This window comes from Astatotilapia calliptera, chromosome 4, assembly GCF_900246225.1.
Source record: "Astatotilapia calliptera chromosome 4, fAstCal1.2, whole genome shotgun sequence".
NCBI lineage: Eukaryota > Metazoa > Chordata > Actinopteri > Cichliformes > Cichlidae > Astatotilapia > Astatotilapia calliptera.
Window position 1 is genome coordinate 5,896,737 of NC_039305.1, and position 144,179 is coordinate 6,040,915.

The 144,179-nt window shown below is 41.0% G+C and overlaps 1 protein-coding gene across 7 annotated transcripts; it reads left to right on the plus strand.

Annotated features, from left to right (window-relative positions):
* The first annotated feature begins 390 nt into the window (after positions 1-390).
* On the plus strand, positions 391-108,569 carry spop (speckle type BTB/POZ protein). 7 transcript variants are annotated; one of them, XM_026164226.1, is made up of 12 exons: positions 391-524; positions 14,206-14,289; positions 15,684-15,819; positions 46,123-46,326; positions 61,841-61,962; positions 65,712-65,863; positions 75,554-75,681; positions 92,902-93,079; positions 98,798-98,853; positions 101,821-101,943; positions 103,637-103,779; positions 106,411-108,569. In XM_026164226.1, exons 4-12 carry the CDS (start codon positions 46,240-46,242, stop codon positions 106,553-106,555), a joined length of 1,134 nt encoding a protein of 377 aa, XP_026020011.1. In that variant the 5' UTR covers positions 391-524; positions 14,206-14,289; positions 15,684-15,819; positions 46,123-46,239; the 3' UTR covers positions 106,556-108,569. The 7 variants fall into 7 exon arrangements, with proteins under 7 accessions (XP_026020011.1, XP_026020012.1, XP_026020010.1 ...); XM_026164227.1 differs by lacking the exon at positions 14,206-14,289 and adding an exon at positions 31,090-31,189; XM_026164225.1 differs by lacking the exon at positions 14,206-14,289.
* The last annotated feature ends 35,610 nt before the right edge of the window (positions 108,570-144,179 follow it).

The following is a 144,179-nucleotide window of genomic DNA, read 5'->3' on the forward strand; positions in this document are numbered from 1 at the left end:
TCAGCAATCTCTGGTTTCTCAATTAACAATTATTTTAAAATATCCTCTCTTCTTTTCTTATTCTGGTTATAATTAAGGGCCACTAAATTATTTTGAGGTCAAGGGAAAAGCTCCTTGTTTGAAATACTTTGAATTTAGAGCAACTCAGACTACAAACCTTTTACCATAACTCAGTGAATTTCTTATCTGAGGCTTATTCTTATTATGTGCCCTTTGCTTTCTTTTAATTCTTATCTTAAAAAACGAAAAGAAATTCCTACAGCTAAACCAAACAAAATAAAGAAAATGTAGTTTGTCTACGAGTGATAGTAAATGTGCTAGTCTACTGATTTTGATGACAGACAGCTGCTCGTAATTAAATAGGAAATTTGTATATTCCCGTAACACCCAGAGTCAAAACCAAAACAATCCCAGCATGGCCAGTCGCTTATTGGGCGTTCGGACACGTCACAGTCTAACCCGGAAGTGCAGTGACAGCTCTTGTCAAAAATCCTTCATCTCTTTCGTTCAAGTGCGAAACAAAGGTGAGTTTTAAAGATGTAAAATGAGCTCTTCATATGCCTGTTATTTACGAATTTTATTGATTCCTTTATGGTAAAGTGCGTTTAAAGTTTGGCCGTAATTTAACGCTGGAAGCACTTTTACAGAGCTTCAATATTAGCCGCTAGCTGGCTATTGTTAGCAGGTAGGTAGCGGCTCGGGACTTATTTATACTGTTTCCGTTTCTGATTCACTTTTCCGCGGATTGTTTTGTGCAATTTTATGCCATGACTGTCACGTCTGGGTTGTCACGGCAAGAGTTATCAGTCTGAACGTTTCCACATGGATATGCAAAATAATGAGACCCATGTTAGAAAAAAAACATGTTATGCTTCATCATGCCTCAGTATCCTGCCAAATAGTGACCACGGCTTCTCCCCTCTGTTGCTTCCCAATGCGCAGTGCAGGACAGCTGCAGGTTTCAGTCTGCCAGAAAGCATCTGAAAAGAGAGAGTCAAGCAGAAAGGCTACTGCAATGCAGGCTGTAGTACCTCTGCACGGTGGCTGGGGAAAAAACTGGTGACTTTTAGATAAAGTAATGAACTCAAAGTTCTATGAATAACTTTTTTTGTGATATCCAAATTCAAGGATCTAACCCACAACTATTTAAATGAAATATGGAATGGCAAACATTTGGTACTGGAGCTACAAAAACTAGTAGTTTGTTGGTTTATGAAAAAATAAAGACGTTTTCTGATTTTTTTTATTTAAGATTTCAGTAGACCTTATAGAAACCCCTAGGGGGGGATTTGGCTTTTATTAAAATGAGAGAAGACTTTATCTTTTGCTTTGTTCAATTTAATGTTTTTTTTTTTTTTTAGTTTAGCTGATACATATAGACCAAGTTTAATTAAAAAATAATGATCAGATTAATCAGTAATAGCAATAACTGTTGCAGTCATTAGAGTTGGATGACTGAACAAATATCTACTGCTAATTGGCCAAGTCCATTGCCATTGGAGGAAGGCGGGGATTCTTTTCTTTTTTTGTGAATTTTGTTATTTAATTTAGTAGCCTGCTTCTTTCATAATTATTAACTTGTGCAGCTCCATTGAAACCAAGTACTAATAGGAACTACCAGATGGATTTGTGCTGACGCTAGTACATGCCAGTGCTACGGTATTGTTTGGGCTGCAGAAAGGCAAGAAACAGGTAATTTTAGCCCATTGCTCAGTGTTGGCATCATAATATCTCGTACATAATTGAAATATGAGTTAATAGATATTATCGCTGTGAAATAAACATGATCAAATGGTTTCATAGCGTTTCATAGGTGCATACCTGCTAAAAACAGGACATTTAAGTCCGTTGCTTGGTGGTTGCTAGGCAACCTTGTGATATCTGATAAAGGTAAGAGCCTTCAGGGGTCCAAAGCTGTGTCCATACTGGAAGCGTTGTGATGACTAGAGACCATAGAAAGGGAAGGAAATTTTGCAACTTTAGTGACTACAGGCAAAATAACCTGGTTTCAACTTTTCTGGAGTTCTAGGCGAGCGACGGACAGCATTATCAAAAAGAGCAGAGGATACCTTTGACTGGCATATGACCTGGTGGTAAATACATTAGTGGGTTACCTAGGCAACTAGAGCCTGGAATGTCTGTCAGGGACGAGCAGTCGGCTTCAAAGTGATGCAAATTGCTTCCAGTGTGGACAGAGCTCAAGATTTACTAGTGTGCCAAGTTTAGCTCCTTGGGCTCTGATAATGTGGGTGTAGTGCATTATGGTGTATTATATTTATGTATGTTTTATATTAAGATTCTCCTGTAGAATCTGGGAGTAAGAAGTCTGTTGTGAGAGTAGTGTGCATGTGGTAGCGAACCTGGCGAGGTGGAGGTATGCACTGAAGAGAAGAGGAATGAAAGTCAGTAGAAGCACGACAGAATGTGTATGAATGAGAAGGACACAGGTATATCGGTGAAGGTGGAAGAGTTTAAATGGGTGCCTGAGGTGATTTGTGACAGAAGGACGTCAGCAAAAGTGAAAGAAAGGGTGGCAGAGTTGATGAAACTCAGATTTTCACTGGGAGTACCCAGGATGGACAGGACTCGAAATAATTACTTCAGAGGGACAGCTCAGGTTGAGCTCTTTGGAGACAAAGTCAGAGAGGCAATGCTAAGATGGTTTGAACATGTGCAGAAGAGAGATCGGGGATGTATTTGAAAAAGGATGTTCAAGATGGAGTTGCCAGGAAGACCACAGAGATCATTTATGGATGAAGTGAAGGAGGACATGCAGAGGGTTGGTGACAGAGTAGAATACTAGGGATTGGGTGAGATGGATGCAGATGATCTACTATGACAACTCATAAAGGGAGCAGCCAAAAGAAGAAGAAGTAAAATTCTTGTTGCACCATGTTCCCAATGGAACAAAACAAGACAGTTACTGTGCTAAGTGACACTGGACTTAAATTGGTGCTAAATGTCAATTCACCTTTGAGATCTAGACCAAAATGTGTGGTTGTGGACCCTGATCATTTGTTTCTATTAAGAGGCTTAAGGGTTTCTCATCCTGTTGCCTTGTAAAGGCCCTTCTCCTTGCTGGATTCATGTTTTAAAACCCAAAACTCACTATTGTGGCTATAAGGACACCAAAAGCTGTTTTTTACACATCATGCTGGAATAAATGACCAGATCTAACAGTGCATCCTTAAAATAATTAGGTGGCCATCTGAAAGGGCAGGTAAACATGTCTCATTTCGTATTTTCTATTAGTGATGTGACAAAAGTTGGTGGAACACTTTTTTGCAAAGCTGAATTTCCTAGTAAAAGATCTGCTAAGTGCTTGCTAAAAATTCAGCTGGTTTGTCCCACAGAGTTTTCTGCTCAGCTGTGCTGCGATTGTATGCATGAGCAAAGGGCATGTGGGAGTTCAGAAATGCTCTGAATGGGAGTTTGGATTGATTCAGAAGATTCCATGGTGAACAAATTTGAATCCCAAAAGATAACTCTTTGACTGGCTTAGCATTTTTCTCATTTTATCTTCTTAAACCGTGACACATCCACACATTCTTCACATATCTGTTGGTAAAGACAGATTCTTGATGTACAAGTTCGTGACTTGTTTTGGTGTGCAGGGAAATTGAATTTTTTATTAAACTGCAGCTCATTGCACAAAATAAAATACTGACTTCGTTCCTCAAGCTTACAATACGGTCGAACTATGCAGATTCAGGACCTGAATTTCAACATCCAGTCAGTTTTGTGTAACAGCTGTTGGCACTTAAGTCACAGTTGTCTAGCTGTGACTGTAAAAGATGTGATGTCACATCATTGTTTTTATTGTGTTGGTATGGAAGTGTTTTGTTCACTCTCCGGACATTGTTGTGTCTGTCAGAAAAGGAAGTGGATACAAACTGGTAAACTTTCGGTTCATATTCTGAATGCAGGTGAACTAATCTACTGTTTAAGAACAGGACTAATGAAACTAACAGTGTAGTTTTGGTAGATATTTCAATATGACATATAAGGAAAGCAGTAGATGTATAAATGAAATCAACCAGGTGTCCAGTCCAATTTCTTTGCTAGTTTAATGGCCCTTTAGTCATAAATATTTTTTTGTTGTAACTTTTTAAACCAATTTCAATTAAAATAAAACCATTTTGATTAAAATAAATAAAGTAAAACTTTTTTTTTTATTTCATGTGTCCCATTTAAAAAAAACAAACCAAACAAAAACAAAAAAAACCAAACAAAAAAAGTTTTGCTTTCACTGTGGTGCAGCGGCCTCAGTCTGTCTTTAGCCACCACTCTGTGGTCTTGAGCAATGTCCTTTCCAATTTGATTGGTTACATTTCACAAGTAATAGCCTGTTAATGCTGAAGGCCACTTTGCCACAGACAGGCACAGAGGAGCAGCTTTTCAGAGTTTTGAAGGTATAACAGATATTTCCCAAGTTGCAATAAACACAATAATCCTATGATTTATTTCTTTGAAGACAAGCACTCTGTTTTCCAGTTACATTGACTGATTAAAGCACTTTATTACAGTAATCATACAGTTCACTCAAATGTGATGCTAGAGCTTTACTGTATGAATCGGTAGCATAAATATACTTTTATTTTAATTACAAATAATTAGTAATGTTTTTGAGTCTAAACAAAAAAACCCCCCCAAAACAACAAAAGAAAACCAAATAGGTTCCTTAGTCACATGGTTTTGGGTTATAAAAATTGTTTTAATTATACCTTTTCTTATAGTTAGCTGTGAATGCTCAGTGAATATATGCATGCAATGAAGCTAGCATTTGGTTGAGATCATTATGTTATTACTATTGTAAATGTTCTTTTTATATTTTTTCCACTAGTATGCATGATATAATAGGATATAATGACTGTTAATTTAAACATATAGGTAATTGTGACTTTGTTGTGCCAGCGTCAGTCTTTCTTCACTTTTAGGCCAGCAGTTGTTTTTATTTTTTATTTATTTTTTAAATCTGTACTAGGAAATTTATTATTTTTCCACAGTTCTTCAAAAGCCATTTAAAAAAACAAACAAAAAAACCCTAAAACCTGCAGTGGTTGAATTTATAAACACAAACTTATGTTTTTGTGTTTCTTGTTTGTGTGTGTGTGTGTGTGTGTGTGTGTGTGGGTTTTTTTTTTTTTTTTTTTTTTTTTTTTTTAAATCTGAGTGAACTGCCCAAATAAATTCTATGTAAGAGGAACACGGATCAGGCTGTTAACAAGATCAGTTTGGAGGGGACAGGCCAGATGCTGTGTTTCATATTGCTGAGCTGTATGCATCAAAAGTGGTTATTAGACAGGTGGCCTTTCCATAGACTTCCACCTGGCAGCTGGCAGATAGGCACACTTTTTCCTTTTGTATCTAGCTGTGTGTGTGTGTGTGGACTGAGACCACTTGTCTTGATTTAAAAGTGCCTTTCTGGCTTCTCGTATTCCTCAAATTTAAACTCTTACAGTGATGTGTCGCGCTCTCCCTCTAGTTGACTGTGTCCATTCAGCTCGCTGCTGTATATTAAACTATTCAACCACTCTGTTAGATGTTCTTTACACACAAGCGCCCAGCTGCAAAGAGCCCCCCGCCCCTTCATATACTACAAGATGCAGCCATTTGGTTTATTTACGGGTGGTGCTTCTGTAACTGCTGGGAATAGGCCAAGAGCCAATCGAAGCACACGGTGGAGGCCAGGCTAATAGAATCTGACAGGAATGGAGTCATAGAGGCCGCTCAGGCATCGTAAAGCTGTCGCTGTTTAAGCCCCTAAATTTGTCGCTATTACCTGCTTGCCTCTCTCTTTACATGGGCAAAGAGTGCACCCGTGTTCCTGAGTTTGAGACGATGTTGTTACTCATCTTTGCTCATTTCAACACCAAATGAGTACGTCGGTGTGTGCGCACATGCTTGTGTATTTTCAGGGTCAAATGCAGAGCGCATTGAAAAATGGATCAATGATATACTATCCACTATATAATGTCAAGTAAAAAGTGAATTACTGCAGAATGTGGTGGACCTTAACAAACAAATGTTTCAGCACTGCACCATTTCTCCATCAGGCTCAGACTGTATCCTATGTTTTCAGATTTGTATTTTTATTTGCTCTTCTGAGAATTCCTTTCTTGGTGTGTGCAGCAGTGGGAGATGTCAAGATGTGTGAATTTGTTTGGAGTGTAACAGTGTAAAATGCTACACCGGTCAGTACATCAATACTAGTCGGTAAGGAAATTGGGTGTTACTGAAAATCTTTAATATGTCAGAATTGAAGATTTTATCCCACTAATGAGCCTGATTAAAAGAACATTCACAAATTCCTCTAAAACCAGGCCCATACTGTCCAGTCTTCTGAGCTGTGTCGCTGGATCGATTTCAAAAAGTATTGGCTGATCACATCACAGCATACAGCTTTGATACTTCTTGTTCTGGCTTCGTGAAAAGCTGAAGTGATTTCTTTTAAAGGAAAAACTAAGGTAATGAAATCCATATATGAACATCATATTCAAATTACTCATTCGGTTGACTCATTCGATGCTGTTAGCTTAATGTTTATTTAAATGTTTTGAAAACATGAAGTTGTTGATATAAACACAGGCAGTGGTGTAATGTACGAGTTTCAAATGGCACGCCATTTGATTAAAAAAAATTTCCTTTTGGTTGTAGTTTAGATTTTCTATCCTGCAATGCTACTCCTAAGGACAATTTGCATATGCACGGCACTACTAAGACATAATTGATATAGGCATTCAAAAATGTCTCAGATTGGACCTTTTTTAGATGCAACATGCGAAGAAGCTCATTTCTCATATTGCTGATCGCTTGTGAGGGAAGGCAACAAGTATTGAATTAGTTTGCATGAGAGGAGGGAAATTGAAATATGGATTGGGGTCGCAAATGCCTGCCAGTGCTTTGGCTGTTTCGGATATGGAGGATGAAATGTATTTCTTTGTGTATGTGCGTGTCAGTGTGTGACTGATGCAGACAGAGCCGGCATCGAATGGTTTTCCACCTCTCTTGCATGAAGCTATTTTCCAATAACAAGTAGAGAGCAGAAGTGACACAGATGAAGTGAATGTTTTAAGAGGAAAAGTAATCTTAAAGACAAGCCAAGTCATTCCTCACTCTAATCCCTTTGCTTCTCCTGCATTACTGCTTCTGTCTTGAAGCCAGATCCCAGCCAGGTCTCTCACCATCTGCCATTTAGATGTATTTAAATCATGCATGCATGCTGACTTTGGACCTGTGATTTGAACTGGCCAGGTCCCCGGTCTCTGCCAGACTGCTCAGCAAAACACATGACCCAGGAAAGCTGTATGAATATAAATGAATGACAACACAGTTGGTTAAAAGCGCCATTGCCCAAAAGTCAGATTCAGTTTTGCTGATACACTGGCATTAGATTGTGGGAAAACAGCGACCCATCCAAATACTCTGAACATCAGATCCAACTTTTTTAAAGCTCCAACAGTGTTTGGCATTTAAAATTCATATCACTTGTAGGTGAAATGTTAAAAGAAATTAAGAGAAGACTGGTTCAAATAAAACAGTTCAGGGACGTTTTAAAAAATGTATCTAAGTTATCATGTTGGTGTTCCAGGATAAGAGTGAACCACCTCTGTAGCACTAAATAAACCCAGGGTTAAATCTCAAGTTACCTCACTAAGCCCATAGTACACAGTACAAGCCTCAGCAGTGAATAAATAGATGTCGTGATGCATCTCAAGTCACGATATAGTCATTATAATAGGCAGTGCATTGTTACGGTGTGCCATTGGAAGTTACTCTGTGAGGCCCACCTTTTAATATCTCAAAAGTGTACAAGGTAAGGGCAGTGGTATTCACTTTTGTCAAGAAATAGCTTTTCTGTTTCACCTTACAGATCGATCGATTCGTGATGTCAATGGAAAAAACATTTCTTTTAGGAGAAATGTGAAAGATGTAAAAATGTGACGGTAACGACCTCTCCGTCGCGAGAAGCCTAATAATAAACAGTTTTCATTTAACAGAAGTTTGGGGGGTGGGGGGAAGGAGTTCCACATCAAAGGTGGGGAATGGAAAAGAGAGAGGACAGAAATGGGCAGAGAAAGAGTAAGAATCGTGACTGTGAAATCGATAGTTCATACTGTTCTGAAATTGAGGGGTTGTGTGTTTTTTTTTTTTTTTTTTTTTTTTTTTTTTTTTTTTTTTCTTTCTCCTCAGAAACTGTGTATATATGGTGAAATATGAAATAGCCTTAGTGGAGGCCCCTCATGTAAGCAGCAGTATTGATTTCCACAGACCTGGTCCAATTTTGGTACCACAAGTTTTTTTTTTTTTTTTTTTTTCTCCCGCTGCCCTTTTTAAAGGACTAGAGCGACTCTGGTGGGGCAACGTTATAGAAAAGCACCTGACTCTGCCTCATCTCCTCATACCCGAATGGCCAAGCTGTTTTTGCAACCAAAGCCACGATGAGAAAAGAGTCAAGGAAATTTCTACAGTTTCCAGAGTCTCTCTGAGGACACAGCTGCAGGATGGAAGATTTCCCCTGTTGGCAGTTCCTGTTAAGAGATTCACTAGCATTACAACATGAAGAGAAAATAATCCTTTCTCTTCGTGTGTCTGTGCACGCGTGTGTGCGTGCGCGCTTGTGTGTCTTTCTATTGGCAAGTGGCTCTGAGAGAAAGCGTGTGGCCGAGTGGACTGACAGACTTTGTGTACGATATAGACTGGCTTCTTACGTCTGTAAGTGTGTTTTGTTACTGAACAGAGGGAGGGGGAGTCACATGAGTGTCTGCTCAGCTGCAGCTTGCGTTGAGGTGTATTCACACATATCCCCCACAGTTTAGCAGTTACTGCGAGCAGCCAGACATTAGTGGTGAAATTGCAGCTGTTTTAAAGCCTTTATTGGAGTAGGATTTACAGGGTAAAACGGTCTGTAATTCTTAGCCTGTGCTCCCGCTGCGATGTCCCTGCTGCTGACGCTGCTTTCATACTGCCCTATCTGGCTTCATAAGGAAAAGCGACTGGAGGGTATCAGCTCCCGGAACAATATAGGACATTTTTCCTCCCCTCTTCTCCTGAGATTCAAAAAAGTTTGAAGGCAAAGAAACAAAGCCTTTGCCTCTTACTCTTTTTCTTCCCCTTTCCTTCCTTTGCAGTCACCATGTGTCCCATCTCTACTTCCCCTTTCCTCTCCGCCTTTAACTTTCATTCTCTCCAAGTAACGGGAGTCTCTTGCAATATGCTGTGTTTCCCCACTTGAGTGTTAATGAGGCAGATGAATATTCATGAAGAGGAGGCTGACATCGCTGTATGGCGATTGTGCAGCGGATGATTGTGTGCATGGGGATTGTTGTGGCCACATTTCTGAGGGATCTGTTGTGCAGTGGGTAGACACCAGGGGACTCTGGGCTCCTTTGCTAATGATGCAGATGCTTGAGTTTTGTTTTGGTCTGTGGTTGTGGATGACCTATTCCCAAGGCCGTTCCTCTCTCCCTCGTGGCTGCTGGAGCTTAAGTTTAGCCTCCAGCTGCTGGTGGAGGATAGCCAGGGAGTGAAAGACTGAGAAAAAGAGCTGCCTTTTTACTGCCTACACTCCTCCTACTCTTCCTCCCTGTGGTCTTGACTTGTGACAAAGGGATGCCATGAGTCACCTCTTCAGGGGCCATCTCTGTCTTCTTATTTTACCTCTCACTATTTGTTGCTACCTTTCTTATCTTTTGTGTTTTTTGCATTTTCTTTCTGTGGTGACTAAAACTGATTTCACCACATGTTGAAGGACATATTAGAAACTATGTGGCCCATTTTAACAGCAAAAGGCTGTGTAGTGCATGCTTGTCATGTCTCTTGGATTGCTGTTTCCTCCTGTGCACTGCCCACCCCCTTTTTTCCTCTTTTGAGCTTTGTTCTGCTCTTCAGTTTCTCCTCGAACAGTTCCTATAGTAATCTCTCACGTTTTCTTCCCCTCTTTTCCTTTTTTTGCATGACAGATTCTCATTTACATTTTCTCACTAGCTCATCATCCAGTCTGCCTCTTCTCTCCCCGCTGCCATCAGCCTGGGGCTTTCTCTGGTCCCCTTTCCATCTCTTATTTGCCGATGCTACCTTTTCCCCTCTCAGCCTCAATCTTTCCTCCTTTATTTCCCTGCAAGATATCTGACCCTCGCATATTTTAAACCTTTGATCTCCAAACAGTCATTTTCGACATGAAGTGATGTGTGTTTATGTCTGCAGCCCAAGGTGGAAATTTGTGTTTGTCTGTCTGGGACATGCTTTGTATTAAGCACCCTTTAATTTAAGAAGGTGAGTCTGCCATTGCTAGGTTGGAGGACCGATAGTCCGACTGTCTCCTTCGTGGTGACACGTCTGCTAGTGACATAATGGAGGTCTTCCTTTTCCTTTGTGCTCCTGTGTTGTTCATGAAATCAGTTGCATTGCCACTTTATGTTGTCAGTTCCAGTCTAGCAGGTGTTCATACTTATTCTCATGCACACATATCCTTCTTGCAGTTGGGGAAAGGGTGGATGCTGGCCAATTTATCAGTGTTCTGACTGTAAGGCTACAGGGAGCCCTCCGTCTTCATCAGTTCACTCAGCAAATAGGCACACCCCAGTCACTGCTACTAGACTTAGCTCATGTGTCTCCATTATACTTTAACAACAAATCTGTGAGGCTGACTAGAAATAGTGTTCTGTGGTTAGCCATCTTAAAAAACAGTCTGCTCAGATCACAGGTGAAACGGGTTAAAATGGGTTTATTGCCTCAGATTTATTAGTGTTTCCCACAGGCTGGCAGTTTACAATAAAAGGCAGTTGGAAGATTATTATAGTATAATAGTAGTCACTTTATTATAAGCTAATGAGAATAACATTAGCCGAATTATAACTGCAATGTCAGCTGACTGCAGCTCAATTGCCATTACCGCGAGTATGGAACAAATGTTTCACACTGCTTGTAATAACTGCATTTGGTTTAGTGCGCAGTTTTTTTTCTTCTTCTATATATCTCTTTGAAACACTGTGCTTTTATTCTGTCGTGTCATGTGATATCTCAGGGCTGTTGTCCTGCAATAGTGAAGGACGTTTGTCTTATTTGTCTGTCTGTCCTCCTCATCCTCCTCTTCCTCCGCCGCCCTTAGCCTCTGTGCCCCCTCGATTTTCTCGACCCACTGCTGATCAAAGCTGCTTTGAGGGTGCTGAGCGTGTCCAAGGCCGGTAGTGATTTGATGATATGTGTTCGTCTAGAGAATCTTGTCTTCGTGTGATTAGATGGTGTGTGACAGGTGGCGTCAGTCCCATCAGCTCATATTAAGCCAGAGCGCCGTGCTGCCACCGCCGTTGCTGTTTTTTATCCTTTAATGTTAAACCTTCCTCACCAGCAGAATCAATTATCAGTGATTATGTTAGTGTCAAAGTCTTTAGCGCCCGGCTGAGCCCCATTGCTGCCTCCTCCCACTCGTTGCTGTGTGGCCCACAGAAGCCACACTATGCTGATCCCCAGTCAGAGCACTGCTGCTGCAGAGGGACAGCTTTACAGACAGCTCTAAGTTTAACCTTCCTCCTCAACAGTGGTGTGACAATGCAGGGAGAGTTTATTATGCCTGACAAAACTCCCCCCACGTAGGTTTTTCCTCAGTGAGAAAGCTGCATAGCGATTAGCCCTATCATGCTCAATTGTGGATCTAGCTGTCAGAGCTGGCCTGGTGGTCTTGCGTCCTTGGTTGCAGACTGCTTGAGAAGGCCATGTTTTATAAATATAAGAGTTCACTGAGCGTTTGCTGCACTGCATTACAAAAAACAACAAAAATACCCAGAATTTTCTATGCAAAAACTCTACTTTGCCATGTAACCAATCTTTTTCTCACATAAGGTTTCCTCAGAAGGACGTCCTCAGCCTTGGATTTACCTGTGATGCACAGTGTGTGTGCAGATTATTGCCACTGCACCACACAGGGCAGTGAGGCAGCTTGTTAAAAACCCCTCTCTGCTGCAAGGTCACAGCTCTGGCTTTTCCACCATTGTGTCAGTTCTTTGTCAAACAAACATTCGCACATTGCTTTCAGAATTCTCATCAGGCGGGATAATTGGCTTACAGGACTTTGTGAAACACACAGAAATATTCGCATATGCACTAACAACAATTTCTGTGTAGTGTTTAAGTAATTAAGCAGCGCTTGCTCCATCATGTTCCCCCACCTCCTTTCTATACATGCACCGTCACTTTTTCTTCCCCGTTCAAACTGAACTGTAATGACCTGTTGGTACCGTAGTTAACAACTAAATTAGTTACAGTAACAGTACATATTTTGATTCTAAATTTGTAACTCTGTTTTGGATGCAGAGTATGATTCATGTTCAGTCTAACAGAAGACCTGTATCTCATGTCTCTCCATAAGCAGAGCTCTCTGTGGAAGTAAATCAAGGATCAGGTTTGGAGTTGCCACTTAGGATTAGAGGTTTTAATTTCAGCTGCTGGGTGTCTTTTCTTGACAAGCCTCTGCTGGTGACAGGAGTGGAAGTTGGTTTTTATTATTATTTTAAATCTTTTTGAGGCTTTTAAGATCTAATGTCCATCTTCTATCTAACATGGTTTCTTTGACTCACTCTCGACCCTCCCTGACTCTCCATTTGCCCTTTCTCTCCTTCTATATGTTATCCAGTGTTGAGCGGAGGTAAGCAGAGATAGTAATCTGCTGTAGCCTTGGCACTCTCTCGCACTCTGGTCTCATTGAAGAAGATTGATGGCCCTCTTTCTGGAATGGCCGTTGTTTTGGATGGAGAGAGAAGAAGATGGAGGCAAAGTAGTGGGTTTAAAATGAAAAACTAAGTGAGGGAGGGTTGAGGAAAGGCAAGCGGTAGCAGGGATAAAGAGAAATGGAGGTAAGGTGAATGATGGTTGTAAAAGATGGAGAATTGGGAGAGGAAATGTCACTGTGGAGGAGCTTGAAAGCTCATTAAATTTGGTTTTTATTTTATTGAGTGAGAGTATACATCAAACTGTGATTGGTTTCAGATTCACACGTCGTTTCTTTTTTCCTTTTCTAATGCACACGCGGGCTATGGAATTGGCTGCACTTAGTTTGCATGTCAGCAGGATTATATTTAAATGTCAGCTCTTCTCTCAAGATGCAAATGAGACAAGAACATGTTTTGATGGAACGATTTTGTACACGTGTCTTGTGTTGCTGTTGCATTACGATGCAATGGCCTTTAGGGCTTTTAGGTATGTGTGCTAGTCAGTATTAACAGTCGTTGCTGCATTACTAAGGGGAATAAGCAGTCCTTCATCCCTCTTCATGATGGTTCTGTTGCTCAGTGGCCATGTGGGTGGCACTGGGTTGATTGGCTGTAATGACAGTTATGCTCTTAATTGTGTCACTTATACTCCCTCTGTGGCTCTTTTGAATGCAGTCAAGCGCTTGATCTAACCCCCCCCCCCCCGTGTTTTGTTCCTTTCTACGTATTGGTCTTTTCAGGTTTCAGGAGCAGCGAGATATAGAACAGCCACTCTTTCTCCTTCCTCCTTAATTCTTCTCTCGTTTAAGAGAAGTATTGAATCTGACATTGTCTTTATATTTGGGCTCCCCCTGTCTCTGCCCATCCCCCCCCATGCCCTCTCCTTAATTTGTCTCCTATTCCTTTAGTGTCTTTTTTTTGTTCCTCTGTTTGACTATTGTCTGACTTGCTGTTCCGCTTCTTTCTCTCTTTGCCTTTCTCGCTCTATTTCATCAGCCTGTGGTACATCGACCTATCTTTCATCCTGCCTCTCCCTCTTCTGTCTTGTCGACGACTTTTTTTTTTTTTTTTTTTTGCTTTCTATTCTCCCGTCTTGTATTTTTTTGTTTTCCACCTCCTCATCTGTCAGCTCCCTCCTCAGTCTTTTCTTTTTCTTTTTTTGAGACAGCCCTTGCTGTCTCATGGCGTCCCAGCATTGCTGGGGTCAGCTTGACATGTCTTGGTGGCATGGCTGGTTGTATTGCCTATTGTTATCGCTTCCTGTTTGAGCTGACCACTTGACTTGAGCAGGGTAAATGATACAAGACCAAAAAAACCAGGAAGAACATGAAGGGCACATAACGTTATGTTTGTTCATACTCCTGACAGGGTTGTTTCAGGTTATACTTCATGTAATTTCCTGTGGTAACAACTCAGCATAACGCTTCTGAAGAGCCTCAAATAAACATCACAAATGGAAAGCAACCAATAACAAATATTTAAAAATGTGTTATCTTAGGCAATCTCCACTTCATCAGCTGAAACGGTTTCATCCAAGTTTGTGACAAATGGAGTTGGAGTCCACATCTGCTGTTTTGAGTCGGTAAGAACGAATCTTGTATTCATTTCAGGTGAGCTATTGATCAAATGGTGCTGGTCCCATTCACACATCACAGAGCCAGTCTACCTTTTTGACATTTCTTTCAGGGCTCAACCTTTGTATTTTGCATCTGATTGACATTTCCTTGGTATATATGTGTAAACACAGGGATCTTAAGATATTTCATTCATTCATGCAGATCATCTTTTCTCTCTCTGAGGTAAAAGCCCACAGGCAGTTTGAATACCGGTCGTGAATACAAAGCACCAAAATATAAAAAGTAACACTCTCGGTGCAGTATTTCTGAGCCAAATATAAGTCAGTGTTTAGCCTTAGAGTTGCAGTTTATTACACCTCTGAGGCAACTTGTCACTCCCTGGATTGCCGTAGTTTGAAGTCATTCAACGCCTGTTTTAAAATCCTGTTTTATTCTTTATGATCCAAGTGTCAAAGTAAATTGACTTAAATCACACAGCTTTCTCTAGTTGCATGTTAAATGTCAGACATCTTTATGGATTGGCTTTATTATGAGAACAAAGTGCATCACTGTGGCTGTTTAGCTTGAGACATTTTGTCACAATCTGCAGACCTTTCTGCAGTAATGGTTGGCAAAACACACCCAGTCTGCTCTGTGAAATCCTGTTCATCTGTGGTTGGCAGGCATGTGAAGTATGAGTAAGCGTCCTTGGTCATGTTTATTTAGGTAGAGGTGGTATTTGAAAGAGAATTAGACTTGGAGGATTTTAATGACACTGCAGAGTTGAAGCCACCGTGGGTCTGTTCTGTCAGATGATTGTTTTGCTATCGGGCTCTGTGTGGGCCCTTTATGCATCACATTAACGTGGTGAATTTTATCTACAAAGATTTTTATCCACTTTTATGGGCCACTGTAAATATAGCATAAAAAGTATCAGGGAAGCATTAAGCCTGCTTTGCTGTGATCCTGCTTTGAATGCTATTGCTATAAGCAGCACTATTTCATTTGTGGGATTGAGATTGCATTGCTTTATTGCTCTGTTTACACCTGTGGCTTTTTGGTTTGCTGTTTGGATACAGTCCAGATACAGTTTGTGCTTGGATTAGTATTTTAAAGCTGCGTGTAATTGTGGAAGGTGGGCCCCTGTCCCGCTTTGTTCCGCCTCGCTGTGTAAACCTTACTACAGTCTCTGTAAAACATGTGTTTTTGTAATATCTTGTCACACACACACACACACACACACACACTCGCTCTATCTCAGGAATACTCTGCATTCAAGTCTCCTACATAACAGATGCACACACAAACAGTCAACTTGACAAGGAGTCTCTTGCAAGACTATGATAAGGCACTGGCTCACACCCACGCTCACTCTCACAACTACAGTCTTGTTGATTCTTTTCGCTGTTTGTGTTTGCAGCTTGCCAAGAAGCTCTGGCTTTGGACAGACGAGCAGTACTGACACACCTACAGACAGCAAGACCTGACGGAGAGAGTCCAGCTGGCTAGTTATGGCAGTTGCAAGCGGAACAGATGTGCGAGGTACTTTGATCTAGGTGAGTACCAAATGAGGTGTGGATCTGGGGGAGGGAAGGGGGGGCATCGGTCTGTACCAATATTGGGAAATTGCAAATCTGCCGTGGGTGGGGAGAGGAGAAGTGGAGAAGAGCGATTGTTAGAGGCAATTTTAGTCTATGACGATAAAACATTAAAATGACCACTTTTGATCTCAAGCTGATGACAGCACTATTAAACCAAGTGTTTTTAGCTAACTTTTAACAACTGTTTAAGTATTGGAGTCTTTGTGTTCATGTGTTCTGTACTCATTTTTCAAAGCAGACAATTTCACATTCATTTAAGTTTGAAATGCTGCCTTTTTGACTTCTGAACAACTTCAGTTGTCTTCAAGCGTGTTTTTATTTTTTATTTTTTCCCTCCAAACAGGTTTTAGCTTGAAAAAAATTAGTCATTTCTTCTAAAGTAAGCTACATTTGTTTAGCTGTTTAAGAAACCAACACCTACAGTATTCTCATAAGGCTAACTTTGAATCAAATTATGGGTAAGAGGAAGTGGATGGTCCAGCATAAGAAATAAGCTTGGTTTGGATAGAAAACACAAACCTTCAAAAAGCATGAAGGTGAAAGAAGATCTAAAGGCTGCCAGTGAAGGAATACCAAATAGCAAGAGAATAGAGACAGCAGCAGACACTTGATCATATAAATGGCAGCTCGATAAGACATTTCAGGTAGTATTCATCTGTCATTTATAAGCAGAATTTGGACCCAGTTCTAATAAAAGACCGAAAAGGTGAAAAAAGGAAAAGCTTGGGTTTTTAGAAGGGAAAATAAGGGTGGAGGTATAGAGGATGTGCCAACATTGGAGACCAAAAAAAACAGAGGAACAATAAAATAAATCCTTGAGGGTAAAGTATGTGGTCCTGTGTGTTTCATGCTTCCCCCACCAAACTTCTTAATTAGGTAGTGTAAAACTAGCAAGAACAGCAAGACGGGAAGAAAGGAAGGGGGGGGAAAAGCTTGGTGAAAATAGTGTAAAGTAGCAGTCTCTTTCCATTTAGAGGCTATGAGATATTTGTTTTGTATTTGCTGAGATGACGAAATGGTAAATGATAAATACATTAATTTGCCCTACTAGTGTACAGATCAGTCTGCTTCTCCACTCCTTCATCACATATAAGATAAGATGTTTATTTATTTTTTTACTTTGGGTTTAAACTCAAAGCAAAGGTTGGTGTTGACATTAATACAAAAGAAATTCCAAGATACAGTTCAAACCTTTTCTCTTTCTTCCCACATGTTTGGTGTGTGGTTTACTTTCATACATTCAGAAGTGAATTTCAGAGTATTTTTTTTTTATTTAACATTTCATTTGGCAGTGTCTCTTGACATCAGTGTTGCTGTGTATACCCATGAAAATTAAATCTCTGTGTAGGATTTGTTGAGAAATGCTGGGATATTTTAATCACCTCCTTTCTGTATTATCACATAGAAAGAGCATCATGAAAAATCAACATGAATGTGGTTTTTCAGATGGTTATGAAGCAGTGCCGGTGATATTAGATTTCTCGGTGGTAACTTCAGTTCTCCCATGAAACTAAAAATAGTTTTAGTATTGGAGATGAAGAAAAGTATTGTGTGTGTTCGGTTTTCTTGCAAAATTAGATGGTTGGATTCTGTGTGTATTCTTGTGTTTATATATAAGTGAATAACGGTCTTTGCTGACCCTGTAGTTACAGCCAATTTGCTGTGATCACAGTGACAAGTGTCTCCATATGGATACTTAGTAATTAGCTAAGAGGAGATGGAGAAAGGTTGGAATTCGTGGGGTATTAGAGGACCTGTCAGAAGCCTCCACTCATCTTATCCCCCCCCCCCCTCCCAAATCTGTCAGGAGGCTTGTCTGGGGCCCATGCTCCCCAGTCCCCTTCCTTACACTTGGCTGCTTCAGTTAATTGAAGCCACTTCAGATCACTCAGAGGAGCTGGATCTGCATGCCTGAACAGACCACAGCACTCACCTGACCTGTCACTCACTTCTGTCAGCAGCTTCCTGCCACCCACAAGCTTTTTCCAACACATGATCGTCTACAAACCCAGGATATAACAAAGATCCCGGGAATATACTTAGTACACAGTTACCTTAAAAAAACAAAACAAAAAACCCCACTTCACTGGAAATTGACAGGTGCAAATGTCCAACATATTGGGATCTTGGAGTAAACAGACTTAACTTGCCAGCTCCTTAGTACAATGTCTGTTTGATGGATCTTGTTAGAAAAACCACATAATTGTCTCAAATTTACATCAAGTGATTTATATCGTGGCATCTCTGTCACACAAATTTGAGTATTTCCTGTAGTGAGAATGCATCAGAAGCATTCTGGCTAGAGCAAATGTAGTGAGAATGTACTACAATATGTGGCACATAACATGTTGTCTAGTACATATTGGAAAAGGCAAATTTAAACAAAGCCATGAACCAATTCTCCCAGCATTTGAGTTTATGTGTGAAAACAGCTGAGGTCTGTTGTATTGTATCAGGTGCCATCATAAAGGTCTGGGACTTTGCCCATGAGTATAAAACACCTTTCTAAAGTTAAATTTAGCTGATCTCCCCTTAGAGTTCATCTACTCATGTGTTTCATACCTTCAGCATTGCTGCTTTTTATTTTTGTTATTTTAAGGTTCCTTCTGGTAGTCTCTTTATGGCCACTACTTGTGTTTCTGTGATGCACACAACATTTTAATGTTATTCAAGTGAAGAGGATTAAAACGAAGGCTTATGTGGTGAGTTGGGTTAAAGAAATGTTAGTCTAGCCAAAAGGCTCCTGTGTTTTCTATTTCTCTGTCTATATACAATGGTGAGCTAGTATGATGACATACTAGCATGTGAAAATGCTATCATGTGCCATCGTTTGAATTAATTACACTAAATGGCTCTATTGGGCTGCAGTAGCTGACCATGGTGCGACCAAAGCTTTTTTTTGACCATGTGCAAGCACCTTGTCATGTCCTTGTCTTTAAATGGTCGCTTCAAAGGCAGGGAGCAGTTCTGGATCCACTTATAGTCAGTTGCCTTCTTTGACTGTCTCATTGCTGTTTCATCAGTTTAATCTGCTATTGATTTTCAGTTGCATCTGTTTTTGATTCCTTCAGTCTATTTACAATAATATAGAGCATGGCTATTCAACTAAGAAGTTAGTTGGGCCAGATTTTTTTTGCAGCCAGTAAGCAGCAGATCATGATCAATTTCAAACCCACACAACTGTATTGAAAAACAAGTAATTTTTTTATTCCTTTTCCCCCTGTAAATGTGGTGACCTCTCAAGAATGCACACCGAAAGGTCCATTTATTTAAAAAAAGGGAGCTATAAACTATTTTTTTGCACATTTGAAATAATAATAATATTAATAATGATAATACTAAAACATTTTGATATTTCCCTTTCAAATTAAAATAAATCTTTTGCTGACCACTCACTTTTCCTGCCATGAATGGAGCCCCATCTGTCACAAGTATACAGACACGCTTCATATCCAGACCATTTTCCTCAAAAAGAGCTGAAATCTTCTCAAACATTATTTCGCCAGCTGTGTGTCCCTCTAACAGTAGTAAGCAGAGCAATTTTCCATCCAAAAAACGGACATATAGGCACAACTGTGCATTATCAGTTCTGTCTGTGAACCCATCTCCTGCTATAGACATTAAATCAGTTTTCTTCAGGTCATCTAACAGCATTTCAAACTCGTCTGACGCCAGAACTTCACAGAACTTCAACTCGACGAATATTTGAACTGTCTGACAGGTGTACGTTTTTAATAGCCGATGTCACACTTACTTTAATTTTTTTGTCACTTATCACCGCATCCACCACGGCCAGCATGCAGTATTTCACTGTTTCAGAATCTGTGAAAGGCTGTTCTTCTTTGCCAAGAAGCAAACACGAAGGGAAGCTGCTGCAGCTCTCTCTTGGGCTGTACAGGACCCTCACCATGGTAGTACAACTCCGGTTGTAAGATTATTAAACTCGCAATTAAACTGTACTTTTGCAGCCCTCTCCTGAGATCGCTCTGGAAAGTTTGTGTAGAAAGTCTGGTGTTTGTCATTGTGGTGCCTTCGTAAGTACTGCAACACACTCACTCCAAACTAAACACATTGGTTTGGCATTTGGATTTGTCAGTCCAGCCAGGGTTAAACCGACGGTTTTCATTGTCAATTTACGCTTTTGGACTGAGAAAGACATGCTGTTGTCGCGTCATGCAGTACAATGATAGTTGAATATATTTACATTACGGTGCATTGTGGGTTAAATATTGCTAGGCTACTAGCAACATTCAGTCTACACTACGCTGTAGGAATTTTTAATTTTTTAAAATTAATTGATTAATTTTTTGCGTTTTCTCTGTTTCTGCCAGGACCACAGGCAGGGCCACTCTCAGGTTGCTTCTGGGCCGCCATTTGAACAGGCTTGATATAGAGACTAGCTGTGATAAATGTGATATCTGTTGCAAATCTATCTACTACAGACCTGTAGTGCTGTATAGGAGCCAGTGGGGAACTCACCACCAGCAGACCATGCAGAATCTCAAAATACGAAATAAATGTATAAGTTTACAATCTAGACATTTATAAACAAACAGAGCTAGTTAATTCCATTAATGACCAAGAGCAGTGCAAATTTATTGCTCAAAACTGAGATTGTGAATAACGTACTAAAAGTACTACAGGTTCTAGACATTGCTTTTATCTGAAAACTGTTCAGATAAATTAAAAGAAACTGCATAAGAATCAATACGTTTATGACACAAGGGTGAACTCTTCTGCTAGAAATTGCTGAGCACTGTATGCAGTCCTGTGGTGTGGGACTCGGGTAGAGTGCATGATTTATCCAGAGTGTGTTTTTATTACATATAATATTGTAATTATTGCTGAAATAGCTGAAATGTACAAAGGAACACAAAACATTATTCATGTGAGATTCCGAGCCATCCATGTCTTTGTGAAGATACTATTAGTGTGCCATGTCCGTTAAACCACACATCACTCTAGGTTTTTCAGCAAGTTATGTAAGATATGGGTTTTGGTGTTAAATTTAGCACATTTTAGAGTAAACTGTCTGCTACAAACATTAGTAACTCAGGTTTGTGTGTTTGTTACTTTTCGATGAGCAGACGAGTTGCACTCATAGCTGCAGACTGACTGAAATTATATGTAGATAATAATGTAAAGGCAAAGTGAGAAAAGTTCGTGGTTCAAAAACTTAGTGAAGTGGTCCTGGTTATGCTTCTGACTGGAAGTTCCACCGTTGAGGTGTACAGCTTCCAAACCCAATGTAAAATTCCTCTCTTATCAGCATTGATGAGCCTCAGTCAAATTTGGGCTTATTTGGGTCCAAATTGAAATCGGAGATGTACAAGGGAACTGCAACATAGGAATCTAAAATTAGCATTGGAGCTGGATTCAGACTAGAAGATCTTAATCTTGAAGGGGAGAGTGGAAAGATTTTATTCTGGTATTATGGAGTCTCAGAATTTTATGATTGCACCATTTATGCAACTTATTGCAAACTTCTTTTGTTCATTTTTCAAAATATTTTAAAGTCAAGTGAAAGCGTTACAAACATACAAAGAGGCCTGAAAATAGACTTCAAGTGAGCAGAAACACAGATTTTAAAGAGTTGGACCTTCATTTACAAGACGTGACCCTGAACTGCAGTTTTATAGCTATAAGGAGAATGTTGCCATCTGATAGCCTGTACTTACTCATGCTTGAAAAGCCAAGCATAACAAAATGAAAAAAGGGCAAATGTGGACTGGAGATGCAATAAAAGGCCTTTTCCAATTCATGGGTATTTCTAAACTCTGAAAGAGCACAAGAAAAGTGTTAAAACTCAGTATAAACAGAGATCCAAGACTTCAAGCCCACAAAGCTCAGCTAAAGTGACATGGACTAGAATTGGATTTGTTTTGAATAATTTGCCTCCCACATGGCTTTTGTTGATAAATTATGGCTGAATTGAAAATTATCTATGGTTATCATAAAGTAACCATTCTATAAATGCAACAAAGAAACAACTTGTTCTATGATTTGGACCAAAACAAGCTGTCTGAAGTTCATAAAGGCCATAAAGTCACGCCTTCATCATCCAGACATAGAAATTCTCTTTTTCTCTTGCCTCAGCATGCAGTTTGATGTCTGACTAGCAAGAAATCATACCTAAACGGCAAAGAAGGTTTCAGATTCGTCCTGCACGGTAACGATAAATGAAAGACTATGATAGTTTATACAATTCAAGTAAGATTACTTTTTTAAGTTTATGGTTATCTTTGGAAGAAACCATGATGAAGGTAGGAAGTCGAAGCAAGAGGTTGCATGCAAAAAAAGGGTGCATTTACATGGTTTAATTTAATAGCTGAAAGTGTGCTGCTGGGACAAGCAAGCTCAGTGGTTTATGGCGTTGCAGATATTTTTCAGGTATTTGCACCTAGAAATCACTCAGTTGAGAGATTGTCTGGCTGATGCTGTAAAAAGTGAAACTTGCCAATCTCTTACATCTTGCTACTGAGTTACTTGAGGCTGCAATAATGTGCCCCCTCTGCTGGTTCTGAAGTGTTGCTTCCCGTAACACTGAAAACTGGGAATGTGTGCAGTATAGCCATAGGGAATAGATCTTTTTGAAACACTCCACTTGGGAGTGAATGTCTAAAATGAGAAGTGGGGCTTGTGAATTGTTTTAAATGCCAGGCTTCTACTCATTCAGGGTGCTTTCTTGTGGAAGTCTTTAGTTATACTGTAGCTCAGTCTGCTGACATTTAATGCTCAGCCATTACATCCTCTGTTGCTGCTTTAGTATAGGCCCAGTTGTTACCGGTATGAATATGAATAGACAGATGTGACAGCTGGCCAGCCATATGTGACAAGCCTTTTAAATCTTTACGCCTTAATTATTCCGTCCCTTGGGACAAATATTGGCATTTAAGGTCTTAACACTCAGACCTTATAAACTGCCAGCCTCCAGTTGGCATTATCAGTCTCTTGGCAACTTCCAAGCAGACTAACAAAGGTGCTAGATAAAGGCTCACAGCTAAATTCATAACTGTCAGTTGTGCTTAGATGATTTCCTTAAATTCTATCAGTATTATACAGATCATTATGTTGCATATTTGTTTAGAGGCAAGTATCTCCTGTAAGCAGTGTTGACTCTAGAAATGTTTTAATGCTTCACAAGGGGGCTCTAAAAATCTCATGGTGGCACACTGAAATCCAAATCTATCACTGAATTAAAGTAATTCTGTTATGCCTTGATTATGTATATAGCTTTGCTGAAAACTACATCAATACTGGAATTGTATACCGATGTACCCTTTTCATTTATACACTCTGTAAAGTTACTAAAAATGGAGGTTAGTTCATCTGCTGCATGTAATATAATTAAATGATTGATGCACTGAGCATTTCTTTATTATTCTACTGCATGACATTTCATTTATTGAATGCCATCAAATTTTCTCTACCTTTTTTTTCTCCTTCCTCTTCTTCTTTAATCTTTCCCCTCACCCCCATCAGTTTTGAAAGATTAAGACTCCTCCCCGAACTTGCTTTTTCCTCTTGGGGAGTTCGTCCTTCCCACTGTTGCTAAGTGTGTAGCAATTGGGTTGTGTGATTGTTGAGGGGTTTGCTTTCTAATATTGTAGAGTCTTGCAATTTAAAGCACCTCGGAGTAGCTGTTGTTTTGAGTTGGTGCTAGGTAAATAAAATTAGAATTGAAATTTAAAAGATCCAGAAGAGCAAGAGAAATCTCTGTATGCTATAGGACAAGGATGAAAGCCAATGCTGAATAAGCATGTTTCTTGGGCCCCCAGACAATGCTGCATTAAAATCTGACTCTGTTCTGTTGTGAAAATCTGTGCATGGGCAAGACAGGAATGTTAAAAACAATATGTTTGGGAACACATTGTTGCCTCTACAGGCAAAGTAAAACTATTGTGAAAAGAACAAATCACAGGTAAAAAAAAAAAAAATGGAAAAAATATATGCTTATAACTTTCACATTTGTGAAGGCACCATTAATGCTGAGTGTATATATAATATAAATATTATGCAGGTTCTACAGCAGCACATGCTGTGATCCAGCTTCCACGTCAAAATAATTAGCTTTTTTAGCATGACAAGGCCAAACGATATTCTGCATTAATGCCCTGTAGTTGCTGCTCAGCCACGTTGCAGCCATCCCTGCAGTCCAGACTTGTTACTCATCGAATACATTTTAGCTCATTATGAAATGGAAACTACAACAAAGAAGGCGCCAGACTGGTGAGCAGCTGAATTCTGACTCAAACAACAATGGGAAAACATCTTGCTTTCCCAAGTGGTCTCCTCACTTCCCAACAGTCTAACAGTCTCGGTAAAAGGAAAGATGATGCAACATAGTGGCAAACATGCTTCTGTACCAACTTTTTTGCATCACATTGCTGGTATCAAATTTCAAATGAGCATACGTGCTTTTGAAAAAAACAAAACAAAGTGATTTTACAATTCACTGCCTTTGATTCTTTTATGTACATTTATCACAGTCATTGTTTTTGTAGGTAGATAGATATAAAGTGTGTGTGTGTGTGTGTGTGTGTGTGTGTGTGTGTGTGTGTGTGTGTGTGTGTGTGTGTGTGTTTTTTATCGTATACATATTTAAAATTGCATTGTTGCTGTTGTCAAATGAAGAGGAAGATCGGAGTGCTTCTTTCTCCCAGTGCTCCCAGTGAACTGTAATAGGAGAGCGTTATTTCGTATTGATGTTTCTCCTAACTTGGTTTAAACTTACTGTACATATTGTGATAACTGCCATAATGTGTCAAGATTGTACGTTACCGTTTACTCAGATAACATTACTCTGTAACCATTCACTTGATTATCTGGTATACACTGTCACAAATTAATTATTTTTTTTTTGGTCTAGGAATGGGCTGGTGATGCTGTTTCTGGGGCAGAGCGTCTAGCACTTGGACTGTCAAGTTTGAGATTTTAGTGAATGAATGTCACCAGCCAGCATCAGTTTCACGTTAGCCGTGAGCACAGCCAGTGAGAAACTGGTGGCTGTGGCCCCTTGTGATCCTCTTAGTGTCACCTTTGCTGCCAGTTTTCTCGTGTTGGTTGGAGATTTGCCTCATTTCCAATGAGGGCCTGAGTTTTTAAGGCATTTTTTAATGCATTTTTATAGTGTGGGTATTGAGAAATCCTTTGAGAATCATTGTGACTATGGGCCATACAAATAAAACTGACTTAATTAATAACTGGAAGACAAAGTTATAATAATTTATCATACGCTATTTATAGCATCAGTTTCCACACAGTTATATAACTCTTCAGCTATATGTAAACATGTACAATTATGAAAAAAATGATGATAACGTCACACTACAGGAGAGCATATTTATCGTTGTCTGATGCATCAGAGGAATAAGGTGCTGACATCGCTTTAAGATTTTAAATGACAACACCTACCAGCATTTAATTTATTATATTGTTATGTAAGGGTTGCTCAACAAAATGAAGGTGGATCTGTTATTCTGTCTCTAAATCTTTTTCTTTCTTTGCCTCTCATCTTCTGTCTGTTCCCCCTCTTGGTCTGCCTCACCTGGGTCATCCCACACATTCTCATTTCTCTTGTTATCCTAGGTTCTAATTTCAGTTGCTGCGGTAACCCTGCGGCTCCCTACACTTATGCCTCCTCCCTCATCTCTCTGAGCTCCTTGTTAAGTGTGGCAGAGCTGGTTAATGATTGTGTTTTATTTATATTTTTCCTCCGGTAGGGTTCCTTTTGATAGGGCACGCATGCCTTGACTCTTGAATAAGCCTGGCTTTATAGTATGTCCTGTATCTTCATTTTATTTCTTTCTCGCTTACTCGTTTGCTTTCTTTCTTGCCCTTTATTTTCCTTCCTTTTTTGATTTGTAGCTGGCTGTCTTGTGTTTTCTTGTTTTTCTCATAACAGTTAGCTGTCAGTCGTGCAAGAAAACCATCTCTCAGAGACACGAGGTGGACTCTCACTGCTAATGCAGTGCTGTACTCTGATGCAAACTAATTTGCTCAGTGTGCCTTGTATGATTGTTTAAACTTGATCTACATAAATGCAAACAGAGTTTCGTTGAACTCTCAGTTCATGATTGGAGTTCAAAGAAACCTCCCGAAACAGATGAGAACTAATACCTGTAACTGGTATGGGTGCATGATATTCACTCCATAATATTTTTTTATTTTTTTAAGATATCCAGTAATAGCTGTATTTTTCTTGCGCATTTGAGCCACTACTGTATTTTTCATTTACTTTTTTTGATACACTTATGCATGTTGGCATTTGCTGAGCATATGGAGTTTTTTCTGCTATGTTGAAATACTGACCTCTTCATTTGAGTTTCTTTATAGACTAGGGAAAGAATGGAAAGGCAGCAAGATATGCTGAGTAGGGGAGGTGGTGAGCAGCTGTTGTGCTAGGGTGGCTAGAAAACTTTCACAATGTTATGATGGCACAGTATCAAGCCAAGCAGTTCAGGTTGTTTTCACCAAATGTCCTCACTCACACACCTCAGGATGTTTAAAGTAGAACTCCCCATTGACAGTCTAACTGTAGCACAGCATGCTCCTTGCTGCACTGCTTGAGCTGATGTGCATCCTTCAGGCTTGGGTGATGTGGTCTGTTTTACTAAACTACTGGTGTTTGATTTCTGAGTCATCCCTGAAGACCTAGCTCTTATCACCAGTGATGATCCTTGACATAAATTTTGGTCTGTATGATACAGAACGTGACGTGTACTCTCTGAGCATGTGCACTTGATTGGAATGGGACTTACAGTCATTGACTTGAAAATGGTCAAAACCAAGGCCAATGGGGTATTGTCGTCACCATGCTGGGTGGGTGCCATGGACAATTAAGTTTGAATGTGAGAACAAAGAGATGTAGGAGCTTAAGATTGATGAAATCAATAGGTCTGCCTGATTGGAGGCTGAAGCGTAGCATTGGTGGTCTCCAGTATTTTTTATTTTTTATTTTTTCTTCAAATATGCTTTTTGCAGTTTACCAGTGTACTTCACTGATATATCTTTAATGCTTGATATATATTTGTATACCCACTGAAGTCCTGTTTTCTGCTTGCTTGGAGATGATTACACATTACTTCAACTCAAATATAGAAGATTAAATTGTCCTAGTGTGTTGTTCTTTTTTTGATCTCAGCTAAATCTTACTACTTGTTAAAGTTAACAATCAGCAAAATGTACTTGAATATAACTACGAAAAAAACTTCAGCCTATCTAATTAGTGTACTGACTGGCAAATGGTAAGATGCCAATGATCTGACTGACTGCATACCAACAGATAGCCCAGTTCACTTTAATACCAACCAGTACAATACTGTTCACATACTGTATGACTGGACAGGTTCATGCTTGTTTATTGTCCAGCACCACTTTCGTTTTTCTTCTATTGTTACATCTTTCATTCTTCACTGTGTCTGATTTTGTTCCTTTCACAGATATCTCTGGGTAAGGGCACAAAAGTTGTTCGAGATATTTTATCGACAAAAAGTGACCGGACTAGAAACCAGAGTACTTTTTAATTTTTATTTTACTTTGGTAGCAACTCTTGTGGGAATCATCATGGCTCTAGTTATGTAGTTAATGAGATCTCACTGTGAAAACTGCAATGAAATATTTGTGTTTGAAAATTCTTTTTGCAAATATGAAGAAAATGGCTCATCCAGACATGTCCAGCCTGCTTATCCAAAGTTACAGAGACTGAAATCTAATTTGTTTTGACATCTGGATTTTGTGTTTGTGTTAGTTTTTGTCTTTAAAGACATTCCTTGCTTTCTTTCTCCCTTACTCATTTTGTGTCTGCATGTATGCTTCCATTTATATCCATCTCTTTCCCCATTCATTACCATCTTAAATAACTTTTTACATATTTATTATGTTTATATATTTAACGTTTTTCTTTCTTTCTTTCTTTAATGGGTGCTGTCTTATGTTGTTTTTTAGGCTTGTCATTCTTTTTTTTCTTTTTTCTTTTTTTATCTGCCTCCATCTCTAAGTCCATCGCTGTCTACTGTTGCCACCATCCTGGCATCTGCCAGAGCAGAGAAAGTCTCTCTGGTGCTTTTGATTGGCTGTTTAGAGATTGGAATGTGCCTGCCTGACACAAATGACTTCATTAGAGAGAGTGATAATCTCAGAGGGGGTCTTCACCAAAGGCATTCTTCAACAAAGGCCATTTAGACAAAAGACAAAACATTTGAAATGGTTAACGTGAGTAATTTCAAATGGCAGAACAGGCGAGGAAGCTGAGTTTTAGTGCTAAAAGTTTGATAGTGGCAGGAGTGTTCTCAGAGATAGTGAAAGAGAAGGAGATGAATTAGGGAAGCTTCAATTCAGAGCATAACTGTTGGTTACGGTCCCAGATTTACTGTGAAGATCTGAAATGTCACTGTGTGTGTGTGTGTGTCTGTGTGTGAGAGAGTGTGTTTGTATGTGAATGTGTGTTTGTGGTAGTCTAGCAGCTTTATCTGCCTGGCATTTCCTGTTTTCAGAACTGACTGTGGTACCAAGCAACATCTGATGACCCTCCAAAAGGCTCAGTGCTGCAGAGAATACTAAGGGGAACACTTGTAACCTTAACACAAATTAGAAAGGCTTAGATTTGGAGGGTGACTCACAAGGTTTTGTCACCTTTACTAACACCAGCAGTTATTTTGCAGCTGTTATCTTAATAGTTTCATGGGAATTTGGATTTGATTCTGCCAGTGCCAACTTTCCGTGAGCTCCCTTGTGCAGGTAATGAACTGATCTCAAATCAGGATGCTGGCTGATTAATATAGATGATATGACACATTTCCAGCTGGGTGGTATCAGCTTTTGGCTGCAACTTTGCAGTCTCTTCCACTTCAGTGGTGCAAGGATAGAGGTTGGCATTTAGGTGTCAGGAGACAAACAGAGATGTTCGTCTGCAGGCACCCAGCGCCCACCACTATCTCGACTGGGGTTCCTCCAAGTAAATACTGAAAATGTCAGCTCAAAATTACATTTAAGTTGAAACTTTTGAAATTTTAGCATTTTGAATGTCATATCTTTTTTTGAAAGAGAAAACGCCATAAAATTTATTGAAGCTACATTAACAAACCATACTTGTTACAAATGAAACATTCAACTTTTATGCAAATGATCTAAAAATGAGAGCGAATATAGTTTGAAAGAATAGACCGATGCTTGTTTACCTGTCCTTTATTTCTCTGACATTTCTCTTTTAAAGGTTTATGTATCCTTGCTGTTAATGCTTAGTCTGACCAACAGTGTTTTTATCTGTTAGTGCTACCTGCATTTCCATTCTTATTATCAGGGCTGCGGTTTGGCACTTTACCGAGTGAGATGGGTAATTTTCAGCCCTCGCTGTATAATATCTGTGCTCTTTAATGTATAGATAACAATGTGTAAAAGGTGAGAAGATCACTTTTGGATTTAAGAGTTGGTCCATCTTTTAGTAATTTAATGAAGAGCATTTAAAATTCTTCCTGAATATAAATGAGTGTATGCATGTGTGGGTGTCGGTGTGGGTATGTGTGTAAGCGTCGTAATTGGGAAGCAGAGTGACGTTGGGGCACACAAAGGAGCAACCCTTGTCGTACCATGTGTAACCGATGGATGGAACTGAACTTATTAGCACAACTACCTTTTCCTTTCTTTTACTGAAAAGAGCAACAGCAAAGCAATAAGACAGAGAGCACTGCATCTGTCTCCAAATCTCATCAATGGTCTGTGAGACTGCCTGGTTTCAGTATGTTTTTGTGAATTCTGTAGCTCTATTAAATAAAGAGAGGAATGAACTTTCTTAAATGGTTCATTCATCTCCTAGAATTACTTTGTTGACAGTTTATATTAAATCATGCATTCAGATGTATTCTCTTATTGGATATAAAGTACCTGTGATTGTATAAATTTAGGAAGTACATTAGTACTAAGTCTATTTCTTTGTTCTCATCTGTAGGTACTTTAAAATACAGCCTCACGACTTGCTTCGGCTATTTCTTAAGAATTAACTCTTCTTGTTGATGTTAGTTTTTTTTTTTTTTTTGGATTCAGGAAGCCAGTTTATTTGGTCAAGCTCACTAATACAGACTTGGGCAAATTCAAAACATAACCTAAGCTGCAAGTGACTTGAGTCTCTGTGTGGTATTTCTTACTTGTCTGAGTCATTTTGCTCCCTTTAGACAATGTAAAATGATACTTCTGAGATGCCCAATCAGCAGGGAATTGTATCACTGACGATCCAAAAAAGTCACTATTGGAGAAAAAATATGTTTTGTGATGTTATACTACTGTGATTAAGAGTCACAAGAGAAAGTATTACTAGTTACTAGTAAGTAACTAGAAATACAGTTGGAGAAATCGAGAGAAATGCTGTTCTGTTTGTTTTAATTCCCCCATTTCATTTTCCAGGTTTTGTTATTAGTTTCATGTATTGATCTACTTTTGGAGTTGATCCATATTTGGATTTGAATCTAGGAATTTTTGGGAAGAAATCTTTAGGGATGAGATAAAATTAGTCATATTGGATCACATCAAATTGATACAGGAAAGATTAGAAGACGCGTGTTGTTTTTTTGTTGTTTTAAAGAAAATTGAAACACAAGTCATCCAGATATCTTTCCGGGACTCAAATCATTCATGGTTTGGCAGTAGTTTTTAGCCTTGGTTGAGCTACACAGTCTTGGACAGTTCTTGTTAACATTTGTTGAATTATTCTTGATAATTGTTCTTGTTGACATCTGGTAAGAAGCAGGAATATTGTTCCCCAAGGTAAAGACGAGTGGTAGTGTGAGAGAATCCCAGCGTTGACCATCGATGACATTAGAGCACCCTTGATCCCAATATTGCTGCACAGTGATGTGACAGTATGACACATTAAGCGAACAGTTGAACCTAATTGGCTCCTTGTGTGTGGGTGTGTTGGTGTGTATCCAACTGGGATTTATGTCCTTTGTAATGCTAATGGAAAGACAGCAGTAGGGATCGATGTACTTTACAAAAAGACGTTCATACTTTACATTAATATTTGGTTCATTGATGGGTTTTCACAGATTTTTTTTTTTTTTTTTTTTTTTTTCCGTGTGAGAGCAATACAAGAAGAAAAGATAAATTGGTGAATGGTCAATGGCACTTGGTATTTGAAGACATGCTTTCAAAATTCTACAATATTTTCTTTTTCCCCCCCCAATCCAATATCAGTGGATTCACATGTGTTGTCATTGTTCTTTTACTCTGCAGACACACAGCTCTGTTGAGGATGACATCCCACAAATTCCGTAACTTGTACTGCTGCCGGCACAGTTCGTCATTATAATTGTTGGAGAGTAAGGAGGGAATGGTAAGGAGGAAATAAATGGAAAAAATGGCAGAAAATCTCATTGTGCCTGAAATTGCTTCCTTCCTACACCACTGTTTCTACATAGTAAATATTTTAAGCTCTCGGTAGTTTACTGTGAGATTTTGGAATCATTACTGTATATGTAGCCCACCACTGTTATCTTAAAATCGCTAGCAAAACCCTGAATCTGCTTTCCCCCCCCCCCCCCCCCCCCCTTCCCCTGAAAGAGGATTATTTGTAGCTTTATGGTACTTAAAAGTATAATTGTCACTGAATTCAAACTCAAAGCTACTAAATGCAAGCATAGGCAGCCATTCTAGACAGAGCACCATAGTGAACATTGTTAAGGATAATGAAATTATTCCTTGCTGAAATTAAATCTTATGAATGTTTGGAGATGCACAAAGTTGCTTGGATTTCAAGCCATAATTAAAAGGGAAACAAAAAATGGAAAGTGGGTGTGCTATGGTCTTAACTTTAATACCTTGAGTTTTAACAATGTCATGAAATCTGTAAATCAGAATTGCACAGTAGTAATTGGTACTTTATCAAGTTTGTAGGAATAGTTCAGGCTGTATATTTTATCAGATATTCAATACTCCTTGTAGTTTACACAATGCTGCATTTGGAGGTCTGTTAAGTTTTGTTTCATTGTACATGACATTCTGTGCTATGCTACAGGGTCCCGTGAGTATATAGTCACCTGCCACTTTATTAGTTGCACCTTTTTAAATTGCTCTTTTACTTAAATAACTGATCGACCAGTCACCAACAGCGTGTAGACATGATTCAGACAACCTAGGGAAGTCTAAACCGAGCATCAGAATGGAGGACAAAGTGATTTAAGTGACTTTGAATGTGTCATGGTTATTTGTGGCAGACTTAAATCTTATGAATGTTTGGAGATGCACAAAGTTGCTTGGATTTCAAGCCATAATTAAAAGGGAAACAAAAAATGGAAAGTGGGTGTGCTATGGTCTTAACTTTAATACCAGCAGAAAATGCTGATCTCCTGGGAAGTTTCCACACAACATTCTCTACGGTTTACAGAGAAGGGTATGAAATTGAGAAAATATACTGTGGGCAATAGTTCTCTGGATCAAAATGCCTGTTTGACATCAGAGTTCACAGGAGAAAGGTAGTTTGGCCACTCTCCTCTGAACTTGAGACAGACTCTGTCACTCACAAACTTACTCATCACCCCCAAGGTATGCAGAAGAGTGTGTCTGAATGCACAAGATATCAACCCTTGAAACACATGGACTACAGCACCAGGAGACCACACTGGGTGCCATTCCTGCCAGCTAACAACAGGAAAACAGGCTAAATTTGCATAGACTCGCCAAAATTGGACAATAGAAGAATGCAAAGGTCTCAGATTTTTGGTGGTAGGGTCAGAAAATGCTGTAAACATCATCATGGATCAATCCTGCCTTCCATCAGTGGTTCAGTGGGATATTTTTGATGACAGGCTTTGGGGCTGTTAGTACCAATTGAGCATCGTTTAAATACTACAGTCTGTCTTGAGTATTGTTGCTGACCATCTCCATCCCTTTATGACCCGAGTGTAACCATCTTCTGATGGGTGCAAATGGCTCAAACTGGTTTCTTGAATATGACCGTGATGGCCTCCACAGTCCATAGATCGTACTGGTAATTGGAGATTTGGATCATGGATGTGTAGCTGACAAATCTTTATAAGCTATTGTGTTAATATGTACCAAAATCTCTGAGGAATGCTTCTAGCATCTTGTTGAATCTGTGCCATAAATAATTAGGGAACCTGTTAAGGCAAAAGGGGTCCAGTATTTGTAAAGTGTACCTAACAACGAAGTGGAGAGTAATTCAATATATAGGTTTTGTTTTTTGTTTTTTTTAATTGAATTTGTTTTATGTGGGATACAATTTAATAGTCCCCGTTTACTAATTTTCAGGCCTACTCCAAGTTTCTCATTTTGCATAATGCTTTGGTCCAGAAAAGCTGAAACCTGTTGGCATACAAAGAAACTGGCAGAGTGCATACATGATGTCCAACACCCTTTGTGAAAAGAGAAGGATAAGAAGAGATTAGACAAACGAAGGGGATAAAGATAGAGCTAAAGACAGGCTTTGTTTTTGGTCCCCTTATGAGCCAGGGATCCTGCTAATTACCAAGCTCTCTGGTCCTTGCTAAATGTGTTTGAAATCCACTGGATGCAGATAATTGAGCTGGAAATGTGTTACATGACAAAGTCATGCTGAAGGACAACCACTAAAAAAGGCCTCCTCTCCATCGTTTTCTCTGTCAGGCACACTTTTGATATAAAACTTTCTCAAATGATTCATTCCACAGTGTTTATCTTTGTTGTTTGTTGAGATTAAAGCTTAGGGGATGCTTGAACCACCTTTTGTGATAAGCTATAGTCAAAACAGAGACAGGTCAGTGGTGGACGTGTCAGACAGGTCTGTGTTTTCTTGTTGCTGAATAATTGCTTTTAGTTTTCAATTTAGGGATTTGAGCTTTTTAAAATCCCTCACATCATCATAGCAAAGCAAAAGACTGTTTTTATAGCCACAGGCTGGATGTGTCCATCTATGCATCTCAAGTTTTTTTTTCTCAGCTAAACAGTGTCTTGTACTTGAGTTTTTGTATAGCCTAAGTCTCAAATTGATTTCGGTGCTTCATATAAAATTGATTTACTGACTTGGATACATAGATCCCGGGCAGAGATCAGCCTCCCCTGAGAATGTTGGAGTAAAGTGAAAACAAGGTGAAGAGAGACTCCCTGTCGTTCCATTTGCATTTTAATTATAAATTGCATCATTGCACCGAGTGCGGTAACAAAACAACTCTGCCTCTCTCCATTCACTCCTCCCATTTGCTTCAAGCTCAGCTCACTTCACGAGACTGAAACTTCGTGCGGAGAGCCTCTGCTGGGCAGAAATTAAAGAGGGAGAGTTATATGTAAGAGAACAGTTGGTGAAGCTGAATGAAGCCTTGCCTCAGTGAGTGTATGAAAACGTTATACAAATGATGTTTGTATCAGTTTAGTTTAGAAGAAATACATTGCTAAAAGAAGATTTTTGTTTCGATAGTAAGACAGACTTTGCTTTGGGCACTGGAAAAGAAGACAGTGAAAAACCTCTGGACTTGCTGCAGCCAATATCATTTTGTCATTTAAAAAGCTTTTCTCTGTTATCTTGGCAACATGGGCCCACTATGATTTGATGTCTGTCTCAGAGTATATAATAATTTTTATTTTTTCAGGGCTGCAAATTTTCTCAGCAGGTTTGACTGTTTCTGCTGTGTGTCTTTGTGTGTGTTTGTTTGTGTGTGTCTACGCTTAGGAGTATTAGTTTGTCACTTGTGTTGTCAGTAATTATATAGAGCTAATTGATCACACTGGAGAAGTGTACAAGGACAAACTGTGTGAATGCAGACTGAGAGGCTTGAGATGTGGCCCATAAAAATCCAGCATAGCATGGCACATTATTTACAGGGGTTGTATTTCCGTACCACTTGCAAAAGGTACCCCATATGTGAGAGAAGTCCTTTATCTTTCCTGCAGATTTGACTGATAAAAATGTTACATTGGAATGGTTTCTATCGGAGTTTGCAAAATATGGGAAAAGAATATTGCCAGTATGCAAACAGATTAATTTGCATTTTTCTAATCCTAAAAGGCAGAAAAGCAGTTGGCATGTGTAAGGAAGTATACCAAGCCATTCACTTTCATATATTTATTCACACGTTGCATCTTTGTGTGGGGAAAAAACTTTGAACAGACTGCAGGTGTTTTGACACACACAATTTGAATAGTGTTGGGGAAAATCAAGAGGTTTCCCATTCTCACATATAGTACTGTGCAAAAAATCTTGAGCCACCACTCGTAAAGTAGTCTTGTGTTCTCCAGTTTTTCTTTCATTTTTAAAGGTGGGAAATGGGTAGAAAACTGAGGTATGCCAAATTACACAAGAATTTATTTGAAAATTGGTGGCAACTGGTCTTATGAAGTGACATGTTTCAATCAGTCATGGTTTTGCCTCCTCAGAGCCTGGACATGAGCACGCAACATTGAAGCGGCGTGGGATCATCTTGACAGAGAATGGAACAAAAGGCAGTTGGTATGCAAAGAAGCACTTTTGCAATGTCCTCCAAGAAGTCTGGAGAACTATTCCTGAAGACCACTTAAAGAAATTAGAAGAAAGCTTGGCTAAGAGAGATCAGGCTGTGCTGAAAAACAAAGGTGGACATACCAGTCTGTTTTTCCCTTATAGAATATATTTCTATGTATGTTTGGATGTGTTTCAATCATTGACTGCACATTTTTTCAAAATTTCCTACAAAAAATAAACAAAAGACGAGTGGTTTAACATGTTTGCGCTACACTGTATAGCATGAGATAGTTGGCTATCGATTTGAACTACTCTGTTTGATTTAGACAAGGTTTGCTACTTTTCTAGAGTATATAGGATGCAGGAAACACAATGTACACTTTATACTAGGGAGCTGAGAGGGTAAAAACCATCTAATAACTTTTCCAACTGAATCAGATGTTTACATTCTCACCTACAGGTTTGCCCGACCTGTAATTCATGTGTAAATTCTGGACTGCATTGCATTGTGTTAAAACTTCTCAAGTCGTTTTAACTGTAGTTTAAATTGTGTACAAGCTGCTCTTTATATAACCTTTATGTGCACTTGAGTCATGTAGCAGCTGGTCTGCTCTGCAACAGAAGAGCAATGGAGAGATTTGGTAAAGATCAGAATATGACGGAGAAGTGGGAGGATTTAAGAGAGGATGATGGAAAAGGGCAAATGCTGCCAAAATATTCTTTTCTTGTCTTTTCAGCCTTACTATTACATTAGATGCACAGACGTACTGGGCTACTTGTATATTACACCGACAGGAGCTGCTCAGCCATGGAAACCCATGACATGAAGCTCCAAGCAAATGTTTTTTGTGCTGATGTTGATGCCAGAGGAGGTTTGGAACTCCTCCAGTTTGGAAGATTTGACTTCACTTACTGTATTGAAAATGTAATTATTTCTTGGTATGACTATAGCAAACACTGTGATGTACTTACAGTACATGCAGTACATACAGTACATGCATCGGTATGTTATGTGTTGCAGTACAGCTGGGGATATATTTTGAGCTAAGCTGTCTTGTTTTATTTGCTAGCATTATAGTAGTTTTGTTATCTTAGCTGCAAGTAATACCTTTCTCGTTTGAAATCATCTAAAGTAGAAAATGCCACGTGAATTAGTAGATCTAAAGCAAGGTATGTAGTAAGGCATGGTTGCTCAGTTTTATAGCAGTCTTGAGAAGGATTAAGAGAAGTGAAAACGGAGAGTTTAGGTGATTTAAAAAGGGGAGAGAGAAGGAAGCTGTGAGAAATGGAGAGTGAGAGAAGATGACTGGTGATACGGAGAGGGATAGTGATGGTGTTTCGCTGGAGTTTGCTCCACGGTTCAGGGAGGACCTCTGTCTCTGCCAGTGCCTCTTAATCCATCACACCTCCTGCGGTCCTGGATCCGACACACTACAGCGTCTTCCCAACCCGCTGACGAATTTATGCTCAGCTCTGTCATGCATGTGTGCCCACTGTTCCTGGCCTTCTCTTATCCCTGTTTTCACTCTTTTTCTTTCTCTGAGTGAATGTCAGGGCTATCAGCACTGCCTCGGGCAAGATGGACAGACACTGTTTTACAGTGTTTTTATACATGCTCCACATCTAGACTTGTTCTTTCTCTCAACACTGAGAGGCTTTTCTCCTTCCCTTTTCATGTTTTGCCTGCCAGTGTCTCCTGCAGCAAGCTCAAATATTTTCAGTGTTCTTGCCCTTAATTTCTGCTACAAATCCAGAATCTCTCATAACGAATATTTGGGATATCTTCCTTTTTTATGATCCATGTGCATGTACTTATTTGACAGGATGTGCACCTCCAGCCATCTGTGAGTTTTAGAAATGAGGGTCGGCTACTTTACTTGATCAATCTTGCTAACCCCCCAGATGGATCTGCACATACTGCCTAAGCTTTTTATGAAATCTGACGTTATAATGAACAGGCTTGATTAACCCTCTGTCAGACTGCTCACCAGAGCTGGAGGGAAGAGAATTGTGGTGGTGGTGATAGAAGAACATGGCCTGGCTCTAGGCTGTGAAAAGATGAGCTAGCATGTGGGCATTTGATTTACGTTCAGAAATGCGTCACACATACGTTGAAGTCTGCAGCACTTTGTCACTTAACCTCAGTTTTCTGGCAGGTTTTCAGTGTTTGTAGTCTGTCCCTCTCAACTCTGCAGCCCGCCTGTGTACCTCACAGGTTTGCTCTGTGCCTGTTGTTGCACAAGGTGACCCTCTAAACACTCCAGGATCCCTGCTGTGATTCTGGCTTTTCTTTGTAGCGGCCAAATTACGCACCTCCACCCCCTGTCCACCTGGTGGCGATGTCTCAGCACCTTCCCACCTGTTTCTCTGAGGGAGAGGATAGTAGGTAACTTAATATTTTTAACATTTCCATTTTATTTTCCGTGTAAAGGGAATTAAGATAGTGACAGGCTAATTGTGTATTGATGTGTGTTTGTGTGCTTGCATGTAGAATGTGTTTTTCCTTGTCTTTTGTATAATGAATATATTTTCTGTTTTTGAGACTCTGCGATAGCTGTAATGAATTCCAGAAGGCTTTTTGTTGTTTTGTTCTGTCACTCCTATTTCACAGTAGACCAGGTTGCTTGAAGTCCCTGCCATATGGTCATACTGAAGGATTTATTGGATAAACTTAACCTTTTCATACAAAAACATTGCTATAACTCTACATAACTTATGTAACCACAATAGGATCCGTTTGTCTTTAGAATGGCAATTTATTGTAAAGTTAGAGTAGGTGACATTAGATTATGTTGGAACAAGTATTAATTTTAGAATATGAACACCACCTACACTTGTGTTCATAATCCAAAAACTCGTGGTGATGGTAAATGTAGATTGTAATTTTTCAACAGCGACATTTTATATGTAGGGATAGTAAAGCTAAATATTTTTTCTGCATGTGTTTTTGCTACTATTTAGCCATGACAGCAGAAGCAGCATAAAGAGAAAATGTGCAATGCAGCAGTGGTCCCTGGCTGTAACTATCAGTTAATTAGGTGAAGTATTACACTGAAACAGGTACCCTAATGGACTGCCAAGAATGTTATGTTAGGACGACTGGCTCTGTAGCCACAGTCACTGGCATAATTGCAAATTATTGATCTGTGAAGATATTATAGGCTGATGATCCAACCTGCTGAATATTATACAGGTTCACCTCCTGCAGCTCCCACCATGGTATGAATATGTTACCTCTTAGGTGCCATGTGGTATTTGCAACCAGGATGTTAGAATCAGATTTTTGGGTCTTGTGGGTTATAAGGCATTGACCAGTTTTGTTTTGACAAAGCCTGCAGGTACTAGATCGGATTAGAATCTCAGGAATTTGGAGACCAAGTCAACACTGTGTCATGTTTGTTGACTCATTTTCTTCTGTTTCTTTCTCTCTTTCTTTCTTTCTTTTTTTTTTTCTCCCCCGTCCAGTGTGGTACGGTGCATTGTACTGCAGGCCGTTGCCAGTGACATTGCTATGGGAATGTGATCATTTGCAAGGATGTTTAGGGGGTGCCTCATGTCAAATAACATCCAAGTAAATATCAGGATCTGAAGATTCCCAGAAAATTACACTTTCAGTGGTTTTAGCATTATGGCTGTTCAGTAGTGATGTGCGATACCACTGATTTCCTTTCCGATCCGATACCAAGTAATATTCAGGGTGGTATCGACGATACTGATCCAATACCGATACTTTGTACAAAACGGATTTTATTTATTGTATCTCAAATTATAGCGTCATAATGATTACAGGACATCAGAATACCTTCTTCTTATCACTTAATAATGCAGAGTTCATCATATAGAAATAAAAAAACTAAAGTTGTGTGCTATTTGAACACCTTGCCTGCCTGGAGGACTTAAGGACTCCGTGAGAGACTCTCACCCTAGCAGCACCTGTCCCTCTCCTCCTCTTCAGTTCGCCTCAACATACGCTCGTCATATTTTGTGATATGATTTACTCTGAGGTGTTTGACAAGGTTAGTGATGTTGCCACAACCATACATGCCAACCCTCCCGATTTTTCCGGGAGAATCCCACCTTTCTCCAGATTTTCCACCCGGACAACAAAGTTGAAAAACCATATCGCAGAATTCATAGCGCGGCCCAGCCAATTCCAGTTTCCAACAATGACGGCAGCGACTTAGTTTTAATATCACTCTTATTTCTCTTTCTGGGTCGCAAAAAAACGTTTAACATATTTTCAGGTGAGGATGTAGCTGTGTAAACTTCAAATATCTGAGCCGACCGACACATCGTCTTCAAACCCCCGCGGTCTTTCACCACTCGGGTTAAACATGATGTACAAGTCACTTTGATAACTTAAAAATGTTCTTGTTTGGCTTTTTCAGTGTTTTATTTGTTCGTGAGTAAATCGGTTTGGCTGAGATTAAAGTTATTAGATTAGATTAAATTAAATTAAACTTTATTATTCCCTCGGGAGGGTTCCTCCGGGGTTTTCACACAGCTGAATAAACGTCAAACAGAAAACTGATTAAACAGAAGAGTTTACGTCAGTGTCCGGTTATATTTTAGACAGCAAGGAGCAGACGGCAGAGTTTCACTCCACCGAGGGAGCTCGTGACGTACTACCCGGCTTTCTTTAGACCGCGAAGGCCGGTCCTCAGGTGGAAGCAGCCTCTGAATTTGGACACCCCCGCTGTTTCCGGGCCGGCCAATAATAACGGTGACATTTAACGTATTTTATCCGATAAATAAACCCTGTAAAATATATTTATCCGCCCAAACAGCCCTTTTGAATGTCTCCCTAATTCTGAGGTCTCAAGGTTGGCAAGTATGGCCACAACACCTCACTTTTTTTGCCACATTTATTGCAAACCACGTCTCAGCTGTTTGTGGAGGTAAAATACATCCGCACAATTACGCTCAGCCATTGTTGTGAGTGCGCACGCCAAGGGGCTGCGAGACATTTATACAGCCGTATTTCGCACATGACTATGAAAGGCGGAAGAGGAAGTAGTTCCTTTGAATGTAGGCAATCCGAATGTTATAGTTTCTTTCCACTGTGTTCCTGTTAATGATAAACTACAAATTTACTCTAAATTACTAAAATATCGATATTTTAATGTGAGAATCGATTCTAGAACATAAATGATTGGTATCGGAGGAATCGATATTTCAGGATCGATCCACACATCACTACTGTTCAGTCTAATTGAGGAAACAATATGAGCAAATGTTATTTGTCAAAGATGTTTTTTGTTTGAATTTTAGTTGGTCTAAAAGAACACAATCTGGGAGAAGTCAGGCTATCAATTCAGAGAAAATTACAACTGATGTATGCTCTGTCAGCCCAGCAGCTTAACAATGTGCACTCTCCAGCATTTCTATGCATGAGCTTCTGCTTTCGGCTGCTCCCTTTAGGGGTCACTGCGGTGGTTCATCTGCCTCCATCTCACCCTATCCCGAGCATCCTCCTCTGTCACATCAACCTTCTGAATATCCTCCTTGACCACATCCATGAATCTTCTCTGTCGTCTTCCTCTTTTCCTCCTACTTGGCAGCTCCATATTCAACATCTTTCAGCTCCTTTCCAGCCTCACATAGAAATCACTACACACCTTTTCCTTTCTCTTTGCCACCTAGCCTCCCAATGCTCTGTCTTCTTTACTCGTCCTCCTGACTATCCCTCTTGTTTCTTTGCTAACCCTTTTGAATGCTTTCCTGTACCTCCTCATTCAAAGCCAAGTCTCCTTTTCTCTGTCCACAGGGTACACCTTCTTAGCAAATTACCACTTCAGCTGTACTTTCCCAGTCCTCCCCACCTTTTGTCACCCTATGTTCCTGCCTCTTCCTGAAATGCATGTTCACCTCATCCATCCTTTTCTCTGCCATCTGTGCTTTTCTCTTTTTAACACTATATCTCTCTAACACCACCTCATCACACCTGTTCCTTTTTACTTGCATTTCTTCATCGAAGAACATTCAGCATCAACGCTTCAGTTTCTACCTTCAAACTCATGATCCTGGCTGATATTCTCCTCACCTCTACAACATTGTTCACATGATCCTTTCTCCATTTCTCTTCCTATCTACACCATGGTTGTTAACCTGTGCACCAACGGATCCTGCATGGAAATCTTATTGGTGATCTACACGTTTTATCTGGCAAACCCAAGCAAGTCTAGTTAAATGATTGGAAATGTTTTAAATATCAAATGTCTGGCAAACTTGGCATTTCTTTGATCCTGTTAAGATTTTTTTTTTTTTTTTTAGAAGGGCCAATAAATACTTTTATCCTGCAATGAAGTAAAGATAATACTCCAACAGCTAGACATATTGAAAGTAAACAAGCTAAATATGCATTGTTCTCACTGACACTGAGGTTGGGAAGGCTGTGCAAGCGATGTGCATCACCAGCTATTCAGATTGTCACAAGCACAGATGGAAAAACAAATGAACAGAAATGTGTCCTCGAGTGTAAATATGCATTGTAAGCTCTTCACAATATCAGATTTGCAGATGGAGGTAACATATGCACAGAATATGCTATCACCACGTAAAATTTACAGATGGAGTGAATATCGCAGCACAGGAATTATTACACCATGAGCCGAGTGTCATGTATTCACTTAGTGTGTAACATGTTAGTGATGTGGTACCGGTATACCGTGGGGCTGTAACGGTCTGGACAGCTGGTGGCCTCTAGCTCTCATCCTGATGGCAGAGGCAGACGCAGCATCACCTCGCTTACCTCTTGTTTATGCAGAAGAAGTTGAATCTATCTGTCTTTTGGTTTGTCAGAGTCTCTTCCCTGGCGTGTTGAAGTATGTGACAGAGAGATGGAGAGAGATGGTGACTGGACTGGTAGAGTGAGAGCAGACTGTCTTTCTGTAATGAATATAAATGGGCTCCAGGTCTCACTCTCCTCATCTGGCCTACCTTTCTGAAAGCAGACATGGGATGAGAATGTGGATTGAAGTTGGCCCATCCTCCTATACTCCTTTTGCTACACAGTCACACCTTCTGCATTATACATACAGAAAACAGAAGATCAAACTTGTTTTGTGCCATGCTTTTTTTTGCCGGCTGCATTTTGGTTTTAAGGTGTCATTTGAAAGGGGCATCTTGAACATAATCTTCTGCAAGGTAAAAGGTAAAAAATGACGACGTGCCCTAAGGAAGCCCACAAGTTACACTTATAACTCAACATAGCACTGAATTCTGATCTGTAGGGTACATTTATTCTGCTTATGTAGTTTGTAAACTATTTCTTTTTCTAATTATTCACTGTCTGTAGTCCTGAAATGTAAAAAACTGAGGAAATTCTAATGTCAAAGAGCTGATAAATTGTTGTATATCATTTAAGATTAAGTGTGTGTTGAGAGACATTAAGTGTAAGTGTGTGGAGAGACATAAACCATTTTGACACTTATGTGAATGTAAAGTAAGAACATTTGTTAAAACATGACTTCTTGAAATGAACCATAGGTTAAAAAATGAATGGTTGCAAGAGGTTTTAGTGCTGAGGTTGTTGTGCAGAAAATCAGGAATGATGTGTCTTGTCAGTCAAGATTTTGTGATAATGACATTTTCAATAAAGATGTGCAAAAACCGATGTTGAAGGACAGGAGTGCAGAACATTTTCTCTTTTCTACCGTGCACTTTGTTTTTGATTAAACTGTAATTATTGTAAGTGCAGAATGGGTTAAAACCAGAGTGGCAACATCCAAGACTATAATAAGGCTCATGCAGAAGTGCCAGAAACGGTTCTTCATTTCCAGTTACTCAAATGATGACAAATTGCTCTGAAGATGAGTCCCCATGGACTTCTGTGCTAAAATGCCCAGCAGAAATGAAAATTTTTTGCAACAGCTGTTTGGGGGCAAACTTTTAAATAACTCCCCTGTACACATTTTTGTGAACATTTAACCTTTTAGCATTATTTTGTCATGACTAACAGTCGCCTAGCGTTAGCAGGTTTCTGTGACTGTGTGATGTTGTCCATCAGTCCATCGCAGCACTGTTAACCAGGCTCTGTAGTTTTATCTTGTAACTTAACAGTTACAAAAAACCCCCAAACAAACAAAAAAGGAGAGCCAATGCCACAATGCTAAAACCGAGTCTTCGAAATGGCAGTTTACAAACCAGATGGTGACATCTTTGTGACTCAATTCATTTTTATATGGCCTGTAAATTGCATGTGAAAACCATGCAGAAAATACTTTGGTGAGCTTGTGACATTAGTTTTTCAGATTTAAAAATAGAACCTCTTACTTTAGTGGTGTTCAATACAACAATAGCCCTCAAAAATTGTAGTGGTAAAGAAGGACAGGTCATTTAGTCTTCACAATGCAGCATCCCTAGCACAGCGTTTGTATGCTTTTGTTACAGAAGAGTAAACTGTTGTCTAGTTCTTTAGTTTGCTGTATTTGCAGGCAGAGAAATTTTGATGTATACTCTGCAGAATCTGAACTTGTTTGCTGTTCTTCTGCATTGCTCTCTCTCTTTCTAAGCACTTCTTATCCTCATCCTAATTTTCACTGCTTTTTATCCAACCTTAGAAGTGCTGATGGCTACCAAGTAGCTGCAAAAAATTCTTCAGTCCTTATCTGAACCACAGCACCTCGATTACCTCTTTCCTTTGTCTTTTAATTGCCTTTGGGAGAGCACAGTCTTTGTGCCTGCCATACACTGTAATGTGACAATATTTATTTTCCCTACATCATATGCATTATCACCTATTAGCCATTCCTTTCGTTCACACCGTCATCTTCAGATTCCTGTGACAAATGAACTGTCTGAAGACATTTCTCCTGAGGGAGTCCTATGATTAGCACGCATCTCCTCTGTCTCTCAGTTGTTATTGTTGCTTTTCTCCTACTGCTTTGCTCTTGATGTTTGTCATGAAAAACAAGGAAAAAAAACATCCCAAGCTTTTTTCTGGTTAAGTGTCATCTGGGTGTATTTAGAAAGCTGTGAGGCTGTTAGCAGTGCTGCCAGTGTTGTCATGTTTTCTTAAATTGATTTCCTGTGATTACTAGGCATTCATTGTGTTCTTTAAGGGACACGATACAAGAAAGCCACTTGGTAAATTGTGCCTTGAATACACTGTGATACAATACCAGAATGATGACACGAGGAAGCACATGCATGTAAAAAATCACCCTCGCTCACTCGTATAGACTGTAATTAATTGCCAGGAAGTCTCAGGTAATTTAAATTGCAAATGAGTACAGCTTTCTTTTCTCCCGACTTTTTTTTTGATTAATATTTTATTGTTTTACTGAGCGAAAATGCCACCAGTGTTTTCATCAGATACAAGTGGCACAAAAGAAGAAAAGGGGGCACCGAATTGAGATGATCAGATTCAGGCGTTAGCTCTAAACATTAATTAAGTTGTCTGGTTCCAGAGCCGGTGAGGTCCGCGTGTCGCCTCTTCTGTTTCCAATCCACTCACCAAGAGACAGAGGTTCCTCTTACCTTTTTACCCCTTTCCTTCCCTTTTTTTGTCTCTCTGGATTCTTGGTCCAGTACTGTTTCTGCCAAGTTTTCTTAGGTCCTAAACTTGTCTTTCAATCAGACACTAATTAAGCAATGGAGTGGAAAGGTTTCTCTGGCAGGAGATCAGGGGGACTTGCAGGTTGAGTGAGAAAAGCCAGATCTTGAGACCTTGATGACTTAGGTATGAAATTTGTGGAGAGGAACTTGAAAGGAGCGTAAGGGAATGAGACGAGAGGAAATGAGAGATTTAGACAGCAGAGAAATTACACTTTGAAACCAAACCGTGCATATTCCTTTTTATTTTTCAGTAAGATGTTCAGGCATTTGAGACTGCTAGTATAGAACGGACCAAAAATTAGAATAGGAAAATAATGAGGAAACTCCGCTTTGCTTCAAATGGAAGCGGAGAGGTGATGTAGCCGTTACAGTCTAAATCTGTACCGCAGTATTCTGGAATAAAAACAGCCTTGGAACAGGTGCTTATCAAACAAAACTTTGACCTTTCTTAGTCGTTTGAAAGTAAAGTGTGACCTTGTGTGTGTTGTGAGTACAGACTGGCTGCTTGAGATGAAAGTCTTAAGTCCTGCCCTTCACTTACAGCCACAGCGGATGGGATGCAGCCTGGCTGGAATCACGTGGCTGGCACAGCACTCTGTTCATCTCAAAGCAAAACAAAGACGAAACCACGCGCAGATAAAGGAAGGGTTCCCTTAGTGAAGCCGAGTGCACGCTGCTGCTGTGCTTTGACTGCCAAAGACTCTTATAAATAATAATAATAATAATAATAATAATAATAATAATAATAATAATAATAATAATAATAATAATAATAATAATAATAATGGATACTTTATTGATCCCCATGGGGAAATTACTTGTTTTTCTCTGCATTTGACCCATTCACTCAGTGAAGCAGTGGGTAGCCACTAAGCAGGCGCCCGGGGAGCAGTGTGTTGGGACGGTACCTTGCTCAGGGGTACCTCAGGGTAGCCGTTAAGTGGATTCGAACCCCCGACCTTCCGATCATGGGGTGACCACTTTACCTACTGAGCTATCCCTCCCCCAAAACAAATAAATCCAGAGCCCTTGCTTCCTACTTACTGGGAAATACCACTCAATTATTCCAAACATTTAATTAAGAATTGCCATGACATGTACAAAGAGAGGCACATACACACATGGGATGCACAAGGTCGCAGATTTCTTAGTTATCGGTTTTGTTGCTTTAAAAGTCAAACTGTTTTAATGGCTGTATTTCTGTGACACTACAGGGAGCCTGTAGCTATTTTAGAGTCTGTTGTACTGAATTCAACTTTCTGCTGTTCTCTGTATGGCAGGGGTTTAAGAGGCAGCCAGCTTGACTGATTATTGGACCTTTCCTACCTCATACACCTCATACCACCTCATCCCACATCTGGCTGCTGCCACTGCCCAACTCTGTGCTCTCAGCATCAATGCTGGCAATGTCCAGAGTACCAAGTCCCCCACCACCGGCAGAAATGTCCAGCAGTCCTGTGGCTGAGAGCTGGTGTTATACTCAGGTGAGTAATGCATGACTTTTTATATTTTGTGTTTCACTTTTTCACTTCCTTGTGTTTTACTAAACTGAACCGTAATCAGGCCAGAATGCATCTTGAAATATTATAGTTAGATTGTCAGGCATTACTTAAGATGGTAACCACTAACCAGTGCCATTAACCAGTCTCCTGTGTCTCCTGTCCTTTTGCCTGGAAATTAATCTCAGCACACAATGCTGAAGGATGTCTCAATTCCTAAAATGCATCTGAAGTAAAAATGGTGTGTGTGTGTGTGTGTGTGTGTGTGTGTGTGTGTGTGTGATTTAACAAAAGAAGTATATCTGATCACATTGCACCACGTTTTTAATTTAATTAAAAAGTAGACTTAATAGATAATATTTTGCTGATTTGCAAAACCGTTGACCATCTGAGATGAAACAAATACAGCTGTAGTTGGGATATAACAAAGCAATTTATGACACACCTGTGGCAATAGTTGTTTTCGCTAGAAATCAATTTTAAATGAGGCTCTGAAGCAGTGATTTTTAATTTTGTTCAACGCCTGTTGCCTCAGCTCTTCTCTCCTCATATCTCTTTATCACCTCCTTCATTTGATACTCTGGTAAAATGCGAAAAAAGGAAATGAAGGTGTACAAACTGAGAAATAAGAAATGGGGTATATTTTACTGGACTGCTTTTGTAACCATAATTTTAATTTCACCCCTTGTAAATGCTGAGGTTATTTAATTTGTGGTCTTTAAAGATGTTAGAGGATTTATAAGATTTTGTCTTTAACCAGCCCGAACTCACTTCGGCAAGCTTCCTCGTAATGTCTTTGTGACGGAGTGACCCGTCTCAAGGCAGAGTCCGCTGAGTATGGCACCGCCACCATTAGATCACCACCATTAGTTCGATTTGGCACCCGGGGCGGCGTATCTTTCTGACGACCGAGTAGAGGAATAAAAGGGGTGAGGAGCAAGTTGTCAGCCGCATCGGGGGTGGCTAGATTTTGGTTCCCACTTACTTGTTAAGGGCGTCGGTCGGGGAGACGTGCGGGGGGATCGCCAATCGTGCAGGGTGACGCAAGCCGATGGTATGGGGGTGTGGGGTTTAAATAATGAGTTCACGTGTGTCTGGACCGTCATGAGAATGGCCTCATTACGTGGGCCGTTAATGTGTATATGAAGTCGGGTAGACTTCTGGGAAATAGTTGAGAGCCTGTATCAAGGTATATGTTTTGTGAGTGTATAATGAAAAAGAAATTCTGGGGGAGGGAGACGGGGATTAAAGTTAGAATAAAGAATTGGTGGTGACGCCAAGGGGGAGGGGTTACGGGATATAAGAGACGACGCCGGATATGAAGGGGGGAGTGTGTTGTAACATACAGGCTGTGTAGCGTGGCTCTCAGTTTTATGTCTTTGCAACCATCTTTTTATGCACTGGGGAGGCCGCTTCAAATAAAGTATCCACACTAATACCTTACCGACTACGCCTGTGTTTGTCCGGGAGAGGTCTGGAAGGGGACCCCGTGACATATGGTGGCAGCAGTGGGATGGCTAGTCGGAAGAGGAAAACGCGCCTCCCAGCGAAGCGCACAGGGCTGCGGTCCCAGCAGCATGAGCTTCCGGGGGAGAAGACAGCAGAGGAGCTGGCGTGGGACACAGTGCCGGCGTCGTCTTCTTCAGCAGAGGAGGAGGAGATTTCCGGCAGGATTGGTCCGGAGTTGCCTACAACCTCGACCGCAGCACGTGATGGAGAACTGATTGCGATGATGAGGGACTTCCTGGCGGGACAGCAAAGGAGAGAGACTGTGTTATTGGCAGAACTCAGGGGGCTGAGGACCGTTCCCTCTCCTAATGCGCTGTTGCCGGCGGATTCAGCTAGTCAGCAGAGCTCAGGGCAAGTGTTAGCGGGAGCTAGCACTACGGCCGCTACGGCTACACCGAGCACGGTAACAGCGAGTAGCCCCAGGATGGTGCTGCCTACCCCGGCCCGGCAGCGAGAATCCCGGCCGTCGTTACTGGAGGAACCGGCTCGCCAGTCCCTGGCAACGACAAGCAGCCTCGACCAGACGGGCGGAGAGTGGAGGCGATCGGAGGGGCCAAAGATTCCACCGTACCAGATGGGGGAAGATATTGAGAACTATTTGTTGCGCTTTGAGCGAGTGGCCAGAACCTGGAGATGGCCGGAGAATGAATGGGCCTGTCGGCTAGTTCCGTTGCTAGCGGGGAAGGCGTTGGAGGCCTATACCGCAATGGATGAAGAAAGAGCCCACTGTTATGAGGATTTAAAAGCTGCCTTGTTAGTTAAATTTGACATTTCCCCGGAGACGTATCGGCAGCGGTTTCGCTCTAATATTATTCCACCTGGGGAGAGCCCCACCGAGACGTACTACCGGCTGAAAGGACTGTACCGGCGCTGGCTTCGACCAGAGCAGCATACGAAGGACGAGATGGGAGAAGCGATTATTTTGGAGCAGCTAATTCGAGTTCTTCCAGGGGAGGTGAGGACCTGGGTGAGGGAGCATGAGCCCGCGGACGGACTGGCCGCAGCCAAGTTGGTGACGCAGTATTTCAATGCGCGGAGAGGAGCGGCCCCGGTCCGCTCAGCTGGGACGCCACAGCGATCGTCCCCGCAATCCGCGGGTCTGCCGAAGCGGGAGAGTAACCCCGAGCCATCCGGGGCCCCCAAGGTATCCACTCTACGAGGAGCGGGTAAGGACTTTCTTTGTTATTACTGCCAGCAGCCAGGCCATAAAGCCTCGGTGTGCCCCATCCGGAAGGCCAAAGTCACTGGGGCCTGCTATGCACCTCGGCTGGAGGCGGAACCAACAAAGGTCCAGCCAGCTGAGGGGCAACGCTATAAAACTGTAAGGGTAAATGGGCAGCAGGTTACTGCTTTGCTGGACACTGGTAGTTTTATGTCATTAATTAAGCAAAGCTTGGTACCAGTGAACTGTGTGGACTATAGTCGACAAGAAGAAGTGTTATGTGTGCATGGTGACAAACATCCCTACCCAAAGGTGGAAATAACAGTGACTATTAATGACCAGCCATATTTATTGTCTGTTGGGGTGGTACAGAATTTGCCGGTAGAGGTTATTCTGGGGATGGATGTGCCTGTGCTTATGGATTTGTTGCAAGAAAAAGAAGAGCGGGACACAGAGACAAAAGGGAGGGAATCGGGGAATGTTCAAATGAAGGTGTTAGGCCCAGTGGTCACTAGGGCCCAGGCGAAGGCGGGATGCCAACCCCTGCCAGACTTGGACAGTAGTCTGTGCGAGGGTGGCACGAAAGGGCCGAGAAAATCTCGTCGCCAACGCCGCTTTGAGAAGCAGCTATGGTCCCAGGGACCGGGCAATAAGAACATGAAATGGGATGTACCTGAAAATATTTCTGTGTTGCAAAGGGAGGATGAGACGTTGGAAGTGTTGTTTGCTAATGTGCCTGAAGGGGGAACAGGGAAATGGGGAGGAAAAGAGAAGTTTGTGGTTGAGAAAAATGTGTTGTATGCAGTTGATGGGGACCACCAGCGGCTTGTGATCCCTGCTAGTTGTAGACCTCTCATTCTGCATTTAGCTCATACCCTCCCCTGGGCAGGCCATTTGGGTCGCCAAAAAACCTATTTACGGGTTAGTACGCGTTTCTTTTGGCCGTCAATGTATACGGATGTACAGAAGTACTGTCGTGCATGCCCTGTGTGTCAGAAAACTTGCCCAGCGCGCAAATCGGATCGGGCTCTGTTACAACCCTTGCCGGTCATCTCTATCCCCTTCCGTAGGGTAGCTATGGACATTGTGGGTCCGTTAGTAAAAAGTGGTCGGGGTTATCAGTACATATTGGTGGTGTGTGATTACGCGACCCGTTTCCCAGAGGCGTTTCCGTTGCGAGCGATCACAGCCCCTAATGTTCTGCGCGCACTGATACAGTTGTTTTCTCGGGTGGGGATACCTGATGAGATTTTGACCGACCAAGGGACTAACTTTACGTCGAAGTTAATGCAGCTCTTCCACACTCAGTTAGGCGTTTCGGCCATCAAGACGTCACCGTACCATCCACAGACAGATGGGTTGGTGGAGAGGTTTAATCAGACTCTCAAACGGATGTTACAGAAGTTTGTGTCAGACACGGGAAAAGATTGGGACCAGTGGTTACCCTTTCTTTTGTTCGCGTATAGAGAGGTTCCACAGGCGTCCACGGGGTTCTCCCCCTTTGAGTTACTCTATGGGTGGGAGGTACAGGGGCCGCTTGATCTCGTTCGAAAGGGGTGGGAGTCTTCGACCGTGGCTCCAAATGAGAAAGGGGTGGTGCAGTTTGTGCTGGAGATGAGAGAGCGGTTGGAGCGGTACCAGGCCGAAGCCGAAGCCAATCTGCGGGATGCTCAACGAAGCCAGAAGATCTGGTATGACCAACAGGCCCGGCAACGTGAGTTTCAGCCCGGACAAAAGGTGCTGTTACTTCTCCCTTCTTCCAACAGTAAACTGCTGGCGAAATGGCAAGGGCCCTATATCGTGCTTCGCCGAATGGGACCAGTGACGTATGAGATCCATCATCCGGAAAAAAAGAAACCGAAACAAACCTACCATGTGAACCTCCTGAAGGAATGGGTGGAGCAGCCCCGTTCGGCTCCGAGGGAGGCACTGATGGCCAGGGTGGTGCACGGAGGAGGACAGAGTGAACCTGAGCAGGCTACGGATCCAAGGTCTCCGGTATTGACTCATCTGACCTCACAGCAGGCTGCGGAGCTACTGAAAATTCTGCAGGAGACGCCTTCGCTGTGTTCCGTTAACCCAGGTCGGACTACCTTGGTTGAACACATGATCCGGCTAAAAGAGGGACAGCCCATCCGGCAACGGCCCTATCGGGTTCCGCAACACTTGGTGGAGAAGCTGCGACAGGAGGTGGAGAAGATGCTGGAGCTTGGAGTGATCGAGCCGTCCTGCTCCGAATGGTGCAGCCCGGTGGTCATTATCTTCAAAAAGGATGGCTCTTTACGCATCTGCATCGACTTTCGAAAGCTAAATGCCATCTCCGAGTTTGATGCATACCCCATGCCGCGAATTGAGGATTTACTGGAGAAGATTGGGGCTGCCCAGTATATCACCACTTTGGACTTGTGCAAAGGCTACTGGCAGGTGCCACTGGAGGAGACGTCGAGGCCGTACACTGCTTTCAGGACCCCTGCCGGGCTCTTCCAGTTTACCGTGATGCCCTTTGGCCTACATGGGGCACCGGCTACCTTCCAAAGGCTGATGGACAAGTTGTTACAGGGCTGTGACGGTTATAGCGCCGCCTACCTGGATGATGTCGTCATCTTCAGCCACACGTGGGAGGAGCATATGCAGCATTTGTCGGAGGTCTTGGGAAGAATTCATAAGGCCGGGCTGACTCTGAACCCCTCGAAGTGTGAATGGGCGCGGCAGGAGACTCGCTACTTGGGCTACCAGGTGGGACGAGGAGAGGTGCGACCGCAGCTGGATAAGGTGGAAGCTATCCAGAATTGTCCTCGGCCTCGCACCAAGAAGGAGGTGCGGGCTTTCCTGGGACTGGTTGGTTGGTACCGAAGGTTTGTGCCCCAGTTTGCAACAATGGCAGCGCCGCTGACGACATTACTGGGGAAGAACCAACGAAATCCGGTCATATGGACCGCAGCATGTGAACAGGCGTTCCAGGGACTGAAAACTTGCCTGTGTTCGACCCCCGTGCTCTGGAGTCCGGACTTTAAGAAGCAGTTTTTGGTCCAGGTGGATGCCTCCAAGAGCGGCCTGGGAGCCGTGTTGGTTCAAGGGGACCCGGGCGAGGAGCACCCGATCCTATATCTGAGCCGCAAGCTGCTGCCGCGGGAGACCAATTACTCGACGGTGGAGAAGGAGGCTCTGGCGATTAAGTGGGCGCTGGAGAAACTCCGGTATTACTTACTGGGAAGAGAGTTTGTGTTGGAGACTGATCATCGGGCGCTTACCTGGATCCAGTCCATGAAGGATCATAATAGCCGACTTACACGCTGGTACCTCTCACTGCAACCTTTCAGGTTCGCCATCCGGCACAGACCAGGTACACTCAATGTGGTGGCGGATTACCTCTCTAGGTTGCCGCACATCGCCAACCTCCGGGGGGAAGGGGATGATGTGACGGAGTGACCCGTCTCAAGGCAGAGTCCGCTGAGTATGGCACCGCCACCATTAGATCACCACCATTAGTTCGATTTGGCACCCGGGGCGGCGTATCTTTCTGACGACCGAGTAGAGGAATAAAAGGGGTGAGGAGCAAGTTGTCAGCCGCATCGGGGGTGGCTAGATTTTGGTTCCCACTTACTTGTTAAGGGCGTCGGTCGGGGAGACGTGCGGGGGGATCGCCAATCGTGCAGGGTGACGCAAGCCGATGGTATGGGGGTGTGGGGTTTAAATAATGAGTTCACGTGTGTCTGGACCGTCATGAGAATGGCCTCATTACGTGGGCCGTTAATGTGTATATGAAGTCGGGTAGACTTCTGGGAAATAGTTGAGAGCCTGTATCAAGGTATATGTTTTGTGAGTGTATAATGAAAAAGAAATTCTGGGGGAGGGAGACGGGGATTAAAGTTAGAATAAAGAATTGGTGGTGACGCCAAGGGGGAGGGGTTACGGGATATAAGAGACGACGCCGGATATGAAGGGGGGAGTGTGTTGTAACATACAGGCTGTGTAGCGTGGCTCTCAGTTTTATGTCTTTGCAACCATCTTTTTATGCACTGGGGAGGCCGCTTCAAATAAAGTATCCACACTAATACCTTACCGACTACGCCTGTGTTTGTCCGGGAGAGGTCTGGAAGGGGACCCCGTGACATATGGTGGCAGCAGTGGGATGGCTAGTCGGAAGAGGAAAACGCGCCTCCCAGCGAAGCGCACAGGGCTGCGGTCCCAGCAGCATGAGCTTCCGGGGGAGAAGACAGCAGAGGAGCTGGCGTGGGACACAGTGCCGGCGTCGTCTTCTTCAGCAGAGGAGGAGGAGATTTCCGGCAGGATTGGTCCGGAGTTGCCTACAACCTCGACCGCAGCACGTGATGGAGAACTGATTGCGATGATGAGGGACTTCCTGGCGGGACAGCAAAGGAGAGAGACTGTGTTATTGGCAGAACTCAGGGGGCTGAGGACCGTTCCCTCTCCTAATGCGCTGTTGCCGGCGGATTCAGCTAGTCAGCAGAGCTCAGGGCAAGTGTTAGCGGGAGCTAGCACTACGGCCGCTACGGCTACACCGAGCACGGTAACAGCGAGTAGCCCCAGGATGGTGCTGCCTACCCCGGCCCGGCAGCGAGAATCCCGGCCGTCGTTACTGGAGGAACCGGCTCGCCAGTCCCTGGCAACGACAAGCAGCCTCGACCAGACGGGCGGAGAGTGGAGGCGATCGGAGGGGCCAAAGATTCCACCGTACCAGATGGGGGAAGATATTGAGAACTATTTGTTGCGCTTTGAGCGAGTGGCCAGAACCTGGAGATGGCCGGAGAATGAATGGGCCTGTCGGCTAGTTCCGTTGCTAGCGGGGAAGGCGTTGGAGGCCTATACCGCAATGGATGAAGAAAGAGCCCACTGTTATGAGGATTTAAAAGCTGCCTTGTTAGTTAAATTTGACATTTCCCCGGAGACGTATCGGCAGCGGTTTCGCTCTAATATTATTCCACCTGGGGAGAGCCCCACCGAGACGTACTACCGGCTGAAAGGACTGTACCGGCGCTGGCTTCGACCAGAGCAGCATACGAAGGACGAGATGGGAGAAGCGATTATTTTGGAGCAGCTAATTCGAGTTCTTCCAGGGGAGGTGAGGACCTGGGTGAGGGAGCATGAGCCCGCGGACGGACTGGCCGCAGCCAAGTTGGTGACGCAGTATTTCAATGCGCGGAGAGGAGCGGCCCCGGTCCGCTCAGCTGGGACGCCACAGCGATCGTCCCCGCAATCCGCGGGTCTGCCGAAGCGGGAGAGTAACCCCGAGCCATCCGGGGCCCCCAAGGTATCCACTCTACGAGGAGCGGGTAAGGACTTTCTTTGTTATTACTGCCAGCAGCCAGGCCATAAAGCCTCGGTGTGCCCCATCCGGAAGGCCAAAGTCACTGGGGCCTGCTATGCACCTCGGCTGGAGGCGGAACCAACAAAGGTCCAGCCAGCTGAGGGGCAACGCTATAAAACTGTAAGGGTAAATGGGCAGCAGGTTACTGCTTTGCTGGACACTGGTAGTTTTATGTCATTAATTAAGCAAAGCTTGGTACCAGTGAACTGTGTGGACTATAGTCGACAAGAAGAAGTGTTATGTGTGCATGGTGACAAACATCCCTACCCAAAGGTGGAAATAACAGTGACTATTAATGACCAGCCATATTTATTGTCTGTTGGGGTGGTACAGAATTTGCCGGTAGAGGTTATTCTGGGGATGGATGTGCCTGTGCTTATGGATTTGTTGCAAGAAAAAGAAGAGCGGGACACAGAGACAAAAGGGAGGGAATCGGGGAATGTTCAAATGAAGGTGTTAGGCCCAGTGGTCACTAGGGCCCAGGCGAAGGCGGGATGCCAACCCCTGCCAGACTTGGACAGTAGTCTGTGCGAGGGTGGCACGAAAGGGCCGAGAAAATCTCGTCGCCAACGCCGCTTTGAGAAGCAGCTATGGTCCCAGGGACCGGGCAATAAGAACATGAAATGGGATGTACCTGAAAATATTTCTGTGTTGCAAAGGGAGGATGAGACGTTGGAAGTGTTGTTTGCTAATGTGCCTGAAGGGGGAACAGGGAAATGGGGAGGAAAAGAGAAGTTTGTGGTTGAGAAAAATGTGTTGTATGCAGTTGATGGGGACCACCAGCGGCTTGTGATCCCTGCTAGTTGTAGACCTCTCATTCTGCATTTAGCTCATACCCTCCCCTGGGCAGGCCATTTGGGTCGCCAAAAAACCTATTTACGGGTTAGTACGCGTTTCTTTTGGCCGTCAATGTATACGGATGTACAGAAGTACTGTCGTGCATGCCCTGTGTGTCAGAAAACTTGCCCAGCGCGCAAATCGGATCGGGCTCTGTTACAACCCTTGCCGGTCATCTCTATCCCCTTCCGTAGGGTAGCTATGGACATTGTGGGTCCGTTAGTAAAAAGTGGTCGGGGTTATCAGTACATATTGGTGGTGTGTGATTACGCGACCCGTTTCCCAGAGGCGTTTCCGTTGCGAGCGATCACAGCCCCTAATGTTCTGCGCGCACTGATACAGTTGTTTTCTCGGGTGGGGATACCTGATGAGATTTTGACCGACCAAGGGACTAACTTTACGTCGAAGTTAATGCAGCTCTTCCACACTCAGTTAGGCGTTTCGGCCATCAAGACGTCACCGTACCATCCACAGACAGATGGGTTGGTGGAGAGGTTTAATCAGACTCTCAAACGGATGTTACAGAAGTTTGTGTCAGACACGGGAAAAGATTGGGACCAGTGGTTACCCTTTCTTTTGTTCGCGTATAGAGAGGTTCCACAGGCGTCCACGGGGTTCTCCCCCTTTGAGTTACTCTATGGGTGGGAGGTACAGGGGCCGCTTGATCTCGTTCGAAAGGGGTGGGAGTCTTCGACCGTGGCTCCAAATGAGAAAGGGGTGGTGCAGTTTGTGCTGGAGATGAGAGAGCGGTTGGAGCGGTACCAGGCCGAAGCCGAAGCCAATCTGCGGGATGCTCAACGAAGCCAGAAGATCTGGTATGACCAACAGGCCCGGCAACGTGAGTTTCAGCCCGGACAAAAGGTGCTGTTACTTCTCCCTTCTTCCAACAGTAAACTGCTGGCGAAATGGCAAGGGCCCTATATCGTGCTTCGCCGAATGGGACCAGTGACGTATGAGATCCATCATCCGGAAAAAAAGAAACCGAAACAAACCTACCATGTGAACCTCCTGAAGGAATGGGTGGAGCAGCCCCGTTCGGCTCCGAGGGAGGCACTGATGGCCAGGGTGGTGCACGGAGGAGGACAGAGTGAACCTGAGCAGGCTACGGATCCAAGGTCTCCGGTATTGACTCATCTGACCTCACAGCAGGCTGCGGAGCTACTGAAAATTCTGCAGGAGACGCCTTCGCTGTGTTCCGTTAACCCAGGTCGGACTACCTTGGTTGAACACGTGATCCGGCTAAAAGAGGGACAGCCCATCCGGCAACGGCCCTATCGGGTTCCGCAACACTTGGTGGAGAAGCTGCGACAGGAGGTGGAGAAGATGCTGGAGCTTGGAGTGATCGAGCCGTCCTGCTCCGAATGGTGCAGCCCGGTGGTCATTATCTTCAAAAAGGATGGCTCTTTACGCATCTGCATCGACTTTCGAAAGCTAAATGCCATCTCCGAGTTTGATGCATACCCCATGCCGCGAATTGAGGATTTACTGGAGAAGATTGGGGCTGCCCAGTATATCACCACTTTGGACTTGTGCAAAGGCTACTGGCAGGTGCCACTGGAGGAGACGTCGAGGCCGTACACTGCTTTCAGGACCCCTGCCGGGCTCTTCCAGTTTACCGTGATGCCCTTTGGCCTACATGGGGCACCGGCTACCTTCCAAAGGCTGATGGACAAGTTGTTACAGGGCTGTGACGGTTATAGCGCCGCCTACCTGGATGATGTCGTCATCTTCAGCCACACGTGGGAGGAGCATATGCAGCATTTGTCGGAGGTCTTGGGAAGAATTCATAAGGCCGGGCTGACTCTGAACCCCTCGAAGTGTGAATGGGCGCGGCAGGAGACTCGCTACTTGGGCTACCAGGTGGGACGAGGAGAGGTGCGACCGCAGCTGGATAAGGTGGAAGCTATCCAGAATTGTCCTCGGCCTCGCACCAAGAAGGAGGTGCGGGCTTTCCTGGGACTGGTTGGTTGGTACCGAAGGTTTGTGCCCCAGTTTGCAACAATGGCAGCGCCGCTGACGACATTACTGGGGAAGAACCAACGAAATCCGGTCATATGGACCGCAGCATGTGAACAGGCGTTCCAGGGACTGAAAACTTGCCTGTGTTCGACCCCCGTGCTCTGGAGTCCGGACTTTAAGAAGCAGTTTTTGGTCCAGGTGGATGCCTCCAAGAGCGGCCTGGGAGCCGTGTTGGTTCAAGGGGACCCGGGCGAGGAGCACCCGATCCTATATCTGAGCCGCAAGCTGCTGCCGCGGGAGACCAATTACTCGACGGTGGAGAAGGAGGCTCTGGCGATTAAGTGGGCGCTGGAGAAACTCCGGTATTACTTACTGGGAAGAGAGTTTGTGTTGGAGACTGATCATCGGGCGCTTACCTGGATCCAGTCCATGAAGGATCATAATAGCCGACTTACACGCTGGTACCTCTCACTGCAACCTTTCAGGTTCGCCATCCGGCACAGACCAGGTACACTCAATGTGGTGGCGGATTACCTCTCTAGGTTGCCGCACATCGCCAACCTCCGGGGGGAAGGGGATGATGTGACGGAGTGACCCGTCTCAAGGCAGAGTCCGCTGAGTATGGCACCGCCACCATTAGATCACCACCATTAGTTCGATTTGGCACCCGGGGCGGCGTATCTTTCTGACGACCGAGTAGAGGAATAAAAGGGGTGAGGAGCAAGTTGTCAGCCGCATCGGGGGTGGCTAGATTTTGGTTCCCACTTACTTGTTAAGGGCGTCGGTCGGGGAGACGTGCGGGGGGATCGCCAATCGTGCAGGGTGACGCAAGCCGATGGTATGGGGGTGTGGGGTTTAAATAATGAGTTCACGTGTGTCTGGACCGTCATGAGAATGGCCTCATTACGTGGGCCGTTAATGTGTATATGAAGTCGGGTAGACTTCTGGGAAATAGTTGAGAGCCTGTATCAAGGTATATGTTTTGTGAGTGTATAATGAAAAAGAAATTCTGGGGGAGGGAGACGGGGATTAAAGTTAGAATAAAGAATTGGTGGTGACGCCAAGGGGGAGGGGTTACGGGATATAAGAGACGACGCCGGATATGAAGGGGGGAGTGTGTTGTAACATACAGGCTGTGTAGCGTGGCTCTCAGTTTTATGTCTTTGCAACCATCTTTTTATGCACTGGGGAGGCCGCTTCAAATAAAGTATCCACACTAATACCTTACCGACTACGCCTGTGTTTGTCCGGGAGAGGTCTGGAAGGGGACCCCGTGACCCCGACCGACCAAGGGACTAACCATATGTCACGGGGTCCCCTTCCAGACCTCTCCCGGACAAACACAGGCGTAGTCGGTAAGGTATTAGTGTGGATACTTTATTTGAAGCGGCCTCCAACGCCTTCCCCGCTAGCAACGGAACTAGCCGACAGGCCCATTCATTCTCCGGCCATCTCCAGGTTCTGGCCACTCGCTCAAAGCGCAACAAATAGTTCTCAATATCTTCCCCCATCTGGTACGGTGGAATCTTTGGCCCCTCCGATCGCCTCCACTCTCCGCCCGTCTGGTCGAGGCTGCTTGTCGTTGCCAGGGACTGGCGAGCCGGTTCCTCCAGTAACGACGGCCGGGATTCTCGCTGCCGGGCCGGGGTAGGCAGCACCATCCTGGGGCTACTCGCTGTTACCGTGCTCGGTGTAGCCGTAGCGGCCGTAGTGCTAGCTCCCGCTAACACTTGCCCTGAGCTCTGCTGACTAGCTGAATCCGCCGGCAACAGCGCATTAGGAGAGGGAACGGCCCTCAGCCCCCTGAGTTCTGCCAATAACACAGTCTCTCTCCTTTGCTGTCCCGCCAGGAAGTCCCTCATCATCGCAATCAGTTCTCCATCACGTGCTGCGGTCGAGGTTGTAGGCAACTCCGGACCAATCCTGCCGGAAATCTCCTCCTCCTCTGCTGAAGAAGACGACGCCGGCACTGTGTCCCACGCCAGCTCCTCTGCTGTCTTCTCCCCCGGAAGCTCATGCTGCTGGGACCGCAGCCCTGTGCGCTTCGCTGGGAGGCGCGTTTTCCTCTTCCGACTAGCCATCCCACTCCTGACACCATAGGTAGTTATAAGGAATAGTTCTTCAGGAAATTCCAGACATCTTCTTTGGATGTCATCTGCCTTTTGTTCACTTTCCAGATGATCCCAAACTGTTTAGATAATTTTGAAGTCCAGTCTCTGGGGATGTGAATCCATGCCTGATAGTTGTGTGTTCCATTGTGTGTTCTTCCATCCAGGTGCTTTTTTTATTTTTTTATTTTTTTTGCATTGGCAGTGTTTTTGGAATCATTGTTATGCTGAAAAATGAAGCTGTTGCCAATCAGACAGTTTCCAGATGGTATTGCATGATGAATCAAAATCTGACAATATTTTCTTTTTTCATTATTCCATCGTTTCTGACGAGATCACTGGCTGAAATGCAGCACCAAAGGATGACAGAACCTCTGTGTTGTGTTGTACCTCTCCTCTGACTTCTTTAATACATTTTGAAAATGATTTGATATAAAAATTAGAAATTTGGATTTAGCACTCATTAAGACCTTTTTGCTACTGATTTTCAGCCCAGTTCTTGTGTAATTTGGCAAACCTCAGCTTTTTCTTCTCATTTCGCTTCCTTAAAAATTGCTTTCTGACAGCCACATTTGCACTGAGACTGTTTCTGATAAGGGTTCAGCAAACAGTAGATCAATCAACTGATGGACCAAATACATTTCTCAGGTCCTGTGTCTGGTGTTTGCTGAATAACACGACTTTTAGTTATTGTTATTATATCCCCACTAGACGGGCAGGCAACGTGGACAAGCAGCTTTTTTAAAATGTGATTACATAACGAGGTAGCGTAGGAGTTTTGGTACCAATAGGTGTAGCTGCTAAAATTCTCAGACAGGTTTGAATCCCGGTGACCTTTATCTTAAGGTCACAGGGCAAATTCTGAATGCAGTCACTTTTGAAATTGATACCATAGGTGTTTCCACTAGGAGGCTGAGGGTTAGCAGTGGTGGCTGCAAGTGGGTTTTAGACTGGCCACTTTTATGGCCAATAGCTCTTTGGGAATCAACTTGGTGTTGCAAAAACATTATAAAACAATGTTTGTTTGTTTTTTGCTGCATTTTTTACAGGTTTAACTTTCCTGACCGTTTGCTACATAGCACCTTTAAAAACCCTTTGTTGCCATTTTTTCCTGTTATGTGTAGATACAACACTGCTTTATCACTTTTGTTAAGTTCCTTTTTTATGCTTGAATGAGTCAAGTTAAGTGACTTACTAAACAAACAAACCAAAAAAAAAAATGCAGGTGAAAATGTTCATATTTTCTGGTCTGAAAATAAGTTAAAAAGCAGCTAATTTTTAAATGAAACTATGATTAACTAGCCAGGAGAACTACTGCTCAAGACCACGTTAAAAATTAGAAGAACGTTTGGTTCCTTGGAGGCAAAATATAACAAAATGAGGCCTGACTCAAGACTTTTGCACAGTACCATATGCACTACCTGGCTGGATTTAGCAAAACAATCTAATTCTACCCCAGAAGAACTCTGAATTTAGTAATTTGGTAATTACTTGGTAATCGGTCCCTTTTGTTGGATGCTTTCATGCAGTCAGGAGGTTGAGATACTCTTTTTTTTTTCGGTTCCTCCTTTTGTTGTTTTCTGCCCGTAGATTATCAAATGTCAGTTTGATTCATGCAAGCAAAATTATCTTCATCATTTATAAAGTACAATCTTTGCTTTAGAATTGGCTATGCACAGTCTGACAAATTGCTTCAAGCTTCTTCAAACATTGTTGGTTTGTTGGTAAGAGATTTTTTGTTGCCTGCTTCTTATTTCTGCTTGAGGCTAGAGGCTCAAGGCTATATTAGCAGTTACTACTATAATTTACACCCAGATTACTAGATAAACTGTCAGACGTTGAGCTATATTGCGGGTGAACTAGGTTCTGTGTTTTAACAAGGTGGCGATATCGCTGTTTCTGCTGCATCAATTTTGAATGTTAAAAAAAGTTCTCTAAACTTACAAGGTGCAGTGTTAAATTGGAGGAGTACTTCAGCCATAAAGGTGTTCTTGAACAGTGTTACACAATATGTATCTTTTGCTTTAATCAGCCTGGTGCAGCTTTTGCTAATCTTTAATGGTGAATCTTTTTTTTTTTTAACTTTTTTGGTATTTGTGCAATATTAAATCTAGCTTGCTGATATGCTTTTTCCCTGATGGCTTCTACATTACCAGCCAATTTTTTTATTTTTTTTATTTTTTTATTTTTTTAAATAAAAATTGATGTCATTTTACATGTTTTCTTTGTTTAATGGTTATCTGTTCTATGAAATTGTATTTGTTATAGTTATTGCAGTGTAGGCTTTACTAGCTCAGATAACACTTTCCTGATAAGAGCAAAGCTAGATAAAGTATGTCATTGATGATGTCTGTTTTTTCATCTCTGCTACGTCCTTGCAAAATTGTTTTTTTTTTTTTTTTTTTTCCGTGGCTACTTTTCCATTATCCTTTCTTCTTTCCCTTCGTTTGTTGTCAGTGTTTATTAAGATGAAAGGCAGTTTTGATGTGCGGTTTTGAAGTCCTGGCTGACCAAAGACCACTTACCCATATAGAATAGATAAATATATAAAAAAGGAGATCTGGTTTCAGCCCATCCTGTGCTTTTTCTATGCAGATCAAAGTGGTGAAGTTCTCCTACATGTGGACTATCAACAACTTCAGCTTCTGTCGTGAGGAGATGGGAGAGGTCATCAAAAGCTCCACTTTTTCCTCAGGAGCCAATGACAAACTCAAATGGTTAGTAAAGTCTCATCATTCTAGCTAACACATATAAAGTACAGCATTCCTGCTCTAAGAGTGCTTTTGGAGAATGTCCTTTCAAGAAGTCGTCTTAAGGATTTTCAACTTAGATCTCTGTCAGTGCGCCCCAGGGCAGCTGTGGCTACAATGTAGCTTGCTATCGCCAGTGTGTGAATGTGTGTGTGAATGGGTGAATGACTGAATGTAGTGTAAAGCGCTTTGGGGTCCTATGGACTAGAAAAGCGCTATACAAATGCAGGCCATTTACCATTTACCATTTACGTGATCTACGTGCTTCTACACGTGGAGTATCAATCATTGCTCTGTGCCTTTTAACGTGTCTGTGTTTGCAGTGTTTATTAGCATATGTTTTGAAATTAAAATTAACCTTCTTGCATGACACGTTAGTATGCATGAATTGATCTGAGGTTAAACCCACATTTAAATTGGATTACTTTACTCTGAGATGAGGGGACTTTGCTCTGAGATGAGCACCCTCCTGCTTGTCGTGTTTAAAATTATAGGTTGAGTTTGAGCAGTTCACACCTCCCATCTTTCCTTGAAACATCTTGGCAACTCCCCAGGAAGAACTGAGGGATGTGGAGGATGTGGCTAGGTACACAGAAAATTGCTCTATAATTCTTCGTCCGCTAATATTCACAGTCTGACCAGGGGAAAATGGATAAATGTATGCTGAATTTTCCAGATCGTAGCTTTGGACTTTGTTTGATTCCTGCAAAGTGTGGCAAAAAATGTTCAAAGAAAAAACTGTTATGTTTAAGGTACTACAGTGCTTATCCATCCTTGTCAAAGCTAAATTTTTGAAGGCAGTAATATGATTTGATTTTGTACTAGTTTGCCCTGAAATGACTTGACAGACTTATTCCATCCGGTGTTGGAAATGTACCTAATTGCCGAGAGTGCAGCTGTACAAACTGGCTAAGTGAACAGCTACTGGGCTGTCATGCTTTGACTTCCGTAGACGGCTGAACTGATGAGTACTTTTTGGATCCACATCATCAAAGATTTGTGTTAAGTATGACATGCCAGTGATTTCATTTCCACATAAGTCAGGGTCACTCATTTAAAATCTCATGCATTTATGTAGTGGCCAAAGATATTTTAGGGGGATGAAGGCAATGATTATGTCCTGGGATAAAACAATGCAGTAGTCACATTGGGTTATGTAAGTTGCTTGTTTAAATTGGATGCAAACTGTGTCATGTTAAAGAATGATGACTTAATTAGTCTTTTGTTTCCGGGTGAACGATTCTGTTATTTATTTATTTTTATTTTAACCATCTGTAGCATAACTCTTTTTCAGTTGCATCTTTTTCCAGTGCACTGCACTGCAGATCAGCCCCCCAAGTTGTACAATAAAAACTAGAGACAAACATAAATGAATTAATAAGAACTTGTTAAGAATTCAGGCCAGGTTCGCTTTTCTTTTCATTTTCTTTTACCTTATAATACTTTTTAAGTAGAGGTTATTTAATTTGAAAAATGTAAGACTTACTTGGCAGCTGACTATGACGTGATGCCAGGATTATTACAGTAATTCATATAATGTCGTAAAATATTATTAAATAATTTCCAGAATTAGTTTCCAGATGCTTAACAGTCCATATGGCCATGGTAAAGTGTTTGATGCTACTTAAACTGTAACAGGCTGTGCAACAAACAATCCATATGTTGCAAACACAAAGCTATGATTCTTTTGTGAAACTGGTTTCTGTTGCATTGCTGAGGACCCTTTTTTCCTGTGATTTATTTTAGATTTCTGATGTTTATTTATAATTATTGCGGTTTCATATTGAAATATTAGGAAAGCTCAGACTCTTTGCTCAACTACGTTGTACCACTACTGACTATAAAACTCTGCTGGATTTACCCTCATTTCAATTTGGCCGATTCCAGTCTGCTTGTGAAATTCGGCAGCGCCTATAACACTACTTTTTCGAGGATGCTCTTGCTGTTCAGACCAATTTCACGTCTGTGAAGGATTCTAGATCTTCAACTTGCATTTGTTTTTGTGGAAGAGGAGAATCGAAAGGATCTAGATCTGACAAGTATGGCGGGTGATGAGTGATGACTGTGCTTGTGGCCAAAGTTCAGTTTGTGTGCATTGGTGTACAATTGACACGCACCACAGGTCATGACTTTGCACTGAATGCTCTCCCTCAGGCTCCTTATTCAATTACTGCTGAAGCCCTCAACAGTCGGTCTGATCTTGGGTTAAATGTCCCCCTAAAAAAAACCCCCAAAAAACAAAAACCCCAAACCACCCAAAAGCACAGGGGGAAGGGAAACCCCCCAAAACAAACAAAAAAAACTAACAAAAAACGAAAATACCCCAAAGAGCTTACTGCTGATCACGGATCTCACCATGGACACTGTGTACTTCTACTGAAAATGGCTCATATTAGTAGTGACAATCCTTGACATAAAGGTTGGGTCAGCTTGACACAGAAGTCTGCACAAGTTTGAGATCAAAGGTGGAACTCCTGATGCACACGTGTGAGGTGTTGGAACATGACTTTTCAGGTGCATTGTAATAAAAGTAGCTTCGCTGGAAGCAAAGAAGAAGACTTTGAGGGGAGATTGGGAGTATTAGAATCAGGTGTTGTTTATTGGGTTTTTGTGAGTACAGTGAAACTTTATATTGGTTTTGCTTCCTACTTTGTTAAAAAAATACCCTTTTAATGGCTATATCTTCCACTTTAATGCATACCGTGGTTAATTAGTGACTAGGAAATATATTAAATCCTATGTATTTTATTTATTCACAAGTTTCATAATGTCAAAATATGTTTTTAGCTTATCTGATGAATTTATGCCGTGACAGCGCCTCTGGAGATTTGTCAGTCTTCCCATACAGCCACATGTCACAAGAATCGCTACTCCTCCTGGTCAGAATCGAATCAAACATAGACACGGTGATCACCTAACAGGTCTTCATCCAAACTGTGCTTGGCATTTTACCTGCAATAACCTGCAAATTGTGACGGATCCTGATCCTTATGAGTTATAATACTGCGTTATTGCTGCTGTGGCTTTGTTTAAGTGTATGGGATCATTAACCAACCATGGCACAGCAGTGGGTTACCTCACAGTGGTATTGTCTCACTGTCCCTGAAACCATGTTACAAGTGTGAGTCTGTCTGGCTTATTGTCAGAGTAACATAATAGTGCACCAGACAGATTATAGGTTCACTTTTGAGCATCATTTCCTTTGATACTGGAGGGTTTTGGTGACAATAGCTTTGGACATGAAGAGTAGTCTGAGACTGCTGCTAAGCAGATCTTTAGTAGCCTTAACTGCTGTGGTTTCTGTGCTTTGATGTAGTCTAAAGCTTCAATTAAATGTTGCTTTATGAATAAGGACATTATTCGATTTTTAACAACTTGTTTGAGAATTTGTGAAATCAAGAGAAATTGCTTCATACTGGCTAAAACATAATTTGATTAAGTAATTGATTGTGTTTGATGAGGAAGACATTTTTGTGCCATTATAAAACACATTTAAAAGCTGAAGTGGAGCATAGAAGCGACCGTTTAAAGTACATATCAGATGAAAAGTAAAAATCATTGTCAATAATTTCCAATACTTTTCATCTAAGAATAATCAGATTGTCACTTACAAATATTACAGATACTTCCAGGAACTGATACTCCCCCTTGTCCTTTTTTTTCTCTTCTTCTTTTTTTGGTCTCACTAGTGTGTTTCTTCCCTTTCTTTCCCCTAGGTGTTTGCGTGTGAATCCTAAAGGTCTGGATGAGGAGAGCAAAGACTATTTATCACTTTACCTCCTCTTGGTTAGCTGCCCAAAAAGTGAAGTGCGTGCCAAGTTTAAGTTTTCTATCCTCAATGCCAAGGGAGAGGAGACCAAAGCCATGGGTAAGTCAGAATCACCAGGCCCTAAACAGTGGCAGTCAGTTTTATTTATATAGCCTTATGGCTCAGTCAAAATAGGAAAACCTCCTTGGACTGGAAAAAAAAATCGTTGATTTGTGAATGTTTTCAAATTTGGTGACTGATTTCAAGTAGGCGTGACGACCTGTTGGCTTACCAGAGATTGAGTGTGCAACATCCTCAAGTTTTAGGTCACAAGGTGATTGCACAGATCACTTTGTAGAAGAAAACCTGTCTCCAAACAGTCACAGTCTGACTGCAGCCACATTCAGACAGATTTACGAAGAGCATGGAATTCCTTTTTAATTCATAAACACAGACAGATTGCAACACATTGCAATCAATCTGAGCTAGTCTACCTGGGCTCAACTCATCTGCGATGCATCTCTTTGCAATAAGACACCAGTTTTGCCAACTGGTTGCATTTTGGTTATATTCCTATAAAAGCATAGTCTGCAGTTAAATGGCCAATCTCTAGCAACTATGTCAGTATTTGTGGAGGGATTTCTGAATGAGGTTCTGGCTATACTCTCAATTTAAGTTGTTAGTGTGAATTTCTGTGTATGTAGATGGCAACATATTTGCAATTTTCACTGATCTAATTGCTCACCATTAAATGCCATTGATGCTTGACCCCATTCAATCGCAAACTGAGACTAATAGCTGACACAGTCAAATTATTTTAAAGACACCAACTGTCTGCATGTGAATCGTAGACCCTGTCCTCGAAGCAACTATTTGAAAAGCAACAAGATTGCAAGTTCATTGCACACACTGATGAAAGAAAACATATTTATAATACAGGTGATCAAGATGGTAACATTATGTTTTATATGAGGAGCTTTGACATGATAATAAACACATGACCCCCCCTCACCGGCACAAGAAGTTAAGGCTAACAAGCATTTAAAAATACATGGGAGTCCAGTTTTATTTTCTGAAATCCTAACTTGTTCTAATTGACACTGAAAAATATATTCAAATTCATTACTGAAACCTAAGCTGTCCACATAGACTTTATATTCAGCACAAAGCCAGGGATATCTCAAAGTTTAAGAGTTTCAAAATGAAAAACTCTTGTCACACCTGTGTCTTTGGGGCACTGAAATTTGTAATGTAGAAGGTGGAGAGTGTGTCTAATACCCCAAGTGTGTCTAATAACGTAAGGTATTGATAGCCATATGGGCTTGTGTAATCACTGCCGGTTGGATTCATTTCTGGTAAATATATAATTCAAAGTAGCGTGGGGCAATTTTGATTTTAATTAAAAAAGACCCAACCTTTTTAGAAGTCTTCGACAGCCTCACTCCCTGTTGATAAATTGGAAGTGAATGCACCTCCAATTCCTTTTTATTTTATTTTTAATTAGGTTATGTTATGGGGAGGAAAAGCAAACTTGTGTGGAATTGAATTAGTGAGGGCCAGATGTGACCGCTTCCTGGTTATCAGGCTTTTTGGCTGCCTCCCTCTCTCCCAGTACCCTGCAGCTCACTGTACAGGAAGCATGGAGGAGGGAAGACGGGGCGGGTGGGTAGGGAGGTAGAGAGACGAGAAGAGGTGGGAGGCGGAAATGTGTTTGAATGAGAGGCATATGCAGTGAAGTTGTGTACAACACCCTGCGGTGCAGGTTGTGTAGAAAGGGAAATCATTTTTCCTGCTGAGAAACATTCCCCCATGTGAACTTAGGTACCTCATTTGCTCACTTAGACCTTTGTCATTTTTCTCACTCACAAATTCGTTTTCTTTCTCTTTTATCCTTTTTAATTCCATCACTATTTGAAAACTAAATCTTAATTCTGAGTGGCCGACTGAAGAAGAGTTTCTCTTGTAGTGCTTATACTGGATATTAGGTATTTTGTGATCTATAGTTTAGTTTTGCATGGAGGATTTTTCTTTGGTAGAAGTAATAATTAGACTGTGGAGATGTATAATTTCAAGGCCTTACAATTTTGATAATATTGCTCCCTTAAATCGCCAGAGAAAACCTGAATTTTGGGAATGCCAAGTGAAGTAAAAAAGAATCTTCTTTTTCTGACTCTCTTGCTCTCTTTTTGTCTCAAGGGGCTTTCTGTAATAAATGGTATGCTCCATGGTGCACACCCCATCCCATTCTTGCCATATGCCCTCCTACAATCTTCCCACATTCCCCCTGGGGAAACCTAGGCTCTCCACTGCACTTGCATTGTCAATGGAGAAAATTACCCAACTGCCAGCATATTTGTGACACTTTAGCAAGCACTGTGTCTAAGAATATGGTAGTAAAGATTGCTCTATTGGTTCTGGATCATTTAGAATCCAATTTAATCCAGGCCTCTAGGAAAAAAAAAAAGTCAAATAAAAACAAATTGGCTTAATTAAGAAAGCTGAGCGGCTGTGGACTGTTTGTGGCAGGACAGTGATTTGTCTGCCTCTATACTGTGTTCCTGTAGGGACCATATTTAATATAATAGTTATTGGGTTATATTTCTTTTAATGTGGATAGTTGAATAGAAGGAAGAAATGGTTAGAAAAACTAGTGAGAACTTAAAGTAGAGTAAGTCCAGTATCTTAACTTTGCTTCCATTTATATATATATTTTTTTAGCTTACTGGAGAAGTAAAGACATATTTATATTTTCCATTTTTACAGATGTATTCATTCCCATGTTTTGGGTTTGTTTATATGGAAAATATGAATATTCCTGCAGTACATAACAGGAGGGTGTAGGATATACTATGACGGATTTGCTTGACATTATCTAATGAAACACCCGATCTGCATCAGTCAGCCCTTGAGCTTCTCACTAGAGAGGGTGTTTGTCTGTGGATCCTCTGATGGTCTGTACTTAATAATGGAGATGGATTCAAACATCAGCTGCAGACCCCCCCCCCCCCCCCCCCCCCCCCACATGGCCACATCATTTCTCTCTCTTGCTTAATGTGCTGGTTCTCCCCTCTGAGGCTACTGGGTGGATTGTAAGTTGTCTTTTGACCCCACTCCCCCCTCTCCCCAACACACACACACACTCCGTCCTCCCCCCTCCTCCTTTTGCCAGAGAAAACAGCTGCCCCCCTGCAGACTCCTGTTCTGACAGCTCAGAGAGGAGAGATGGAAAGTTCTCAACCATTGCCGCAAGCTGTTTTGTATTCAAATGGTCTCCATGTTAAATCTCCCCTACAGACAATGGTTTTGTTGTGTTGTAGCCAAAGGCTAAGTGAGCTCATGTGTGTTGGCTGTGGTCTGCTTTATATTGTAATTTAAGAATGAGAAATGTTGGTTTCATTTAACTGAAGCTGTGGATGTGAACTTGTCAGAGTCTGTTGCCCTCAGTGACTGATAGAGGCGATCAGGCATTCTGTGTGGGGGGAGTGGAGCACCGTGTAATAGAGTAGAAGTTATTGGTCAGTCTTTATATAATCAGGTTGTATTGACATTGCTAGCAAGAATGTCAATAGACAAGTTTGTGCTGACATTAGCTTATAGAGCTCGATCTTTAGTAGAGGTTAGATTTTCTTGTGTGAACAGCTGTCACGTTTATATCTCTTTATGCCAGCCAGTTTGAATCAGTGTGTAAATGGGAGCAACGTTTTACATTCGATTTTTCAGCTTTTTATAAAAGCTAGTAGAATGCCCATTACTGCTAACTGAAGACTAGACTAATTGTCCTTGAACAGTCAATGCATGAACAATGGATCAGTATAGTCTGTTGTTAATTATAAGTTGTGGTTAGTGGGATTTTGCTAAAATTGAGTGGTAAAAAGTAAGTCCAGAAAAGTGACAGACACCAAGAGAGATGTTGACTCTGGCTGCTCTGTCAGCTGCTATTTTTCTACATGCCAGCTTGTCTTCTGGCGACCTTCTCTTTCTGTGTGCCAATCGTACCCTTGAGTTTTCTGCCTGAATATGGATGTCCTGCACACCTAAATACTCTGGCTTGGCTTCCCCTTTAGTCTTTCTCTCGCTGTCGCCAGTTTAGACATCATTTTTCTCACCTTCAGCATCACCTTAGATTCTCTTTTGGCAGGGTGAGAAATTTCAGTGGTAGTGAAATATCGAAGTGCAACTGCGGCGTTGTTAAAAACTTGACAATTATCTCCACTTGTTGCTGATTCATACTTGTTAAAAGTGTGTTTTTGTTTTTTTGTTTTTTCATACAAGTTCATTATAATTTCCCCGAACATTAAGAGGTATGTGTAGCTCCACTAAATGTGTACGGATCTCTCAGCTGCACCTACCTACCCCCCTCCCTCCACCGCTGCCCTGCTCTTTTTGGTATTCTGGCAGAGTGGCTGCACTCCCACCACCTTGGCCAGCTCACTGAAAGAGTGAGCGCCAGCGATCTGACCTGCAGTTGATTCTCTGCCAGTGCAGTGTTCTGATGCCCCAGTGGAGATGATAGCATGGCATTAGCTGAGCTCAGCACACACAAAGCCGTCATCATTGGTGCCTGTATGCATGCACACATCCACACATGCACCCACAGTCATCTCACTGTCACAGCTGAACACTGAAGAAATCACACTTCTCTTTCTCTTTTCACTGAGTCTGCTGGGGCTTCTTTCCAGCATTCCCTCTCACCTCTCTTCACTTCTCCCCCCCCCCCCCCAATCTCTTCCTGCTGCCAGCCTTTCTCCTCACCCCCTAGATTAGCTTTAGATACTGCCACTGGGGAACTATTCACTCGTCACTGGTCTTGTTACTTACCCAAATAACACAACTTCACAAGTAGCTTCTGTGCTTTGGGGCTTCATCTGGGTCACACATGCTAGAGCCATCAGACATGTTTAAAGGACATAAGAGTGGGTGAAAGTCACTAAAGAAAGAAGATTTTACTGAGAGCCTGTGAAAGATACCTGCATTAAGTTTAATTCTTTGTCTCAGCCCAGCCACAAAAGGTACAGTGTAGCAAAAGTTTGACACAGTTTTCAAACCTGCTAGACTTTGCTGGAGATACCGTTGGCTTAAAAAAAAAAAACCTCAGTCGATTTTAGAGTAACTGTTCAGCTGGGAGAACAATGAATAAAGTAGCTTTGTAAAGTGCATAAATACATTTTGTGAATTGACTTTCAGTCAAGCTTATTTGTGTATCGGTTTGCATGTGGATTCCTGTCAGTTTCTTTTGCGTACACAGCCTCCAGAGGCAGAGGATTACAGTGAAGGACCCCCTGCATGAGCAGTGGTGGGAATAACTGCATATGCACTGCACTCCCCCGCCAATCCCCTCTTTGGCTGCCTGCTCTCTCAGATCCAAACAGGGGATTAGACACAGGATCTTACAGTAGCATTGACACTTCATCCTAGTGCTTCCTACTGTGAACTGTCAGCAGATCTCCTATTGGGGTTTCTATGCAAGAGTAGGCTAGAGAGGAGTCTGTTTGAAGTGGCAAGTGTATACACATTAAGTTTACACACCCTGCAGATGTATGAGCCTTAGACATGATCTTTTATGGGGTGGCTGTAGCCTTTTTCACATTTACCTCTGGACATTGTTGGGAGAGTCTGGCTGGACATGAAGCTGGAATTAGGCTTTTTAACATCAGCAAAAGAGATTCTGACTGTGGATGCAGAATACAGGATGATGATACCTACTCATGGCTCGACCGGACATCAAACATACTTTGCAGTGGGCAGTTGTGAGGGAAAAGACAGATTTGAACATTTGATTTTACATGCAGCTCGACTAATATTTGGAATTGTTTAGGGCTGCAACCCACGCCTAAAAAACCAATTGTGTATCTTATAGTCAGCTGGAATCAACACGAGACTTTCACTGTGCTGTTTTACCAGGTCTCAGTGACACAGTGGTTATTTTTAGCACATTTTGTCATCTGCATTAAAAGTTAAATTTAATGTTGACTTTAAGTGGATGTAATATGCCTGGAAGTTCAACAGAAGTCTGAAATGTCAGTGATGACCTGAACCCTTTTAAAGTACTGAATAAATTAGTTGGATTGAGATTAAAAACATTTGTGAAGTTGTTTTGTAAGAACTCAAGCGTAGGTGGATTCTGTTCACTATTTTCTGACTCTGTTTTTCTTAAAAATCAACATTGTATGCAATATGTCCAGGTCACTGGAAGGAGGCCCCGGGGCAGACCCACGGCACACTGGAGAGATTGTGTCTCTTGGCTTGCCTGGGTACACCTCAGTGTCCCCTCAGATAAGCTGGAGGAGGTGGATGGTCTGGGCGTTCTTGCTTAATCTGCTGCCCCTGTGACCTGTTCGCAGATAAGTTAATGAAAATGCATGGCCAGGTCTGGACAATAGATGCTGATGGTTCTCATTGTTGGTATAAAAAGCTTTACGACTTTCGCTAGGGTCAGGTTTTTATTGTCTACCAGCTGTGTCAGAGCATGCCTGAAAGAGCAAAAGCTTGAGGGTAGATCCTGGTTAGTAGTGGTGGTTTCCTACCAACAGAGTCTGATAAAGAGGTGTTGGAAGTGCCACAGGTCCACCTCTCAACTCATACAACTTAAAGTTATTTGTTAGGTTTGCCAACACTGGGCCAGATTTTATGTCTGGTTCTTTTAAACATGCTGGGGCTTCTGTGGCAAGAATTCCACAGGCTGTGCTGTGGGGTTCAAAGTGGCTGAAGAATGAGGAGAACAGAGGGATGACAATGTTAACTTTGGACCCGATCCTGAAAATAATAAGGCCTTGGATGGATGTCAAGCATGGGAAGTTTTTATAGTGACCCATGTTTCATATTGATGTTTTGAACTGGTCCGAAAGTTTGGAGCAAAATACAGCGGTCCCTCATTTAGTGCGGGAGTTCTAAAAATAACCCGTGACCGGTGAAATCTGCGAAGTAGCCAGCGTTATTTCTTTTACAATTATTATAGATATTTTAAGGCTGTAAAACTCATCACAACACACTTTATACACTTTTCTCAGACAGGCATGAACCTTTTCACACTTTCTCTCCTGTTTAAACACTCTCAAAGTTCAAACCGTTGCAGAAAGTCCAGTATTATAGAATGAAACCAAAGATCGAACCCTGTTTTCAGGTCCAGAACATGGGGAAATTGAGCAGCTGCGAGAGAATCCAACATCGATGAGGAATGAGTTGAGAAAAATTTATCTGACTGTTTTGTTTTGCTTAATGCGCCTTATAATGCAATGTGCCTTATGGTCTGAAAAATAAGGTAAAGTCCAACTTTTTGTGCGATGGTTAGCATCTTCCTCTGCCTTTTAGATGCTACCACAGGTGCCTTTGACGTTGCAAAATGTTTCATCGGCATTGTGTTTGTTGGGGAGAAAACTTACCAACATACAGTACAACACTTTTCAGAGTCACACTGCTAGCGATCAAGGATTTATGTAAATTTGACAAGCTGAACGCATTCTGTACTGTACAGGAGACACGGCACGGAGGAGATCGAGTGACGATGGTCTACAGCCAATCAGGAGGCAGAACACAACGCAAAATTGCACAAAAAAAAAGAAATTCTCGAGACCTCAAAAGGTGAACCGCGTTATAGCGAGGGACCACTGTATTAAATGAACCAATTTCAGGATCATGGACAGTGCATACATTTTTCACCATGTTCCCATAAGCTGTGCTCTAGCACATGGCTGTTTGAGTGGTCGACCATACTAAACAAATCCAGTGGAAATTTTTTTTTACACCTGTATAGAAATAAATGTTTGTCAGTCAGGCATTTCCAGTTTAAAGTGATGTAATTTATTTTTTTAGAAGAATGCGAAAGAATTCAATGTTGAACTATTGTCGGCTGGTTTACAGTCCTGCCTGTCAGTTCCTGAATCCTGTGTGCATTATAACAACTCTCTACCAGACTGCAACTGTAGGCCTACAATTAACATAGATGTGTATGACCTACATTTCTATGCGTTTTACAATTAACAAGCTGCACCTGTCCTGTTAGAAACTACCCCCAGCTAAATATCTTGTTAGTTTGTGACAATGCACAGCTCTTGGCAGATTGGGTCATAATGAACTGAACATACTCTGACTGTGTTTGGAAAACGGTGCAAAACTAACATCTATCAAAGCAATTTGGGGGATTATACAATCTATGTGTCTATTTAGGTTCATGTAAAACACTCTTGCACTTTGCAATACCTGGTGGTATTTCATCCAATACCATCAGGGAGCGTTCTGGCTGTCCTGTGTTCGTTCTGTTGCATGATAACAAGTACATCTCCGTAGCCAGAGTCATAAAGAACTATCTTCAGTGACACGAAAAAAGAAAAGGATTCCTGTAATAGTCTCCACAGAGACTCCACCAAGCCTTCATCTCAGTATTGTGGAGTGAGTCTGGGTTACATGAAGAGGAAGAAGTCACTGAAACAATCTGAATGCACAGAAGATACTTTGAACAAACTATATGCCAATTATCTTGAAAAATTATGCACAAGTGTACCCAGGAGAATTGCTGGCAATTTGAAGGCAAAATGGGTTGTCATAACAAATATTAATAGAAGACGTAAAAAAAGTTTATGATTTATTAAAAGAAATAATTCTCACTGCTACTGCCCAAAAACTGCGTGGCTCTAATATACTATAATGAGACTGGGGACACGTTGCTTTTATACTCTTGTCAGTATGACCAAGCATTGCACAATTTCATCTGGTAATTTGCCAATTTGTTTATCCGTGTGTCCTTACTAAATTTTCTTCTTGTTTCTGCTTAGTGCCAGCACAATTCAAGCATGGATGATTACATTTTTATTGTGTCTTACAGAGCATCCTTGGAAAGATCTTAATGGGGAAGAAATGACAAGGACTTGGCAAATAAACTGATTTCTATTGACTCTCATTGTAGCTTGTGGAGCTTTTTCCTGTAGCGTCATCTAATCCTTTACAGGCGCGCAAAAAAACAGCTATAAAACCTTAATTTATTACCGTACCGTATCATGTCATATAGTTATATCTGCGCTTACAGGAATGGACAGTGATGGCTCCATGCACAAAAAGGGTCTGTCGCTTAAGCTCAGTAATCCCAGAACAGTGCTCAAGGAAGCATTTTCTTCTCATTAGCAAAATGGTGAATGATGTAATTTCTCCAAAGAATGGTGTCTTATTCTTCCAACAGAGCTTCAGTTACTTGCAAAATTTATGTGTTAGCGGCTGGCCTTATTCTATCTGCAATTAGCTTTAATTTGCTGTGATCTCTGTAGCTGCCGCAGTTCAAAGCCATTAATGTTTTGACCTTGTATGTGAGTATTTGTGACTGTTAGGTGACTGTAGATAGCTGTGACCGCCTCCACAGTGTGCCTGTTGTACACACAAGAACTCTACCACCTTTCCTGTGTCTTTGTAGTGCAACTGAGTGTTACAGAATCCTTCCTGCCACTGTTAGAGATAATTGGCACTCCATAAACACATGATAATTGGACTGCTTTGATCCCTGCAATTTCTCACTTCTTGGCCAAAGAGGCACAGCAGTTCTGTCTCATGTTTACCACTAGTCTTTATGTGGCAGCGAGAGGATAGAGAGAGTGAAACGGGGGAGAGAGAGAGATTCTGTTTTCTTCTGAAGTGTTAAAAGCTCCCTGCAGGCATTACTTCATGCATCCAGCCTCTTTTGCCATTGTTTCTCCGCTGCTTATGGCCATGACTCATAACAAACTTTCTCTTTCGCACACACATTCACACACGCAGAGCTTAATCACGTTGTGAAAGTCTTCAAGTAATCTTGTTTCTCCTTGTTTGTCCGTGTGTCTTCTTTTCCAGAGAGCCAGAGGGCGTATCGCTTTGTCCAGGGGAAGGACTGGGGTTTCAAGAAGTTCATAAGGAGGGACTTCCTGTTGGATGAGGCCAACGGTCTGCTGCCTGATGACAAACTAACTCTTTTCTGTGAGGTAAGAGGTGGAACTGTTCATTAAAACTCATGTTGTTTGTTGAACTAATTTCACTGTGTCTTCATTTTTAAGCATTCACAGTACAGGCTGCACCTCCAAAAATGAAAATCCTTATCAAAATGATTGTTCATGAAATGGGATATTTCAACATTGACATCATATTCTGAGCTGTGTTTCTATTAGTTGAGCTATTTGGATTAACCCAGAATATATCATTTTTATTAAGTCCAACCTATAATTATTCAATTTTGCTGAAATACCTACATTTCCTGTGTTTTGGTGGTTTTGCCCACAAGTGATCACAACTCCTATTTCACTGAGTTGTTTTTTTGTCACTACTACTTATTCTATGTCCCTCTTAGTTAATAATGTATGTTTTTATTGGTACTACATACTCTCTGGGTTTCTCTCTTTCATCACTAACATACAAGCTGATTGTCATTCATCCTGCATGGTGGCTTGGCTCCGATTCCTCTGATCCAAATCTGGCTGCTGCTCCTCATTGAAAATTCCCTTGTTGTTTTTCAGCTGTAACACAGGGGGCAGCAGAGGTCAACTGTCCTCTCTCTCGTTCCCCTCTGCTACTCGTAATGGAGCCAGGGAGCAGAGAAGAGGTTAAACTTTCCGGATATGTTAATGCCTTACTTGTAATGCATGCACCCCATAAATGTTTAAAAAGCATGGCAGTGGCTGTTTAAAACAATTCTAATTAACCCTGCGGGTATGGAGGGGAGCATGTCTTGAAGTTTTCCCTTTTTGTAGCGGTGCAGCGTGCAAGTCTGTTTAAAGTGTTTCCAAACCGGGCTTATCGACAGAGGGGTAGGAGGGGCAGTTGTGCTTCTCCAGAGCCATGAGGGAGGGGGTAGAATTGAGTGTGTGTGCGTGATATCGTATACATATTGTGTGTGTGTGTGTGTGTGTGTGTGTGTGTGGTTTCATCCACTCTCCTGAAAGGAAAGAGATGGGGTTGCTGGTTCAAGTCCTCAGTGGCCACTTCCTCCCCTGTAAATATCTGTTGCTGCTGTAATTAGCCAGCTCCGCTGATGAACAAGCAGGACGGCGGAAATTTATATAGCACATTTTAGAGAGAAAAAGTGCTATATATGAAAATTAGATAAATGGAAGATGGAGACATTGGAAGTTTTCATCAGCATAACAGCAACCATTTTTTTAAACTCTAGAAACATTTGGAGGAATGGCCTTAAGTGACCTGAGGGGCACACAGAGTTTATTTTCTCAGAGAAAGTCAGATGTGATATATAGACAGGCAGCAGTGTTTTTTTAGAATCAATTCTGAAAGAAAGAAATACTGCAAAGGAGTGTTATTCGAGAAAAAAGGCAGTCTGGAAGTGGGGTGTTTTGTGTGGTAGTGATGAAATTGCCAATATTGAGGGGAGTGGCAGTATTTTTCACCAACATGTGTGAAGAATGGTTGGCAGAGTTAGCTACTGGGTGGAGCATAGTGGGTTGATGGTGGTAAGAAAGTGTGGACGGGTGTTTGAATCTCTTTTCCTGGTCTTTTTCCATGTGAAAGTGATGCCCAGTGTTTACTGTCAGAGACCTGGCTCCACTTTTGTCCAGATGGTCCCATCCTGCATCTGAGAGAGCCCCATCGCCCCAGAGCCCAGCCCGCTCCCTCTTCTCTCTTCTCTCATCTCTTCTCCTTCCTCTTTTTCCCCTCCATCTTATCTCTCATTCAGACCCAATCTCCTCCTCCTCCTTTCCCTTTTCCTTTCATGTCTTGCTGCCTCCCACTTGGAGCATCACAGTTTCTTACTTTTTTCTCCTCATTCTACCTTCACCTCTGCTTCGTATCCCTTGCCTCACCCGTCTGCTGAGCTTCTACTTTTACTTCCTTCCTCTTTTCCCTCCCTTAATTCTTCCTCTTTTAGTATTTCTAGTAGAGTGTCAGAGGAAAAAAGGCTATGAAAAGAAGCCAGATTAAGGTTGGAGGGGGGGAACTGACTCAGCCGCTCCTCCTGACCCCCTGGTCTTTCTGTTCGGTTCAGTTGCCTCCAGAGACATTAGTAATTCAAATTTAACACAGTGAAATCTGTCTATGTCTGTCTATGTGTCATGTCAGAAAGTGCCTAAACAATAGCTGATGTGTTTTCTCTCTGTCTCTTCCTTTGTCTCCATCTCTTTTTGTCTTTCTATCCCTGCCAAACCACTGCAGACACCTTGCAGGTATTTAATGAGGAGATGGCTCCCATTAAAGGTGCTGCGTTGGCTGTCAAAAGAGAGCATGAGGGACAGGGGGAGATAAAAAGGAGGGGAAGAAGGCACAGAGAGAAGAGACTGAAGGAAAAGCCTTCTTGCGAATGTGGGCACAATGGGTGGCATCAAGCCGCAGGGGTAAAGAACAGATGAAGATGGAAAAATAAAGACGATAAAGGACAAAAACAAAAGGCCAAGATTGGATTTGGAGTTGTTTTTTTTTTGTTTTTTTTTACCTTCATTTTGCTTCCTCCTCCTTTAATGCGATGCTGAGGTAAGGGAGGTTAAACCCTCTCTCTCTGTAACTGACCTTCTCCTCCCCTGTCAGCAACACAGGTAACCTCTAGCTCTAAGGTCAAACCACTGCTTATCCTATTGTTCATGCTACAGGTAATGCAGATGCTTAAGAGAAATTTTAGAGTAATGCCAGACTCACTCGGGAGGACCAGTGGCTCCTCAAAAAAAGAAACCCAACAACTTTGGGCTGCCGTTATTTGCCTGCTGGAAGAGTCGTGTTGACTGACAATGTAAGAGTTAATCAGAAAGTCTGTTTTGATTGACTAAAGGGGAAAGAAGAGGTTGTTTTGGAAAGTTTGTAGTGAAACGTACCTGTCAGTCATTGTAAATTGGCCACTGAAAAGCAGAGGCACAGTGGTCCCCTTTTACTCCATAAGAACTAGAGTCACAGAACTAACGTTGCTGCACAGATATGGTTTATTTCTCCTCCTGTCCTGTGTGCTGTGGCTTCAGGGCCTTATTCCAGGAAGTGTATTCAACAAACTCTGAGTTTATTTTTAAACTCAAAGTTCAGCAACTCTGAGTGTCCTGCTCCAGTATGGTGGGTCAGAGTAAGTTTCGACAGCTCTGAGTATTTTTTTTCCTGAGTTAAGCAGAGAAAGAAAGCCATCATCTGACCTCCATTTTAATCCATCGGACCAAAAGAGTGTGCATGAGACTTAGCTTGTATAGCTCTACCATAAACATAGACAGAATAAAAGTTTGATACAAAAACAATAATTCTTTTAATACTGGTCACAACTTGAATTTTCAATAGAAGCTGGAATCCCTGTTTCAAATTTCAACCTGCCGGGGACAAAATGCAAGTGGAAAAAACAGAAACAGATAAGACAGTTTACTAATTGACCCGTGACATTAGTTATCCAGATAGAAATAAACTCTGGGGTGCATCCAACCTCAGGCAGTTATAAAATTATATAAATAACATTTTTTAAATATTAAGTAAATGTTTAATAGGTTTCAATAAGTGTTAAAATGTAAAATCTGACGTAATAGTTGACTTCATCCTTAAATTAGCATCTTACTGATTAGCACTTATGTTAAGTACTGGGATTTTCAAGTTTGTGAAAATAAAAACTTCTGCAGTTGATTTGCTCTGCATCGAGCTTTGACAGCGACTTTATGAATGAGGAATCGAAACCACAATCAGTTGGTTCAGGTACCGCAGGAGGAGAGTAGTCAAACTCAGTTTGTTGTAGAAAACCTGCCAGCAAGCAGGTTAAGTTCAGAGTCTGTTAACTCAGTAACCAGCTCAGAATTTAGGTTAACTCTTTCTGAAGCAGAAAAGTGGAGTTTTGTCGTGTCAAGATTAACAAATTCAGATTTGTTAGCTTATACCAGCTTCCTGAAATGGTGCCAGGATGAACCACAACAGCATCTGTTTCCACCATGCAGAAACTACATTTTCTCGGTCTTAACCTTGGATAGAGATATTTTTGGCCTTTTTTTGTTGTACACACACAAATTTCTTTATTGCTAACATTGTGGTCAAAATGTCAAATCTTAAAAAGACAAATATAATTTTAGAAAGGAAAACGTGTGAAAAACAGGATTCAGGTGTGAGAACCAAACTGGAACCTGTTGATTCCTTTTTTTCCCCATCCACAATCAGGGTTTGTATTTTGCCCCTGCAACAATCACTTCAATTCACTGGGGAGTATGCAGAGGGAAAATGACTGTTGATAAAACCTGGATTGGCATTGATTTTACTTCCCATTCAAGCACCAAACACTCGTAAACTTGAGAACTACTTCATATTTGGCGGCTGTCTGATTTAGACAGAAATTAACCGCTAAGCTGGAGATGAAGTTTTCAGATGGGGACATTTTTTCAGGTTCTGTAAACATCACTGGAAAGTGCCACAGAGAAAAGAGAAAAAGCAAGGTTTGTTTAATAAGTTAGAGCTTCTTTATCAGCAGTGGAGTGACGTAGTTCAAACTGAAACAGAATATGTATGGAGGTGGTTTTAATTATAAGAAGATTCTAAATCATAAATGTGGGCTGCTTAGTAAATATAGCATAGAAGAAAGCTGCAGAGAGATAAGAAGTGAAAAGGAGTTGAGGAAGAGCATAGCCAAACCACACTGTTTGATCCAGAAGAGGAAAATTAAATTAGTAAAACAGGCTATAACCACAGTTTTTGAAAATTGGAACAGTTTTTCCAAATGAAAACCCAAAACACCCTTCATAATATGATAGTACAGTTCTGGCTGCCGTGGTCTTCAAGCTAGCGGTGAAGATGGCTCATGTGTTGCATGTTGGGTAGAGCATTCCATAATTGGATACATTTATTCATGGCCACCTAAGATGTTTACTAGACATGTTCAAAATGACAATTTCAGTTTATTTCAACTTCATGTACTTCTAATTACTGTGGTCATGTGACTTTGTATATTTAACCTCTATTGTGAAGGTTCAAGGAATGACAGGTTTGTGTGCGCACAGCAGTCTACTTGCATGCTAGAGTTTGACTGTTGCTGTGGTCAGTGTATCAGTCTTTACTATATGCTGAGGAGACTTATCTAAATACAATGGGCAGAACAAAATTCATGGATCATTAACAGGATTAAAGTTTGATTAAGCTTGACACTTGGTCACATTGTTGGATCCAGAGAACTGGAAGATGGCGACAGAGGCAGAAAAACAACAGGAATGCCTAGAAAACAAAGCATCATCAAAACCTTGTTTCTGTGCTCAGTATTTCCACGTTAGGAAGAAAACAAAAGCAGTCACAGTCAGACTGGGCTCCGATGAGGCCAGAATCGGAGAATCTTGGTGTTCCTGAATGATTGAGACACTAAAAATGAATCATCAGCTTTGATAAATGTTCTGACTGGATTGACTGAGCACTCAGCTCTCCTTGTGGTGCAACCTGATGGAAAAGGTTTATATTTTATTACAAAGCCAAAATGAAAAGGAAAAAAGTCCAGAGAGCAACTAATGACTTACAAATAGAAATATAATGACCTGCGTATGATTTCTCATAGCCAGTGCTAGCATGAAAAGCTACGAAAAGAAGATTTTCTTCCCATGCAGAAATGAACCATTTTATCTAGTTTGTTACTACATGTCCAATGAACAAGTTTCTTCAGATTTATGCTCAAACTTTTAACTTTTGAGACTTAAAGCCACAAAAGCAACATTAATGGGAAAGATACTCAAGCAAAAGGGCAGAGGCTTAGAAGCAGGAAAGACCTAGGCTGAAATAATTTTTAAAATCTAAAGGTTAAGTGTCTAGTAGTAGTAATAGTAGTAGCATAATAGTATAATAATACTGTTATTGTAATGATAATAATTATTATTATCATCATTTACAAAACTATACATGCAACTTTGCACAAAATTTCATGCACTTCTGTGTGAGTCATAAAACTGTAATGAGTTCATGAAGCTCAGCACTTGCATGTGTTACCTGGTTGTCTGTTCTTTTTCTTTTTTTTCTCTTGAAACTTTAACTCCTGCAGAATAACTATTTTTGATGCGATTTACAGTATATTAATATTTTGTGACTTTGGCCATAGCTAGAGTAAAAGCCCTTTCTTCAAGGCTCCTCCAGTACACCTCTCCTAGGGTGGGAGAATAAATGAGTGGGGTGCTGATGTTCAGCTGTTTCCTCCTCTTCCTCATGGTGTTAGCGCGGTTCGCCTCTCCCATCGGTGGGTAAGCACTTTGCCGGGTGACAGCACCCATCCTTCACAGGGCCCTGCCATATGCTGTGCTGCTGTCAGAGGAGACGACTGCAGATGCTCCAGCTGCTCTCTCCCTGCACACTGAACAAGACGGGCATGCACACACTCACACACATGAGCAGCACTTGGTTCAGGGAAGAGGCAGCGGTGGGAGACACAAGGAAGAAGGGGCGTGGGAGAAAGGATGCACAGAGAGATTTGGTTTTTGTTAGGCAAAAGGGAAATGAGGTGAAATATATTTGTGTAGTTCTGTGTTTTGTAGTAGCTAAATGGTGTAAATTTGGATTTAATCAAAGACGGATATGTAAAACTGCTGATTGAAGGTGAAACAACAAAGCAAACAGAGTGCAAGCTTGACCCCCCTCTGTCTCACAATGTGACTTGAGCCACAGTGGATCCTTTAATAGATACTATCTTTGCAGTGCTTTCGCACCAACAGCACAAATATTCTTTCATTTCCCATCAAAAGCACTTTGCTTCTCCCAGAGTAAAGACTGCAGAAAATTGAACAAACAGGCAACTTTTGCCTGTTTATTTATTTTCTTTGTCCAAACATTTCCTTCAAGCTTCTTAGATCGGGCATCAGAGTCTCAAAGCTATCACTTTGGTGTCTGTGATCTTCCAGCAGAGAAAACAAAGCTACTTAAAAGGAGACCCAAATGGCTGGTTCTCATAGACTGAAAGCAGAGGCTCATGCTCGCAGCTAGTGGTGTTACTGAGCGTGTGTTGATTATATGTGTGTGTCTGTCTGTGCGTGCATGTGTGTAGAGGAACTGCGTCTGAGTGTGTGTCTGTCTGTGTGTGCCTGTATGTGTAAGAACAAAGTTGGCTTGGCTCAGCATACTTGGCTGTGAATCAGGACCTGAGCCATGATACTCGTTCAACAGCTTGACTTCAAACCATGCATGAAATATGCCTCTGTCTGTGTAGATTCACCAAAATACCACCATGTCAGTGGCAGGGCAGTAGGTATGTCTATGAGCAGAGTCTCAGAAATTCACACAGCTGGATCCCTGCACACAGCCAGTGAAGTGACCACTGTAAGACCAGGATGGATACCTATAGTTAATATTTTGTGAAAACTTTAACTTTCTTGGCTTAACTTTGTAGTGTGCTGTTGGTCGGAATTGGAAAAGAAGAGCTACTGTTGTGTTTGGCCAAAAACTAATTATTCTTACCTTGAATTAAAACTGCTATCAATAATCCAGCTTTTCCCATTATGCAATTAGCAACAGCATTCTCATTTCGTGCTACACCTGGCAAAGTAGTTTTCCTCATTTTCCCACATTTCCTTTAGTAAATGTGATAATGAGTGTTCAGTATATTTTTGTAACATTTAGAAATAAACTCAGAAATGTCCAAATATATTGATATTTTGTTATCATGTTGTTGATGGAAATATGCCCTGAGCTTTCAGTGGACTGTTGGGTAGTCTGTGTGTGTGGGTTTTATTTTTTTATGCCCCCTCAGTAGCCACTGTATTAGGCTTGTACTTGTTTGGATTCTTTTGCCATCATAATTGGTTTAGTTCTTCTTGGCATAGAGACAACAACTTGCTGGAAACTTTCTCAGAGAGTTTGGTCCATATTGACATGATGGCATGATGCAATGTGCTGTTCTACCACATCCTGAAAGTGTGGTCTTAGATTGATATTTATTAACTATAGAGGTAATTTGAAAGTAACCACCAGAAGACGCATGCACTTTAATGAAAGGGGATGCACATAGTCAGCACTATCATGATCCTCAGTTGACACTAAAGGGCCCAAACAAAATATCCCCCACACCCATACAACACTACCCCCAGCATGAACCATTGATACACGGCAGAATGGATTTATGCTTGCATGTTTTGTTTTGGTTTTTTTTTTTTGCCAAATTCTAACCATATAAAAGCAGAAATGTTCCTCTCTTTGATTGTCCAGTTTTGCTGAGCCTGTGCCAATTTTAGCCTCAGTTGTCTGCTCTAAGGTCTTCTGCTGCCGTAGACAATCTGCTTTAAGGGTTGACGCGTTGTGCATTCAGAGATCCTCAGCTTTGGTGGGTATTTGAGTTACTATTGCCTTCGTTTCAGCTCCAAACAGTCTGCCTATACTCCAGCATTTTCACCCTGAGAACTGGGTATTTTCACCTCTTTGGATCAGTCTTTGTAAACTCTAGAGCTGGTTGGAAAGAAAATCTCAGTAGATCAGCAATTTCTGAAAAACTCAGACTAGCCAGTGTGGCACCAAGAAACTTGCCACATTCAGAGCCACTGAGCTCACCTTTCTTCCCCATTTTTTTTTTTTTTTTTTTTTTTTTTTTTTGCTTTGTTTGAACTATAGCTTGTTGTCTTGACCAGGTGTGCAGCCTTAAATGCATTGAGTTACTACAATGTGAATGACTGATTAGATATTTGTGTTAATTAGCAGTTGAACAGGTGTATTTAATTAAGTGGTCGGTGAGTGTGTAAACTAATATTAAAGATATTAATATACGTGTTAACATACACATTAACCTCAATATTTGAATCTTTGTTTAATCTACTTTATGTGCATGTGATCCCTGTTAGCTAAAAGCTCCAAACACTGTCTGACTGTCTTTTCTTAGCTATGTACAGTGTCAGTGAGAGGAGATATCTCTAACATGACTTTTCCGCACAAAGCCCCACTCATACGCTGTTGAAATCTTTTGTTTGTGAGGGGCAGCTGGTTCAGAAGAAAGGTATCATAAAGGGAGGGTGGGGAAGGAAATGAAATGGCCTATTTCAGACAGAAGATGAACTGACTGGCTGCAGCAGGAGTTGGTATAAAATAGATAAGGTATATTTTAAACTGTGAATCGTTTAAAGCTGCTCTAGTATCGTATCTCCAAGAATAATAAATGACATAATAGGTCACCTTTAACGAAAGTGTGGTTTCTACTGCTAACAATCTTATAGCACTATGGTCTTGCATAGTAGGAGTAAACACAAGCTATATCAAAAACCGCTATAGTGGTGTTTTTGTTGTTATGCAGCAGTGTTCTTTGTCTGATTGGGGCTCGTGTCTATAGCTGCTCAGACTAGTCATCCAGTATTTAGTGGTTGGTTCTTTTTTTTTTCCTAAGTTTTCTGCAAACAAAACAGAAATAAAATTAATTACTCTTTGTTCACCAAAGGGAAGACCGAGCAAACACTGGAAATATAAGAGCTTCCATTAAATCCTTATGGGTGGAATAAGGAGGTTAAAAAACAATGATCAGCTGGGAGGAAGTGAATAGCCTTTAATTAAAGAAGGTGGCGGTTTTAGCTGTCGCCTTCCTGTGAACAGTGTTTATTTCTGACTTTTGTTTAATAGCTCTGGGATTTAGGGCTATGTTTGTTTAATGGTGTCAGGACTAAATCAGATTCCTCTATTATTCTCCGGTTTAATCAGTTGTGTCACCTGTTGCAGCTGCCAGAGGGCCACTAACTCAGACCCGTGTATTAGACTGTCTCCAAACTCCAACATCCTGTCATTGCGCTTTGTTTTTTTGATTTTTGTGAGCAATAAAATCTAAAAGTAGATGCAGGGAATGAGTAAGAGAGCTGCAGAGCGCGTCTGTGACATCAAGCCTGTTTACTCTAGCTGGCTAGAGAGTGGAGAGCAAGTTGTACATTATAAAAAGATGGTGATGAATTTTTGTGTTTAAGGGTTGAAATGACAATTTCAAAGATCACAGATCTTTTGAGAGTTTGTCGATGAAATGAGTAGGTGTACATCATGAGTGTGTATTTATGTTGTTTATCGAAAAATAGTGGAATTGCATGCACTTTGTTATTAGATTTATTCCTCAGATAGCATGCACTCACCTTGTTGTTGCGTCTTAAAAATCTATTATAAAATGCAATATTTTCCCCTGACATTTGATTCAGGTTCAATTGCAATCAAATTTCCATTAAAAATGTAAATAACAGATAAATGAAATTCTGAAGTGTGGCTGTGCTTTTCCTTGAACTAACTCGTAATACATTTGTAATGATTTATTTAAACACATTTGTTCCACTGAAGCAGTAGAAACACAACTAGTAGTGAATCCTCAGACTAGCAGTGTGTTTGATTTGAAACACAGCAGTGATATAATGTGGGTAATGCTGTAAAAGATGTTTGTCTGATTTAATTTGTTAATGCTTCTGTAGTTACCTCCAGAGAGATCAATAGTAGGTTTTTAGTGGCCCCAGGCAGCCACATTTGGATCACTGTCAGCCATTTAGTATGGTGTGGTTGCCACTGTAGGAAGCACTTTTCATGTCTATTCAGTGCTTTCAGTGTATAATCTTTGTCAAGGCAAATGAGTGTGCTAGAGCTGCATTACATCACACTATCACATATAAAGGCAAAAGTGAGGTGTGCAATAAAACAGTGAAACGATTGAATAAAACAATAAATAACACTCAACAGAACTGACTTTATACTTAAAGAAAAATAAAGTGTATCATTGTACTGATACTAAAAGACAGACTGATTGGGAGCAACACTGATCTAATAAATAGAGAAGGATGGAAAACATGCAGTAAATCAGTTTCTGGTTTAATTTAATGCAGTTTTTCAAATGTGGAACTGTTATCTTCCTTTTTTCCCCCTCAGTGGCGGCAAATGACCCAAAACTTGCAAATGTGTGATTTCAAATGCATTCAGCCTCACACTGATATTTTTAATTTGCATAATTAATAAGGCACAATGGTAACATTTCCTCTGTATGTGTGTGTTGCACACATACAGACGATTAAAAAATAACATCTGTGTTATGTAAATTGCTTTCAGACGATCTTGGTATCAGGTTTTATTTTCGAAATATGGACATAATTGTTCCAATTCCAAACAATTAAAATAAGGCTACCATTTTGGCAGCGGCTCGTTGCCAACCTGGCAACCATTTCTGAACCATTTACTGTCAGACTTTGCTTCTGCCTGCAGAGATGGACAGAATTTGTTTTTCCCATTATGTTCATTAGGTTTTTTTTCTTAGAAGAATGACCCAAAAAGTTAACAAATTTAAGCTGGAAGGAACAGAGAGAGAAAGAGAAGATGATCTGAGGCACCGGGATGGGAAGTTCATCTGTACTAAATCGGAGAGGTATGGTGGAGAGAGAGAGAATGAGTAGCCTTAAATGTATAGAGGATTATTTTAAAATGGATGCGACATTTAACCGGGAGCCAGTGAAGCTGCTTCAGGATTGGGGAGATGTGGTGGGTAGAGGAAGTCCTAGTAATAATACGGGCAGCAGAGTTCTGGACACGTTGGAGCTTGTTAATAGATTTTTGTGTAAGGCCAAATAATAGTGAGTTACAGTAGTCAATTCGAGAGATAACAAGATTATGGACGAGAATGGCAGTGGCATGAGGAGTGAGGAAAGGGCGGAGGCGATTGATATTACGGAGTTGGAAATATGCTGCACGTGTGACATTATTGATATGTGAATTAAAGGATAATGTGCTATCAAGAATGACAAGGGAGAGATAGGGACCAGCGAATTGTTGATGGTAAGAGAGAAATTGTTAATTCTGGATAGCAATCGTTTAGTGCCGACCAGGAGAAGTTCTGATTTATTGCTGTTGAGTTTAAGAAAGTTGGAGGAGAACCAGGAATTGAGTTCAGCTAAGCAGAGGATAAGGGAGGGTGGAGGAAGAGTAGAATCAGGTTTGGTAGAGAGGTAAAGCTGGGTGTCATCGGCATAGCAGTGGAACTGAATATTATATTTACGAAAAATATGTCCGAGTGGAAGAAGGTAAATGATGAAAAGAAGGGGCCCGAGGACAGATCCCTGGGGCACCCCAGTAGATAGAGGAGAAGGCTGAGAAGTGAAGGATTTTAATTGAATGAACTGAGTGCGGTCAGACAGGTATGATTTAAACCAGGCTAATGGAGTATGAGAGAGACCAATAGAAGCTAATCTGCTAAGAAGAATGGGATGAGAGATGGTGTCAAACGCTGCACTCAGATCAAGGAGAATAAGGATGGAGAGGAGACCAGAATCAGCTGCCATAAGAAGGTCGTTTGTTATTTTTATAAGAGCAGTTTCGGTGCTATGCAGAGGACGGAAGCCAGACTAGGTTAGAAGTTTGCCTTCACTCAAAGCAGGTCATTAAAACTATGTTGTGTGGAAAGTCAAATAATATTTATGCAAATTATCTATGGTAAAAAATAACAGAAAGAAGGAAATTACACTTTTTTTTTAAAAATAATACATCAGCAGCAAGTAGTGTCCTGTCATATGTGTGAGAAAGTGTGTAGTTTGCTGAGGTGAGTGTATGTATGCATGCATCTGTCCATATGTCCGTCTGCTTCGTCCGTCATCTCGGCCCGTGTTTACGTGTTTGTGAATGCAAAGGACTGCACCGAGAAAATGAGTCTTGGCAGGTAAAGGAACAAGTGTTCCAGAACTTAATGAATTTCATTTGATTTGAATCTCTTTTTTTTCCTTTTTCGAACTATTTCACGCATGGCAAAACACTGTAAATCCATAAACAAACACATAAACAGGCAGAAAAAGATTGATGCATTATGAATAAATCATCTGGGTGCTGAAACTCAATATTAACTCTGCGTTGCCTGGAGGGTTTACAATGAGATTCATCTTGATGTCTGAGGAACTAACTGGGAGGCAAGCGCTTTAGTAAGTACTTATCTCTGGAACTTAATTACCAAAACAAATGATGATTGTGGTGATATAGCTGCAATGATTCTTCATTACTGTTATTTTCTTACCTAAGGTTGTATACATAAGTGGTTTCTGTCGTCATCATCATCATGATAATCATCAGTATAACTACTGGGTAATAAATACAAATCAGTCAATCATTTAGTTGGTTGGTTGGTTAATTCAGTTCTTTCATTGCATTGAATTGCACTGCTGGCAGAGTTACTATGGAGTTTTCCTCTGAGGGATCATTCTTATTGACCTCGTTGACACCAAAACTCAAAGTTTAGAATCAAAGTCGATATTAAAATTGTGATATTGACCAACATTCAGTTAACACTCCATTACTGAGGTATCTTTAAAGAAAAAACTACATTTACCCGGGATGCCTCCACACGTCTTCCTGAACAATCTAATATTAATTAAAAACGATATGAGGATGGGAGGGTGTCATGACTGTGACTCTCTTATAATAAGTTGGACTTCATATAAAAACATATAAAACAACTAGTGTGACATCATCCAGCTGTTTTGAAGCCTGCACCTGAGCTTTTGCTTTGCTGAAGCCGGATGTGATGTGACTGAGAGCTTTCATACAGTTGGTACTTGTCAACTGCTAGGTGGGGAGCACAACTTAGACAATTAATGTGATGCTGTACTAAGAAAAAAAACTAGAAACTAACAATAAAACCCATAAATCACGCAAGCAGCACGATTGTGTCCTTAGACTTCTATAAAGGGACTCACCCCCTGCTTGGAAACGATGAGGATTTAATTCACTAATGCATTGGCTTCACAGACCTGGAGGCTACGTTCATCTTTATATACCGTCTGTTAGTGGAGTTTATAATTTCACTGAGGAAATCTCGATGCGAAAGAGTCACACAGTCTGTATATGCGTTTTTGACATTTATTAAGATGTTGAACACTAATGCCTTTTTCTTGGGAGGACTTACATTTTTGTTGTCAGGTGACAAATAACTCATCACAAAGCATTCACCCATCTCTACTAAAATAAGTGAAGACTTAAGATGACAAAGTATACTTATTGTAAGACTGAATTAAGATCAAGTGTATACATGGTTAGGAATGTTGTCTGCTCGATCACTATGAGAATTGTTTTCGAGTGGGGAAAATGCAAGCAGGAGGAAGCTGACAATGACTGAAGATGACAGCTAATGGTGTGAAGACTGTCTGGGCAGCCAGTGTATCTAAATAACCAGGTGCTGCGATTTAGTTTCTGCCTGGTTAAACAGTGAAATAATTGGTCAAGTTAGCCAGTAATTAGACCGGCTCTGCCACACTGCATCTAAAAGCCCAACGACGGCTCCACCATACTAATTGGGCTATTTATACCGAAACGCACGGACCAAGCTTCCAGGCTTCCCTTCCAATTCGCTTTTCAGCACTTGTTTATTTTATTCAGTGGGTACTCAGGACACAGCTCTGGACTCTCCCCTCTCTCCTCCTCTTCTCCTCCTAAAGCCATTTTTCATTCCAGCTTGAGCTCAGTGAACTTCTGTCCTCCGCCCTCTTTGTCTTTGCCTGTGCGTCTGTCTCTCTCTTCTGTTTTTCCTCCTGTTCCTCCCTTATACGCAGCAAATCCCTATCTACCAGGCCTTCTGTATTACTAATCAGTGTTTTATGAATGCCAAAGTCTGTGCACAGGAATGTCTCTTTCTCGTGTGAATGTGGCTTTATTTTTAGTTCCCATCTGTCAGTGTGTTGAGATGTACATATGTCAGTCAAACCTGCATCTCCTAGGAGTGTGAATAATAGGCCCAGCTGTGGAAACCAGACTGTCTCACACACAGGAATGCTTTGAATTCTCCTTCTTCAGAATAGTCACATTTTCTTCACACTGTCCCTGTCATTTCTGTACCAGGAATGAGCTGCTACTATGAGAGGTCATCTTCAACTGTAGATCCCACCAATGGCTCACTCACTCCTAGCTCTTTTGTGTGTGATGGCTTCTCTCTATTCTGTCTGTCTGTCTTTTGGTATCTCTGCATCTGTATTCTCTCCACTTTTATTATCTCCATATCTCCCCCTCCCCCCCAATCTCCTGCTTTTCTTACTCTTCTGTTTTATTATCAGTCTGTCTTTCTGTCCCCTTCAGGCTAACCCTCAAACCTCCATCAGGAGCAAACAAGGCTCCTTGACATTCAATTTCCTGCTTGCCATGTACTTCTCTATTGTATGCACTTTTCCTCCTTTTCTAGGACTCTTTTTGTGTTCTTTGAATAGGTGGATGGATGTGGCATTGGACGAATAGGTGGGCTGATGGTTGAATGGGGATGGATGAGAAGGGAACCGGGCTGTAATTTAGTTTATTTTTTTTTTTTTTTTTTTTTTTTTATGGATTTTTGGGTGTCAGACTCAGTTGCTGATGCTTTAACAGCAAGGTCACTTTGTGGGATGTTTTGGGATTTTTGGCCTTGTTCTTGACAATAGTTTACTGAAAGCTATTCGAAGGTGTCAGCGAGAAAAACAGGAGAACAAGCGTCCTTTGATTTATCAGGTGTCAGGTGCCCTGTAGCTCTTAATTGTGGTGTTAAATGTAACTGAAAACCAAGTCCTGCAAATTTCATTTTCCATCCACCACCAATACTGCCAGCTATGACAAAATACATTTATTTAAGTTGATAGAAAAAACATGTCAGAAGTCTTTGAATAGTGTTTTGTTGAATGCAAGAGTGCTTAGCCTGAAAATCAATAATATTGTAATGAAATCATGTTTAGAATCTATCCATCCAGAGTTTTGGCTGTGCCAGATGTCATAGGGCACCCGTCCATGGTACACCCTGGACAGGTCACCAATCTATCACAGGGCTAACACAAAGACATAGACAATCTTTTATGCTTACTTTACATCTTTAGCCAGTTCAGAATGACCAGTTAACCCAACCCCATACATTCTTTGGACTGTGGAAAGACGTCAGATTAACTGGAGAGAACCCATGCAGGCTCTGCAGAGAACGGCCTCAGGCTGGATTCAAACCCAGGATTTTCTTGCTATGAGGTGACTGTGCTAACCACTGTTCCATTGTGCCATTTTAGAAAATAATACAGTAATAGTAATAATAATACGATTCAGCTTTTCTTTAATCAAATGGTTACAAGTATAAAAAACTACGAGTGGGATCACTTCTTTTCAAAAAATCATAATATAGTGTCGTTACAGTGTCCGTAAACTTACCTGACCCTAAAAGGCCTAATTTAAAGGAAAAAGAAAGCAACCCAGTTGGGGAGTATGGCCTTAATGTCTTATAATAACAGAAAACTAGCAAAATCTTAATTTGACAATTTACTGAGCCCTCGGCTAGACAATTTAAAACACATTAATTTACAAGTTGTGAACTAAAGGAGACTTTGTTGAACACTGACAATTTATCATAATTGGTAATATGAGCCATATTCTTTATTCTTTGAAATTAATTCTTTGACACCAAAGTTGTAGCCTTGGTAACTTTGTCAATGCAGTCTTTGTCTTCTACTAAAAACTCAATCGTTACAAGATTATATTAATCCAATCAGAATAGGACATCTTCCAATAATTTCAACAAAATTAACTAGACCATTAGTTTTAGTTTATTATTGGAACTCAGTTAATAATCCTTCACCGTTTAACCCTCACTCCGCGGATGCTAGCTAGAATGACTCTGGACTTCGTCATTACTAGACTAATCTGTCATGAATCGAAAGCCAGACAACTAACTAATTAATTAACTAACTACAGAATGTTCCAAACCAGGCTATAGCTAGCTAATTTTTCTCTTTGATTAGATTGCACTCCAGGCAGGTGAAAAACTGCAAGTCAGTCAATCCAGTCTGTTGGAAATTACTTAGTAATTAGTGTGTGTGTGAATATGTGGGTGTGTTTGTGCTCATGAGCCTGCTTGTTTGTGTGTGTTTGCAGTGAGTCCTGTTGAGAGATAAATGAGTCTGGTTGACATTGTCTGGAACAGGTGGTGAAGTCAGCAGGGAAGACATACAGACAACTCTCATGCACACACACACATACTGGCACTCCCAATTTGACTTCAATGCGGGTTTTTTGGATTGTTTGGGAGTGTAGCCAGTCTGATTTGATAAAGAAGGAACAATAGGTTTTCTTCAAATTACTTCCATACTGAGTGGCTGATGTATTGATTACAGAGACAGTGAACCCACATTAAGCATTCACAGCATGTTTGATTTACCGATTTATTTTCCTTTTATGAACATTGCATGCTGTTTATTTGCCTCTGTGTGAACCAGTCAGTGTGCTAAAGGAACTATTCACTCTAAAACAAGTTATTCCGATTTACACAATAAAAAGGGCACAAAATTTACGACATGGGGGGGTAATCTGTAAACGTGTGTGTGTCTTTTCAGGTGAGCGTAGTGCAAGACTCTGTGAATATCTCAGGCCAGAACACCATGAACATGGTGAGGGTTCCTGACTGCAGGCTGGCGGAAGAACTTGGAGATCTGTGGGCAAGCTCCAGATTCACCGACTGCTCCCTGTGTGTTGCTGGCCAGAAATTCCAGGCACACAAAGCCATATTGGCAGGTGAGAATATCCTTTGTCACATGTGTAAGAGGTTATTGCTACAGCTTTATATTTAGCCTTCAGGTGCTAAAACCCAGCTGGAAACGTTGTTTAAAGCAATACACTTACTGCTTTGTGTTGTCTGTGAAGATAAAATGCTTTTAATGAAGTTTATGATTGATAAATAAATTAAGACATTTAGAATTTTTGTGGTCCAACTTTAATGTCTTCTTTGCAATAATACATACATTAGGGGAAGTAATTATTTCACGTGTATAGTTTTTATAGTAGTTTCATTTATTGGTGAGAGACAAATTATCAGTTAAGATTGTCAGACAATAATTCTGAAAAAGAGGGAGAGTGGAGCCTAAAGAAGAAGCACATTACGGTCTCCAGACCTCAGTCCTATAGAAAATTAATTGACAGAGCTGAAACTTGCTGAAACTGAGTTGCCAAGCAATGGCAAAAAACCCTGATGGAAACCCATGAAGAATGATCTTGGATCGTCTGTCAGATAATTGTATTACAAACTGTTTATTTTTGTTTTTTAAACCAGCCACAAGTGCCCCTTTAAGAAACTGCAACACGTTGGCTTCATTTGACAGCGCTGAGGTTTCCGTTAGATAAAACATGACTGATTGTTGCCTGGAGCTGCCATGTTCATTTTATGAACATTCAAGTGACTTGTTTTAATCAAACTTTGCATCAATATGACTTTGGAATCAGCGGGGGCTGAGAAAACAATCACACCATTGTCTAAAGTACACAGTGATATGCCATAGGCAAACGATGGGCAAACTTTCTTTGCAATGTTTGTTTTAATCCTAACAGCTAGTGTTGTTAGACTAGTGGCAACATTTGGTTGATTGTTCCCAGGAGTATACTTGTCTTTTCTTTTTGACAATATGTTTTTGTGCACAGTACTTCACATTAAACACTGATGCATTAAATTCATTTTAGGATTCTCTTTTTTTTTGTTTTGTTTGATGGTCGCACATGCAGTCCAAAAAACACATCCGATTTAAATTCATGATGCTTCCTTCAAGATTATTTACTTGGGCAGCTCTCTACCACTTTCAACGTGTCCTTTTAAATTCTTTCCTGGAAGTTCTGACCATTTATCACGTTTGTGGTGCTTGCCTTCTTTTCCTCTTTGTATGAAGATGGTCACCCCCGAGTTGAATTTAATTTTAGAGAAGAGGATGAAGTTGCATTGATATAAATGGGGGTCTAATACCCTGTTGTTGTTGTAGCCCCCCACAAATCAGCCTTTTTGGTAAGCCTGGTGTAGGTGCGCTATGGTAAATTTTTGCCATGCCTTAGGTTATTATGGACTACAAGAACCATGTTTCAGGTCAACTAATGACTTGTGACTTGAGTTCTCCCTTCAGACTTACTGCTGTTTGGTCTCTTGGTCTCAGCCACAAACCTGCCATGATCACCAGTCTGCTGCTGCTTCCGTTTCTTTAGTTTCTCCCTTTATTTGGAGCCACAGTAGCTCATCTGCCTCCATCTCACCATGGCCCTAGCATGTCATATGTGTTTTACCAACCTCGCATGTCCTACTTCATGATTCCTCTCTGTGGTCTTCCTCTTTTACTTCTGTCTGGCAGCTCCATATTTAACACTTCTACTGCACACCTCACCAGTGGCTTGCTTGACTCATACATGTCCTGCACCACCCTCACATACTTCTCTGCTGCTGTTGACTTTCTAATGCAGTACCATAGTTCCTCTCTTGGCACCCTATCATATGCTTCCTCAATGCCTACAGAGACCCCGTGGAGCTCTTTCTGACCTTCTCTATACTTCTTCATCAACACTCTCAAAGCAAACATCGCGCTTGTAGTGCTCTTTCTCGGCATGAAGCCATACTGCTGCCCCTCAATATATGCTAGGTCAGTTTGACACAGAAGTTCAGGTTTGCTGTCTAAGCAGGTTTGAATTCAGTGGTGAGATTGCAGATGCACAAGTGCAAATAGTCAGAACCAAATGTAAAGTGGTCCATTGGTACACAAAGAAGTGGCCTCGAATGGGGAAAAGGGCCTCATTTAAGTAAGGTCTGTTTTATTTTATATATACCTTGTTTCTTTTATTATTTTATTTACTCTGATGGTAAAGAATATAACACCTTATGCCTTTGTTAAAATTGGTCTGTATTTAGATTGAATTGAAATATTAAAATTGGATGAAAAAGTAGTTCATTGACATTGCACTCTAATCCACCGTTTATATTAAAATACTTTGAATTCAAAGTTTTATGAGGGTGGTGGAGTTTGTTATTATTCATAGAGGAGTCTGTCATTATTCTAGGCTTCACTGGAGAGTTTTCGTTTCGGTGTGAATGCTGTTACAGAGGCTTTTCCACTGTGACGAGAACTAAATTCTGGGGGAAATACTTCATCAAATTTTTAATTTTGATGAATAATTTTGCTCGCCACGGGGATGATTAAATTTGAATACATTGAATATCCGTATTCGCTATTGACACCTTCAGCACCTGTGTGTCTTCATTGGCCTTCAGGAATCCATATTGATGAAAATAAAGTTTCTCACACTCTCATGCAGACAAGCATAAACTTGTTTCAGATATTGGCACTTTGATGACAGCCAGCATCAGCTAGTGAAAAGTTTGAAGAAACTGGTGAACTGTGTGTCTCTGCGGAGACGAGGGGAGGCTGTTCATTATTGGATTTGTTGAAATGTGTGTGTGAGGAGCCATTTTAATTATGTGCTGCTGTGGTTTGGGGTCTTCCCCTTTCTCTCTTGCTACCGTGCTTTCTCTCTCCGCTCAGTCCAGATGACGTACCTCCTCCGCGTTACTCCCCCTCTAGGCTGTTCCCGTGACAACTCTGCTGTCCGTTAATCGCCGTGGAGACGGACAGAGTGGGATCAAACGGCGTAGGGAGAGTAACTCAAATTGGCTGTGCATTGGCCATGTGATCTTTGTACAACTCACTCTCTTCCCGTCGCTTACCTTAATTTTATACCCGCTTCTACATTTCTTACTTTTCTTCTTTCTCTTTCACTCAGGCTTTTTATTTTTTGCTCCTTTTTTATTCTTTATTATCTTCCTTTGACTGTATTCTTTTCTTATCTCCTTTTCCCTGTCTTTTATCTGCGCCTTTCTGATTGTTAAATGTCTTCCCAGTGGTTTTCATGCTTTTCTCTCCTCTTAAATTGTGCTCAGTTCCGCTTTCTCCCCATGTCCATCCCTCTTCTTCCTTCCTTCCTTTCTCCTCTCCATGCTTTCTTTACTGTGACCTCTTCCTTATTCTTTCTCTCTCTCACCCACCCCTTCGATTTGCTACTGCAGTATGAGCTCACCAGCTGCACCAGACAGACTTGGTGTAGATTTGTTCCCAGAGTCCTACCAGGCCATTCAGTGCAAAGCTTAGTTTCCATGCAGACATTAAGACAGAGAGAATGTCTAGGCTAGGCGGACTCCCGATCAAGTCATTGAAGCGTAACAGGACCAAACTTTCTAACTTCATCTAAGAGTACTGATATTAGTACTACGTCTTCAGTTATGGATCCATATACATAATGGATAAAGTATGCTGAAGTCTTTAACATGACACTTCTTAATATCCTGTGGACAGCAAGACTCTCTTAAAACTTAATTTTCTCAAAAAACATTTTGTGGCTAGCTTGTCTTACCTCATATATACACAAAAGAAGTATCCTTCCTAAGAGACGGGAGAATAGGAATATTTGAAGGTTATGTGAATTTCCATTATCAACTAAACAAGCTTGATAGTTAAGATGCTATCCATCATTTATTTAATGTTTCAACATTTTCACTGGTGTGAGAACACGAGCAATTCCTTTGATATTGAACAAACTTTTACACTGTATCAGACGAAGTTCTGGACCGCCTACTCATTCAGCCCCAGAAACACATGCCATGAAACTCCTGTTGCAGTTTTTGTGCTGATGTTAAACGAAGCTTTGAATTTGAATTTGAAAACTGACTTGCATTATTATTAAAGAATGCCCCATACGCTTACAAAATAAGTGCTTGGTGCTTGATTTTTTATTATTTTTTTTATAAACCTGTGGCAATGGGACTTCAAAGATTAAGATTTTGTCTGTTTCTCATCAAATTATCTTCTCTACTATAGTAAAATTACTGTGACAACTTAAGTAACTAAAATGAACACCATTTATTTCCAATGTCCCACCTTTGCTAAAACTCTAAACGTGTCGTAAGTAACATGTATGAAAATGTTAAGAGACTTAGTGTTAGCCATTTTTATTTAGTGGATTTGAGATTCTCCTGTAGCGAGTGAGTTTCTGACCTTATAGCCTCAGTGTCCATTGTTAATGCTTATTCAGTTATACAGTATTATAGCTATTTGTGGCTTTGGCAGTTTTAATGGATGAGACCGTGTAACCCAATGAGTAATTAAATGGTTAGATAGCTTTGCGTTAATAACTCATTATTAAGTGTCTGAATTAATTATTATATCACTGACTTTGACACATACTTAATAATGTGTTACAACATTTGTTAGATTTTAATGACTAGCTAATAAGGCATTCACTTCTGAATAATAATGTGAACTGTTACCCTTTCAGTGCATAATCAAACTAAGCGAACCATGTCAGAAAAGCGTGGCTATAGTATATATGCGACTCTGAGTAAAAGGCCAAGGTCTACCTTTGTAGGAACACATTCTTACTCTACTAGTAATAACAGTAGCTGGAAATCAAGTACAGGCTAAGCTCCATCTGTGAGGCTGTGCTTTATTCTGTGCCAAAACTAACCACTGTCACCACTGGGACGACAAGAGAGAAAATACAGTGTTGTTGCCTTAAGCAGAACTAGAGGGACAAGATGCGGTGATTATTTTAAGCCTGCAGAATTATTAGACAGCAGTAATTTGAAATTTTAAAGAGCTCTGTTTGGGCCGTCATGTTCTGCCTGTACTGGAGATTAAGCATGACCTCTCCAGCTGGGGTCACGTCTGGGATAACAACAGTGAAAAACACTGTGCTTAAGCTTTCACTAAATACGCAAAACATTAAATACATTAATATTTCCATTTTATAGCCATTGGGTCATTGCTTTTGCTTCTTTTTTTCCTACTAGACTTTATCTTTGTTATTTTGGAGATTGTCAAAATGTGCAAAAATGTCTTTAGCAAAATATACAATATAAAATCTGTGTGAACTTGGATTATAAGAATACATTTTTCATTGCAAACCCTCTTTGTTTCTTGTTGTGACTTGGCAAATAACCAGCAGCTCTTTTACATTGTTTCTCTCTCACGGCTTATCACTTTCTATAAATGGAAGAATAGTCTGAACTTTCCTTGAGAGGATTTGTAGACTGTGCTGTGATGCAAAAGCCGTGTGAAAAACCATATCTAGGAAAGGAAAAAAAAAAAAAAGAAATAGCAGTTGAGTGGTAGCAAGTGAAAGTGCAACTAAAAGAGGAAAACAGATCTTTATTAGGGCATAATATATGAGATAAGCAACACTCAAGTCGGCCCATCAACGCTGAATACTGGCTAAACAAACGAGAAAGGCTGTCAAGAGTCTGTCAGCAGAAAGGAGCTGACTTTTTCCACATGATGCCTCTACTGCTGTCACTGCTGTCAGTCATGTCCTTGCTCTCCTCCGGCCCTGTGGCAAGCTGTTAACGGATATCAGAGACCTCACCGTGTATCAACATTACACTCAATAACAAACCCTCTTTTCTCTGTCTCGGCCTTTTGTTTCTCTCTGTCCCAGCTCGCTCGCCGGTGTTCAGTGCCATGTTTGAGCACGAGATGGAAGAGAGTAAGAAGGTGAGTTGACTCTGTCGCTCCTGCTCCCTCAGTGCATGGTGAGTCAAATGTTTAAATTTCAATCTTTCCTTCTGTTGCATCAGGAAGCACTTGCCTCTTTAAACAAGTGTGGCTGCACATGTTCCTTCATGTCTTGCTGACTATTATATGGTGTCATCACAGCTACTATATGGGAAAAAATCCTTAAGTGATTATATCATTATCACTTGTATAATCTTTGATATTTCTTTGATGGCATAAAGCGTGTTATTTGTAGACTTAACAAGACTGTATCAGACAAAATGACTGAAGTCTCTGTTGCTTTCAGTATGATCACTCTGTTCCTGGAACTCAATTACAATGTCATGAGGGAATTGGTTTTCCTTTTGATATCTCTTTTTAATCTTTTTAATATACATATCTTTTTGCCATTTTTTTGTGCTGCAGTTTGTGCCTGGTGTTGCTGCTGCTCAAAATGTTCATACCTCACATCAAAATTCATTAATTTAATGAAATGGGCACAGTAAATCTACTCAATTTGTTTTTTTTTTTTTATAAGTTCTGACTTTAGTGAACTTTAACACATGCATAGGTGCCATTGATCAGTAGCAAAATGTCTTGACAGTACTGACCTTTAAAGGAAAGTAGAGAGAGTCTAGTGGGAATATTAACTGCTCCAAAGAGGGAAGTGGTTTGCAGACAGTTATAAGGCAGGAGTCGGTGTCATAAGGGTGTATTTTAAATAACCTGTCTGACGTCGTCCTATTTACAGTGGAGATGATGGAAAGATGATGCTAGTTGTGATAACTTTCTGCCTCTCCTATAACTTCTTATTTAATTATGTAAAACTAAAGTGTAAGTACTGTGGAGGTATGAATAGTTCTGAGAGCTATTGTGACTGATTAGTGTTATTAGCAGGTTGACGGTGTGGATTCAAGCTTCCTGTTGCTACAGTTCTGCATGCGAGTAGCTTGATAATACTTTTAAGAGATGGAAAAAACGTTGAAGATTTATGTGCAAATTTATGTAAAGTTAGGTAAATGCAATCCAAGTTCCTCTTGAGGCAAGTGTCGCAACTCAACAGCCATCCTGGAATGAATCATTGCAGTTATTTCCTGTCCCAGAATAAGCTATAAAGGCTTTTGCCCCCCCCCCTCAGTTTTATAACAGGGTGGTGGCACCATCAGTGTCTCTGCTTTTTTCCATTCTAATGCACATTAGGGATACAGGAGCTAAAAAGTAGCTACTCCCTCGCTACAATAATGAGCAGAAAGATGCATCTGCCACCAGAAAACTAAAAGGGTCGTGAACCTCTCGTGTGTCAGTGTAACAGCATGATTGGCTCATTTGTTTCCTGTTTCTGTTGTTGATTTGCTCTTTGGGAGCATTTCAGAATTCTCCCATAAATCCCATAAATATAATGTCTCTGATGCCATTCCCCTTCCAGTCCTCATAATACAAATAATTAAATTAGTTCATGGTTTAGTGAGGCTTGGTCACGAAATTAGTGTAAATAGGGTTAAGTTTAGGTCTGACGTGATGGAAACAAAACAGTGTTTGTGTCTGTGTGTGCTTGTACATGTGTGATGCACTGAGTCTCTCTGCCACAGTTGGTTGTGTTGATCTGATAGGAGGTGGTGAGATTCAACTGTGGTGATTTAGCCGTCATGTCAGCGGAATATTGATGCCTGCAGAGCTCAAATGGGGAAATTATAAAGCACAGAGCCAGGAAATGCATCTTAATTGCTGTTTAAGTAGGCGTCTTCATCAGAAAGAGGGAGAGATTGTGGGCCACGTCCCCATACGACTCAGAGAAAACAGATAGGTGGGTTAACACTCCTCTGCAGCACTCTATAGAAAAGAGACAAATGAGCTCATAAAGAAGCACTCTGATAGAGGACTGCTCTGTGAATAGAGGGGAGCTTCAGACACTGTAACTACAGGAGTTGTCTATTTATGAGACCTGGTTGGGCACTGCCTTCTCATTACGCGAGAAAGTCCTGTTATGTTTTTTTCTCATGTGATTTCCAAGGTAGTTTGGTGGTAGTATGTCTTTTTTATTTCATTAACGCTCCAACACACGTTAGAAATTAGCAGAATGAAATTGGTTAAGTGTAGAAAAAATAGAAAGGAATTAGAAATATAACGATTCTGATGAGTTTGAGGTTAATTTAGAAACAATAGGTGTGTTGTTTTTGATATTATACACATTGATGTTATTTTGCCTGTTAGAATTACAAATTTTTTCACGGCTTCATGTGTTTGTGTGATTTGTGCATTCCTGCAAAAGGCTACCATGGCAGACTGCAGGCTCAGACCAGAAGCTTTTAGACTCTGCTTCGATTATTTCTCAGTATGATTATGTTGGTGTTGAGTGGTCAGAGTTGACACAAATGCACTAAACTGTTGGTACACCCAGTCTGACCCTGCTAAAACGCCGCTGGTCACTGTGGTGACGATAAAGCACTGTTATAATTGGTTTATTGCTTTGTTCTTCTTGTCAGTGTGGAGGGGAAAGGTTCAGGTTACCGTCACTGTGCCATAGAGCGATAAAGCCTACTTTGATTGCTGCAGGCACCGTCAAGGAATGAATGCTCAGGATTAATTCTCCTGAATCTGCTGAAAAGAGTTAAATAAATTTACTAGAATGTAGTTTTGCTGAAACGTGTTTTGACTGCTCAGAAGGTTCTTCAAGGTGTTTTTTTTCTTTCTTTCTCTATTGTGATTTTGGAACATGTTTTGTTGTATCACTGCGTGTGTGTGTGTGTGTGTGTGTGTGTGTGTGTGTGTGTGTGTGTGTGTGTGTACACTAAACAAGGTGAGAGAGTTTAAGTCAGGTGGGTTTTGGGAAATTTACATGAAATAAAAAAGACACTGCTGCCATATATAGTTTTGAAGGATTGTCAAAGCGTTTGTTTTTCTTCTCTTTTCTTTTATTCTGTTAAACCCTGCGTGTATTCTCCTCTCCTGTCCTCTCTACCCGTTCAGAACCGTGTGGAGATAAATGACGTGGAGCCAGATGTCTTCAAAGAGATGATGTGCTTCATCTACACAGGCAAGGCCCCCAACCTGGACAAGATGGCTGATGACCTGCTGGCTGCAGCTGACAAGGTACAAAGAGTGTGTGTGTGCATTGCACCTGCTACTATGTACATTTACACACAAGCTGGTATGCATGATAATGTTCCCAAAAATACACCTGGGAAGCACCAAATGCTCCTCAACCTCTAAACACACATACTTACACATCCAAACATACTTTTATAGCAAAGGATAAAGCCGACCCAACTGTGCAAGGTAAAGACATGCACACACTTCCAATGAATCGTTTTCCTCATTGTTTATTCTTGTACTCATGCCGGATATTCAGTGTTTCCTGTCTGTTTCTGTAAAATCACATTTTGAGTGAGTCTTCTGTACCGGAAAGATCTTGTGGTAAACTTATGATATATGAGCTTTAGCTGGCATAGTTTGCATGTGATACCATTTTTGTTTGATTCTTTTTGTATGAACTAATTTATTCACAGAGGAGTCCAAGCAGTGTAAAGGCTTTAGTAGTGTTTACCTTTGTATGTTTTTAGTATTTATACCAAGTCATCTATATTCACCTTGGTTGAACTTGTTTTACTCGTCTTGGTTATCGCAGATCACTAATGCATTATTTTTCCGTGCTTGTTAAATAGTGGTCGGTAAATGTGTATCATTTTATCAGAGACTAATTAGATTACTAATTAGTTACTAGCTCTAATTTTTTTTTCTTTTTACGTGATTATGAAATCACGAACATTCCTAATAGTCGTAGCTTAATGTGCAAATTTGGCTCAAAGAACCATGTGACTCAGCATAGCTTCACTGCTCCCACGATCTTAGACTTTGTAGAAATTTTGCCAAAGGGTTTAAAACACTTGCAACCAAAAAACATTTAACCTCCTAAGACCTGAACTCTTCCACGGCATGCATTTTTAATTTCTCTTTGAAATTTGGGCATATTGGGACCTGATGAATGTAAAAACAAAGAATTACCAGATTTTTTTTTTTTTTTTTACCTGATTTTTGTTTCTAAGGAAAATAAGAGCCACATATGAGGTATAATGTCCTTGTAAGTGGATATCAGGCCCCAGTAGAGCAAAATTGAGTATTTTGGTCTAAAATAACCCAAAATGTGATGTCCACATGTGTGGACGCCAGGTCCTAGGCGGTTAACTCGTCACTAGTTTCCTAACTTGTGTCTTTGGAGCAAGACGGATAATTCCTGTCTTTTTGGCATTCAACAATAAATATAAACTGGTAGTTTTGGGATTTTCATGAACCAGTAGCCCTATTTAAATCTTTCCACATGCTTACTTGTCGTTTTAAAAAAGTCTTATTTAATGACAAATCATTTAAATCGACTGCTTTATGTCACTGAATGTAGATAGACGGAATGTAACTTGTTAAATTAAAAGGAAGTACTGCGACATTAAACTGTAGTCTCCGCTAAACCTCTACGAGTCATCTTGAAGTGTGTGTGAATATGAGAGAAGGTTATTGTAGCTGGTAATTTTGTAATCAGACTCAGTGGAAATAATTTTTTGCTTCTCGTGTAATGCTATTCCATCATCAGTTCCAACTCAGTATGCATATCTGTCACTTACCCTTCTCTTTGCCATATTTTTTTCTTATTCAATTTAATGCTTGTTGCGACTGCGGTGGAGTAATTCTGTGTTACCGTATCATTACACACCGCTGCTACAGTTGTTGGTGGCAGCGCTGTTTAAGTAATTTAGTTTACCTGCTGTTTATCCTCCCTCTCTGTCATTTGTAGTATGCTCTGGAGAGGTTGAAGGTGATGTGTGAGGACGCTCTTTGCACGAATCTGTCTGTGGAGAATGCCGCAGAGATCCTTATCCTGGCCGACCTGCACAGTGCAGATCAGCTCAAGACGCAGGCTGTGGACTTCATCAACTAGTGAGTTACACGCTCACGCTGAGATCATCCATCTTGAGAACTACCTCCACACTAATGCAAATATTTTTTTCACCGACACACGCACGCTTCTGCGTTCGGCTTTTTGTCAGGGGATGTCATTAATTTTCAGTGGGAGCAATTTTTGTCTCCCGAGGAAATTTAATTTAATCTCCAGATCAGATGATTTTGCTGCTGTATCATATTGGTCCATTTAGCAATAAACCTCAGCTGCTGGTGTTAATCGTGTTGCGTGCAGCCTGTTTAGGTACGATGTGGCCTATTAGCATCAATGACTACTATTTATGTCCACCGACAGGTGATTGATCCAGTGTTTCAATGCCCACTTGAAACAAAAGGCTTTCTCTCAGTCGCTACCTGAATTGCCTATCACCTTACCCGTGTTTGTTCAAACTGTGTGCCTTAGAGCCAGACACATTTTCCATCCCTTTGTTCATTCCTCTGTCCTCTCTTTACAGCTTCATGTCCTTTCCTTGTTCCTGCCTGGGCTTCGTCTCCCTCCCTTTTCCATTCACTCCCATTATCCTTTCCTTTCCCCCCTTTTCTCCCCGTCTCCCACCTCTGTTTTGTGCTTAAGAGCTCATGTGTGCCTAAAGGTGTTCAGTAATGCAGATTTCTCCCCCTAATCCCAGTCATTAATTGTGGTTATGGGCGTTATGACAGTTTAATTTGCGACAGCGTTGTTGTGGTGGTGGGAAAATTGGCCACAGGGGACTCCTGGCCAGCAAAGCGTTATCAACTCAGCTCCTGCAGACACAATCGACAGCAACAAGAGCAGCAAAACAAAAATCAATTTAGAGGACAAATATCGAAAACGGACGACACAGAGAAACCAATAATCCTACCCCCAGAAGCACCTTAACCTCTTTCCACACCAGTCCTTACAAGCAGTTTACAGTCATGTAGTTGAGACAATAAGAGTCCTCTTTATCCTTCCTCTGTCTCATTTATTCGTCCTCACCAGGGATGCAGCAGAGAGGAAAGGCACCTAAACTCTCCTAATCCACTTTGTTTACAGAAAAGCTTACAGAGTTTTTTTTTAGACCAGCATGTAAACACAACACGAGTAATGTGAAGCACAGACAAAATGCCTTTTTAGTAGATTTTTTTTGGTAACTTATAATTACCACTGACTGGAGACTATAGTTTGATTTACCTTCACATCACTGCTCTACTCCCAGTCACTCTCCCTATCTCCCTCCCTCCGTGACGTTTGATTACTCTTTGTCACCTCCCTTTTTCTTTATTTGTCACTGCTGCCGTCTTATTCTCCCCTCCATCGGTCCATCCCTTCCCCTCCTTCTCCTGCTGTGGTTGCTCTCCTTGTGCCCTTTCACTGCCCTCAGCTTGAGCGTACTGGCCATTACTGTGAGCAGGGCTTCACTTCCTCCACAGAGAATAGGGTCAGAGGTTGGCTGGAGGTCTGGAGCTGCTGTGTGGAAACCATAGGACCACACATTCACGCAGACACACACACAAACAGCCAGGAGCAGACGCGCCAAAACATAAACACACGTGTACACGCACACGCATGCGGTTGTTTATTTACACACAATAAAACATGAAAAATGTCATTAAAGGCCACACAGCAGTGTGCGTGATAGTGCATCCCAGCACCCTGAGGGTGTCAGGAGGTTGAAGACTGCCACAGGGTCTGCTGGTGTAAGCTCAACCACAAGTAAACTGATCAGCACTTAATTAGAAAACCTTCCCAACTTTTTCCTCCCTTTTCCCAACTAAGGAAAAACAATTTAGTTTAAATGTCTGAGGATCTTTCAAGAGCAAACAAATGAACAGTTAATGGAATTAATTCAGCTGAAATAGGCACATGCTAGCCATCTTTATTTCTCCTCATTACAATACCAGGTGTGAATAATGAAACCTAAACGTGAAATGCTTTGAAAATGGGAACTAGTCATCATTTGTGTGCCTTTTTTTGCTTTTCACAGTGAGATTTTCATGTGGTCTCTAAAATGAACCATCTATCTGTTAATATTGTGTTCTGCTTACTATATATACTATAATATATGAATTATAGTACATGTTAAGAGTACTGTGTAATAGTATTGTATAAAAGAGTCCAAAAAACCAAAAGATTTAGTTCATTAGACCCAGAAAAGCAGCAAATCCTCACAATTAAAACTTAACAAAAGGTAATGTTTAACATTTTTGTTTAAAAATCGACTCTCATAAATAAACAAATGATCATAATCTTTCCTGAATAATTTCCTGTTCATTAGCTGATTAATCAAGTAATTATTTCATGATATGATATAAAAAACATTATGACTTAACCTTTTTATCGCATGCCTGTATATTTGTGCAACTTTAATGATGCCTTTTTATTTGTGTGATGTTATTTATCACAAAGATGACCTCAAAGGTTAAATATTTAAAAATATAAAATAAATAACAGCCTCACCAGCTGGTATGACAAATCTGTAATGTCTCAAAGCTGCTCTCCACACAGATGGAGTTTTATAATCCCAAACTCTTTCTCTCTGAAAAAAGATTAATTTGTGTACTTTGTTTGGATATCTGTTTAGTTTCTTAATTTAACATCTTTTCCTGCTTTCCGTTTCCTTTGTATTTCATTTCCCTTTTTTCTCTCAGTCACGCTGCTGATGTGATGGAGACATCAGGATGGAAATCCATGGTGATCTCTCACCCACACCTGGTTGCGGAGGCCTATCATTCTCTGGCCTCGGCCCAGTGTCCCTTCCTGGGTCCCCCAAGAAAACGGCTGAAACAGTCCTAGTGGTCGGGAGCGATTCTCCCGACCTAACCCTGCTGCTTCCTCCCGTACCAGCAGCCTCACTGCTCCTCTCTCCCAATCCTACTTTTGTACCTATAGCATCCCAAGATGCCCACAACTGACGCCTAGGGCTTGGGTACATATATAGCTAGGGCAGCTATACAGCTGGGCAGCACAGAGAATTATTGGACTAATGCTATAGAGGAGGTACTACACATCACTGTAAGATGAACTGAGTGAATACCATAAGACCTGGACCTGGATATTTAAGGATTGCAAGCCCAATGCCTTGCTTATTCCATATCCATCATCAATGATATTGGAAGGCTACAACTCTATTCTGCCTGTCAGGCACGTAAAGAACTGATCTCCTGTCTGAAAGTGAAAAGTCAATGTTGAGTCCCTGAAAATATTTGTCTGTGACGTCTTGACTTCTACAGTGTTGTGACCCAAACTGTGCTTGTGAAGAGACAAGTGAAGAGGATCAACCAACAGGAAAGTGAAGGACTGTTGTTCCCATTATTGGAGACCTTAATGGTGTTCAGGTTATTGTTCTTCTAAGGCTTGAACAATTGTCTTTATATTTTTTTTCCATGAAAGAATACAAATGTAAACTGTTTAACTATTAAAATCAGGCAGGCACATCGAGATGTTTAGCTCAGATTTTGACTATTTTCCGAATAGTGACAGACTTCTGCCAGATTGTTGTCATTTAGCAAGTAGCGCGAGGCGCAGTCGCTCTGTTTGAATAATAACATCGATAACAGTACGGCTCTTGGGTGACTGAGGACATGACAGTAATTTTACAAGAGTCCGATCAAAGTATTCACTGTAATCTATAGTGGGCATGTTTTAGTGGGCAATATTTTAATATCTAGTGGGCAGTGTTTTAATATAATTGGCATAGTATTTGTTGTCTTGTGACATTAACTGTGCTCCAAAGCTGACAGACCATACAGCCACAGAGTATTTGCTCTTTTTATGTTGTCTTCTTATTTTTCATTCATTGTAGAATTGCACAAAATAATGCTTTTTTGTCATTTTTTTTTAAACACAGTTTTGCAGTCCTATTATTTCGTTTTTTTATTTTTTTTATTCGTTTCGACTGTATTGGAAGTGTCACTTGAGAAAATTGGCTGCTTATTGTTACACTCCTGCTGTTGGTCAGTTGAGCCATACGATACATAAGCATAAATGAAATGTAGGAAAGGCCAATAAAAGAGAGCGCTGCCAGCTAACACAACAGAGAAGGTATCTGCCAGTTTCAAAACATGACATGTTTTACATTAACCTGTTGACCTCAGGCAAGAGATACTTGCTTTTTAACCATGCAGTAACGTAAACATCCGCTTGCAGTGATGATATAACATTTTATGTGCTTGACTCCCTACTACACGTGTTAGTGGAGGATTCCACCAGAGGGCTTCCATATTTGCATGACCTAAAACAGTAAATATCAGGGCAGCCCATTTCTTTTAAGAAATTTATTCTCAGTGGGACTTCAATTGATAAAGCTCAACGTCTTCATTTTGTTTTACCCCTGCTCCCTTGTCACAGGGGTCGCCACAGCGGGTGGCTTTGATGGTTTGATCGTGCTTGATGTTTTTCGTCATGCAACCACAATGGGAATTTGTCTCTCTGGCTAGAATTGAACCAGCGAGCTTTTGCTTGGCAAGCAAACCACTAAACGATCAGAGTTGTTTGTTCCTATGTCTAATTTACATATACCTAAGATGACACTGATAATGAAGTGTAGTTGTCTCTGTGCAGAGGCAACAGCACATCATAGAGATGCCAGCATGCCTATACAGACTCTGGTACTTACCGTTGGAGTGCTTCTTGAATCTTCTTGAAACACATATTTTTATTTTTTGATGACATTCACAACTGAAGCTCCAAACACTCACCATCATGTGTATAATTAAAATCAAGTATATCTCATGCCTTAATGTGTTCCCTTGACTTGTTCACCGTCTTGCCCTTTAAAACTGTAAAATACATATATTTTTGAATTTTTTCCCAGCATGTTGGTGTCTTTTTTTCTAATACTTCATATTTTCTTTCTTTCTAATTATGCAGTTTGACCACATATACAGGTTACTGGCTAATTAATGCACAGCTTCTTTCAGCTTGGTGCTAGGTCACTGTGTTTCAGTGTCACATTTTAGTTTCAAGTGTAATCCTGCTGTGATCAGTGTTCAATCTCCTGTGCAGATGTTGTCGACCTTAGCAGATCACATGGGTCTCATACCAAGTTGTGTAGCATGCAGACTTACCTCTCAGGCTTCTTTGACTGGGTCTCTTGCTTAGAGAACAGATAGATTGTAATCACTTCAGAGACTCAGACCTTTGTCTCGGACTGTATTTTAACAGGGATTTCTTTGTGTTGACCAAAGTAGAGGCCCTCCGAGCTTTAGGGAAGCTCTTCCCTGAGCCCTTTAAATCACTCCTCATCAAACAGTCAGCCGTGGCCACCGGTCTTTGGGGATAATCTGGCATTGTGCTGGCGCTCATCAAACACACAAATGGCTATTATTTGTGATACAGACAGTATACAGGGGCTTAATGTTTGGGCACATGGGAGTAGAACTGATTCAACTATATACATCAGATATCAAGTTATGATGCAAGTTTATGTAACAGTTTTATGAGTCATGGTGAACAAATTTTACGCCTTTTATGTGAGTGTAGTGTTTGTGCGAGTATAAAAATGAGAAGAGTTGTAAGGAGACAATCCACGCATGAACCTTCGGTGGTTCTTATTGTGTTGTGAGTCATTCTCTAAAGAAAATATTTATTTAGCAATAATTTCAAAATGGACAGTTTTTATATTAGCAGGCTTTTTATTACACATCATCTGTACAAACCAGCATTGAGAAGAAGAGCTGGACAAATACATGCATAAATGTTATGATCTTAACTAGTGAACAAAGTCATCTGTGTGTGTAAAAGCACTTCCACATAGGGCTGTTCAATATAACGATATCCGATGACGATATAAAAACATCTATCGTTTCCTATTACGCTATCGTTTGTTTCGTGGTGTCATAAAATAAACTGTTTACGGCAATATTTTTTTTTCATCGTTTTGATGGAGACTGTAGTGGCTATATTAATTTCTTAAAGTTCTCTCTTTCTCTTATATTTAATATAACTACACTACAGACGGACAAGCGCCTGTTTTTACGTGTTGTCGTTAGCAACAATGACGTAAAACCATGGCTCCGCTGCCGCTCGTTTGTTTTTCACGTAAACCTTTCACAATAAAGCTCAAGATCCTGTTGAGACTTTTCAAAATAAACCGAATCACGTGAAAGAGCATGCAGAGAGTTTACGGATGAGAAGCAAAAAAGAGCTGTCAGGTGGTTAAAACACTCGATTCCAGGTAAAGGACGCCCAGCTGGAAAAACTTCATGCAAATAGAGTTGCCCGAGATTCACAGAATTTACAGAAAATATTAAATTTTTGTATTTATATCGTTGTCAGGACGATAAATGTCTTATATTGAGATTTGAGATTTTGGTCATATCGCACAGCCCTACTTCCAGAAAGTAATTTATACAACTGGGTCATTTGGGTGCCTTTTTCAGTTAACATAGACTCAATTTTTTTTTCTTTTTCTAAATTTGCATATTGTATTTAACCAGTCACTTTGTGCTTTGTGTGATTTCTCAAGCTGTCAAGTTTTTGTTAAGGCAAAAAGGATATGTTCTTTATATTAATATATTTACAACATTTGCAAATGCAGATATATTTTTGGGACTAAAATAACTGGCTAGTGTTCACAAATATCTGTACTGCCCATGGATCTGAAGTCGTCATGAGGCACACCTCCTAAAGGTGCTGAGAGAAACGGCGCTAAGATCCTCTGGGACTGCAGCATCCAGACTGACAAACAGCTGCTGGCTAACCAACCGGATATAGTGGTGGTAACTCGGAGCAGAAGAGGGCAGTTGTGATAGATGTGGCAATCCCAGGTGATAGTAACATCCAAAAGGAAGGAAGGAGATGAAGAATCACCAGATGCTGAACGAAGAGCTCGAACAGATGTGTAAGGTAACGTCCAGTATTCCCGGGGGCAATTAGACCGAAAAACTGAATGAATGGCACCAGCAAATTCCAGGAATAATATCTGAAATTTCTGTTTTTAAAGAAATGCTGATAACAAGAGTCTGCAAAACTCTCAGATTCAAGGTTCTGAAGTCGGAGAAATAAAATAAATATTCCTATAAAATTTATATTCCTTGGAGAACATGCCTTTTGTTTGAATGCCACCTTAAACCTCAGACCTGGCAGTATGTGTTTATCCCACTGTGGTGCAGTGTATGTGTATAGCAGAGGTGGGACCAAGTCATTGTTTTGCAAGTCTCAAGTAAGTCTCAAGTCTTTATCCTCAAGTCTCAAGTCAAGTCTCAAGTAATGTCAGGCAAGTCAGAGTCGAGTCTCAAGTCACTGGTGTAAAAGTCCGAGTCAAGTCACAAGTCTGAAACTTTGAATTTCAAGTCCTTTCGAGTCTTTAAAAAAAAAAAAAGAAAAAATAATGTTGCAGTTATGCTAAATGTAAATATTAGACCATGTAATTTTTAAATCTGTGTTTTTCTCAACACATGACAAAATAGTGAACTTAGAAAATATACACAAATTGTGAAATTGCACCTCTTTAAAATGCAGCTCAATTAAACCTAGCTCCAAGAATAATTTTCACCGACAGTTCTGAGATAAGCTGCATGTTATTCTTGGATGCGGTTGTAGGACCGGCTTTAAAATCGCATGACAAAAATATCATACACATTAAAAAAACTGTATCACCAACGTAGCCTGGACAACATTTGCTAGTTAGATGAAGTCAGCTATCTCATCGTAGCATATTTATATGCATATTTATAATTATACGCTTCTTGGAGTGAGTGCATACACTCATGAAGTTTAGTAACTTCAGGTCACTGCAACAAGCCCAGGTACAGTTTACCGCCGGATGGGTGCAGGACCTTGAAATGCACCGTGTAGAAAGTAAAGACCATCGTAAGTATCACATGTTTACCAGTCTCACAAATCGTCGTCATAAATACACATTCGTTAACCGTTTATTAATAGGACCTTTGAGCTCAATGGTAATTAATTAGCAGTGGAAATCATTTCTGGTAGCATCACAGAAATGTAGCAGTGACAATAATACTGTATGCTGTAATTGTACTGGGCAATTAGTGATACAAAACAACTGTTTTATCCTGTGAATAAAAGTATATGTTTTTGTCAATGTACCATAATAACAGAAGCGAAACGCAATATTGTGTCAGGACAATTCACTATTTATGCACAATAAATAAAGGAGCATAGCGCGACAATTTCTGTTCAGCGCCAGACTTGCTTGTAACCTATATCACTAATTATGTTATGAAAATGACGTATTAACTACTAAAAAACACTGACCTTCGTGTAAATGCTTGGAGCAGACTAACCTGTGAGCTGGAGGGTTCTGGGACGTTATAATTGGTCTTTGAATGGCTGCAATCCAGGCCATCTGTCACCTCTTTGTTACTTCGGAAACATGGCTCGAACAATTTCTCTTCAACGACGTAATCCGATAACAACCGATCTCTTTACCCGTCGGCTTCCCGTGGCTGTCATGCGACCGGCTATTGCAGTTAATAATACAACAGCTTCTTGACATTTTTGTGTTTCTTTTTATCGCTGTATAACTGATTTTAATTGAAAGCCTGCGTGTGCTAGTACCGCTTGCCACGAGTTCCCAGAATCCTTTGCGGTTCTACCCGTGAATGACGTCACATTTTCAATCTCTATATAATATGCATGTTAAATTTTATATTTGGGGTAAAATATCAAGTCTTTTCAAGTAAACCGGTTCAAGTCCAATTCAAGTCCCAAGTCATTGGTGTAAAAGTCCAAGTCAAGTCACAAGTCTTAGAACATTTTTTCAAGTCAAGTCTAAAGTCATAAAATTAATGACTCGAGTCTGACTCGAGTCCAAGTCATGTGACTCGAGTCCACACCTCTGGTGTATAGCACTATAGAATTAAACTGCGTGCCAAAAGTGGAGAACAAGACTTGATGGTTTACATTTTATATTGCCTGATAACCCTCAGAATAAGCTGTCCAGCCAATATTTCAGAGTTTGAGAATTTTGCTGCAAAGGTCACGGTGTGTGTGCGCATGTGTGTCGGACTGAGAGTGTGCGAACATCGCAGACATATGGTTCTCTCTGAGTGGGCGTGCATGTCAGCACTTTGCTTTTTTGGGGAATGTCCCTGAGATAGGAAAAGCCTTTGTTAACTGGAGTCGAGCCTGTCAGTGTGACCTTCTTCATGTGAGCTGGAGTTTGAGGCGCCAGGGTGTGATTTCTTTTTAGCTTTGATAGTCAGCTTGGGTAGCAGCTTGCAGCCAACCTTCGGTGTCTTTGTAAATGTGTGTGTGTGTGTGTGTTTGTGTGTGTGTGCACCTCCATTGGCCTCAGATGAGACAGTCAGGGGGCGATGGATGGCATGATGCATGTGGAGAGGTGTACTCAGTTGTTATGCATGCTGTATAAGTCTGTCGCCCCCCCTTCCTTCGCTTCCCCATCATTCACTCCTTTTATAGGAGAAAGGAGAGCAAGGCGTGGCAGGTCAGTGCTGTGAAAGCCTGTAACAAGCTCTGCATCTGTGTCACCCCACCATCAATAAAGAGAAGGAAGATCAAGGCTGAGATTGATGCCTGCTGGTCTGCACTGGCCTGAAGGAGGGGAAGGAGGATGGATAGCAGTGAGGAGATAGCAAAGTAAAGTGTCGAGTAGGGGGTCAGACCTTGTCGGGCTTTTCAGTTTAAGGGCCTAGAATTCAAACCTCAGCTATTTGTTTATCAGTGCCTTTGACTTTATACACACATGGCAGCAGTTTTAAAATAGGATGTTCAACTGACTTTTATTAAAACAATTATTTTACTTATTTAAATTTGGTCAGTCTTCCTCCTTCTACATTATCTCCTTGAGTAGCGCTACAGTTTCCAGTGTGGTTGCCTTTATTTGACTGCTCCTAAATTCTCTCATGACCACTTTCACTTGCATCAGTAGGTTTCCTCCACTGTATTGAAATCACACACATTCAACTTCAATTTCATTTTGGGGAAGAGGACAAAGTCGCCGAGAACCAAGTCTATGACTAGAGCTAAATATATGCATTTTCAATTAACTGTGTGCTGTGCACTATGGCACGCTTCATGGTTCAGGTTATTTGCACTGAATTTTAAAGTCTTCATTGACAGTCTCACCCTAGGGGAAGAATTTATGCTACACATCCATCCATCTATCTCTTTTCCTTAATTCAAAGCAGGGTATTACAGCTACGTTTCCAGGTTCCTCCTGGGGGATCCTGAGGCATTCCTGGGTCAGAGGAGCAGTGCAATCCCTCAAGTAAGTTCTGAGCGTACCCTGGGGTGTTCTCCCAGCTGGACATGCCAGGAAAGCCTTAGAAAGAAAAGACCCAAGAAGCATCCTAATCAGATTCCCGAACCACCTGAGCTTGACTCAGCTGGCTGTGTTTGACTCAAAGTACCAGCAGCTCTACTGCCTACTTGTTTTGGATGTCGAAGCTCTTCGCCCTATCGCTACAGCTGAAATCTGGTGCCCCAGATGGAATCCTTTCAGGAGGCCACCCGAGACTGCGGGAAGTCTGACTGCTCTGAGCTGCTGCATGGTGCATAAGCACACACAACAGGCTGATCCTTCCCTGATGCTAGTGTTTGGAAAAAGTCTGTCCACAAACACAGACGCACAAACACTTGACCAAGAGCTTAAAACTGCATGATTGCGCATGATTACCCAAACACATTTTACTGCGATTACATGCGCAGAGTCACAAAATTAAAAAAAACAATGACAGCTGTACTATTGCATTGTAAATATCAGGTTGTATATGCAGCTATTAAAGTATGAGTAATATTTATATAATGGAAAATATGATTATTTATCTTCTGTAAAAAAGACCTGTTGAGTATCTGAGCAGCTCTCAATGATTTGGTAATAATTAATATGTATTATAAATAGCTTATTAAAAGTGTAAATATCATTCACTCACTCACTCACTGTTTCTTTTATAGTAAGTCAGTACTCAGAATTTTTAAGTCACTTTATAAAATATAGACAAAACAACACTACCTATAAATAGCAATGTCATTATTTAACATATTATGACCTCTGCAAGGGGATATTTGACCATATATTCCTCATGATATCCCAAGTAATCCACACTGATAGTATCATCTGTGACAGGCGAGGGAAGCTCAGGCCTTGGGCCAGAGAAATGGAAGGATGAAGTGACAGGGGTAATGGATGTACAGAGGGATGAAGAGTGATCGGGTGTCATACAGGTGGGATAGGGCCAGACAGATAGCGAATGAAGGAGAGATCGAGGATGGATGGCCAAAGCACCTCAGACATTGACAGCGTTGAGAGATTTGTCTTCTTTGAACGCCATTTGTCTTGGTTCTTCTTTTCAACCATGTCTTGGCGAGTTAAATTTCATAAAGCTCTGATGATACAATGCAGCAGTGTAGTTTTGCATAATGTAACTAGTTGCCCTTTTCGGTGAATCCTCTGCTCTGAAAGTTGTCTTCAGGATTACGGGAAGGACACAAACAAATAAACTGCAATCCATAATGAACTGTTTGCTCATAACACCGGATGTAGAAATTAGAGTAAAATAAGAAGTAGACAAGGGAGTTTAGTCACACGCGGACACAATTACACACATATATATGAGCTGCTAATTGCTTTGTGTGCTCCAATCTGTCGTGTGAATGTGTCGGTGCAATATTGCATTGCTGTGGGTGTTTGCCCGGCTCATAACCGCAGACCAATGTGGTGGAGACAAGCTCATATATTAAGATAACCCTGAAACGGAATGGAATTGTATTTCCCTGGCGGTTCAAACGACTTCTGTGGTTGTAAACTGATAGTGGATGAGATTTGGCTTTAATGAAGCAAGACTTATTGTGCACAGTGCAACAGAGGAAGGTGCATGGGTGTATACGTTTCATTATCCAAGGGTGTGTTTGAATGCGCGTGTGTGTGTGTGTGTGTGTGTATGCATTCATTTTTTTCCTTAACAAGGAGCGCTGTCATCTATAGCTGCATGTTTGCTCGTGCTCTCATGGCAAATGTTATTGTATCGCCATTTTTCTTGCTTTGAGGTTAGAGTGTGTGTCTGAGGGCTGTGATTTATTTCACGTGAAATAATCAAGTGCAAGGTTTTTATTTTGTGCTTGTCCCTGGTGTAATCTTTTTCAAGGTTGCGTGCGTGCGTGCGTGCGTGCGTGCGTGTGTGTGTGTGTCCCCTTCATCTGTTCATTAGAATCTCCCCTACTGGCCTGGCTCTAATGAGACCTGTGGAGCCAAAAGTGATGGAGACTTTGAGAGGGAGAGATTTAAGCTGAATGGTATGAAAGAAAATAGGTGCAAAACTCTTAGGTTAATAAGCGATGTATTTTTTACACTTTTTGTCAACCTGATCTTTGCTGTCAGAAGCCTTAAATTTACTCAGATCTATTTTTAATCAGGGGTTTCAAACCAGTTTAAACCCACCATGTTTTCAAGAGAGCTAAAATCTTGCTGGTAAGTGGGCTAACATTCTTCCACCTAAATTCTACTCTGCAGCTACATCGTCTACTTTAGCAATAACTGAAATTCCACCAAGAATTATCAGCTCAATACGTAAGTAGCATGGACAATGTTTTGCTGCCCATCTTCCACTGGACTTTTAATCCTGTAAAAATAGGCTGAGGATGAACAGCATAATGGAAGAAGAGATGAGTGAAAATAAAAGAGGGTGTGAGAAGAGTAGTGCCTTAGTGTTTCACAGGAACCATTCGGTTTTTACACAGTGAATACAAAGAATAGAGTGGAAAAATTACAGCTCTACAGTACCATACTGATGTGATCCCATCTTATCTTAATGACCTTGTAGTACCATATCACCCTATTAGAGCACTTCGCTCTCGCTCTGCAGAACTACATGTTGTTCCTAGAGTATTTAAAAGTAGAATGGGAGGGAGAGCCTTCAGTTTTCAGGCTCCTCTTCTGTGGAACCAGCTTCCAGTTTGGATTCGGGAGGCAGACACTATCTCTACTTTTAAGATTAGGCTTAAAACTTTCCTTTTTGCTAAAGCATATAGTTAGGGCTGGACCAGGTGACCCTGAATCCTCCCTTAGTTATGCTGCAATAGACGTAGGCTGCCGGGGATTCCCATGATGCATTGAGTTTTTCCTTTCCAGTCTCCTTTCTCACTCACTATGTGTTAATAGACCTCTCTGCATTGAATCATATCTGTTATTAACCTCTGTCTCTCTTCCACAGCATGTCTTTTATCCTGTCTTCCTTCTCTCACTCCAACCGGTCGCAGCAGATGGCCCCGCCCCTCCCTGAGCCTGGTTCTGTCCGTAGTTTCTTCCTGTTAAAAGGGAGTTTTTCCTTCCCACTGTCGCCAAAGTGCTTGCTCATAGGGGGTCATATGATTGTTGGGTTTTTCTCTGTATCTATGAAGCGCCTTGAGGCGACTTTTGTTGTGATTTGGCGCTATATAAATAAAATTGAATTTAATTGAATTGATCATAAGCCAATGTTCTGGAGAAATGGAATACTAGATAAACACACCCCCAAAAACAAAACAAATAAAAAAACAAGCTTATCCAACATGAATGCCATTATCAAATGTTACAGCAGTCCATCAAATATTGAGATATAAGATCGAGAAGTTTTTAAGGCAGTGAGCTGGTCATTTCATATTAATTTCTCACTCCCACTTTAGTAACTAAGCAGGTTTTTATGTTTTTTAATGTAAAGTTTTACTGTTAAAAAAAATACAAACTATACATAAAGTTTATGTATAAAGTTTGAGGCGGTAGGATTTCTTTTGGAGGGCAGTTGTTTTAGATTTCTTTGGGTGTAACTCACAACGTGGAAAACGCACATAAAACAAATGTGTAGGAAATGGATGCAGCATTTGCTCAGATAAATCCTTACAATGGCAGACTCCGGAATTGCTTTGCTCAAAATAAAATGAAAATTGTATCTGAGTTAAAGCAGATGTTTTCAGGTAAAAATACGGGGAAGAAAAATCAAACGGTGTGGTTACAGAGTATGAACCTTTTGAATGTGAGGAAAAGTGAGCACATAACTAGAGAGAGAGGAGAGAGATGCTGAAGGACATCACAGAAAAAGGGGAAACGGGGTTGTCTTATGAGCACTGGTCCATTTGTTACCTGTGCATGGGTAAATGAGAGCCTTCTTCTAGCCTCGTTAAGCATGATGCAGTGCCTCGGCCGTTGGCACGGCGCTGATTAAAATTTACCCTCTAGAGTTTGGAGGAGCGTCTAGCTGAGGCTGCACTCCTGCACTCTTAAAGCAAATGGGCCGAAAGGTCACGGCTCGGCGACCCCCACTGCCATTCCTTATTTATTTAGCTTTTTAGCTTGGATTCTGCTGAGATAGAGGGAGGAGAGAAAATCTTGATTCATTCTCTCATACACTGAATGTATAATACAAGCATCCTCCTCCATCTTTGATTCTGCAATGGCTGTCTCTCTCTTTTTTTTTTTTAAGTTATTTGATAAGCCGTATTCAAATAGCTTCCGCTGATTAATTTTATACTCTGATTTTTTTTTTATTTCAACCCTAGATCTGGGACCACTACATTTATTAAGTCAGAAATCAGCGACCAAACTCAAATGCAGCAAAACACTTCAGTTTACAGTAAAATGGTGGTTTTAGTCGTCTATAAGTCTAGACGAGCTTCACGGGGTCAGATTTATCCGCACCTAAATTTGAAAGTCAATCGCCTCATATGCCAGTAGCTGAACAAATATTTAAAGTTGTACTAATCAATATTTGCTGGCCACATGTCTCAAAGTGAGATCCTTCACTTTGATCCACACTGGTGCCTCAAATTATCTATGAGATTATTTTTCCTTGGTTTAAAAAAAGGATGAATCCTTACTACTTTACTTTACTTTTATTCAAGTCTGATTTATGATTTAAAATGAAATGAGACAGACACAGTAGTATTATATCTGTTTGCAGAATAAATCGAATGAATCAAAGCTGTGAAAGGAATTATAGATTGTGAGAAAACCAGTGGAAACCGTTAAGAATTACGCAGTCGTCTTCAGTGGCTCCTTATTTTTGGGTTGTGACTGCTTCCAGTTGCAGCAGACTGTACCGTTAGCAACCACCAGTTGCTAGGGAAATCTCTGCATTCTCTGACCAGTTGTGAGTGGTTGCTAGAGGTTTGCTAAGGCCCCAGTCAGTGGCTCAGCTCAGTGGCCCCCGGTAACAGTCGGTTGCTAGGAAAAATTATGTATTCCCCAACCTGACTGGCGAGTGGCTGCAAGAGGTTGCTTGCAGTCAGTAGGTGGAATGCCGAGCAATATATTTATCTGAGTCTTTAATTGAAGATGATTTGTATGAAATACAAACTTTTTTTCTTTTTGCATCACACATCACAACAATGAAATGTTTGTGTGTGTGTGTGTGTGTGTGTGTGTGTGTGTGTGTGTTAAATTATACACATTTTTCATGTATTACCCAAAAACTCTAAAGCATCTGATTTCAATCCATTTGTGTTCCAGGGTCCAAATGTTCATCCAGCTCACAGGAACACATGAAGGCCAGCTTGCAACTTTAGGGATAAATTGGTGCTGGCTTCTAAAAACTCACATCATCAGTCAGCTACAGAAGACCAGATAAACTCTGCTGGCTCTGAGTAAAGAATAGCTGTTACCAGAAGCAAGTAAAGCTTGGAGACAGCAGACGCACACTTTTAATCTCTCCCCGTGTTTCATCTCTATTCTTCAACTTCTTCTCTGTCTGTTTGGGTTTGTTGTGTAAAACTCTTTGACAGCTACAATCATCACCTGCATAATTACTCTGAACATTTTTTTGGGGGGGATGTTAAGAGGGGGGAAAGTGAAGAGGAGGTTTCTGTCATTTCTGGATTGGAATTTAGAGATTTGTGTTGTAAAAAAAGCACTTTCAAAAATGGGTTTCTTCATAAAATCACGCTTGTCTATTCAGTCTGCAGCATGCTGCCTACACGAAATTTTAGCTTTAGAAACAGCGAGTGTCGTTTCTCTCATATTCAGTTGGAAAAATGTTCTCAGCATCAGAAATCCAAACTATTTTATGATTGCATGTTTTAATTGAATTCTTTTAACTTCAGGTACCTTCCTTTGACCTACCTTCTTGACATCTGATTCACTGAGTGATATTTTTTTCATGTTTTGCCAACCAAAGAGAAGAGAGTTATCTTGCTTTATTCAGCTGAAAATGGTGACTAATGTAGATATAGTAGGAAATTGTTTTTTCTTCATTTGAGCAACGGATTTCCTTTCTTTGTCCTGATTGCATTTTTAGAAATATCTTGTGTTCTTCTTTTTACCTCATTTGAGCCTTTGTATTACAACACAAACACACCTAAGCACACACACACACAAACACAGGAAAGAAAAGGTCCCATTCATGCAAAAAATATGTTTTAGGTGACAGTTGGGGGGGAAACTTTTGACTTTAACAAAGGCTGTGGCCTGCTGCTGGTAACATTACTACTCACTCCTTACAACACTGGATTCATGTCTCATATGGGTCCCTTAAAGGGAAGGGCTCAGTTGGTAAGTATTACTCTGCCTTAGATTTTATCTTCTTTCATGAATCAATCCCCCCCCCCCAGCACAGCGCGCTTGCCATGTGGGATCTACACTTGATGCTTCGAAGCATCGACTTCCAGGGGGCACCACTAAACAAGACCAAGGGGAATATTTACTAAGCCTGGAATTTCTGTCAAGAGTGCAAAATATTGTGTTAATGCAATTTTTCATTTAAGTGTGGTATTTATTAAGACTAAATATCTAAATTAGCCTTGCTACAGTTTATCAGATTTGGATAAACTGCAGCTAAATAAATTATGCGTGGCTGTTTTGATAGATGCTGTGTATGTCAAGAAAGTAATTGCACACAGAATAAATTGCTTACTGATGAATTTGGAATAGCAGTAAAAAGGCGCTTCTTGAAATGTATACTTTCAACGAAAAAAGGAAAGATAGGCTGTGCCCTGTTTAAAGTCTGGCCTCTGTCTCTCCCCTGTATGTATACTAAAATAGTGTAGAGTTCATTTTTACAATTTAACAGTTTAGCTCGAAAGAAGAGCAGAAAAAAACTGAAGAGCGATCCTGCTGTGTGAGGGCTCTACTGCAGTTGTCTGAATAATATGCCAATATCACCATGCTTGTATGATCTGAATAGCGATCCGTTCCCTCACCTTTACCTTTTGTTTAGTATGCTAGCAGTGCACTTTGGATATCTGCACAAAACCTCATGACAATCTATCCAATAAAAACCCAGAGATTGCCATCTTTAGAGTTATACCCATAAAACAGCTTTACAAAGAATTGAAAGAAATGAACATTGCACATTTTGTGGGTCCATTCTCGTTTCCAAGCCGTGACCTGAAGCCAACAGACCAGTTGGCTTTTGAAACATGAGCAAACTGTCTACTTCTTGACGTCATGTTGCATGATTCATGCTTTTTGAGGTCTTGAAGTTTCAAGTAGTTAACTCTTTCTGTCATTCGGAGTCCCAGCTTTTAACTGGACACAGTATTTTTTCCCCCAAGGAGACGTCTGACATTGCTTTCCTCTCGCCTCTGATATTCTCTATTCAATCCCCCTTCCCACTTTCTGTTCTAACACCTTCCTTTGCATTGCACTCATTCCTTCAACACTGCCCTTCTCTCACATAAACTACATCTTTTCCCGTGTCCTTTTCCCCTCCACAGTCATCTACCTTTTTTCTTTTTTCCCCCCTGCAACTCACTTATCACTCCCTGTAGTCTCCAGCATCTTCATTGTCTCTTTTCTCTTTCTTGTGCATCTCTGCCTTTCTTCCCCTTTTGGTTGTAGGTGCAGGTCTGGTGAGGTGTAATTGGGTTGTTCTCTATAAGCGAACTGCCGGGAGAAGAGCTTTAATCTTTAGTCTCGCTTAAAATGTAAAGCAAACGCCGGAGGCTTTGGGACACAGCAGAGATTTTTCCCTTTACCACACACGTTTGCATATTCACCTTCTTTTATAAAGACACAGTGCACTAAAAACATATAGGGGATTATGCATTTGGTCCCTTACTCAAGCATGAGTCTACCAGAACACACTGGATTACACACACCAACTGCACACTTGTCAAATGTTGTTCTTCAGCAAAGCTAGCTTTCACTTTCAGTGTCAGTGCTTTCAAAAAACAAGTATATAGTCTGATTCTGCCCACAGCAAGTAAAGCGCATTAGTGCTCTCCAGGTGGTGTGTTGACTAGATAATGAGCGTTGAGGTAATTGATTGGGGGTTGTAATTAGTGGTTAGCTGTCACTGATTAATCACAGTCCGCTACTTCCAGCGTTACCATCTCTGGCTCTCACGTTGTTTTGAGCATGTGTGTCTGCTTCACCGTGCAGCAATTGAGCCTTTATTGTGATTGTCTCGGAGCTTAGCTCTGAACTGGTCAACCAAACACACTCTTTTTTTCTTCTTCCCTTTAAGCATTTATTAATTGTTCATTCTCTTCCTCGTTGCAGTTTCAGCTGTTTGGTTTACCTCATTTTCTCTCCGACATCCCTGTATCCCTTTAGTCACTCTCATTAGAAATATATAAATAAGCACAAGGCTGCACGCTCCCCGCTCAGTCCTCGAGGCCGTCCTATTGTCATTTGTGATTAGTGCTGGTTTGTCAAATTAGCCCACTTTAATCTCACAATTAAATGATCTAATAAGTTTTGCAGTTGTATCAGATGAAAGTTTTGTAAGTGACTCATTTGTATGCTGAAGCTTGTGAAATCATTTCTGTTAATGGGATAATTCCAGTGCTAATCAGCAGTTTTTTCTCAGATGAAGTACTGCTGAGCTGCCTGCTACATCTCCAGATTACTGACAGATAGCAACACTGCACACTAATGTCACACAGCTTCATTGACGAGACAAAACAGATTAATCTCTGTGTGTATGTGTGCGTGCGTCCACTTACTTACACAGTCATTTGGACGTGTTTATGGTTTTATGAAATATAGTCGGTTTGAGGGCAGACCGCAGGTTGGCAGTGTCATGGAAACAGGCAGAGACCAGCGGCCTCTTAATTGTCTGAGGTTTCAGCATACCGCACGGGTGACAGATTAAAGGAAAAAATCCATGGCCTCTTTAGTGGGGGATCTGGTGGCTCAGTTATGCCAGAGCGAGGATTACCTTTATCCAATGTGGGGTTGTAACAGAAAAAAGGAAAGGAAAGAGATGAGATATTAAACATTTCTTTCCTTTTCATGCATTATGTAGCTTAATTATTCCCCGAAGAAAGTAATTCCCTACACTATTCTTTACATTGCTTTTGGTTTCTCCATAATATGCACTGAAATGCATCCTGCAGTGTAAACCTTAAGCTACATTCCCACACACTGACACAAATCCCTGTCCTAAAGAGGACACACATGCAATCTTTCTTTTAGCGTTTAGGTTTGAACTCACAGCTGACAACACAAAGCAACGTTGAAAACCAGCCCTAAAGAAACTGTACTCCACTGTAGAGGTAAAAATGAAGGCTACAATATAGGAAGTCTGACTGCTCGTCACTGTCTTTACTACCTGTTGAAGATGAGGCTCTGGATGCTAGGCTGTGGTGGGCAGACACTAAGCTTTAACATCACTCTGGGCTCTTTGCTAGCTTTGTGTTAGTGCAAACATCTGTCTGTGAAGATATCTGCAACAAGCTGAAGTTGTGTTGGCAGCATAATGCAGTTCTTTCTGTCTCCACCCCTCAAATGTGTCCACTCCATTTTCCTTCACTCTGCACATGAACTGAAATCAACTGATTGGGGCACAAGTGTGTTGGAAGAGAAAAGTAATTTCTCTTTCTTTTCTCTGTCTCACCATCAGGAAGATAATTGAGGATCCTTTGTAATGCCAATAACAACATAATTGTAGCTGTAATGTTCTATATGCCTGCATTAACAAACAAAAAAGAGGTTAAAGTGAAACCCAACATTGTTCATAATGTGACTTGTTTATTCTACAATGATATTACTGGTACTAAGTTTCCTTTATTAGGCTGTGTCATTTGTCATTGGTATCTAATGCACTGGGTTAAGGTAACAGTGCAACAGACTGTGTACTACGAAGCAAGATTAATGGCTTGGCAAACTACGTCGAGCTTAAAGTCAGAGTTTTCAGTGATATGAAAGTGGCTTTCTTCTTACTGGGCTAAATCACTGTGGTAACACTTAACCGGGTTGGCAGCAGGTTATGTTCTGAGTTCAGTTTAAAATCTGCTGGAAGCTGCACATTTTCACAGATTCTTTCATTTACAGCATGTTTTAAGTGCATTATAAATTCTAATGTGCAAGATGTTAAGTGGTACCTTTCTAAAACCACTTAAGTGCAAAGTGTGTGTCACATTGTCATGGCAATGTTTGTGTATTCATTTAATAGTCATTTATTTTTATTTTAAATTTATTTTAAATATTTTATTCTGATTTACTGCTAAGTCTCTTTTACCCTGCTGGAGTTGCTGCAAGTAGAATACAGAATACCTATTAAGTAGTTTCACTTTGACTTGCCAACAACTAAAGGGATTTCCATATCTCCTTTATTAGGCCATAGGACAGTAACGTTTAATGTTTAAAGGTGTCTATTTTCAGAGTTTCAGAGCTCTAACATGCAGCTGTCACTTTAGAAATAAACAGCAGCACTGAGAGTGCGCTCAGCGATACATAAACTTTAATTTTATTTTTTTTACAGCTCTGTGCAATAAATCTCAGCATTAACGATTTTCTGAAGCATTCATCTCTTGTTATTTGCAACAGTGTTGCATTTTACTGTTATTATTTTTATGTTCTTTATACTGTAGATTCTTAATCACCATTTTATAACGATCGCCATCCGATAACATCTCTGAAGTCGGCAGCACTCATAGGGATCACTTTGTGCCAAGAAAGTGTCATGTGACCCCTGAAACGCCCCCTTTTTATTTGAGCACTCACAGAGCCTGTAGCGCAAAAACCAGCATAACAGATAAAGTTGATAACCATCGTCACAATACCCGTTATCTCTGTCTGGGGTTTTAGGTGTTAGTTATTGAGCCAATTATTATAAAAATGTTGGCTGTGTTGAACTTTGTTCGAAGTATACCCCTCTGGTCTTTTAGTCCCATATAGATGCTTATAAAGGACCCCTTGATGTCACAGTTAAACTTGGTGGGTAAGCATGATTTTACGCCACGCAGATTTAATTTTGGGTGTGATGACCCAATCCACCCTGCCTTCCTTTCAGCCAGTTTATGTGGCAGGTCCCAACTGCAGATGCTGGAGGGGTGGTGTGGCTCATTTCTCATCATTAATACTGGCCACACCCAGGCCCAGTGTGCCAGTGCTCTCTAAAAGCCCCGAGAGATCAGTTTCTGCATGGCTCTCCTCTCTAAGAAACCCTTTTGGCTTTGTTTTCCGCACTAAACAGCATTGCTTACACCACTTGTTCACCCATGCGCTCATTTATACCACTAATTGTACTGACTACACACACACCATGGTTTGTTTATTTTAAATGAAAGGGATGAACTTAAACTGTCTCTCATAATTGGCATCTGTGTGCATCTTTTTTGGCATGGATGTTCCGCCCAGTTTGTAACATTGAAAAGTGGGGAAAAAAACACACACAACCTTTTGCTAAACAATTAGATTTTTCTATATATACCAAACTGGTGTGTAAAAGTGAAAGTAAAAAGCAACTTAAAACATATAAGTAAATTAAAACATAGCAATGGAGATTCTTAAGAGAGTATGAACCTTATTCTATTAGGTGGGAAGATTGTGACTTACTCCACCCCTCCAGCCTTCAACCACTGACTGCAGCTCTTTAAGGAGGGCTGGGATCTCTTGGTGTCTAATATTGCCCTGGCCAGTGTGTCAAGGTGCTGGTGGCAAAGTGCACTTTGTCTGTATCTCTGTGAAGCCGGCAGCATCTGACTGAGTGGTAGCATTTAAAGCCCTGGGATGACATTCAGTAAAGAGGAAGGTAAAATTGATTTCAGAGTCAGTGTTAGGTTCACTTTGGGTTGAAGCAAAGTTTTGGGGTTAGCCATGTGGGAGACTAGTGACAGGCAGGAGAATGTATTAATGACTATCCCCACAAGTATAGAGGAATCTGTTTGGTGTGTGTGTGAGTGTGTGAGAGAGTGTGCTCACATGTGAAGAGAGAAGGGAGTGGGACAGAAAATCCCTCATTTCACCACTGTGCAGAGGAATGCCAGCATGATGTATGAGGTCACTCGTCCTTCAAGAAGCTTTGCTCTAACCGCTTTTATCAGGCTTGCTGTTCCCTCAACACACAAACCCGCATGCATGCGCGCGCACACATACACACAACCTCACAAACAAGCCTCTGTGTACCTGAAAGGTCACTGTGAGGAATGTTGGTCCATCATTTTGGCTATTACCCTTCATTAGTTGTAAAATATCTCTGTCCAGCTGACTCTGTGAAATAGTTGCTGCTTATGAGAAGCTGCTGTCGAGACCTCATGAATTCTTCAAACACCCGATTGCCCTCTTCTGCAGAAGTCCCCGATCATTCAGGTGAGCTGATGGGTCCAAGCTGAAGTCATCACACATTCTCCTCACACTTGGGTGAGGTGAGTTTGTGTGTCAGTCCTCCTCATCATGACAGCGTAACACTCCCCGACCCCACACACACACACACACACACACACACACACACACACACACACACACACACACTCTCCCGCTCGGTTAAAAATTCCATCAAAACCTCCAAAGCTGATGCGGTTTTTGCCTGAGTTTTTTCTCCTCTTTTGTTTATATACCGCTGTATTCCTTCCTTTATTTACGTTCACTTCAAAGTTTTCATTAAAATGCAAAGGATTTTTGCCATTCTCACTTATACCTCCTCAATCTGCCAATTTCCCCCCTACTGCACTTGAGAATTATCTTGACTTGTAAGGCTTTGCAAGTTTGTCTTTCTCTGTTTCTCACTCATTCCCTCTCTCACGAGTGCTCCGGGGGTGCAGTTATTTCTCAGTGGGAAAAATCCAAATATCATATCTGCACTGGCCCAATTACACAATCTGTCTGTTTCTGTGAACTTTGTTTTACATTTTGGCACTAGGACCGTCTCATTTACCTTCTACTGCAGATCACATAGCTAATCATTTTCCATCGCATGATCAGGAATAAGTGCAAATACAGAATATACAAATATTTATTGCAGATGCAAACATATCCATACTTAACTAACAACTTGTAACTTCCTGAATTAACCATAAATTACAATATTAATACTTCTACACTGACCGTATATCTTAATCATTATATAGATAATGTGCTTCTAAATACTTTGTTAATCACTTATTTAAACTCGTATGTTATATATGAGCTCATTAATCAAGAATAAACATTTATATATACATTTATTTATAAATTATATACTAAGGCTGAATAATGCTTTATAAATGATCAATTAAGCACTTACTAATACCTTAGTAATGCTTAACTGTGTGACATTATTATAAAGTTCTACCCAATAAACAACCTCCATTATCTTTTAAAAAATACCATGGTGCTTCTGTTTCCTTCTGATTACATGTGAAACAGAAAGACAGATGCATGTTTTTGTCTTTTTTTTGGTCGAGGTTCATTAGGTCAAAACATGGATAATAAGCTTCACATAGAAAACAATTTTCAAAGCGCTTCATGATAAAAATCATTCCAATGGAAGCAGCAGATTATGACGGTGAAACAAACTCTTCTCTCCCTCAGAAACTCCAATTTCTTTTTCATTTGAATGAAGACTTCTCCACCATGCAGGTGTGTGCTCATGCAAACTTTCATTTTAGTTTACGATGTCTCCATGGCCTGTCATTCTGTGGGATGTTTTCTCTATTTTAAAACGTGATGCATGGTGATTTGCGTTCTGCTAATGAACCACATCATTAAGAAATCCAGAGTGAATAAGAAAAATAAATGAATTACAGTAGATCCACAAAGGTATGTGTGCAATGATGGGGATAATAATAATAATCATTGTGCTGTCGCTTCAGCTAATGACTATGAACATGATGCCTTGTACAATGTGCTGCAGCACTCTGGGGTGGCTGTAGCTCAGGTGGCAGAGCAGGTCAGCCACTAATCAGAAGGTCGGTGGTTCGATCCCAGGCTGCCTCCTGCCTGCATGCCAAATATCCTTGGGCAAGATACTAACCCCATGTTTGCCTACTGGTGGTGGTCAGAGGGCCCGGTGGCGCCAGTGTCCGGCAGCCTCGCCTCTGTCAGTGCGCCCCAGGGCAGCTGTGGCTACAATGTAGCTTGCCATCGCCAGTGTGTGAATGTGTGTGTGAATGACTGAATGTAGTGTGAAGCGCTTTGGGGTCCTTAGGGACTAGAAAAGCGCTATACAAATGCAGGCCATTTCTATTGCCGTTAATATAGCGTGTGTAATTGCAGTGTGTCTGGAGTTTAAACAAATATTTCGCCACAGATTAAAGCTTTAGAGTATTACATCTCATACTTCTAATGTTGACATCATCGCTAAGTTTCTTTCTTTGCGTTTTTTTTTGTTAAAATAAAAACAATCTCTCCATCATTTCTCCAAAATCCAACACAATGTGCTTAACAAAAACCCCCAGAAAGGTAAATGTCAATGTGAAGGTTTTCATAAAGTGGTCGTACGGTAAGTAGGTTGGATCGCTCTTGTGCTGCGGCAATCAGTGCTGCTCCTGTGGGAATCCATTAATACACAGCTGACAACATGACACACGCTATAAACCAGAACCGGTAGGGAGAGATTGTGCTGGTTGATTATAATGAAGGATTTCACAAAAGCTACTTCAGAAACATATCTCATGACTGCACACTGGCAAAGATATTTTATATATATCCTCTCAGAAAGAAAAAAGTTACCTATAATGGCATGCTGTGTTTTAGATGGCCAGTAGTGGGTGTGAGTAGTTTCTGTTTACAGAACGGCCAGCTTACATGGAGTCTGATGGGGATTCTCTGCTTTCTTCCAACTTTTTCTCCTCCTCCTCTCCTCTGTGTCAAGGAAAAGATGTAGCTCAGATCTCTGTTGGACTAAACATCTGTTCAGCCTCTGTGGAAGTTCAGGAGGAGTATGAAATAAAACTTGTGAGTGTTGCATGTGCAGTTTTTTTATTTACAAGTTAGTTTTGAATGGCACATGCACAGGGATTTGCATATGTGGCCCTATTAATGCTCCAGATGATTATTACATTAAATAATTATTTGACTCTTGCCCCCTTGGATGCCAGGTAGAGTTAACCCTTGTTTCCTTTTTCAGAAATGAGTAGTTTCAGTCAAATTTAAGGCGTCATTCCAGAACAAACTGACTGGGTGTGCATTAGAAGTTAATGAGGGTGATGTCTGCCTTACGGTGTACTAGGACTACCTTTAAAAGAACCTGTCAAAACCTGTCAATAAGGGTACTGGGGAAGGTATCAAAGTCATCATTATAGGGGAAAGAGTTGAAGCCAATCAGCAGAATGAAGTTTGTTTTTTTTTTTTAAATATGAAGACTCATGATCCAGATGACCTTTGTGATCGTAACTTAATGGGTTATTTTCAGTCTTTCATCCCCAGCAGTACCCAGACATGCATATGGACAAAAATATTGGGCCCCACTCAGGTGTTTCCAGCCCCATTAACACAGAAGTATAAGATCAAATACGTAGCCATGCATTTTGTCTTTACATTTTTAAAAGAATGGGTTATTCTAAAGAGCTCACTGAATTCAAGCACTGTACTGTAATAGGATAACAAAATTTCAGTTTCAGTAAAATTTCTTCCCTGCTATGTTTTCCATGATTATTCTGAAGTGGAAGCAGGAATGACACCAACTGATCCAAGAAGTGGCAAACCACATAACGTTACAGAGTGGTGGCTGAGTGCTGAGGCATGTAGCACGCAAAAGTCACCAACGCTCTGCAGACTTAATGGCTGCAGACTCCCAAACCTCCTTTAGAATAAAAAGTGTGCACTGGGACCTTCATGGTCTGCTCCAGTAGGTAAAGTTTAGGCCAAGTTTCTGCATGAGTGAACCACTTGCTACTCTCCCTGTGTCTGATCCAACAGAAATGGTCATTTTAGTTCTCACAGAAAAATTAAAAACGGAACTGAAAATGACTGTGACTACTCTACAAAAGCTAATGTCAAACTGGGCTCTACTTCAATACGCCATAGATCATTCATTCCCGACTTGGTTAAAGTCTGATATTTGACTTTGAGGCATTTACAGCCTGAATATTTATGCATTAAAATTAAGATAATGTGATGCAATATTGACACTGTAACATAAAAACTTGGAGCTATGCAGAAGTTGTAAGTGCTTTAGGGGTTTGGATTTTCGCCATAATAGATGCATCTGATATGTCACAATGTAAATATAAAACATAACAGTGAAGCCAGAGAACTAATGAGCTAACTATCTGCAATAAAGAACAAGAAGGAGTTCTGCAACTCTAATCAAACCACTTGATGATTACGTGAAACGATATTGAACGAGCTGTAATCCACAGGCGAACAGGGTAAAGTTCTTCGAGATGGTTGGAACAAACTTTCTTGAAAATCTGCATAAGTGTATGAGAATGAGTGCTGCTTTAGTTAAAGGTCACGAATACCAGATGCTGATTTGATTTTCTTTTTCTTTACCACACAATCTGTAAGCTTATTTAATAGAAAACTTTTTTAAAAATCTTTTCTAAGAAGCATCTTCATTTCAATATATAGCTCTACATTTATCTTTTGTTTCTTTAATGTGACAAAGATACAGAAGCAAAATTACATTTCACAAATGCAGGGTAGCCTATGTATCTACGTATTTGATCAACATCTAATACAATTTCAGAGGTTTAAAAGGCTGTTGATGGGCCGTATTTATGTTTTTGTTTCATTTAAAGTGTTCAAAAATCCATGCAATGATACTCTGCCATGCAAGGCACTGGTGTAAGCATCGAGAGCTGTTGGCGTTCTGTGTCTAAAGTTGCTAAAAAAATACTTTGAAATCTGAAGCTGGAAATCAAACTGAAAACTGTGCAATTAGTAGATAGCACAGTCTACCTGTGGAGCCAAAGTGCCCAGTCCATCCAATCCATCTATTCACAAAATGTGCCATAAACGATTAAAAAAAATGCCTTCCCACAGTGTTTGTGTTTTTCTTTGTAAATTGAGCAGTAGTCTGAGGAGAATGTTTCTACTCTGTAATTGTTTTGAGGGATTATTCAGCTGTGCATTTCAAAAAAAGAATGAATGGCATTGTTTAAACCATTCAAACACTGAGTCACAAACAAGCTGTCAGATAATACAAACGTTTTTAAACTAAAAGTTGACAGGAAATATTTTCTCCAAACCACTTTTATTTATTTTCATATCTGGGTGATATTTTAATGATAACCGTTCCTTTAGATCGTGCCATACTGAAGAAGTCGTCTGTGTTTCACATGCAATATTTCATACAGGGCAGGGGTGGATGATATAAGATTGACGTCGACTGGCCCTCAAGCCTAGACAATATTGGTCCTCACTGGGGGTCTTTAGTGATAGAGGTGGTAATAAAATAAAGATGAGACTGGGCCCATGATATTTACAGAAGGACAATGCGATTACGAGAGGACTGTTAGTTCTGCTATGAAGCTCTTGGGTTGTGATGAAAAGCAAGGGGAAGATATTAAACCTGAACCGTTTTGTAAAAGCCTGCCTTTTGCCATCCGCACCTGCCTGAGAGAGAACCTTGGTGTCATGTAAATAAAGAGAGAAAGGAAGAAGGATGATTGCTTTAGAGGGAGAGGGACAGCGAAGGGGGTGGCGAAGGGGGCTGAAAGAAAAAGCGAAAAGGGCTTGAAAATGTGTCAGTGAAATATATAGAGAAGGTAAATGGAATCTTCTGAGAAATGAAGGATGAAGGACGGCATATTGAAACCTGGGAGGGAGAACGTTAAGTCTGAGGTAGAGATGAAAAGTGAGTGGGTGTGAGAATGACAGTCGAAGGCTGAAGCTCCTCAGTATTCGGGGCAGAGCAGAGGTTTGGATCTGGGCAGTCAAATGGCGCTCAGCTGCTTTAGAACCATGGATCCACTGTAGTGATTCAGTACTTTGAATATAGAAACAGAAATGCTTTGACCAGGCTCAGGCAGTGTTTCTAAAAATTCATGCACATGAATGTCGTCTGCAGCGCTTTTTTTTTTTTTAATAAAAACATAAAAGATGATATTTTTTATGTAATAGTTCATGGTCTGATAGTATTCTAAAGCTCTGCTTTTAATACTTTTGTGACCCAAAATGGGGATATTAAAGTGAAGAAAGATGATTAAATATATTGAGAAGCAGGAATGTCAGCGGTAATATACAATATGTAATTCCACTGCTCATTTTTATGCTAAATAGATGAACCCATGTGCTTTCTCTTTCCTATTATACTTTTTTTTTTAAAGCCGCATTATAAAAATAGCAAATTATCAGCATTACCAGAAGGCGTGTCGCATCAGTTTGATGACACATCCTAACTGAGCAGGAGCTTCTGTGATCACTGCATCCTCCTTTCATGGAGGTAAAGTTGATTTGACAATCTTGTGCTGCTGACTGTCAGGAGATGGTGCTGACCTGTCAGAGAATGGACAGGAGAAACTACTGTAATATAATCCAAGTGCTCAAATTGCTATAACCAGTTGTTTCACATTTTATATTGTTTTACTTTAAAACAAAGAACAAACAGTATATAAAGTATTGAGCTACAACTCATTTCTTTATCTTTTCCTAAAATGAAAATGACATATAGGTGATGAACTGGCTATGAATATAAATAGAGTTTATACAGTCTATTATTTATTTATGGTATTTTTATAGATTTCACTAAAGAAATATTTTTTTGCAACAGGCTGCTATTAAAAAAGGGCCTAAAGACACAATTTAAAGTTTGATCTTTAAAGTTGGAATTCTGGTTCATCCCTGGGATTCGGTGCCTTTTTTAAGGCTTGATGGACGGAAAGGTCAATGTTAGGTAGCTTTATCAACAAAGAGGAAAAGAAAATCCTTTGAAAATGGTCAGGTACAAGGACTGGATTGAGAATGAGTGGAAAAGCAGCCAGTGTCCAAAGAAAAACTCGGAAAGACTTTCAGAAAGTCTGGAGAACTATTGCTCAACAACACTTAAAAAAATGACATGAAAATCTGGGTCCTTGGAAGCAAAATATTTTAAAGATCAATACCTAAATGTGCAGTATCGCGCAGCACTAAATAATACCATTAGCCCTGTGATTGGCTGCAAACTTCTATTTTGCATCTCATGTACTACATGAACAAAGCCACCATTCATGCTTTCAGTTACACCTGTGCTTTGTCTTTAATGACAGGTGAAAATAAGTATTGTGTGGATTACAGTGGTGACAGTGATGCCAATCAATATTATGACAGGCAACCAGCCAGTACATTTAATAACACAAGAAAATATACAGAAAGTGAATGTAAAAACAAAGGTTCCGTACATAACACAGAACCACATCCATCCATCCATTCTCTTACCTGAAGTCAGGTTGCAGTGGCAGCAGGCTAAGTAGAAAGATGTCCTTTTACTCCGTAACACTTCCTAGTTCCACCTGGGGGATCTCAGAGCATCCCCAGGCCATATGAGATATGTAATCTCTCCACCAAGTTCTGGGTCTACCCTCGGGTGTCCTCCCATTAGGGCATGCTGAGAAAGCCTCTAGTGGGAGGTGCCCAGAGGAATCCAAACCAGATGCCCAAACCACCTCAACTGGCTCTTTCTGACACAGAGGAGCAGTTCATCTCCTCCAAGCTTTCTCCAGATGTCCGACATCCTTACCGCATCTTTAAGGCTGAGCCCAGGCACCCTATGGAGAAAAGTGATTTAAGATATTGCCAAATCCCCTGCATCCTTAAGCAAACTTTGTTTTGTCTGCTCTCATAGTCTGGTATTGTCACAACACGCAGCTTCCAAGTGACACCTTGTGTGTATCTGTGAGATGCCACTGGCTTTAAGAGTATGTATGGCATTAGTTGATGCCATAAGAACAAGAAGAGGTTGCTAAAGGGTGAGAAAAGAAAAATCCTTTATTTATCCTTTATTTGGAACATTTGGAACAAGATTATCTTACATGTGAAACATTTCCTTTATCGGTCTTTGTGGCAGTGGAGCAGAATTAGTCTGTTAGAGAAAGTATTAGTTATCTTTGCATAAACCTTTATGAATAACACAGCTTGAAAACTACATCACGTGACCTCAAATTCTCTTCACTGTAAAGGTTTTCCCACGCAAGTACTGCCAGTTTCTAAAAAAGTGTAATAGGAAGTGTCTGGGGTCACTGAAAGTGTCTTGTAATGGTTTGGGGCTCTGCGCACTGGTCCTCTTCCAGGGTCTTGAAGGTCACAGCATTCTAGTACTGCTAAAAGCTATGCGGTCATTTTTGCCCTGCTAATAGAATTAGCAGGCCATCTGTTTTTGTGTGGTGTGCCAGCCCGGAACCCCTGCTAATTATGTTATAATATCCCGTTCAACGGCAGTCGTCTTTTTAATATTCCCCCAGCAAACACTCCGGGGGCAGGCTCCAATAAAAGCAGGTGGCTGGAGACAGAGATGCAGAAACACAAACCCACATGCTCTGTTCTAATGAAATAACACTGTAGCTGAAAGTGTATATCTTACCCGAACTGGGAAATATGTTCAGAGGCTGAGCCATGTTGCCAGGCGACTGCTGCCTAGAATGGCGTGCGTGTCTGTGGTGACAGACAGATGGAGAGAGGAAGGACGTGGTGAAGCCAAGAGGCTGGAGTTACAGTCTCTCCAAGTCTGTGCGTGTGTTTGTTTGGAAGATTGTTGTCGCTTCGGCTGTGGTAGCTGTGTTTGCAGGGTTGCACTTTAGCACATCAGGGGAGGTGAACAGCGCTGTTTAATAATCTGGCCCAGTCCGCTTCTCTGTAAAATGCTATTACCACTCTCTGCACAGCAAACGCTGTTTACAGCATGTCTGCTATTACAGTTTAATTATTGGGATATTCTGGGCTGCCAGTGCGGGCTTTCTTGTTTGCACTGTTGGTGGTTTGTAATCTGACTTTTCCTTTTTTTTCCCTTTACAAGGCCTGGCTTTGTTTTGTTGTTATTTCCTCTGCGTGCCCTTGCTTTTGCAGATTGACCTTGCTTCAGACAAAGTGAGACAGAGATTCACCTGCACACTCTCACAGTGCGCCTCATTAAATTAGAGTACTGTCAGAGGGGAGTTGAAATAATGCCTGTTCACCCATTGTCTGTCCCTCTTTGTCATCTGAATGAGGCATGTTACATTTTCCCTCTTGTTGTGTCTCCTCTCTCACAGATGTAACTACTGATGCTGCTCACGGGGGACATCACACTTTCACTCTTCAGTGTGACTCTGCTTATGAATGCCTCAGCAGTCTGCACAGCTTACACTCTTCTTACAGGCGGATGTTCATGTCTATTTATTATTTCATCATGCAACCATCTGGGTCTGAGAGAGACTCCTAAAGAGAGACAATATCCACATGTTCAGCTGAATTAGGATTCACAAAATGATCAAAATATGTTATGAATATGTTTGCAACCGGTGATATAAGAGAAACACACAATTAAGAGCATCTGGATTGTCTGGATAACTTTGAAGGAGGATGAATAGCATGCACGTCTCTATAATCTGATAAGTTTTCACATGCACTGTCTTTATTAATGTTGAATTTTAAGGAAGTGCACTGAGAATCCTGTGGTATGTTATCTCCTCAAACATCCCCCTTGCTAAATGTGAACAAATTGTCCACTGATTAACACGTCAGGAAACTGGCCACAGCGTGGGCCTACTGTAGCTGTTACCACAATGACGCTACAAGAACAGAGAGATAAGGAAAAGAGAAAAGGGAAAATTAATATCCCTTTGAAACTGACAGCGGATGTGGCAAATTACTATGCTGCTGCCGTATCTGTGTGTCTGACCAGTTGTGTTGATTGGGATTTCTCCCCAGAGGTAAAAGACCCTCCGACAGGATTCAAAGCTTTAGCCTACCGTCAGACGCCTGTCTGTAATTTGTGATTACAGCACAAGCAGAAGGGGTGGCGGGGATTAATTCAATCCAACACACAAATCTGATTCCCCACATTTGCATATTAATGAGAAAAATGTTGAGTGTTTTTGGCAAGTGGCAAAGCAGAAGATGGTTAAAACTTGGAAATTTGGATATTTACTGCTCTTGTGTCTGGTGAGTTGAGGTCAGTGTCTGGTTTTGCATGTATTTGCATGCATTTACATCTAAATGATGTGATATACTTGCAGATATTCCAGTGGCTTTCTGTCTCTTTTGCAGCCACTGTTTCCTTTTCAATTATCTGAATTTATGTACTGATCACCCAATTGTAAAAACCCTTGTTGTTTTTGTCACTTACAGAGAAACACTGTGTCTTTTATAAATGGCTTATCAGATGACTCTGGCCAATGTAGCGATGTCCCTCTCTATAGAAATAAACCTTGAGTGGCTGTAAATGATCAGCGATGATCTTTACGATAATGTATTGGTCTTAGAATGTAAAACCAGTAAACTGTATTAATTTTGCTTTGCGCATCAGATCAAGGTAGCAGCAGATAAGTAAGTACAGTCAAAATCTCATCTCATTTTACCTACCTCCCACACTACATACACCTGGCCAGTCACAAAACCCTGGCTAAATGTATAATACAGCTAATGTGTGTTCACTTTGTTATGTTATATTTTAAATTTAAACTTCATTTTCATAATTTAGGTTAAAATAGGTCTGTTTTTATTAGCTACGAACAATTGTGGCAGTTATAAAATGTGTTTCCACTGGCAATGCAGCTTCATTATTTGGGGACATAATTTTAGGAATCATTGCTGGCATTACAGCCTCCTGCTGACCTCTTCCAATAACAACTATAATATTTTAGTAGGTTACCTATGATTTTCTTATAGAGGCACTTGGGGCAGCTTAAGGGGGGCTGTATCATTTCGTGCATGGACAGCCTGCTGAGTGCAGCTATATTGATCTGATGTGCTTGTATTCTTTTTTTTATGCCAGCCTGCCAGGTGAGCAGAAGTGATAAAAAGATGTACAAGCTTACCAACATGTCCTAGAGTAATGTACTATCACAAATCTGAAAACAACATTACGATGTACATTAACATACTGCGTCAAACATGCTTCAAGTAGTGATTGATTAATAAGAAAACCAGCAGTGTAACAATCTGTATCCTGCTATAAACTTGGATATCCTGAATCCCAGTTTTCGGGTGTGCAGAATATTGCCCGTGTGAGTGGATTTACAAGGATACAGTTCTGAAGGAACGTGAACATTTATGTGTGTCATTTGCTCCACAGGCAGCCTGCAGAGTGCAGTCACGTTGTACTGATGTGCTTGTGTTTTTGTGTTTCCTGAACAAAAACAAAAAACAGAACAAGCAAAGGCAGTTATTCAAAATTTATGCGTGCCTGGAAGGTTCTCTCTGTCCACGTGTGCAACACCGAGCAGGAATGTTTAGATGAAATTTTATTTTAAATGTCAACTTCTCCAATGCTAAAACATTGACTTTTATTGCTGATTTTAGCATGCTACGCATAGAAGATTAAGTTTAGCCTAAATGTTTTAGATATAATCTATACTCATTTCTACTTGTAGAAATGCAGTAAGGTAACAGTATTAAGTTGTCCACAATTCCTCAAATCTAGCTATGCTGCTGTATAAGTAAAAACTGAATTGAATTGAGCACACACAAGACATGCAGTTGCAGCGCTTCACCTGGCTAATAGCTTGGTATTACTTGGGTCTTGATTGTGTGATAGCTTGAAGTTGTGACCAGCTGCCTGACTCATAGAAAAACAGCTGGTCTAGCATCTAGAGTGGTACCATTTCTCTGCTGCAGCCTTGAGTAAAGCTGGCTCTTGGTTTCTGTTGCAGTTGGATGCGGCTGTGGTTTATGAGCCACACGGCCAGCCCATTAAACCCGCCGCTCTTTTGTAAAGGTTGTCTGCCTCTTAAACGGTGTCATCTTTATTGATGTGTTTCTCTCTCAGCCCCCCTCCTCTCATGTACAGAAATATGCAATATGGCCCTGGTTTAAATTCAGTTCTCCAGCACAAGCTGTTTATTATGGCAGACAGGCCAGCCATGCTATAGCTTTAGAGCAGAAAAAAGTGTGGGGAAGAAGGAGGGGGGGTGACTGTCCCAGCATGAAATGATACAGCAAATTAATGTTCTCCTTTCACAAATAGCTACACAACCACGGCACACACGGAGAAATACACACAGCAGTGGCTCCACATGCTACATCCTGCTTAGTCCTGACAATATAGCAGCTGTAAAAGTGGCTGCCTCTGTGATCGGATGCACAAATCACAGCAGGATAGACGAAATGATGCCGTCCCGCCGCTCAGAGAGCCAGGGAGGGCCAAGCAAAAGGACAAGCTGCCAGTCTTTTGCCATGGAAGAGAAGGCACTCATCTTCTGCACCTTCATTCAATGTCATTTTCACAGTCTCACTTGTTGTGTATGGCCATCGAATGAGTATTTATCTGTTAGAACGGCCATCAATGTTTGCTCCGTTATACTGATGATGCTAACCTGTCGTCTGCATTCTGCTTTTATTTGCTTTTAGTTCCTCATTATTTTTTATGCTTCTTTGGGTGTGGAGTCACCTTTGACATCAATTTCACATGGTTCATCTTGGGTAGTAATTTTTTTTTAAAGCTGTGGTGCCATTACAAATGTAATACACTGAGTAATAACTTTGGCTAAGTATTGATCCTGTGGGATTTCTAGACTGTGTTAAGTACTCAATCTCATTGGCTTCAATCTTTACATGACAGACATAGACTGTGTATGTGTGTGTGTGTGTGTACATTCTTGGTTATTTGTGTGTAGCACTGCCTGCGATATGCTTCTCTGTGGACATTCATGACCGCACAGACACACATCAAAAGACTGTTTCCTGTGGGGGCGTGAAAGAGTAGCATTTAGGGATGGAGAAGCAGACCTGATTAGCGCTGTAAGATCTTGTCATGCTGTTGGAGTTTGTCCCCTACCTCGGTGCTCCCCAATCCCCTACCCCCCCCCCCCCCCCCCCCTGTTTCCCAGAGCTACTAATGACTGCTAATTGTGGCACGGCAGGGGTGAGATGCTAAAAACTGGATATCACCAGCCGTGCCTGGCAATGCCACTGCCCGCCGGCTGAGAGGCTCATGGCCCCTCATCTGTTAGCTACATCTATCAGGAAGTTGACTCAACTTCTGTGTGTTTGGGAAGGCAGCCTGAAAAACAATGTTTACATAAGTATCATGGCTAAAGGGACAATTCATACTAAAACTGTTGCACATTTGCAATGAAAATCACTAAAAAAATCAAATCTCCCTCACTTCGCTGTGACTTTTTGGATTTGTGGTCACAGAAGTAGTGTCTTAGAAGTTTTAACACTAAACACTGCTGAAAAGTTGGTTTCATTATTTACAACCTGCAGCCTTCCCAAAGTGAAATTGAAGTCACTGCACATCCTCTTAATGTGCTCAGAGATATAAACAAAAAAGGTCAAAGGTAGACCTTTGGTCGTCAACCTCTGGTCTTCACTCTACTCACGTCCCCCATCTTTCTATTTACCTACCAAAAATACCAAACAAGAAGGCGTCCAGATGAACCACAGACTGTGTTGCTAACTTGATGCATGGGAGAAAATGGCTATTGATTAAGAATGTGATGCTTAGTAAAGAAAGTTAAAGTTCTCTAAATTGCACGGTGGGACTCATAGTGCCCTGTTTTTCGACCTTGATGCATTCTTGAAACTAAATATTGTAACTTGTCTTCTGTTGCTCTGACTTTAAAAAAATCATTTGTGTGGGTCACCACTACTTCTTTGCAGGCTCATTTTAATAAAACTTAAACTCAAGAGTGCTAACCTGTGCAATATTTGAAAAACTTTTCATTTGATGGATTTTTACCCTGAACTGGGCATTAAATGAAATATGCCTGTTATTGACCTCTATTGGTGATCACTGGGAGTTGCAGTATCAAAAGGCCTGACCTCTGCCTACACATTATTCTTTATGACCTCCACCTTTGCCCACTGAATTTTGGATATTTGAAAATGCAAAAATCTAAATCAAACATGTACATCACAGATTAATGAGGAGGAAAATCAAGTCTTTGAATACCTTAAAGGCTGAAGTAAAATCCAATTTTCATGCTGTTTTTCTCTTCTTCTTTTTTTTACGAGTGTGAAGAATATGTTAAAGCTTAACTGTTCAGTGCCGTTTCCCATCCCTGACCATCCTAAACTTCTAAATATTTTGAGTAAATCCATAAACATATTTCTTCTGAAGCAATTTTTTGTGAGAAACATGGCATATTAGACTAAGTTTAGAGTCACTTAAAGCAGATGTGCATCTCAAACAAATCACTAATGCTACTTCCAGGAAATAAAGCAGAAAAAGAAACTTTCAAGCAGTTTAAGAGCACCTCCAGTCCAATTTGTACTTGCACTTGCTTAACTGAAGGTTCAAGTTGGTTTATTTGTACCTATCAGTAGATTTAATTTGCAGTCGCTGAGTCCTCCTCTGGTAAACATTTTACAAATAACACAGCCAACATAATACAGCATTATGCAAAAGCACTCAAGGTACTGAACATCTCAGTATATTAAAGAAAAGGTCAAATAAAAATATATAACTAAAACAAAAGATTCACATACACATATATAATACTGTGCAAAATTCTTTATACAGTGGAACCCCGACTTACGAATACCCCGTTAAATGAAAAATTCAAGTTACGAAGGGACTGAACGGCAATATTTCTGCCCGTGTTACGGCAAAATGCCCGTGTTACGGAATCTGCTGGCTCTGATTGGCCGAACCCACAATGCCCACAGTGCCTTCCGAATCATGTGACAACCCCTTGGCTTTCGTGCTTGCGCTTTGCTGTTCCACTTGAACGACGTATTGTTGTTCTAGTTAGCAATTAGCCTATAGCCTATCGTTCAGCATCGCCTCACTCAAAAGGCGCGATGGGTGCTTCGATTTACGAAAATTTTCGACTTACGAAATTAATTCGTTCCCGAGGGTCTTTTGTAAGTCGGGGTTCCACTGTATTTAGCCTGCAAAACCCCCAAACTTTTCAAAGATTTTTAAACTGGTCTTGAGCAAAAGTTCTGTAGTCTTTTTAAATGGCTTTCAAAGTTTTTCTTTCAAAATTGGCTTCTTTTCTACTCATTGTCAGCTCAGACCTCGTACCAGACTACGTTAAGAAGAATTTTAAACCACTTCACGATGAAGTATGACTCATTCAAGCAAAAACAGCCACCTTATTCAAGGGATAAGGTAGTGTTGTGTCTGTACATAAAAAAACAACAACCAAAACAGAAACCAATTTTTAATTGTATCTTTGGGCACTTTGGTATTAACAGCTTTTGCAGAAACATATTTGTTCAAATTTCTGTGACGTGATTCTCAAAGAGCTATTACCTGAAAACTTGCAGCAGCACATCTTGGAGTGGTGTGCAGTATGTCCTTAAAGTTTTCAAAAGGGCTGGAAGAGGGGAACAGTGTCTGAAAATCATTTTCTTAAGAAACAGGAAGAAAATGCAGCAAAGACCTGATGCAAAACCTGAGAGATACATCTGGCCCTTCAGTTGCTACTCCTACTGCTTGCTGAAGCCTCATTACAAATGGTCTCAATAGAGGAATGGCTGTGAAGAAGACCCTCGAAGGAAGGTAACCAGAGAGAAAGACTGAGGTACACCAAGTTACACTAGAACTGGACTGAAAATCAATTAATTTATGGTGGCCCTGAGAGGCCAAAAAGACTGCAACTTAAGAAAACACCAGCAATAAGAAAAACGCTGAAAAAGCAAACGACAACGGAAATAGGAAAAAACAAAAACGGACCAGTTGCAGTAACCAAAATATGCTAAGAATTGCGCTGGGAGACACTTAAAAGAAGGTTTTGGTTTTGTGAGAAAGGAAAAGATGAGAGGTAAGTGTGTTAGCCTAACTATTAGCCTAAAAATCCATCATCGGTATTATATGAATCATAATAAAACACACCTACCATGTTTTGGGTTCATGCAACTGGTCCGTCGCGTTATTGTCTCCCCAGAAACGCTTCCCTTGTGCTTTTGGAAATCCGTTTTTTCCTATTTCCATTGTCGTTTTTCCTATTTCTGTTGTGTTTTGTGTGCTTTTGCAGCATTTTTCTTATTGCTGGTGTTTTCTTAAGTTGCAGTCCATTTGGCCTCTCAGGGCCACCGTATTATTCAGTCAAACAGGTGTTGTGGAATGATGAATCCAAATCTGAATGTTATGGTTCAAACTATCATCAGTATTTATGGAGGAGGTCATAACAGAGTACAACAGTAAGTGTCTACATTTGTAAAACATAACAGAAGCTCGATCACGCTTTGGTGTCGGGGATCCTGTTAAAACTGGTGGAATTATGAATGCAGAAAAATACCATCAGATTTTGATCCACCACCATCTGGAATGTATTTGATTTCATCTTTCACCACGTTTCAGCGTGACAGTGATTCCAAACACACTGCCAACGCAGTAAAAGCATACTTGGACGAACACACAGTGGAACACCATCAGTAATGCATTGGCCTCCCCGGAGCCTGGACCTTAACAATATTGCAGTACTGCAGGATCATCTTGGCCAATAAAAAAACAAACAAAAAAGAGCCAACAATTCAAGGGGAGCTTCGAATGTCCTTAAAGAATCATAGAGAACTATTCCTGAGAACTACTTAAAGAAATTTCTTGAAAAATAAAGGTCCTTGTACTAAATATCAACTTTCAAGCTGGTTAGAATTGTAGAAATTCAGTTTTTGCCTTATATACTGTATTTCCATACATTTTTGTAGATGCTTTAATAAATCAGCTTATTAAGTAGTAATTATTTGTTAGTCTCATACTATTTAACTATTTCCCATTTTTTACAGAAATGAGGAGAAGCTCAAGACTTTGGCACAGAATTGTATTGTTTCATGAACAAAACTACTTCTACACTGTGTTGTTCTCTAATAAACTTTTATTCAGAAGATAAAAGCTCACTGTGTAGGGCGTTCAAGTGGCCAATTAAAACTCAGCCACCAAACCACTCTAACTACCTGATGTAGAAGAATGCTGACTCAAGCTTTGACTTCCCAGCTGCTCCCCAAGACTATTCTACAGTTTAATATAGTCAGTTTCTATTCTTTGCAGATAAGTATGTGAACTGTGACATCAATGAAAAATAAATCATGACAGCATGGTAAAATAAGATCATCAGACTCTCAAAATAAGACAGACCATGGTGACCCGTTTTGCACACATGCTACATTAGGCCTCATTCATAAACAGCGTGTAGGCACAAATCTGTGCTTGAGCACAAGCTGTGGACAAGCTCGTGCAATTTGCATACAAAATACAAGGGAATGAGGCTCATTGGACCTCATTTACTACTATGTGCGTGGAAACATTCTTACCCTGCGCAAACAAGAGCGTACACGAAATTACTGTTGGAATTATGAAATGTGCGCAATGACCTGTTTTGTTCTTACCACTGTGTGTGTTTTACTAAACCAGACTCATTTTGAACTGGCCCTGGCATTCTGCATAGACTCTGCATACTGCCACGCCCACAGATTGCTTTCTGCTGTGTCAGGAAGAGCATCCAGTGTAAAAATCCTGGCAAATGAAGTGTGCAGCCAAAAGTAGCTTCTTATTATTAGTACTGTAGTTTTAATTTAAAAGAAGCCAAGTCTTCATTTGTTCATATGTGTAATGAGAGGCCTTTCTGAGTTTGCTTGTAAAGTTCAGTGCAAGAAAATTCAAGTACAAAATTACTGATAAATCACAGATTTGTGCGTATGCAGTGTTAGTAAATGAGAGCCATTGTTTTGGTGCAGACTAACAACAACAATCTGCATGCTTTAAAAATGAGAATAAATCATGTTTACTTGTTTAAAAATGATCGTCACTCCTGCAACATGAATGCTATTGTGCATGTTGAGGGTTTTTTTTTGCAAAAATTGTCCTATGATGATAAATGGTATGACGAACATCTCTCTTGGGACTCATTTCAAAGAGTATCATCAATGTCTGTTCATTTTTTAGAGAAATGGGTAGAAGTAGTGCCTGTGGTAATGTGGCTGGTGAGTGAAAGTCCTGTCACACTCCAGTCTATCAGGTTTGGAGGGACAGCGGCACACACGCCACATAATTTTCCTGCTCCTCAAAAAAAAAACAAAAAAAAAACTGTGATGATGTCTGCAGCCATGATGAGAACTGCACACAAACGCTATACTTGCATTCTGAGCTGCTGAAGAAATTTAGATAGCTTTCCTGCTATCATTCTGTTATGTTTGTTCTTCAGATTTCTATTACCAGTGACATTTTTGTTTTATTAGCCAATGTATTTACAAAAGGAAGGCAAGGCTGAGATAGCATGGACATGTGCAGGGGAGAGATAGTAAATATATTGGACAAAGGATGTTGAATATGGAGCTGCCAGGCTGGGAGAAAAGAGGAAGACCACAGAGAAG

What these genes read in the sequence shown, in the direction of transcription:
- spop (XM_026164226.1), top strand. Translation starts at nt 46,240, where the DNA reads ATGCTGGCAATGTCCAGAGTACCAAGTCCCCCACCACCGGCAGAAATG. An exon ending in ACACAAAGCCATATTGGCAG is followed by an intron (nt 93,080 to 98,797) that starts GTGAGAATATCC and finishes TCTCTGTCCCAG; the next exon opens with CTCGCTCGCCGGTGTTCAGT. An exon ending in TGCTGGCTGCAGCTGACAAG is followed by an intron (nt 101,944 to 103,636) that starts GTACAAAGAGTG and finishes TGTCATTTGTAG; the next exon opens with TATGCTCTGGAGAGGTTGAA.